This window comes from Anopheles nili, chromosome X, assembly GCF_943737925.1.
Source record: "Anopheles nili chromosome X, idAnoNiliSN_F5_01, whole genome shotgun sequence".
Lineage (NCBI taxonomy): Eukaryota > Metazoa > Arthropoda > Insecta > Diptera > Culicidae > Anopheles > Anopheles nili.
Window position 1 is genome coordinate 6,067,363 of NC_071293.1, and position 144,179 is coordinate 6,211,541.

General features: G+C 49.0%; 2 protein-coding genes across 2 annotated transcripts; one reads left to right on the forward strand and one right to left on the reverse strand.

Moving 5' to 3' along the window:
* The first annotated feature begins 14,348 nt into the window (after positions 1 to 14,348).
* On the forward strand, positions 14,349 to 87,733 carry LOC128728546 (uncharacterized). Its single transcript, XM_053822174.1, has 24 exons — positions 14,349 to 14,369; positions 44,324 to 44,413; positions 47,339 to 47,496; positions 53,475 to 53,616; positions 53,680 to 53,856; positions 56,327 to 56,479; positions 56,548 to 56,936; positions 57,506 to 57,766; positions 58,994 to 59,131; positions 63,426 to 63,563; positions 72,152 to 72,350; positions 72,425 to 72,656; positions 72,873 to 72,988; positions 73,076 to 73,257; positions 75,979 to 76,137; positions 80,135 to 80,325; positions 81,440 to 81,612; positions 83,125 to 84,150; positions 84,210 to 84,416; positions 84,477 to 84,838; positions 84,905 to 85,329; positions 85,396 to 85,511; positions 86,697 to 86,846; positions 87,316 to 87,733. The coding sequence occupies exons 1-24, from the start codon at positions 14,364 to 14,366 to the stop codon at positions 87,619 to 87,621; spliced, it is 5,496 nt and encodes a 1,831-aa protein (XP_053678149.1). The 5' UTR covers positions 14,349 to 14,363; the 3' UTR covers positions 87,622 to 87,733.
* A 13,333-nt stretch (positions 87,734 to 101,066) lies between these two features.
* LOC128728548 (E3 ubiquitin-protein ligase HECW2) lies at positions 101,067 to 115,352 on the reverse strand. The gene is made up of 6 exons (XM_053822175.1): positions 114,926 to 115,352; positions 112,734 to 114,859; positions 112,493 to 112,659; positions 102,622 to 102,834; positions 101,983 to 102,252; positions 101,067 to 101,877 (listed from the first exon to the last, which is right to left on the reverse strand). Exons 1-6 carry the CDS (start codon positions 115,350 to 115,352, stop codon positions 101,067 to 101,069), a joined length of 4,014 nt encoding a protein of 1,337 aa, XP_053678150.1.
* Between the last annotated feature and the right edge of the window lie 28,827 nt (positions 115,353 to 144,179).

Consider the following 144,179-nt stretch of genomic DNA (forward strand, 5'->3'; position numbering starts at 1 on the left):
AAGCAGAGGTTTGCTGAAATCACTTCCCAGAGCTTCCTCTTCCCCTGCTTCACTTTGCGGTCCCCAAAAACCCGCCAGGGACCCGGTCACGGATCGCTGCGAGATAAATCGGCCAAAGGAAAAGCTCGGAAAAGGATACATAAATTCGCCGCCAAATAAATTCGGCATGTTTAACTTACGTATGGGTCGGTGCTGGACAACAGGGAGGGGAAGATGGATGGGAGTCACAGGAGGGGAGTTGGTGACGACCACTCGGAACCCGTTTTTCTTCGAGTTTTCCACACTCACACACGCGCGGTGATGAATTTCACAGCAAGCGTAGTTTTCCTTCGCTTCAATCGGAGAGAAGAAGATGAAGGAACCTTTCCTCATCTCTTTTCCACCCTCCACTCTCTTCAACCCTTCCCAGGGTAAGCTGAAAATTAGTGGAAAGGTTTCCACACCCCTACCAGGCTGCAGGGAGGCAAGGCTGGCCGGTTTTCACGGCAGAGCGCTGCTGTTAGGAAAATTAGATAAAACCACCATAGCAGCTTCGACCAACCCCCCCAAGGGTTTGTCATAATTTACCCGCCAAAAAGCCACCCACACCCCCCACCTACCTACATCGAATGGAAAATTATGAACCCAACGAAAAACCAGCGGAAAACCCCCATCCATTTCTTTTGCCACCATTCATCTGTTTGCCGCTTAGCTCGCGGCACGGATAGGGCGTGAAAAGGGAGATTTTTCATCAGCCCCCGATGGGTGGAAGTGGCGTGGAGTGTGAGTTAGAAAATACATCCCATAAATTCGCATTCAAGCGGTTCGGGTTTTGGGGTGAATGGTGGGAAAACTCACGCGCGTTCGGACGTTCGATTGAACGATGGCACGGATTTAACGAGAGGGCTGGAAAAACTCTCACTTCTTGCCGTCTAAACTCGAGAAAGCGATTTGAAGGTTGAAACTTGTTTTTTTTAATGGGTCGACAAAAATTAAGAGCACATTTTTTATGATCGCAAAGATATACTGCTGGAAAAAGTGTTGAAAAGAAAAACAAAATACCCACCCATGTCATCAGCTATTATTTTCATTTCCTCAAACCAATAGAAGATCAGTACGAGTTTTTGCTGCAGTGATTTTATTGAACGTACAGCATTAAAAAAAGCTGCCCAAAGCCCATTTCGGGGGCGAAAGCACCCTCCGATGAAGCCGTATCAATTCCTCTGGCGTGTTCCATAAATCAAGCACAAAAAAGCGTAGAAATTCCGCTGAGCGATCCACATTTCCCTCACGCCATAGGAAATCTCGCTCGTTTTTTCGCTCCATTCTCTGTTATCAGTTCGAAAGTTTTTGTGTGGCTCGTGGAAACGCAGTAAAAAAGTGGCCTAGCGCTAGTAATGGAGATGCTAAATTGGACGCATCCCAAGCCGGGTTTTGGGGGCTCGGAAAATAGTCTCTCTGGGCAAGGCGCTCTGTCTCTCTAAAAAGGACAAAAAACATAGCCCCCTTGTTCTTTCGCTCACAAACAGTAACGAGCGCTTGCCGTCACGTCCCGAACGCCGAGGCGGGAATGGAACAATCCTGAAAAGCAATTGATGCCACAGCTGGATGTTCGTGACCTTGGTCGGGAAAAGGATTTTCCCTCAACCCGGGGCCACGTCAATCCTTCGCATTATCCGCGCGAAGGCTCCTTCCGCGGGGTTATACCGGTTCGGTGCGTTAATGTGCGGTTGAAAGCACCGACCGCGTGACCATTTACCGGAAACCGCACTTCCCCTTCCCGTGACCCCTCTTCTTGCTAGTCCTTTTCACGCACACCATCGTGCTGCACCGTGCGGCGTGGTTTTTGGCGGGAATGTGAATTAAATTGAGCGTTAAAATGATAAAATCAACAAACCTACAACCGGACCCTTACAAAAACCGCCGGTCCTGGGAAAATGGGACCACCTGCGGTTCTTGCGGTCAACCCCCGGGAATCGGATGTCCGGGACGGGTTTTGGGCTGTTTACAAGCGCCTCCTACCTTCCTCGCCGGTGGGGAGTTTGTCACATGAAAACAAAAAGCCGCCTTTTCGAAAGCCTCTTGAAAGGTGCACCCCCGCGTTGGCCTTCCATTTGCCACGCCTGGTCGCTGGGAAAAGTGGCCCTTCCGTGCAGGGAAATCCTTTTAATCGAACGCCGCACCCAGCTGGAAGGCAATCAGGCCCTTTGGTGGGAAAATGGGAGCCATGCGAGGGCCTGCCTTTACCCAATTAGGCCGGCCCAATCAGAGCCTCGCGCCCAGGAGCGACAATTAGGCGGTGATTCAATTTTCGCACCCTTCCCGCCTTCGCACACCGCCTTGCGCGTGCTTCTTTTGCTACGCTTTTCCGACTGGATGCGTGAGAAAATGTGCTGCATTTTGTCGAAGGAGCTCGGGCAGTGGTGGTGGAAAATACACAAATAAATTGGCAACAGGGTAGTAGGGTAAGGCGGAGGGGGGGGGGGGGGGGTAAAATGAATGGGGGTAAGGGGAAGGACCACGCGCCAGGTGTGCGCGGAAAACTTCAACGCAGGAAGTCGCCAACTAATCGAATAACGTCGATTCGGACGCCTAATTAATGTCGCGCCCGAGGGAAAAAAGGAGCTGGTTGGGAGATGGATCTGGGAGGGTTGGGAAAAAGCGCCCTGGTTGTGGAAAATGCTGGTAGGTGTGCGGAAAATGAAAGTGAAGTAGAAAAAAAAACACGCACAAATCGTCCACTCTTCCCAGGTAATGGAACCGAGGGTGAATTTTCCATCCCATATTTCCGCCTCTTTCCATTCGCACCCTTCGCGCTATGCGCGAATAATTCATACGCAGCCGTACCATCATAATTTTTCCCGCTGTCTCGCACCGCTGTGGGTGTTAGAGCGTTTTTCCAGCGCTTTCCCCGGGAGTGCAAGGTCCCATTTTTTGGCGGTGTTTTCTTTTTTCATATTTTTGCAGCCCGACTGGGGGTTGGAAAAATTAGCCAACGAGGTTCAAGTGCTCCCGAGTTTTTCCTTCCATCTCCCTTCTCTCTCTTCTTTTCCCTCTCGCACCCCTTTTCCGCTTGGTTTTCCAACACAGGCAGCGTGTCGAGGCGTACTTAAAATGATTACAATTTATTCGATTCATTTCGATGTAACGAATTTTCGTGTACGCGCGCGCGCGCACACAAGCTTTTCCGACGTCGATGAAAGAAGATTTCCCGCCGGAGTTTTTCCTGAAAATTATGCTCGTGGCGGAGGAGAAGCAGGGGCGTTCTGAGGGAAAAACAAGAGCTCTGGATGCCACCGAAAATGGATGTGGTTCGGACGGGCGAGCCCGTTTTGTCGCTCAGTTTTTCCTACCCATCCTCAGAATTTCCGATTTTTCCATTTCCCCTTTTGCGCGCGCTGCGCCCGGTACCCGGATTAGCGGTGGCTGATGCGATTGTTAAATTTTTAAGCCCCAAGTGTATCGGAATTAATCCGATTTTTGCGCGAGCTAATTTTTCCCGCGGCTCGCGCGTTTGATTTTTCTTCGTTCGCTTTGTTCGTTTGTTTTTCAATGTGTTCAGGAGCATTTTAAACACTCCATCCATTACAGGCTGCAGCATTGATGTTGTTGTAACACAGAAAATTCTTCTTTCTCCTTCTCCTCGTTGATGCGTAACATGGTGGTTCGGGGCATTTATTATTCTATTTCCCCAAAAATCTCTTCCACTCGGTTCGGGCTTGGACTTTTAATTCCGTTATCATGGGATAGAGCTGAGAGGTGGGAGAAAAGTTTGGGTGGAATTTTTCCCACCCACCATGGCTTGCATCCCCACCACCTGGCTGATACGTGCGATTCGTTCTTTTTTCGATACGCCACTTCCCCGCACACTACTCGGGGTTTTCGGCGTGGAAATGTGGCAGGAAAATCACCGCTGGAAAGCATACTAGCAAGCTTATCAGTGAGATCACCCATTAGAGCGATCGCCAGGCTCTGATTTGATGCGTTGCCAATCGCGTCGAAGTAAGTAGAGATGCTCAAAAAAAATTGAACGTTTCCAGCAGCACGAAAATCGGCTTCGATCAGCGTGTTTATCCGGTTTGGATTTTCCGCCACTCATCCTCGGGGAGGGGTTTTGGGCGCGCGCTTAAGAGGTTTTTCCCACCCATTTCCCACTATCCGTGTCTAAAACTTCCATTTCACTTCCATTTCTACGAATTTTCAACTGAAATGAGTTGGCTGGACGCGATGGAAATTCCCTCCCGCCTTCAGCCGGTTGCCGGTTGAAGGAAAAAAAAAATAATCCCTTTTGGCGCTCGCAATAGGGATGGCCGGGCACCTTTCGTGCTCGATAGGTCGATAATATTTTCAGCCTCACAGTGGATTAGCATTCTCGGCTGTCGTGTTTCCGCGTTGGAGCCAGGTTTTTCCGGGCTTTTTTTCCACCGCATCCGGGGTTGCAGTGGTGATGATTTCGATGCGAGTCGACATTGAGTTACCGAAGCTGTGTGTTTTTCTCACGTTTTTCCCCTCGGTCGCAGATGAGCCAAGCTGTTTTAATCCCGCTGAAAGGATCGAGCGGGCAAAGGCGAAGAGAAAAGCGATACTGTTTTCCACCGATTTGTGATCGATTTTTTTTGCTGCAACTGCTTCTCGAGCGTTCGTGATTACTTTCTTCTTTCGATGCAGCTCGATTACATGAATGAAAGCTTTGAATTAAGTAGATTGCGTTCGATGTATAGCTAATAGTTTCCAAGAACCTTTACAGGAAAATTCGAAAGAGTGAAAGCACATATTAAACGATAGAAAAGTCTAAGGATATATTGTAACAAATATGCTTCTCTGGTGAAAAAAATGAAATTGAAACAATTTACGTTGTAAAAATTTCAAGCCCAACATTTTCTAGCCCACTTTAAAAAAGCATGATTTTCTTTTTCTGAAAAATGCTTAAAGAAATCAACATATATTGCTACATGCACAGGCGATGGCAAAGCCTTTTTCTTTTGATCGATGTGAGTATTACGGGAGCGCACTTCAAGGAAGCTGAAAAGGATCCGCCTGAAATGAATTATATCAAGTTCTCTCCCCTAAAGCTTCAAACGCCTCAACAGAAGGTGTCGATGAGAGAAGTAGAGCCTCTTCATCGGTTGATGCACCATCCATCAACGCGCTGTTAAGGAGTGGAAAGCGCCGAGCAGCGGTAGCTAAAGGAAGGAATTTTTCCCGCACTGGCAGCGTGATTACATTCAAATTAATTCCATAAATTCCACGCGCGTTTGCAAAGGATCGATCATGCGACGAATTCCGATGGCGAGAGACGATCGGCTCCTGGATGAAGGTCTGGCTGAAGGTGTGTGAAGGAAGGGGGATAAAATAAAACGAATGCTTCCACTATTTATCAACGAAGAGCGAAAAAAGAATGAAACGCCCGCAAAAAGGGATGCCCACGGGTTTGTGGTGCAGTAAATGGAATCATTTTTCTTCGTCCTGAAGGCATGGTCTTGCAAGCGATGGTGTATGGCGTTGGGGTTGCAAAATAGCTTCGTTTGTAAGGAGAGCGTGCACGACGCAGCATAATCACGCACGTACGTACGAGGGCCGTGGTCAATCTAAGATCTATCAATCATCGCCCAACTCGGCCTCTGCAGGATGCATACCTTGGCAGAAGACGCAGAAAGTGGTTCCCGCTTTTGAATGATAGCAGATTAAGGGCATTCTTAAAGTCCTTGGGAAATATTGCCTTTCCACCACTGGTGTAACACAGTTTCAAGGACGAATTTCCACCACCCAAGAGGGTAATATTTCACCTAACAAAAGTAGCTTTTCGTCTCGGTTGGTTGTTTCCATTTTTGTCGCATTTTACAGCACGCTACAGCTCGATGAAATTTCATCCCCGTGTGATTGTGGTGTGCATAAAACAAATAATATTCATTTTTATCAATTAACTCGCACAGTCAATAAATGAGTGCACGTTTGCTCACAAACGCATGGCGCTCGTTTGATGTGATGGGGCTCGTGTGCTACCGGCTACGACCAGAATGATGCGCGGAATGAGTTTTTCCGGTATTTTCCGGTTGGAAACAGACACCAGATGGTTGCATATTTACGAAGGCTTGGATAAACTTGCCCCGAAGCAATCCTACCGGCCAATATTTCGCGGCCTACCAATTACACCTCTTTTCTCGCTCTTGCACGTGGTGCTTGTGGATGGTGGCATTCCGGTGTTTAAACGCTCGTTCCGGGTGTTGGGTGAAATTTTCCGTTTGATCGACGTTCAATCAGCGTTTGGTTGCTAATTGGATTTTCGTGGAATGTCGGACCTGTGCTGTAATGAAAAGCGCCGTTTCGAGGAAAGCGAATAGCAACAGGTCACGGACGATTAAATTACAGAAAAAGGTACATTTCTGCACGTGGAAGGAGAATAAACAAGTTTTATTATGAGTTTATTGCGAAAACGATTTCTTAATATAATCAACAGAATAATTTTGGCATTTATTAGCCTTTAAAAATCATTTTTCTCTCACGAATAGATTGGAAATAAACTTGTAATTGGCTGTAGATTACAATGTACAACAAAGTGCAATCGCAACCATCCACAGACAAAGAGAAAATGTGTCCAACAAAGAGTTACAATGATAAAAGTTTGCTCGTTCTGCAATCATTTCAAATGTAGAGATTTAAAAAACGTCTGGCCATCTAAAACCTGCATTTGAAATGAAAAAAAAAAACCTTTCTCAAAGATCAACGGCACCCACGGACATATGGCGCGTGAGCATTTTTTATGACGTCAGCAAGGAAATTTTCCCAGTAGCTGCTTTCCCTTCTCAAAAGCTACGCCATACACGCGAAGGATGAAAATCACACCCACCAATAATGCCATTCGCTCGAGTTTTTGAATCGTTTTTTTTTCTTTTCCTTCATGCCGCATGTTAGCCCCTTAGAGGCTGGATCATTTTCACCCCTTTCCCAGCGAGAGAGGAGGAATTTAGCCCTGTGAGCATCGAGAAGGGGGTGGAAAAAAAATGCGATTATCTGGCGAGTGCATGAAAAGCGCCCGTTAAATATCGCTCACGTACGCACCGAGTTTGGGTGCAACCGGGTGGTCTCAGTTTTTTTCTCATTCCCGAGCCCAATCGCACCACCAACAATGATGATGGCGATGATGGCCGGTTGGATATGACAAAAGAAAGAGTGGCTCCAAAGCCACCGGTTCCCGCTTTTCCGAAAGGGCGCACCAATTCGCGACCGTGTGCCTTATCATGCAAATTAAACGCCCGACAATGGCAACGCAGCGCACAATCGGTTGCTTGCGTGATGATGAGGGAAGGGCGGGGGGGGGGAGGGAGTGAGGGAAAGGGAATCGACAAAAAAAAGGCCGGGAAGAGGGTGCATACAGACAGATAAAAAAAACGCAGATTGCACCCGGCAACAGTGTGGCTCGTTGGACAGCGCTTTTCCCAGTTCATTCCACTTCTAGCCCGGAAAGGGAGGACGAGGGAGGAATCACGACCGGTAGAGGGCGAGAGGAAGAGTGTACATTTGAAGGGACACGTACTTGACGCCCGCTTGCCCACCTCTCGGCCACGAGGACATGAAGCGGCATGTGTCGCGGCTTGACGTCCGAATAAAAATGGCCCAGGATTTAGAGAACCGAAGAGGTAAAGGGGGATGCCGGGGAGAAGGGGGGAGGATGCACGAAATTAAAACGACAAACCCGACAGCTGCACCACAACCAACCCTCCCTCACTCGCCTGGGTCCTTCGCCCGTTGACGAGACACAAATGTCACATTGACAGTGACAAAGATGTGGTAGCCACTGTAGCAGCCTCCACCGAACGCGGGGTAAAACGGTCGGTTGGAAAGTGGATGGTGGGGTTGTGTACGGCCAAATACGCCCGCAAAACAGTCCCTGGACGATTCACGCGGTGATTGTGACGATCGTTGCAACGCCAGACCGCCCTTTATGATGGACAGTGAAATGCGCTTCGCTTTGCTGTAGGGATGAGCTTTTGCGAGCTTTTGTGTGTTTGAGGGGGAGCGATGGTGGAGTGTGCGGGGGGGAAGGGGGGGTGGGGCAAAAACACCCCCACGCTGCAAGCAAGCCGTAAGGATAATTGCGGCCAGCATTGGGCACCGATCGTTCGCTTGACACTCGGAGTGAGGTGCTGCCTGAGGACGTCACGTTTTGTGCGCGCCAGGATTACGAATATTACTGTTGCCTTTTGCTGGCATTGTCAAATCTGGCACCAATCGGAAATGGGGCCGCGTCAAACAGCGTTCATGCCGGGGTGTGCCTGGGTATGCCTGGGTATTTCCGAGTGGTGGTGCTTTGTTCGAAACTTTGCCGTAAAATTCCTCTAACAAAACATGCGTTAGTTTTATGACGTTCCTTCTAACCGGGTGGCTCAATTTACAACATGGAACCTTTTTGAATGCAAAAAAAAAACACCCTTTCCAAACTGCTCAAAGTTGGCACACGAGCCGGGCGCTAGTAATGCAACACATATTTTCCACCGAAAAGGGAAAAAAAGCACCGCTGCCGTTTGGGTGCGATTTTTTTTTGCGTTTCTCGTTGCCTAAAATCTCCCGCTCAAAAACAAACGGCACGTTCCAACTTTTGCACCCGTGGAATGCAAACAAACAAACAAGGCAAATAAACAACCAAACAAACGAACGAACGGGCGCGCTTTTGTGCGGAACTTTCTCGCAACGAAACTCCCGTCGCAAAACTTCCAGCCCCTCCCACCGGTCGGAGGCCAGGTTCAGTTTTTCTCGTGCTAATGAAGGGCGAGGGCGTTTTTTTTTTGTTTCTCACGGGTTGGGCGGCACCAGGCGCCTCCATCGGGGTCGAGGTTTTTGACGAGCGGCACGGAAACGGTGGGTACGGTGGTACGTTATAGAAAAATCGCTCCCGCTTAGGCGTTCCATTGCGTGGCACGTTTTCCCCGTCGGATGCAGTGGTTTTCCTCGAATTTTTCCAAACCAAAACGGGCTGCACTGCACTCGACGTGGAAAACTCGTGTGATGGGTGGGGTGGTGGAAAGGACACGGAAGGGGATTGCGCAAAGTCGAATGTTACCGCGGGGCCTCCCATGAATCACCACCTTCCCTCCCCTCCCTCACCACGCAACCGATTGCGATAGGCAGCGAAAGGGGTGCGAGAAATTTGCTATCTTTTTGTCACACACTGTCGTAGCTCCAGTTGTGCGCCCTGTTGTTATACGAGGCGCATTTGTACGCATGTGTATGAGTGTGTGTGTGTGTGTATACACGAGAGAACGAAGGGCAGTTTTATTCCGTTTGCTTTTCGCAAAGTCCAAGCACACTGATTTCTGTGCCGCTCGAACTTCTCGAATGAAGCCCTCGACTCGAGCACGTTTGGTGTTGTCATGCGTCCCAAAGGTTCCCGCCGGTATCATCAACACGCTTTATCTCTCCTCACCCCTACCCCTCCTTACCCCCTCGGTTTCACTCACGGGACTTTTGGCCAGTTCCACCATTGTGGCTGGCCATCCGAGGGTGGTTTATTTTCCGAAATTCCTCGTTGAATAAAATATCGCTTGCTCGTCGGTGGGGTGTGGAAAGGGGAGGTGGAAAGGAAGGGGTTGAGTATGGGTGGGAGGAGGGGGGAGAAGAGTTTCACTTCTCTTGCACCTACACCTTTTCTGGCCACTGGGACCCATCCGGAAACGTGCCATGCTTGAAAACGGGAGCTTGCTATCCGCCATTGTACTTGGCGTGCCGATTGTGATCCCTTTCCACCCACCCCCCCCCCCCCCCAACCACCCAAGGACACCCTCGATTTTATGTCCTTCTTTTCCAACCCCCCCCCCCTCGCTCTTTCACCCCGATCGAGGGTTGTGATAAACGTCCAGCCCAGTGGTAGCCGTCTGCGATCGCGATAAAAATAGCACCTCCCCAGCGACGAGGCTAAGGGAGGGGTTGGAAAATTTAAAAATAATCCCATTGTTGGGTTAAAAAATACCGGGCGGGGAGTGAGCAGCCGGCAGATAAATAAAAGCGACCGGTTCACGTTGCAAACAAACAAAAGAAACGAAACGGAACGGAGTGGGGAAAAAAAAAAACAGCCGGCACAAAAGCGCAAACAAAGGAGGCTTTTCCCGGGCGGTGTTAATTGCTGCAATTTTCCGGCATTTAGCAGGAAACCCCCGGCCTGTCACACGGCCAGGCCGCCAAAAAGCTTGGGTTAGGTTTGATACCACCCCTGAAGGGTGAGGGGTTCATCCGGAAGCGCCCACTCGCCCGCCTAACATCCGCCTCGCAACACAAAGATGGCGGGCCGGAAAATGCCCGCCGGAAAGCCAACAAGGGATTGACATTTGACTTGGAACCGACCGGAGCACGGCCGGAAGTAATTGACGGTTGGCTTTATGGACCATAAATCGTGCGAAGCCGCGCTAAGATGGTGGTGTGTTTTTCTCATCATTTTGTTTTTCTTCAACCGGTTGCATTTTCCGGGCATTTTCCGAGCCTTCTCGAACACGCAACGAAGGCATCGAGCCACAGCTTTTCCGCTTCGTTAAGCTCACTGACGCATCGTCTCACCTGCGTTCAATGGGTGGTGATTTTCCACGCAAACACACCCTTCATTACGGCGCTCTCTAGCGGTTGATTCCCGCGCAACGGTTTCGCTGCGGTGGCGCTCGTAATATGCTAATTGTTGTGTCAATTTCATCAACCGAAAATGCTGCTGCAGCAATCCCATCCTACTTCTCCACACACCCTGGCATCCTGCGGTCAATCAACCGACGGTTTGTAACTGCGTTTTAAGCCTGCCATCGCACGACCCAAGCTCCCAGCTCCGAATCCAAAATGGCGTTTAATCTGATAATGGAAAGTTATCGGAGCCTCGGCCAGACGTGCCGCCGTGTGACGGTTTGTCGTGGCAACCCAACGCTTTTAACAACCGAAGGGCGCTTTCCACTCGCAACCCCGACCCCAAAAACGGACCGCTTCTCATAAGTTAATGCACATCTGTATGCAGTGGCGCTTTCGGGAAAAAGGATTAGCGGCGCAAGGGAGCAGTGTCGCACCGGTTGCGGAGAAAACCTCGCTATTTTCCGAGCCATCTGTAATCGGTGCTTGGTGCTTAGTTTAATTTGATCCACTGCGCGGGTCCCGTGAACGTGCAAAGTTTGCGGCCAGAGCAAAACCGAAACACTTGCCTTCACTAATGAGACCGGCAGTAGTTCACGTGGCGACGTTTAAGCCCCTTAATCGGCGAGTCGAGCGGGCAGCAAATATCGCCACTTGTCTGAGTGGAGCATCGCTGTAGATTAGCTCGCCCATTCTGCCAGTGGAAACACGCTGTGGAAAGCTTAGAGCGTGCTGGAGCAGAAAAATGAACAGTGAATTCTCACAACCGTTCCCAATCAACGTTCGGTTCACGTTCTGGGTGCGTGATGAGCAGCTTTGGCACTAGAACAATGGAAGTAGAGCTCGCTCGCCTGAGGAATCGCCTGATGCACTACGAATTGGATCTACGTTCATTTTCAGACCCTCGAAAAAACTCAATATTCCACGAAAAAGTATTCCACCCGCGGAGCAATCCCGTTACAATCGAATCGTGTCCGGTTGCTTGTTTGTTTCCCCGGGAAACGGTTTCTTGAGAAAAGCCCCGAAGCCAACCGTTGGCTGGAATCGAGCCCGCAGACTTGATTAATTATGTGCATCGGAAAAGCACTCAGCCACCGGTTGGGTTCGTGAAAAATCTGATGCAACTGACGAGTGAAGGCAAAAAAAAAAGCAAACCCAAAAACCGTTGAAGGCTGGAAAAATTCCTCATCGAAAGGGGCTATTGTTGTGTGCGTTGGTTTTCCCTCCTTGTTTCGTCACGTTCCTTTTTAACCCGGGAAAACCCCGTGTAGTGCTATGTGCATGCGTCTCGAAATCGGCACGAAATCGTCGCTAGCACCAACCCCCGCAGGGTTTGTGATGATGAAGAGCCAAAAGAAAAGGTGCGAAGTGGTGTGAAAAGCGCGACAAATCTGTTCGCAAGCGATGGTAAGCAAAGAAAATCGAATCGTGTGTCGTGATAGCAACGAACTGCTTGACCAGCAAACGTGTTTCCACTAACGAGTCGAGCATGTGGAGAAACTTTGGTCTCTTGAGGGACTCGCACAACCATCTCGCTCCGTTTAGACGCGCCTTAAGGTGCCTCGTAGCTGGAGAAAAGCTCACAAACCTCGTGGGTAAAAGGAGAGCAAAGGCGTAATGTGACCGACCACGGTGCGATCTCGGAATGTCTCGAAAATGGGGCACGGTTTCGCGCTACGTCAGCTCACCTGCTGCTCAGTAAGGAGTGGTTTTTTTTTGAGTTGGGTCTTCGGGAAAGTCTTGAGCATTGGTATAAATTCCAAGATACCCACACCAGAAGTTGAGCGCTCGCCAGGTATTACCGAGATTCCAGCGATTGCGAACTCACAGGAGGTGGAGTAAATGCCCGGCGGACGTCTAACTGGAGGGAAGATTCGTAAACCTTCGTAAAAAGAGGTAAAAGTCGAGTCAAAATTGCAGCTCTTTCAACATAAGTGCTCAAGCTTTCGGAAGATTACTTGCCGGTCACGTTTAATCGGATCCATTTCAAAATTCGTCAATTGACGTCAACAAATTCTGGACCAATTTCCAAGGTTAAACTCCAGAGCAGAACAGAATTTATTCGAGAATCTGATGAAGGAAAGACTTCTTCCCTTTGGTCAAACGATCTATGAGCAGGAAGGAGTTTCCAAAACGAGCGCAGCTAAGCGTGCTATAGCATAAAAGGATACATTTGCCCTGCAGTTAAGATATCAGTAGAGTAATGCAATTTAGCAGGCATACTTGTCGGACTGACGATGAAAGGATTTCCATATTTTATGAGCCAATTAGAACGACGACGGCCAAGCTGCCGAAGCTAAAAAGCAAAGCGTAAATAAACCATCCTTTACGGCAAAGGTTGGAGCAATCAAATTCCTGTCAAACATGATCCATCCAATGCCGATGTACATGCTGCCTTTGAACCTAACGGTTCACTTTGAAATGTTTATCAAAAATCGTCACCGATCGTTTCAACAACTTCATCAAAACGCAGCAGTAAAAGCGACAATTCAGCCAAGCGAACTCGCCCGGATTTTCCTTTGGCTTGGTCTCGAGCTTTTCCACCTGCGGACTTCTCTTGTGAACTTCTCGCTCTTCCCGTATGCGTCTCCGAAACACCACGCACCCTGAAGCGGTTGGGACAAACATTCCTTCGGGAAAACTCGCCAAGTGCGCCAATTTGCACCGTCGGTCCGTTTCGTGTGCACCTGCGAGATGCCGAAGACGTCGTCCTGCGAGCTTCCGCTCCTTGTCGGTCAGCTTCTCGCTCGCTCTCACTCTCGCACACATACACACACACGCACTGATAGAAGCAAACAACGCGCAGGAACCGTTCCAGCAAGCGACCGAACGCCCGGGGCTCGATTTTACGGTAACGATTCGGTAATAAATGTTAGCGAGGCCACTTGCCAGAAGTCCGCTTGTGCTCGGGAATGGGCAGGAGGGAGTAGCAAAAAAAATAAAAAGAATAACTGTTCACCAAATGGTTTCCACTTACCCGCGCCACTGCCGCATCACTCACAGCAACTTCTTGCCTCGCGGAACGATGGAGGGAGAAATTCCTTCCATCAGGGGGAGCTGTGGTGGATGGTGAAATGCGTCGGATCCCGGTGCTGGCCCAGGGGATTGCGGTGATGTGTAGGTAATAAAATTAATTGGAATTTTTGGGCCAACTAGCTCCATCAGGGCGGCTGGTTGGAGCTTTTTTGTTCGCTTCTTTTTCGTAAAGGGAATTTTCGACTGGCAGCGGTCGTCTGCTTTCCCCGAAAAAATAAGTCTTGTACACCTTCTTGTTGGGGGTTATTTTGGCTTTCTCATGGAGCACTGGATGTAGAAGGGAATTATATCCTGGAATCTGATAAACTGCTGGTTTTAAAAGGGGTTTGTGACACCCTACTGCAATTGCACAGCGCTAATTGTCACCTTCCTCGACAAGGACGAATAACTTCACGAGCACTTCTTACACTGATTAACCGGCTTCTTCCTGACATCTCTTCCCGCAGGTGGACTCTTCCATCCTGATGATGACCATCAAGAGATCGCGTTCCGGTATGCGGTAGAAAAGATCAACTCTGACCGCACGATACTACCACGCTCAAAGCTGCTCGCTCAGATTGAGCGTATCTCACCGCAGGATAGCTTCCTGGCGTCGAAACGAGGTAAGTGTCTGCCTAGAGTGCTTCGAGCAGGCCTTCTGATGTACTTCTCTAATTGCCTTAGTCTGCCACCTGCTGGGAGTTGGAGTTGCCGCCATTTTTGGACCACAATCTTCACACACCGCCAGCCACGTACAGAGCATCTGCGACACGATGGAGGTAAGTTTGGAGACATAGATCAGTGTTTGGAAGTATGCGCACGATGCTTGTTTCACGTTGGGTTGAAAATTGAATGTTTTAAATTCAATTTGATGTTTTGAATTCACATTCAAGATTGGGTGTTTTCAAAATAGCTGCGGCTATTATGAAACATAACTACAAACGCCTCAATACATGCGTTCTTTAACATCTTTGTGATTTCTACAAACGTCCATTTCACCCTCCAAGGTGTCAGGGACAACATCTTCAGGGTCAACTGAGACCCTCTCAATGTTCCAACAACCGTTTACTGTAAAATTGTGTAGACCCATCATCGAAACCTAATCCAAATCAGGCTCCCAGCTAAGCACCCACTCATGTGAATAGCCTCCTTCCACCTGCCCGAAGAGCTCCAACCCAAAACACTGAAGATCCCTGAGCACATCGACACCCGCAACGTGACATATGGAGCCTGGTCTGCCATTTCCGGTGCGCCCTGTTCCAGCGAGCTACGCACCGTGTTCGGTGCGCATGCAAGCGACACCGGATGGTTTTACGGCACACAAAACTCATTGCGGTGCGACCCTTAAGTGCGGTGACGTCCGCGCTTTCCCAAATAAGCACTGCAGGTGGGTTTCGATAGCACGCATGAGCCACCGGAACACCGGCATCCGGCACGAGAAGTGTGGCACGTGACCTGCGCGAGATTGGTGGGGCACAATTTGCATATCAATAAATATTTTCAGACGTCCTGCCTGCCCCCGACACCCAAGCGGTCGTGGCTTTGAGATACCAAGCAGCGCCATCTGGCGGATGACTTGTGCAACCGTTGGCGCAAAATAGAGAAGAAAAAAAACAACCCTGAGCTTCTTGCTGGAGCAAGGTTTATTTTCTGCTTCGTGTTGCCGCTTCCGCAGCAGCTGCTGTTGCTGAGCCTGCCCAAAAACCCTACACAAGGCAGCCTTTTCCGCTTTCCCTCGCATCCCGTGTTGCCCCTTGCGCTCTGTTCGTTGCCGACGACTGGAAAAACATCTTGCTTCGTTTGGACGGGTGGCGCTGTTTTTACTGCCACCCTTTCCGCTGATTGGATGGTGCAATTTCGATAGGGGTTGTGATAGTCTTCCCCCGTCCCCATCCATCCCTTTTTGCTCTCCTTCCCTATGCTCTCTGCGCAGAGACTGCTGGCCACAAGGACCGGCGGTGACGTTTGGCTTCCAATTTTCCCCTTGACGGTGACGACGGTCTAGAGGCCGTCTTGGAGCGCCCCTAGAAGGAAAACGCGATGCACTCGCTTGGTGGAGTTCGAACAGCAACCTCCTCCCCCCCCGCACCCCTCCTCCCTTTCAGACCTCACCCTGTTCTCCTGAGAAACGAACAACTCAGCTGCCGGACCTGGCTGGCAATCATAATCGGCTTACCGCAACTACTCCCGTGCCGAGCTCCCGGGTGTCCCACGGGTGGCTCAAATAATACTGCTGATCACATGGAGGAGAGCGGGGGGAGGGGGGGGGGCATGGAAAGAGAGAAGAAAGCAATGGCTACCCCTGGGAGCTTCCACTCACCCCCTTCTAAGTGCAGTCACGGGCATTGTTCGCGTCGGTGACGGGGAAATCCGTTCATCGGGTTAACATTCCGAAACGCTCGCTCGCTTTTCCGTTGCACCGAGGGAATTTCCATTTTCTTCACCCCACTCGAGGTTTTCCTTTGCACTCTTCCCCTCTCGGCCACAGTTTGTTCCCGGTTTTTTTTTTTGCTTTTGTCTCCTTTCGCGGGCGCAATTTCTAAGGGACGCCTTGATTTCCCCGGGCAGAGATGCAACCGGGCCCGCTTCCCATGCGGCTGGGTGGAAAAATGGGTTTCCTTCCGCTTAGCCTCCCTCCGCTTCCAACCGGTGGGAAAATAAATTCTCCACCCCCCTCCCTGCCCCCTCTCCAACGCCATTCCTCTTCACCCCGTCTTCCCTGGCATGGGAATGGAAACCCGTAATGAGTGGAAATCGGTGGTTGGAAGTGGCGCAGATGGATGGATTTGAAGCCACCGGACGAGTGATGAACGGCCTGATGGGCCACTCGGGTGGGGTGGGGTTGGCAGTAAATTAGCCATGAAATTAGGTTCCATCCTTCTGCCCTTTTCCGAACAGTCGCCACTGGCAGGGACCCATTTCGACGAAGCGAGCGAGCTAATCATCATCAGCGAGCGGGCGACAACCGGTTGCTGGTGACGCACAAGGGAGAATGAGGAGTGTAAAAAGGGATGAGGAGGAGCGGAGGGGAGATATGGACAAACCCCGGTGGCAAACAAAAGAAACCGACCCGAAGATTAATGAAGTCCTAAGTGGGAATCGTGTGAAATTTTTCTTTCCTTCTCCCATCGCTAAGGTTGGCGTAAGGAAAAACCCTCGCTTTTCCACCACCCTTCACGGGTGCAGCGGGTGAAAAGTGAAATCAAACAAACGCCGAACCGAATAGGCGCGAGACAACAAGCCGACAAGGGCGACGAAAAATAACATTCGCGTGCCGGTTGGAGAGCTAAGCAAACGGAGCAAGGAAATGGTATGAGGAAAAACTGGGGGAAAAAAAACCCACATCAACCCACGGGAAAAGCACCCAGAATCTCGGTGCGCTGCTTCCGGTTCCTGGGCATGAATAATTAACCGATCAAACGGGGCTCTCGGTGTTGGGGTTTGATTTTTTTTCACTCTCCTCCGAACTCCGTTGGCCAAAAACCTCGAGAAAACTCGAACCACGGGCGTCTGGTGAGGTCGAGGCGTTAGGAAACCCGGGAAAGCTGTTTTTTTTTTCGTCCCTCTTTCGGTAGGCTGGGAAATCACACCGGGTTTTGCTGGCACGCTCGGTGGTGCAAGGGCTAATAGGTGGACTTTTTAATTAGTTTCGCTCGTCGCTATCGTCGCCGTGAAGGTGGATTTTCGTCGCTGTTTTTCTCACCCGTCGGGGTTTTTTTTTTCGCCCCCTGGTGGGAAATGAAAATGACACACAACCCGTAGCAATTGGGCGGGTGCACTGATTCCGGGCACGGCCATGCGTGTCGGACACAGGCCAAGGATTCGCAGGACGCGCGTATCCTTCGCAAATTGGTGATTTTGGGTCGAGTGTTTTTCTTCTTTTACGGGTTCTGCGCTTCGTTGGTTTTGATTTTCCTTGCAGCTTCGTGCTTTACAGCTTGCTTGTGGGTCGGTGCTTTGCTTTGCTGCATTAGTTTTTATTTTCGTTCATTACAAGACCTCAATGGATATTTTCGTTGTGTTTTGAGTTTACATTCGGGAGTACATTTCCTATGCATTTGAAAAAAAAATCCTCTTAGAATCGTTTGTGGCTGATGCCATGATGAAGAATTTTCCTTGAGTTATATTTTTATCATTTGGAAAACATTATCTCGGAATTATCAATTTTTTTCAAATTTCACTCGTTAGGGAATAATAATTAGAATCTATTGAGAACCTATTTAGAAAAGATTGCATATAATATCAAAATAACTAAGCTCTAGTTAACAAACGATTTCTTATAAAATCAAACCCAAAGCTGTGACAAAAAGCTCGTGTAGATTTAATTAAAATTAAAACTATTCAGATTTATTTTAGTTGTTTTCTGAAACTCTTAACAGCTTCTAGTTTCTGTTTAAAAACTCTAAAAAGAATATAACATAACATAAGGTAAGGAATGGTATATAAGGATTGGTCTATTTTCACAGTTTTATTAAATCCAGTCATGTTAACTTCTGCATTTTGACAGTCCTTTGACCACCATAAACCAAATTCCTTTCAGCCTGTCAAGTTAAGGTACTCGAAATGTCGTGCTTAATTCACATAACGAATGCGCCTCCCCAGAACCTGCTGCTGTCGGGCGATTTTCCAGCTTTGCTATTTTTTCCTCGCCTCAAATAGTGCGAAAGCAAGTGTGCAGAAATTTAAAGACCCACACGTGAAAGCCAACGTTGACGTACACGAACGGGAGGCCCTTTTCTATTCCCTTTTTATGCTCGTCCACCTCCTCGCTCGTTGGGAATGTGAGAAATGAAAAACAAGAAACCGTTTGGAGAGCTTTTTACAACATTAATTTCTGCCCAACGAAGGCGCTCGTTTTGTGGGTTGTTGCAGGCAGCAGAGGGAGGAGAGCAGTAGTTAGGGAGTTGAAGGGTAGATAGCGCCATGCTATGGGAAAAGGATCGCCTCGTACATCAAACACATCCCTTCGAGTGGTCGAGCATCCTTCGTGTTCGCGTTTGATGTAGTCCCGTGGTAGCGCCGTCTCGAGTCCGGCCAGGGATTCCGTTTCGTTAGGTCCCTTTTTTTTACCTCTCAATTTGTCATCATTAAAAATGCTAATCTTTTTCCCTCTGCCCCTTTCCTGCACGCCCCACCCCTCGTCACTTTTGGTGGAGAGCGAGGAAATTCCTTTTGTACGCAGTTCGCTAACTCCTTCGCACAGTTCCTGTGTGCTTTCCTCGGTGGAGCTTTTCGACTTGCGGTATGGTTGTGATTTTGGTTTTAATACTTCTCGCTTTTCTCCTTATCATCCCTTGCTTGCCGGGACCTTTCCCCTCCCCCTCCCCTCCCCTTTTGCAACAGAAAAAAGCGCACAAGCCCCTGCCGAGCGTGCGGAATGGAAATTCGGTTCCGTTTTGCTTGGTGGGTGGAAAAAAAATCGAATCCACTCCGGTGGAAGTCTTGGCTCGGCTTGGAGTAATTTCATTTTCACCACCCCGTGAATCGTGTGCTGCCGGTTTGGGAAGTGGATATGATCTATGTGACGTCACCGGCAGGCACTCGTCGGCGTACTTGAGGGAAAGAGCTTGATGGAAAACCGTGGAAATGGGTACATGGATTTATTTCCCACGTTCACTTCCAGCAAGGTATGGTTTTTGAAGGTGTTTTAGTTTTTCTACAACTGTTTGAACAATCATCAAATACAATCTAACTAACCTTTAAAAAGTTGTTTAGAAGTTAATTCGGAATTGGAATTGGGAGCTCATAATATATTCTGAACATGTATATGAATATTGCGGCATCGAATCGAAACACTCCCGGGTGGTCATTTTTACTAAACATCCAATTCCAAAGAGCCGTAAGCGATAGTATTTGAAGCGAAAAAGAAAAGGAACCGGGAAAATCCACCCCTAAATGTCGATAACATGCTACCTATCTCGCTGTCAGCCCCAAACCGCACGATCATGCAAAATTCGGCAAGTCTTAAACAGATCGCTGCCTTTAAGTACCACCGGCCCCGCCAGCAGTTTTCCCATTTTCCCGATGCGGAAATAAGTGGGGGAAAAAGGCAAACAAAAAAACACACCCCACTTCTCGTTTGGTTTTGGTCGGTGAAGAAGCGAAAGCTGGTTTCGGGTGCTAATCTGACCACAGGCATCGGCTGTCTTCGACACTTAACCGCACGGACATGGATCCACCCTAAGCCGGCCGTGTGTATGTGTGTATGTGGGTGATCAGAGGACCTTGTGATGGCGTCACAAGTAACTGTTTAAACCCTGCCTTAATTCAGGGCGAGTGAGAGGAAAACACCGACACAACGGACCCCCGAAATCGGTAGAACTTATCCTGATCCTCCGTCAGGTCGGAAGTTGCATCGGTTTTTCCGCCTCGGAAAATGGGTTCGCCTACCCTTACGCTTTTTTTGTTGTTGTACTCCACTTCGTTGAAGGTGGGATTTTTTGTTGTTGCCGCTCGTCCTTTTGTTTTTATTTCCCTTCCTTTACGAACAGCTTATGCCACTAGCCCTCGAAACACACAGGCTTCCTCGTTCCTGCGAGCTGTCAGCTGGTGTGGGTGACTAATCCCCGGGCTTAGTTACACCCGGGTGCTGTCGGTGGCTAGTTTTCGGCGTCGTTCCGAGCGACACTTTCCACCTCTTGGGTTTCGAATCCACACATGGCAAAACCATAACATGGGTCGAGAATTACAGCGAAAACGCCTCCTGGCGGCGATTGAAGAGGACTAGTTTTGCACACATACACACGTCTGGTGCTGGCAGGCGTTGAAGCGCGTTTGGAACAGACACGTGTACAAGATTCCACAGAAATAGCGTTAAAAAAAATACACACAAAAAGGAGCAAATGGGGAAATAGATCAACTCGGGAAACCTCGGAAAAATCGTGGTGAGGATACGATCACTCGAAGCGGGAAATGCAATTTTTCTCCCCCTTCCGCTCACCCCTCCTAACCGGTGAAGTGAAAGGGAAAAGCGGGTTGCCATAAAACGAATTAGCTATTTTTTATTTGTGTCCAACCACACCCGATGGCGTTAATTGATCCCATTAGCGACGTGGTGCAGTTTTCCAAGTAAGAACGAAATTGAACCAAACGCGTCGCATGATGGTGGAATTTTCCAACATTTTCCGTGCTATAAATGAGCTGCCAACTTTACTTCTCGATTGAAATTGATACCGTTACCAAGTGGAAAATCTATTTTCCAACTAGAACTGAGAATTTGCAATCATTTTCTTCGACAAGGGTGCTATTTTTTCAGAGCAACGATTTTCCCATTGCCTATTCGACGTTAACTTAACTCCAACGGATATGAACTCGGTGAAGGAAAAAGCTAAAATAAAGCCAACCAAGGCCGAAAGTCCGTTCTCAAAAAAGGCAAAACATGGCGAAGGAGACTGACAAAAAAGGCGACCTTTTTCCCGCGGCAACGCCAACGCCAACGCTGTCAGCCAAAACGGTAACCTTTTGCGTTAATTGCCTAATAGTTTGCAACAACATTTTAATTAGCGCATGTTTGGTTCTGTTTTGGTTTCGCTTTCCCATTGCTGTTAAGAAGAGTGCGAAATCAAAAGCAAAAACAGCAAACCAGCAAGATGGCGACCGCCAAGTGGTGCGATTAATCGTCTCTCGGTGCAAGAGCAGGCAACAACAAAAATAAAACAGTTGCAACTGGAATCTTCTCGAGCGGACGAATGGCTGGTTGGAGTGGGAAATGAGCATCCGGAAATAGATAAATTGTGAACACTCCGGATGCTGGCCGTCGTTGTGTCGCCGTGTGAACTATTTTTATCCCATTTTAATTAGCAGATGCCCGCGGTTTTGGTGCGTTTTCTCGGCGTTTGCACGCTTGTGTGTGTGTGTGTGTTTCTGGTGGTGTTTATTTTTGTTTTGAATTTCTTTTCCCAATCCCAAAACTCCATTTAATGAGCAGGGAGGCAAAGTATTGTGCAGCCTGGAATGGAAACAAAAAGTCCCGTGTGGCACTAGCACCGAACGGAAATAGCTTTTCGCGGGCATTCCTCATCTTTCCCTCTCTCGTCTCCCTTTTCTTTCACCCCGCCTTGGAGACCACCAGAAGCAAAATGGCAATAAATGTTTCCATTCCCAGCAGCTTGGGCCGGAAAACAAAACCGAAGTGCCGGTGTAGAAACCGAAACAACAAAGCGAGCAGACTGGACACGGGAGAGATTGGAGAAAATCCTTAGAGGATGATGGGAGGGCTGAGTGAAGTGGGAGGAGGGAGAGGGGGTGGGGAAAAAGAGGAGAAAGGCAAGGAAAAAGGGGAGAGTGAGTTTGAAAACTCATTTTACATCGAGACCCCCGGACCTGGCCGCTAGCTTGCGATTTGTCGCAAGGAGATGAATGTTGCAGGTGGTTGGAGTGATAGAAGAGGGTGGGTGAAAGGGCGAGCGGAGTGGAAGGTAAAGGAAAAAGCCATTTCCCTCCCATTACGATCGCGCGGCCAAGTCGCAAAAGTTGGGCGATGAGTTTTGAAGCCCATTTCGCTGCGATCGGGATGCATGTTTTGAGGGAGATTTTTTTTCCTTTCTTCGCCGTCCATCGGGTTCGTTTTCCACCGTTCCTACTGTTTTCCCTTTTTATTTTTTCTTTATGATTACTTCATCCCTTCGTGTGCCTTGCGAGTGGGAAAAGCACAGAGGAAACTATCCCCAGTGGGAAACGGGCACGTCGGCGAAAGGAAGCCACCAGTGCGCCGGTAGCTTCCGTTCCCGGTGCCGTGAAAATGTTTCCTGGCTGGGAGGTCCTTCGGCACTGGTTGGTGCTTACGTGGGCTTTTTCCCGCACGGCTCGCTGACGGTGCTGTTGTGGTGCGGTTGTTTAGCTCCACCTGGTCCCGATAGTGGAGGTGTCGAGTTTCGATGATTTGGACGATTTTTGCCGAACTCCCACCCATGGGTGGGTGGAAGGGGGAGTTGGGTGTGGGTGAAGGGGGGTGCTCGATAACGGAAAATGTCCGATGGAAAGGAGAGAATAGAAAATTTGCTACGATCTGGGCGAGAAAACCAGCTGTGGTCGCGTCATCGGAAACCGCATTGAGCATTCTCCGTAAGCTCCTTGTGGAAAAGTCCTTTCCCACAGCGACTATAAAAACAATAAAAAAATACCATAAACTTTTTGTGGAAAAATGTAAAGCTTTGAAGATTTTGAATTCAGTGCGACACATCAGTTACGATTGCAAAAGTAGCGAATTCAAAAGTAGAATTCATTCCTTATTTGTTCGACTGTTTGTTGTAAATCATTGTGAAATAAGTATGATTTATGAGACAACTTATCGAAAAATTTGCTCCTCTAGCATACTTTTAAAGCAACCCAATCATTTACAAATAAATTAATATTTGGATTAAAATTGTTTAATTTATTAGTGAAATAAACGCATCTGAATCGCTGAAATACACCTTCTGAAAGAGCCTTTTTGATCCTTTTTTGCATTCATTATGGCCCGTAACTGTTGCTTAATGAAAACTAAAAACCGAAACGTGCCTAAAAATGCTAACTTTCCGGAAAAGCACGCAGGAATACTCCAGCACTAGTTTTTACAACATATTTCCTGGCTGTTGCCTTTGAGTTTTTGAACAAGCGATGCGTGGGTTGGGGTTTTCCGCCTCGTATTTCCACACGGTGGCTTAATGAAGCTTCTTGCTATCCTTTATCTTTGTCTCTCTCTCTCTCTCTCTCTCTCGATCTCTTTCTTGCTCAGTCTCTCACTCATTCCTCATCTCGCGCTTTGTTGTCCTTTCAACGTCTAAACAAGAAGCCAGTCGTTCTCGAAATTCATGCACCAACTACAACACACGACGGCTTCACTTTCCTCAGCCTTCATTTTCCATTCCGACTCCCTTCCAGCCTCCCCACCCGCCCCACCGTGCTTCAGTATGGCACAAGGAATGCAGCTGCAGTTAATAATAACGTTCAGGAAGCGGTCAACGTGAGCGAATTTCCCGAAGCAAGAAATTCCACCGTGCCGTGGTGTTCTAGGTGCGGGTGCAATAGAAAAAGAGAGAAAGAGAGAGAGAGAGATAGAGATGTCCCGAAGGATTATGATCCTTATGGCATCGTGGCGCCAACCGGCGATGTGTGACGAATGCTGATGAGGAAGGTTGATTGAAGGGCGGCTCCCGATAACGTCGCCCGGATCGCCACGGCCAAGGATTCCGTCGATTAACGTGCTCGGGTATGATATTGAGTTTTCATCACCCGCTTCACCGCACGTGCCACCTCCCGAAGCAAGTGTGTACCCACCCACGGAGAGTCCGCTTTTTTTATGTGCCGTCTCCCCACCTCCCCCCCCCCCCCTCCCGGGAAAAGCCACACAAAGGCCGTTGGTCCTTTGGCGGCCCATTTGGCGGCTCGTTTTGCGTCGCAGCCATCGTTCTTGCGCAAGGGTGCATAAGGACACTCTCCATCCTGGCGCGAGTATCCTCTTGCTATTAAAATAACGCCTGCTTGACACGGAATGCGCTTGGCACACACACGCGTTGTGCGGAGCTCCATCCGCTTGAGAGGACCTTCACAGGACCTTCGGTTGGGAACACAAAAATGCAGACATTCAGCGTTGTTGTGGGTATTGCGAGGGTGCGAATGAAAAGAAAAAAAACGAACAGAAAAAGAAGTGGTTCTTTGTTTGCGTATCATGAGGGGAGTGGGGGAAGGAGGAAAGTGAGGGGAGGCAGGATAAACCTCCGCTCCGACCCGTGAAGCCCGTGTGGGGGGAGGCCATTTTCGGCTTTATCGCAATGGGAAAAACGTTAAGGAGGCACCCAACACCCCGAAAACCGCCGGTTTCATCATAAATCCTGTCCCAAGCAACACACCCACACACACAAACACACACACACACTGACGTGTCCAGGTCGGGGGTGAGATTAAAGTTAATTAATCTGACCCCCCCTCTCCACTCAGTTTCGGATCGATTTTGGGCAGCCACCGGGATTGATGCGTTTGACCCACCCCCCCACCCACTGTCCCCTTCCCCTTCCTCCCCCCCCCGCCTCTCATACTCCTCCTTCACCCCTTCAGTTCACTCTTGATGCTCCTCCACAAAATGGCCTCCGTTCTGCTTCGGCTGGCGCTTTCGGAAACGTTTCGCTTCCATCGTATTTTTTTTTGTGTGTGTTCCGATTGCGAGTGTGTGTTTGTGTTTGTTTTCGTTGGCATGTTTGTTTGTTTGCGCATCTATTTCCGCTCACTCGCATCCGGGCATCTCGGTGATGTATGTGGCTGGGCGTTTTCATCTCGAGCTGGGCACCGATCGGAGTCGCGTTTTCCGCCTTTCAAGGGTTGAGAAGCAAATGGCTGCTCAAAGGGAGAGGGTGGGGGGGGGGGGAGTGAAGGACGAGCCCTTAAGCAGAGAACCCGAAGGGTTCTCTCATTTTCACAAACAAACACACACCGCACAACACGGGATCACTTCAACGCCCTTCTCTCAGCCCACTTCATTTCATTCCCAACCCCTTTGAAGGAGGGGGTGAGAAAATCGTCAGAACGCGGCTGGGTGGGGTGAGTGCAGCCTCCTATAAATAAAATCAATTACAATCGGGCCGGCCTGCTCGGGTGGCCGTGACCCCGAAAATCCCGTGACCCGTCCCGGCGGAACAGGACAATAAAAGGCGAAACCGGTTGGTGAAAAGCTGGTGGGAAAAGCGCCCATTTTCTCGGCGCGACGGAGGCAACCGAAACCGACCCGATTGTAAACAATATAAATTACCATCTTGAGCACCGGGTGGATGTGAGCGGGAAAACGAGCGTGTGCGTGTGTGAGAGAGAGAGAGAGAACAAGAGAGGAAAAATCAAGGGAAAAGCCCAAGAAACATCTCGTTACATTGTTGATGTATGCAAATGGCTGCGTATGGTGCGTGTGCTTTGTAACTCAACCCACCACCCTGCTGGGCCGTTTTGGGGGAGCATTATTGGAAGGGATGATTTGTGTTTTTCCCACCCCCTTTCGTTACCGCATGCTTCGTGGGAAGAAACCCTTCACAAAACGGTGCGAGTTTGAGAAACTGAATAATTACCAGAAGCAAACAAATCCTCGAATAAAGCTCAGCCAAAGCACACGGAAGCTTATGGAGGTTAATTTTCGCTGCTCATCCGTGCAACGTCTCACTTATTATTCATCACCAATGTGCAAGCAACGGAACATATCCTTCCGGAAAACGGGACGTTAAGCGGTCCTTAGCGAAAGCATACATGCGCTACGTTGAACGGTGGAGCCTTTTATACCCACATTTCATTGTCGAAGCATTAATGTGTAAGTAAGTGAGTGCCCTTTTCCAATTATTCAAAGGAAAGAAAAAAAGAGCACACACATACACATACACACAGCAAAAGCTCATTATTTTTTCGGCTCACGACATTTTTCCGCGGAATGAAATCGTTACCAACGCGACCAAAGTGCGGGGGGTTTTTTTTTTTTTTAATACGCCCCTTTTAAAAGCATTTGTCCCGTCCTCGGGAGGCACTGAGTCGATATTTTTACCTTTTTTTAAGCTCGTTTCTCGTCACTCGTCGCTCGAATTCGCCCCACTAATGAGACTGCCTGGTGTGATTTTCGATGCCCATAATTGACGGTGGCTTGCTCGTGCCTTCGTTCCACGCGGCGTTCGTCTAACGGCACGAGCCCTTAGCTAAGTGAGGCGTAATTGTGCATTATTTTAGCCACCTGTAACTGGCACTCGAAAGGGCACGCGCTCGCGAGTGGCGCTTTGCTTTGAAATAATTCCAATCAAAAGGAAGCGTTTTCGTGATGGAGCGATTGCTTGTTTTGAGAAATCTACGGCATGGGAAGGTATCGATTTTCTCTTGCTCTTCCTGTACAATCACGCTATTTATATCAAGGATATTTAATGAGCAAAAGAACAACAGCACATTCCATCGGAATTGGGGCAAAATTAAGCACAAAAAAGATGTATAATTATTACCGTCAGGGATGTTTATGTATCCCTAAGTCAAACCACTTTCACACACGGTCATTCGAGTGCCAAATCCAAGCTCAGTAGCTGAGGAAAAACAATCTCCCACCCACTGTACAGCAGCTCGCGCTGTGGCCAAATTTAATCAGCTTTCCCGCAAAGCTCGAGCACGGATTATTCTAACCTGCTTCGACTAAGGACCTAGCACAAGTGTGCACGTGTGGGTGGGTGAGGACTCGTGGGGAGGTTTACGAGTGTTTGTCCACCCACCCCCAACCTCCCGAGCACCCACACAGCCTCACGCCGATCCGCTTACGGGGTGTCGATGCGATTGTCGGGCGTTTGCGGAACGTTGGTTCAATGTTTGCCGGGCGAGACATGAGAAATAGCGCCACATTTGTCTCACCTCGTGCCCTCGCTTTCTCTCACTTACCTTCTGCGGGCCCATTCGCGACCCTCGAGCCCGCGTAGTGGCTCATGAATAAGGGAAAACTGTCGAAAATGACGCTTTCGATCTTGCTGAACCGCGCTGCGCTAACGTGGGATTTTTTCGTCCTGTTTTTTTTTTTCGTCCGTCAACGATGCTTTGTTTTCACTCCCGTTTCTTCCTCTGAACCCCCCCCACTCCGCTACTCCCACCCCTACCCTCTTCCCATACCTTCCCTGCAGTGACACGAATGGAGAGATAATAGCAACTCCGTGGCAAATCCCGCATTCCTACTGTCGCTACTGGGCGCTTGCCGCTCATTGTCGGCTTAACTATTTTTCTCTCCCCTTCACCCCGACAGGGGGAAAAGCGCACATGAAGAGGGTACACAGGGAGTGGATCCAATTGCTGCGATCGTCCCGGGCTGCTCAACGCGTGGCAGGATAGATTGAGCCCGACGATGGTATACTCGCGAAAGGGCAGTCAATTTGGATGCATATTATTCCAGCCACCGCCCACCCGGGTGGGTGGATGAGGAAAAAAACCCCGGGAAAATCGGGGGGAGTAGAAAACCCACATCCCAAGGTGCCTAGAAACACGGGCCAAATGGCGCTTTGTTAGCTGAATGGCGGGAGCGAGCTGAAAAGCATCTCCCAACCGAGAAATGAGCAGATCCCCGTTGACGCAAAAGGACACCCAGCTCAGGATCCTTTCGGGGAGAGGGTGCCCTTTTTCTTTCCATTCAGCGCAGGTTGATGGAGATGAATCGAAGCAGGCGAGGTGTTAATGTTTCACCGATCCGGCTGGGGTTCGTTTTTTTTCCGTCCCTTTTTCCCACGTCGAGCGAGTCAGAATGAAATGAGAGGGAAATGAAAAAAAAATCCCACCAAGCGAATGGAAAGCTTCACAATCGCACAACAAAACGCTGCAATCATAAAGGGAAACAATGGTGCCGGAAAATGCGCACACGGTGAGTGAGAAAACATGCTAAACAGCCACCAGTGGGTGGGAGGAGGAGGTTTCTTTCTCGTTCTTGCGCGAAAGCTATTCGTTTGCTCTCATTCTTTAGAAGTTTTTCCCTCTTTATTCTCCCTCCTAACATCGCTTCTCAGGATGGGGTTGGGTTTTTGACTTTCCCAAAATAGCACCGGGTGTGAATGAGTGAAAAAGGATGGTTAGGCGGACGAGTGTTGAGAAGAAAGCGTGGTTTTACTGGAGGCAGACGTTTAAGAGCCATTTCGTGCCCACGGAGGGAAGGAAAACACCGATACAATGGAAAGGAAGGTAATGGACACCGGAAGGCAGCCTGAACCAAACACAATAGGAAAGCTTCTCCCGTCCTTCTTTGCCTTTCCCTTTGTTTCATCGAGCTCACTCACCCTTTTTTTTCTTCCAACTGCTCGAGCGTGACCAAAAAAGCTCGATTAATTAAAGAACAACATTTTCGCTGCCACCAGGACCAAAAACTCCCTTGGAGCGTTAGGCAATGGGAGGTCGCAAAGAAGGCGTGTAGAGGAGTGGAACTAAAACAAAAATTATAATAAAAACTAACACCCTCCTTTTGAACGTGTGTGTGTGAGTTTCGTTTAAACCTTTCTCTCTTTCTCGCGACCGTTTTCGAGTGTTCGCAACTTCGCTGATGCACTGGTTTCAAGGGTTGGGCAGGAGTTTTCACTCCCTCATCCCCCAAACAACCTCCCAGACCCCTGCCTCTCACACTCCTTCTCTTCCAGTCCTCTCAACTCCAGCCCGATTCATCGGTGAATCCTGCGAGACCCACAATCGAAGTGCTTTTTCCTTTTCCACCCCAAAACACATCGTCGTGCGGGGAAAACAGGGCATCCCCTACGCTCTGGCACCCCTTTGGCACCATGCCGACACGGGTGGGGGTTTGCTGCAGCAGCCACATGATGCAGTTCATCTCGCTTTGCCACGCTGCAGCTGCACTTTTCATCCATTTACTGCGACGTACGTGAGCGCGATCGAGCTGCCGGAATTGGTCGATTTTATTTTGCAGCTTTTTATGTGTTATTTCACGTTTATTGGTCGGATGTTGGTCGATGAGAGGAAGCCGGGGGTACGAGAGGGACGAGAAAGAAGCCAGAACATGGGAAAAAGAAGCCCACTCGCGTCGTGAATGGTTGCCATTACGTGATGGAAGATGGCTGTCGAGAACGTTTCCGATTAGACGAGCGAGAAAGGGTTAAGGGTAGGAAAGAGTCAAGGGTCACAGGAAAGGGAAAACAATGGGGAGCGGTGGTTGGGGAAATGCGGAAAGACAAAACTAGCGCAGTTCGGTGATGCTTAGGGTGCTGCTTGTTTTTCGATCCATCATGAAAGCGGCGATTTTGGATGCTCGGAAAAGTCGATTGTTGGTTTTTCACCGCCTCACGCAAACTGGCGAGTTTTCCACGAGCTCCGGGAAGTTTTCACGATGCGAATGGTGGACGATTTGAGGCTAGGAAGCGTTTCGGGGAAGTATATCAGAAGGAAGAATGTGTAGCTACGCTAGCATCGATGGAAACGAGCAGTTTTCACATCGGTGCGGATGGGAATCGTTATGAGGAAAATCTAGATGAAAAGTCATCGATGAGAACTGCATTTTGATACGTTGTAGAGCTATGAAAAGTCCACAAAGTCTAACAGCTGGTTATTGAAGTGAAACTCATAAGCATTTACCTATTTATGTAAGCATCTAGCATAATTCTTTGAGTACACATTTGACGTTTAGTTTAGAACAATATACTACAGTAAAATGATAATATGTCAAAACGAAAATATGTTTTAAATAAACTGCAATTTTGTGAGTCAAAATTTCTAAATTGAGAACTTTACCTAGCAAAGATTATTATTCTGCACTTTTTATCGGGAGTGATGAATAAATATGAAAATATCTCAGCGATTTAATAAAGGTATTTAATACTGTGATGGCGTACTATTAAGTACCAGGTGGTATGATAAAATTCCCCACGAAGCGATGTTAAAAGCGATACGGAAGGTTTCCCTGGAAAAGTAATTTAATACCCTCGCCATCGTGGGTCTTCCAGGAACCGCCGGTCCGAGAACCGATCGTTGCATGATTTTTACTCAAGTCCTCCACGCGTTCACAGAGCCCACCTGGCTTCTAACACCTGGTGGAAGGATGAGAACGTTTTAATTGACGCTACGCTCGATTCCAACCTGATGGTCCGCGAGATGGGCTGTAGTTTCGCTTGTGTTTGTGGTTTTTTCCGTAGAGGAACGCTAGCGAGTCAGTACCAGTAACTTTATCAAACCATGAGTGGCGGTTAAAACATATGCTAGGCTTTTCTATAACATGCGAGTGTTCCAGGAAGGGACATAATTTTACTCTGAAGAGGTGTTTATTGTGGTTTCGAATCGATTAGGCAGCCGGTTTCGTAATTCAAACTATCCTGGAAGGTACTGCAGCATGATTGTCTTATTCGGATAAAATTAGCGGGTGCAATTTATGAAAATTTCTAATATTTTTGTTTTCTTGCAAAGACGCTGTTTTTCTATGAACAACATTTTGGAATCATTTTTCAAACAAGCAGCTTTATTATCCATCCCTTTAATATGAGTTCTCATCTTCCCGAGCCCTCAAAACCCATAATGTTATTAAAAGACGTGCTTCGAGCAGCAAAGGATGGACACACTAATCATAAAACAGCTTGTTTTCGGTCTCATCGCTCCAAAATCGATGGTTCCAATCGGGTCAAATCTATGATCCCGTGTCGCAGTAAACAGCGGATCAAACTTGTTTTATGATCGATTCAACTTTTGATGGACGCTCTGAACCGTAGCCGACGGGCCACTGGTGGAAAACTTTTTCCTCGTGGCTCGATGAGCACGGCGCTATTTAAAAATGGCATCTTCCGGCTGGTGTGTCCGTAAAATGTGACGGAAGTCGTAAAACAAACGGTCGTAAATAGCGCTGCACATGAAACCCAGCCCGTAAGACTTGTCACTGTTGCAAATAATGTCGCAGAGGTCGCTCCGGAAGCTCGCGATGTCTTGAATAAATTAAAAATCCCTAATCGACGATCACAAAACCGTTTGTGCATAGTTTTATTAAAAAAGTTTGTGAATATTCGTCCAAAAGTAGGAGGAAAGCGAGCTTGATTGCGTTGCTTGTTACGGCGGGAATGAATTTGTAATACTGAGTTAGCAGTAGATATACGTCGAGTGCCTATTTATGAAGCAATTCCAAGAAACGCTCATTTGACCCAAGGATATTGGTTTCTGATAAATGATGATGGAAGTTTGAGTTGACCATTTATGTTCAGTTGCTATCTTCTTGTGATTTATGGGCAGTAAATATGAAAGTTCTGAGAAGATAAAGCTAAATGTCAATTTCTTGTCCCGTGTAGAGATGCATCAATTTAAAATAAGTCATTCAAATTCCTGAGCTGGAAAAAATACTTACACACTTCGCAGCGTAACATTGATGTCGTCAATAAAAAGGGATGAAATCAGGAAAAGACAGGTGACAGGTGGAGGATGGAAGTTGGACATTGTTTGAGGAAATCAGTATGAAGCATTGTTCCTTTACCTGATGTGCGGTTAGCCACATCGATTAGCTTTTGTAAGACCGGATGCGAGTGACAGGTTCAAAGAAAAGGGCTTATAAATTGCAAAAAGCACAACGACAAGTATTGACTTGGCAACGGCCATATTGCAGCGTTCTTCAGTACACCACATCCTCAGTACACCACAGGAACAAAGGAACACAGTTGATTACTGTTTCCATTATCAAGAATACCATTTGCTGCGTTCAAAGCAAACGTTTGCGGCGTTAGAAACTACTGCTGATAGTCCGGCTGGGAGTGTCAATATCTCATCAAATCATCAAGACAATGTCTTTCTTCAGGCTATTTCAAGCGAAACGCTTCGTATCAATACACTCCTTTAAGACGGAAATGGAAGTTTGTTTGGGTTATTTGAATTAAGCTGTTGAAAGAGAAGTGCTGGGATACTGCACACTAACTTTGCTATAATCAAACATCCACAAAATGACGAGAAATGTGTTGAGACAGAACATAAATTCTTCCATATAAAAACTGCATTTTTGAATCCTTAGAAACTTCTTAGTTATATGCCCAAGTCAATCAACAACCTACACATAATTGACAGACTTTGATTAAGACTGATTGCAATTTATGCCAATATCAAATAATTGACAGAAGCAATCAGAGAACAATCCACCTGGTCCGGATGTTTAGTTGCCGGATATTTACTTGTATCAGTTAAATTTGATTTAATTTGCTGCTCTTATCGCCGACGCTGCAAGCCAACTACTGTCCTTCCTGCGTTCAGCTTGGAAACATTCCACCCTCAGAAGCGCCCGGATGCTCTAATTTATATTAACAGACACACAGGTCGTAACCACACTACTCCAATTCGCCTGCACGCACCTTGATCACGTTCCGAGGCATTCTAGGTTGTGGTGCCACGTGCCCGGAAACGAAACCGAGCCCTGGCTAAGGCGTCCCCAGGCCACAACATTCGCCCATGCGTGACATGGGCCACTGTATCAAAGGTTGGGTTCGAAGTTCGAACACAAATGCATTCGAATGCGCATAAATTGGTTTCCCTCCGGTATCGCTTGTCGCCTAATTGAATGGTTGTCGCGATTGATGAAATTTTAATCGGCGCTAAATTAATATTTATGCGCACGAGCCGGCTCGGCGGTTTCGATGGCTGCATGCAAATGAGGTTGTGATAAAAATTAAACAACTACTCATTAGTAAATTGCACGCACGCCAGCCAGCAACGAGTGGGAACGCGCAGTCAGAGGATGTTCTGAAATGTAATGTTTGTTTGGGCAGTCCGAAGAGCTGAACTGAAGTTGAACTAACTCTCGGGAGCTGGAATGTTTGGGTTTGAATCACGTTTCAACTCACCTTGATAAACACAACCTACCATCATTGAAAGCGCTCGTTGGTGTTAATAATTTACGAACCATCACCGTTCGTTACCGGACAGCAGCAATGGAAACGGCTTCAAGTTTTCCGTGACACGGAAAAGGCAACGGAAAGAAAGCATCCTTTTCCACTCACGCGCGTTTCCATGTTCCATTCGATGGTTGCGGCGGGTGGGGTCTTGTCACGAAAAATTATTACCTCCCAGCATTTTCGGTCCGTGTTCGTTTTGCCCATTCCACCGGATGAAACATCGCCCAACAACATCGCCAGTGTCGGTGAAAGAATCCTCAGGACATTTTTTTTTCTCTACTTAGATCAAAGAGCGCCGGTGGCGATTTTCGCACCCTTCGATTTTTCCGACCATCCGCTCGCCCACGCCAAGTCGTCGTCGATGTTCGGAATCGTCCTTTGATTGCCCGGCCACCGATTACGAGCGGACAAATGGTCTCATCCGTTTTCCCGGGTTCGATGGTTTTCCACCATTGAGCTGTTGCGCTGGGATGGAAATGATGGGATGAAAACCCGACTGACGGGGGCGTATCGGAAAATTTTACAACAATCAAGCACGAGGTAGTGAAAGCAGTCATTCGCTGGCGAGTGCTATTAGCGGAAGGGATCGCGAGGACAAAATAAGCCCGGTTCAGCGGAAAAAAGCGGAATTCTAAAGAAAAATGCATCGCAAACGTGGAAGAAAAACAACTCTAATGTTGTCTCAGTTCATGACAGGAAGCGTGTCAAAACCGCTTATAAACCTTTCGCAAAGGATACTAAAAGTAAACTGAAACGCACAGAAAAGCGTACAAAATGCACAAATTGTTGCCCTTTCTTTTCAAAACTCTTCCTTGGACCTTTACTTTACTTGTCCGATTAGGTTGTCAGAAGTTGTCAAAAGCTCGATGTTTACGGACCCCGTTTAACTCCGCACGAGTTAGTGTCCGGTTTAATGAGCTACTTGGGAGGAATGAAATTAGATCACCCTCTCACGGAGGTCTTTGAAAACGTATTTCTAGTAATCCATTTAAATCGCATGATCCAGTTCAAAGGATCAAACACTTCACGCTTCTTCACGCTGAGCTGGTTGTATTTGACACGTTATGATTTCTTTACTTTGCTAACCGTTGCATCGGTGTGTGAATTTATTTATTATAGAGAAAGAATAAAAAAAAAACGAAACGCAGAATGAATTTTGGGGGAAAATAATTTACGAACCGGACCACCGTTCAACCATCAGCAGTTCATCATAACGCTCGCTGCCGAGGGTGGAATCGAGCGAAAATTTTCGCCCGGTTCACGGGGCTGGGTCGGAAAATTATGAACCAGAAGCGAATAAAACACGGCATAATATCACACCACCATGAGCCTGACACGGTTGCCCTCTGCGCTGCCCGGGCAAGGCTCTGGGTTGCTCGCTCGATTGGTTTCGGTTAGTTTTCTGCCCGGGCGAGCATTTGGAAGCCATTCCAGCCGGTTGATCGCGCGACCCACGGTGCCGGCATGGTTCGTTTGTCGTTGCTTTTTTTTCTTCTTCTCTCTCTCTCTCTCTCTCTCTTTTTCTCTCTTTCTCATCCGTACCCCCGAAATACGCGGCGTAGAACACACAGCCCAATGTGCTATGCTTTTGATGTTTGTGCGTTGCGACGCGCCCCGAAACCCTGCCCCATCTGTCAGCCAGCATCCCACCAGCTGTCACTTTCCGTCGGAAGACGTCACTCGAGCCGTGCGCAACAGCCGCTGCGGTGTTGGAAATGGCACCGACACACAGGGTGCGCCTGATTGGAACAAACATTGGGTGTTGAAATGGTTCCCAAAATTTGCGCGTTAATTTTTAGCGATCGTTTCCTTTCAACTTATGGATCAAACCAAACAAGCGCACTATTGCGCCATCTACCGGTCGCACCCTTGAGATGCGTTGAAACCAAACCAAGCACCCAACAACCTCCAGGGAAGCCCCCAGAAAGCGCTGGAAGCACACAAATCGCAATCGCTAATGGCAAATCGAGAGGAAAATTATTTCTCCAGTTCCGGTTTTCCCCCCGAGCTAATAACCGTAAACGTCGATCGGCTGCCGGTGTCCTATTTCAGGACATCTCGAGGACTGTGCGCCTCGGCCACCGTCCAGCCCAAGGCGTTTCCGGGCTGATCCGGGTCCCAGCGTGGCGATAATTAGGGGCGACGTTGACGATACGGTGGGTTTTTCGCACGCCCGGCTGCGCAATGCGGCAGCGAGCCGGGAAAAGCCCAGGGCCCCATTTCCTTTGCGTTCACGCGTGGAGCGAGCTGCTGCCGGCAAGAGCTGCCAATCAAAAGTTTTGCCATCGCTTTGCCATGGTCCAGGCCCACTCACCGCGAGAGGTTCATTACTTCCGACGTAATGGTTTCCATTGTCGTTCGTTTGTTCGACGGGCGGAAAGCGCGTTTCCGTGGAAGTGGCGATGCAAGGACACGTGCGCGTCTTCCGCGAGGTGCCTCCAATCTGCATTTCTTAACCGCACGTGAAGGTAGACAAGTAAAGGGAGGGAAAAAAAAGGTAAATCCCTGTAATGTTTGGTCATAAAAGCCGCCGAAAAAAAGGCGCTCCTTCGCACCGAAAAAGGGGCACAACGTTGTTTTTCCGGAACCCGTTTTGAGAGCTGTATGTTGCGCTGTCCTGCTCTCTCTCTCTCTCTCTCTTTCTCTCGCTCTATTTGTAAGAACAACCTACCGAATGGGGAGGGCTAATCTGGTCCTTTATCTTCATTACAAATGAACGCATTTAACGGCTTACACACCGACCGACCGCCACCGTCGTCGAGCTGATAGCGCACACTTTTCATTAGCAGCGCGTGTTCTGTGCCACCCGCTTTAGGGGAACGGGGTGCGTTTTTCGCGTGGCAGCGTTCGCGGCAACCACCCAACAATGTAACCGGACCCACAAAACAAACCGCATTCTTCCGTTGGGCGTCGGGCGTGAGAAATAGGGCACATTTCCACCGCCACTTTTCAGGTGCCCGGAGAAGCTGTTCCGTTCGAGAGACGGCAACCGGTGCCCGGTGCTTGGTTTATGATTATGAAAACCCAACCCAGCACCGGTAAGGGGGTTCACCTGCCATTTCCCGGCCGGAAAAACTCCCCGGGTGGTGGACCACTGGGGTGGACAATTTATGGGCGCATTTTCGCTGCTCCTTGCCGGTGTGGAAAATGGATGCAGAAGCGCGCGGACTGTCGCGGGATCAAAGGCACTGGCCTCCGGGGGCCATGATAATTTCCCCATAGGAAGGATTGAAGGAGAAGAAGGGGTAGGGAGATGTTTTCTCTAAGGATGATCGAAAAAGCTCCCCTCAGCTCGAAATGGAGAAGGTGCAGAAATGAATAATGTAGCCATTTTAAAATGGGTATTGATTTGCCAGCTGGTTCCGTGTCCTTAAGCGTGAACTCGCTAATGATTGTGGAAGGATGCAAGCTCAAAGTGAGTAAAAGAAGAACACTGTAAATCTCACATCAAGAGTAAAAGTTATTTACATTTTATTTATCATCGAGATACTGATTTTTGTGGCTTTTTCATGCTAGATGATTTATTTTATTGTGTATCGCTCGAACGACTCATTACATACTTTTTAAAGCTGACTCTCACGAGACTCATATTTTAACATAATAACGAGACTCATAGTACATAATAAAACTTTAGCAGTTTAGCTCTTCACTTTACATTTAATGAAACCAATAAAAACCCAGATAAAACCTATAGACTGATAGCAAAAAAAAAATTGATACTCAATACAAGTTTGAACTTCAGTGAAGTGTTGAGTTTTCCAGCTCTTTTCCTACCTCCACGTTTTTTCTCAACCGTGTAATACCCTTGCCACATCAACGCGGTCACCCAGACGCTGTAATTGTAAAACCGAGCCGCACATTAATCTGCTAAACGGCGCGGTAAATTTCACCGTGCTTTATCGATGGCACCCCGAGAAAATGAAAACGTCCCAGGGAAAACCACTCCAACGGGTGGAAAAAGCGAGGATTACGGTGTTACGGAGAGATCGCCTAGCATCTTCAGCAGCAAACCTGGCTCACGGGACGAAGCGCCAATTAGTATCAATTAGGGTTGCGAGTCCACCATGCGCGGTGCCGGGAAAGCGCGCCAGGGGCTTGCCATTTTCCGAGCAAAACTCCCCTGCAGCCTGGTGACAACTGTGCACGGCGGGAGGCCGCACTACTCACCGCCCGCTGGTGACGTGAGCGGGCGTTTCCGGTCCGGCAGGCAGCAAAAGAAAAAGCAGGAGGTCAAAAAGAGCCGGCAAGGTAAACGAGCAGGAGGGAAAACTGTCGCTCGGGGGCTTTTCCATCATTTTCGAACAAAATACCGACAAATGCTGGCACTTGCCGTTCCCTCCCGCTTGGGTGGAAAAGCTCGAACGTGTTTGAGCTCCAAGTAAGACGCACCATTTATCGCATGACCGCATGTATGTGTGTGTGTGTGGAAGATGGAGAACTATAAGGGTGGAAAAAGGAAAGCGAACATGGCGTATCGGTGGAAGGATCGATTTCTTCAAAAAATGAGTATGTTCATTAAATCGCCCTGTCCATCTTTTTATTACTCACCTCTTCATATCCCGTGCTTCCTTCTCACTTGAGCTCGCTCTAACCACCAGTGCTTCCTCTCACTCACTCCTTTTCGTCCTGAACAATCATCATCGTTTGTGGCTCACTCGAAGGTTCTTCTTGTGGGTAGGTGATCAACGATACCGCTGGAAGCCAATGGTCGTGAGCCCAAAGCACGCTCGAGAAAACCATAATCGCTCATAAAACCCAAACCCCACTACCCTCTCCCTCTCGAGCGGGGGGGGGGGGATGGGAGGTTTTCCACATTTTCACTCGCGCGGAAAACTATCCACCATTGGCTTTTCGTTTATTGGCTTTCGCCTGGGGTGTGCTGTGGCAGCGATGTTCGAGCACACCAGGTGCAACCATACAGCCAGTTATGCTCCGAAAGATAGCCTCCCACCCTTTTCCCCGCCCACGCCAATTTTCCCTCCATCCTTCTTCCACCTCATCATACGGTTCTCAATAACGGAGGGTGGAAAAGCTTTACCAGGAATAGCTTTTAATAAAGATAAATTGAAGAGAAATTAAGATACGAACTGCAAGCGGTGGAGAATCTTCCCGCCCTCTCCCTCTGCCATCCAACCCATCCCCTCTCTACCACTCTTCCCTCCCAAGCATTGGGCGATTTCTTTTGCTCCTCATGCCATCGTCATGCCCGCTTCCGGAACAATCCGGGTGGCTTGCGTTCGGGCTTCGATCTACTTAACCAGATGTTGTCCAAGGATTCGGGATGTGTTTTCCTTTTCTTTTCTCTTTTTTTTGTTGTTGCTGGTCGCTTGTTTGCTCACCAACCCTCTCCAACATGCCGTCCACCATCGCACCAACTGGCGTCGTGACGCGGAATGTTAGTTTTCGTTTCACTCTGCTCCTCTATTTGGATTACGGATCCTTCGAAGGGCAAGGGGGGCAAGGGGGCAGCGGGAAAAGGGGCGGTACCACGGCAAGGACACACGCCCGGTACGCACGGTGGCAACATCTGGTGTTTTTGGGGCAAACCGAACACAAGCAGAACGAGACGAGCAGAATTAATCGGCCGCCCGGGCCGAACGGACGGAGGCGGGTTTTTCGGCTCGTAGCTAATGATACAAACAGTACCATCCCCTAGCGCTTGCACCAAAACCCCCGCACCTAGCTAGCGCCGGTCGCTCCAATCAGGGCCGGATAGTTGGGCTACCGCCCGTTTTTCCATCCCGGCACCCGGCGGTACTGACGTTCCGAGGTCGGGTTTCGGTGGCTTATTTACCGGAAACCATTTTCATTATCCACTCGCACTCGCGTCCGACAGAGGAGGGAGGGTGAGGAGGACATTTGGGGAGGGGAAAAGGCTCGTTTTCATCCCGGTTTGGACGGTTTCGCCGAGACCAACAACGCAAATCAGCAAACCCCTCGCTTGGTGCAGAGTTTATTGCGCTCGGAAGGTGTCACGGCCATCCCACTGCTGGGGAAGGGTAGTGGTGGAGGAGCATAGAAGGGGATATGTTTTGCGCCTACCAGTTTTTTCTTTCTCTCTTTCTCTCGCTGAAGCCCCCGCCGCCTCCCCCATGCGCGAGGATGGCGTGCGAGATTTGCTGTTTTGCCGTGGCGCTTCCGCTGCATTACGGTGGAGGCAAATCGGTTCACGCAGAGGAGATGAAGAGGAGGAGTGAAAGGTGCGGGGGGAGGGGGAGAAAATCCTGTTCCCATTTCCATCTGTTGTTTCCGGTCTTCAGGTGGTGTACCTCCTAAACTCACCTTTGCGATCCCAGTAAGTAAAATGTTCGTCCGAGTGTCAGTTTATTGGGCTATGAAAGTATGGAGCCCGGATTTTCTCGGAAAACTCAGTGGAAAATGCCCAGTCGGATTCGCTTTCCCTTGCAGCTTCCTGTCCGGTTGGCTAGCCCTATGAGATGACCCGCGTGGTGCACTGAAAATGGGGTGACAAAATGTCATAGCGTCCGGTTGAAGCGCCATCTCGCGGATGACTTGGCAAGCTCGCGGATGTAGTAATCAAATTAATAATGCCACGTCGGTGCAGCTGCACTAGCTCTTCTCTCAAAAGGGAGATTCGAACCCTGCCACCCCAATAAGCAGTAAAATCCCCATCACGGAGGGTGGCGTTTTTTACGAGCTGCCCTGTTTTTCCTCAGCTGCCCGAGTGCGCCGTTTGGGAGGATGATGGGTCGCTTTTATTATTCAAATCGAAACACAACGCCGTCCAATCCAACGTGCACTCTGCAATGTGAAGTGCATGCTTCGCCCTACGTTCGGCGGGAAAATGTTGGTCCGGTTTGAAGAAGTACGCCTCGACAGGTCCTCGAGTGGTTCCGTCCCGAGAACGAGGTGCGCCGTTTAATTCAAATTGAAAATAAATATGATAAGCTGCTTCGTTCCATTACTTGTGTACCGGTACAGCTTGATGGTGTTGTTGAGCTGGAATTTGCATTCCCTGAACCTGCCCTGGAATGGGACCGTCCATTAAGTCTGAATTTCGCTCAATCGAAATGGAAAACAGCGATGGGTTGTGAAAGATTGGAAGAGATTCAAATGCACGGCACATCCAGCATAGCGTGAGCCAATGGATGCGAATGGTTTGTTGCACACTGTAGCTATGAGCAATATGTGTGTCTCATCAGAGCTAAATAGTTTGCAACCATAAAAATAAAACTGTTTATCAAATTGTGCATAAATACGCATAAATGTGTTCGAAAAACTCTCCCAACCATTCCAGCTACCATGGCTAACGTGTTTATACCTCTTGCTTCAGAGAACGGCGACCTGATGCAACTCAGCGTAGCGTCTAGTATTTAATCGCCCATTTAATGGCAGACCTCACAGCAGTCTAACGGCATGTGTCTCGACGTCCAATCGCCGCTACCGTTCGCACCATTAATTGCGATGCATACATGACACGGCCGCCGCCATCTTGCCGACGCCGACGATGAAGGTGATGATGTCGGCACCAGCTCGAAAGCGGAACGCTCTGGGAGCAAGTTAATGAACGCTGTACCCGTTACGACACTTAGCGTTAGTGTTTATGGCAGAGCGCCTGTTGCCTCCTTCCGGGTGCATGTTGAGTAGAAAATTGTTGGGTGGAAATCCTACCATTGACGGTCTTTTGAAGGCAAACTAACTCGAGAAGCACGAGAACCGTGCGTCGTTTTGAGCTGGAGAAGGATATATGTTGATTAAAATTGCGCCATGGAAGGTGGTATTTTGTTTTTTGCTTCCCTCTCTCTCTCCTTCTCTCTCTCTCTCTCTCTCTCTCACTCTCTCTCTCTATCTGTCACTCATTCTTTCTTTTCCATTTTATCTTACCGTGTGAAAACGAAGGTAAAAATCGGTCGCTTTTCCACGTTTGGCTTTGGGAATGCCTGTTATCGATGTTAATCGCGACCACACGCGGATGGCACGCATTTTCCGGGCACATGTAGGTGGAAAAAGGAAGCCAGAATCACCGTTGAGGGTAGACGAGAGGTTGTTTGTTGACAAGCAGCGCTACACGAGACCCCAAACCCGTTTGTGGTGCCGTCAAACCGTAACGCACTAAAGCTTGTACATCTTGGCCCGTTGTGCCTGATTCGTCCTTGCAGCGATTGGCTCGCGGTGTGTCCTGATCTCTACCACTCCCACTCATGAGAGGAGAGTGGAGAAGGGCTGAGTGGGACGTAACAAATTTGTCCGCGGCATATTTGCGCCCATTAACTTTGAGTGGCGCCTGCGAACCGGCTCCGGCTGCACGTTTTGTTTGCCGAACGTGCGAAAATGTTAACATTCCACCCGAAAAGCGCCTCCCACACATGCTTTTCCCCACCAACGGTTCCTCATCGCATGTGATTTTTTTTTCCCGCTTTCTTTCTTCTCTTTCTCTGTCACACACATTTTCGGTTGTTTTGATAAAAATGTTTTATTTTCCCATTCCGCGGGGGTCATGATTTGGGCGCCATTGTTGGCGTTTGGGGAGCCTCTTTATTGCCCTGCTTAAATTTCCCGTGCGCGTTCTATGATTTTCCCGGGCGGGGGAAAAATACCTCCCCAATATAGCTCCTCACCACCACCCTACCGCTCGTGCAAGCTTTTTGCTAAACAAGCGCCAGGACGTTCGAAAGTACGCGCGAAGTTTTCGCGGTTGATTTCCACCCCCGTCCCGGATGAGGGTGTGTTTTTCTCGATAATTTTTGTTTTTTGGAATTTCTCTCTCTCACGTTCTTTCCTCAGCCTCCTTACCGCAGTGGTGGAGCTTTTTTGTTTTGGTTTTGTGCTCCCATGTTTGTCCGCGTTCCATTTTCCTTCGCCGGCTTAGAAGAGGGTGTGCTTTTTCGGAAATTTTACAACCCCTAACCACTAACTACCGCAACGCTTCTGTGCTGAACGCTTCTCGTATTTGTGGGTGAGTGTGCGAGTGTGTTTGGCTACGTGTTTTTGCCTCTCAAGTTCTTCGAACTTTCACGGTGAAAACTTCAGCCCAAGCGCCTCACGATCGTGAGGGAAAATGGCGGGAAGCCAACAGTGCTGGGCAAAATAAAGCCCCAGCAAACAAATAAACCAACCGCACCGGGGAGCAAGCGTAATGAACATTTCCAATCGGAACATGCCCGGCTCGGGGTTTCCCGTGTGGCGAGTAATTTAGCCCCGGTTGGAACGCTCGTTTTCCATTGCTCGTACTTCGGCTAATGGAAATTAACGATTACCTCTACCGGTGATGAAGAAGCTGAGCTGTAACGGTAGAGTGAAATCGTGGTTTTTTGTGTTTGCTGTTCTCGAAATTTAAACAAACAAAAGCTCAGTTTTGAAAAATATTCAAGCCAAAATGGCTCACTTTTTTATGATTAGAGTGGAAAGAGTGTAATGGTTTTGGCAGTGGGATGCAAAAGCGTTAATTGACTGCCCGGTGCAGGTTTGAGAGTTTAAAAGCATTGACTTTTGAACATGCATTTTCCATCTGAAGTAAGTACTGCAATCTAAAGTTTCAACAAAAAATAACTGGGGAGTAAAATGTTCAGCTTTTTTTCAAAAGCTGATATAGTTTTTATTCACTTGAAGCTCTGGAAAATAAATGTTTGGGAAAATAATTCATGTTACAAGCTTAGCGTTCTAATAGTTAAATCAAATGGTTGAAAATACCAATAATATTGAACCATTTATAAGTGCATTCCAAAGAATTTACTAACTACTATAGTTTTTGACATCGACTTATTTTCTGTCATGCTTTTACGCAATGAAAATCAGTAAAGTTGCTTGAAGCACACGATGAAGATTAGTGCAAAAAAAACGAAAGCCATGTCAACACATTTTGATCAATTTACTTTTTGATCAATTTAAAAGTCACCTAAAACTTGACTTGTAGACCAATCAGTAGATAAAACGAGTATTTTGAAGTGAAATCAGAACAAACCGTGAGCAACCAGTGAGGCGTGTGAGAAACGGACCAATGAAGGATTGCAGCCGATGGATATGGATGATTTTCCTACTAAAATAAATTAAAATTAGTCTAGTGATTTAGGATGGCATGCAGAAGCAATCTATGCTTATTTTAATTTCAAACATATATTTATTTTCTATCAAGCTTTTACATAAACGCGAATGAAAATCAGTAGAAGTGCTTAAGACACACGATGGAGATTGATGCTGGTGTTAAAGAACGCCATATTGGTGCATTAAGATCGATTTACAAATATTGGGTGACTTGCAGATCCTGCAGTAGAAAATACGAGAATTTTGAAGTGACATCACGAAAAACACCAGGCGCCTCCATCATTAAGACAAGTTGGTGAAAATCGGATCAGTGAAAGATTCCAGTCGATGGATATGGATGATTTCCCTTGCCAGCAAAAGAAAATTCCTCCCAAGATGCACCCGTGGCCATCGCTTGAAGATGCCGTTTCAGCAAACGACGACTCCACTCGACACGAAGCCAATACCAATGGGGCCAGCTTTTCCGGCCGTGCACCGGGAAAACGTGAAGCACGAAAAGTGGGCGATAAAACTGGCCCCGACAATGGCAAGCGGGGTCATTTATTTTTCACTCACCCCTGCCACGAGCGTGCGAGCGAACCGTTTGACTTGTTTATGGAGTGGATTTATCGCCACGAGCGGAAACTCCCGGAAAAAGCGTTTCACTCGTGCCCGATTTCTACACCCTGCCTACCCAAAAGGATTAACTCGTGCTCGCGGCGCACCGGGAGCGATAAAAATACGCGCCACCAACGCCAGTTGGTGTCGGTTGGGGGTTTTATTTCAACTTAATTTCGACACCTCGCTCGAACCCGGTTGCAGTAACGCTTGTTGGGTAGTAAAAAGAGATAAACACGGAAAGAATTTCCACGCGCACGGAACTGCATCCGCGCGGGATACGGGTTGGTATGAATTTTTCACGACCATCTCGCCGCAAGGGTGCGCTTTTCCGGACGTGCCGGACGTGAAATGGGAGCCCGAAACATGATGTCACTTCTAAAGGCGTGCTGATAGACTTGCGTTACGAGTCGCATCGAGAATGACGAGGCTGAGGAGTTGGTGCAATAAAAGTTATATTCATTAACGCATTAAACATACAATTTATTAATTTAGACATCATTGATGCCACAAGAACTTCTTGCACACGCTTGTACCTCCGGATGAGGGAAAAATCAGTGAAATGAATTTTATTATTTCAAGGATGATTTAAAAACAGGAATTCAGGGAATAGAATTTTATTTTCATTGTGTAAAATATGCACTACAATTCACCACTTTAATGACTTAAATCACTCTCAGTATCTATTTTTCTGATATAAATATTAAAATAACTGTATAAGGTATTCGATTCACAGTTTAGGAAATAAACCGCACAACCTTTTGGGCAGATATCAGCCAGCGATCATTATTTTATTTATCTTTCTTTCACTTTTCCTGTTCTTCCAGATTCCACATTTGGAAACTCGCTGGGACTACCGGTTGCGGCGTGAAAGCTGCCTCGTGAACCTCTACCCACATCCAAGCACTCTTTCGAAGGTAAGCAAGCGCTCATACTAAAAAGCACAAGCACACCTGACGGCGTTGGTTAGTCGCCTTCACCACCTGCAAGCCACACATTCCAATCCGTCACGCTCGTGAGCGATCTCCGGCTTCCACCACTCCCAAAGCGGCCCCGTGATGGATGTACTTACACCTGCCACGGCCTCTTCCCAGCTGGCAAGAGGTGAATTTATACTCCAACACGTCGGCCACATTCCACGTCTCGAACACCGCTAAGAAGCATCGATCGGTATCGACCGCTTCGGGAAGGAGCTGGGCGGCATCGACCGAATCTTCGAGCGTGCAGGAAAATTCGGGAAAAGCACTACACACACAGTCGTGAAAAGAATGCAAAAAAAAGGGAAACCCCCTCAATCCAGCTGAAAACAATAAATCCAATTACGTAGCGCTCTATGCTAACGGATACGCCACAGCAGACGGCACCATGTTTGTGTATGTGTGCATGTGTGTGTGTGTGTGCGTGTGTGAGGCGATGCATTCCAAATTACTTTCGAGACCAAACCCATCGAAGACCGAGATTTAGCCCGCTGCAAAGCGAGAGCAACCGCGCAAGGATACGTCCAGGAGTGCATCCTTCGACATGTGCGGCCCGATACGGTACCAGTATACGGTTTGGCAGCATCCGGAAGCATCCAGAATTAGCTTCCGTTGTAAGGGCACGAAATATAGCCCGATATGGCGAGAAAGCCGGCCGTCGATAGATGGAGAGAGAGAGAGAGGAAAAAAAAGGACCTCAAGGAATGGGAATTTATGGGCGGAACGGTGGGCCATTGTTTTGCATCAGCCTTCGTGAGGGAACACGAGGGTGTGTGAGAGAGAGAGAGGGAGAGTGGGGAAAAGCTCAACCGGAGGAAATCGACCGAGATGCCGAGGGCCGTGGAGCCGGTCGCATAAAATTTATATTTAATTTCCCCGAGCCAGGCTGCGTAATACCACGCAGCTGGTTCGGACACCGTTCAAGGACTTTGGAGAATGTCCTCCATGCGATCGAGACCCGGAACCTTGTTGGGATGGATGACCCAGGTTTAGCAGCAGGCAGTTCGAATGCCTGCACGGGCGTTCCATGCTGGCATGTTTTATGGTGCGGTTGTTTTTTTTGAGAGTTCTACAACGTTCCCTACATTGATCCTTCTCGTCGGATACGGTTTGTTGTGCGTAGTGCAGGAAACTGTAGTGCTTGTGGTTGTTCACAAATATTCGCTCCCAATGGTTCCTTTTCGATCAAAACGATCATTCGCAATCTAGATTGATTAGTCAGCCTGGTATAGTTCGAACAGTATGTGTAGCACGAAAGCTTTAGCTGGAATATTTTCCATTGGTTACAACATTAAATACCTTCTTAATGACGCACTTCAGCCGTTTATTGCCTAGATTCCATTACTTTAACATTAATTTAGATAAACCTTGAGACCATAAACCTTGAGATTAAAACCAATTAGGCCAACTACTTCCAGCACAATCGAGCTGGTTTTGCATGCCAACTAGTTTTTATCTTCACACTCAACATGGTTTCACTCTGATCGCAATCACAACGCATAATCGTTATCAGAAAAAAAGCCTAATTGCCATTCCTTTGAAAGTAACATTTGTGAGATTGAAAATTCCCTCGCAGCAATGGAAACCGTCCAATCATGCCCAGAAGAATGGCACTGAATGAGAAAGTTACATAGTTCCAACGAACCGTTGGAGAGGATTACACGGGAACTACTTCTACTAATTAAGCACCGTTCCATCCACATGCGAGCCAGCTCCCGCATCCCTTGAGGGTAGAAAGCAGCATTTGTTACTGGCCCTTGATACATACGCGCTATCAATTAACCAGCTCGTTGCAGAAATTGAGCATTCCTTCTTTTTGTTCGCTTTTTATCTGTTTTTTTTTTGCACTCCCCATCCCGGTGAAGGAACTGTCAGTACAACGGTTCCGCCAGGGGTTCAATCACACCCGCTCACGGATGAAACCCAGCTCGTGGGAAATGTGAAAAACTCATTACTTCGCTATTTTACAGCGAAAACGGATGATTGTTTAAATAACCGGACTAATTAAATTGTAATGAAGCGAGTGCAGGCGTGCTGGTGGCGGAACACCCAACGGCAACGTAATTAGTATGCATGCATGAGAGCCCTCTCGCGGGCGATTGCATCATTTTTCGTTGCGCAAAAGTTGTGACTTGTTAACGCATCCAAGTGGGACGGATGGTGCAGGCTTCATCTCCTTCCCTTTTCGACCAGAAACCGGATGTTGCGAGACGGGTGCATTACGTCACGCTGTGGTTTCAATCGCTTCCGACTGGCGACGAGCAGAAACCATCACGGTCACGACCGGTAAGAGGCTCCTTGGTGCGGACAAAAAAGGGTCCCGATTGCGGCTACTCCGCTAAGGACCCACTCGTGGCAACAATTACCCCTCAAGTAGAGCAAGTGAGCGAACACTTGTGTGCTTTGGTGTTCGGTTTTGGAGCACCGCTGGCTTGAAGTGACGTACGGAGGGCTTCTTCTAGCGTGAGATTTACCAGAAATCGTTTAGCGGTATGACATACAGAAACAGGACAATCCGAACTTCGTGTGACCATCAACGGCTTTCTCGGCGGCTTCACTAAAGCCTGTTGATGTGCCAAGACAACAAGTGGGTATTGAGTTATGGAATGGATGACTTCATCCATTGCATCCTCAAAACGTCGAAGTTTGGTTGCGATTCAACCTCAGGTGTCTCGGCTGGTTGCGTGTTAGTTCCCGTACCATAATTCCCACACCAAACCGCGACATCAAGTGAGAACCTTCGCAGCCGTTCAATCACGTAACTCGCGACCCACCGAAACCACCCGTCATCCCTCGACAAACCACGGCGTGCAGAAGTAAAACCCCAGAATGTCTGCACAAACTTTGGACCGTTCTCGTTCGCAGGCTTACGTCGACCTGGTAGCTGCCTGGGGCTGGAAGTCGTTCACCATCATCTACGAGACCAATGAGGGCCTGGTGCGGATGCAGGAGCTGCTCAAGGCTCACGGACTCTCGGACTACCCGATCACGGTACGGCAGCTGAGCGACTCCGGTGACTACCGGTAAGTAACGCAACCAGACGACATCCGTAACTTCTGGTTACCGTGGTTCATGGGGTGGTGGGCAAAATGGTGCATTAAATTAATGCCACTCGAATAAATTTAATTTATAAATTATTTAAAACTTACCCTTCTTGAAGCCCTCTGCCAGGTGGGGTGTGAAAAGTTTTTTTTTCTTTCCCGCTGCTTCTCAAGCCATGGTGTTGGGAAATCTTTCAATATTCGCTTCACACTAAACCAAGCTCCAAAACCCCATTTGAGGGCTCAAGTGAACGTTCTTCCATGGCTTGAAGGCTCGTAAACCTGTACGAATCCCTTCTGAATGGCGTAATTCACCACCAGAAGGCACATCCGGTCCTCAATCGCCATCGACACCCAACCTACCGGGCAGAAACCCGCGCATCACACACGCAAAACACCACACTTAATTGCATTTTATTGGGGAATTGTTTGGCGCCAGGTGGCGTCCGTTGCCGTCACCATCGGTGAAAAGCGTGTTGCCCGAAACGAGCCTTCCACGACTCCACGCGCCGAGAGGAATCCACCGTGGAATGGGTGAACTTTAGGCGTGGAAACTTCATCAGTCGTCAGCACCTCGGCGTACTTTAGCCCATTCACCGGTAACCGGTTGCGTACGCGTTGTAACGTGTTGGGGGCTTCCGCAGCAATTTAATATCGCGCGACAGCTCCACGTCAACGTGCATTTATCATCGTCCAAATAATGGTACCCGCGGGGTAACGCCCAGCTGTGGGATCTCATTAAAATGTACCTCCAGCGGGTCTGTGGTGGCGTCGACGGTGCCACCAGCCCATGTCAACCAGGGTGACACCATCACCGGATCATGTACCAACCCATCGGGACTTTGGTCTCGAATCCCTACGGGAGAACCCCTCCAGCGCGTACGGCAGATGAACTCCAAATCCTTCGGGATGCCCCACGCGAACAGAGCGATCAGGCTCGCTAACGGTTCGCTCCCGTGGGGTGCATTTCGAGCACCAGGTTGGGGCAGGTTCAAGAGCTGATAATACCTCCACAATGCAGCTGCCATTAGATGTATTTTGGAGGTACTGGGACACACTGTGGAGTAGTTGCAAAAGTTGTTAATTTTACCAGTCTACCCCCTGCGATTGGTGGGCGGTTGCTAACAATCAATCAATTTTCCCCCCGGGAATGGTGTATTTAATTATCGGGAACAAAATGGCGGCGCACCACGCTGCGCTGTGTTGGAGGTTGAGTTTTAATTCTTTTTTTTACCGACGTAATGAACATCGGTCGTGAGTTTGGTTTTAATGAGTTTATTTCTACCCAAGTACGGGTGGTTAGATGATGTATAGGATATATCTACAGCATAGAATGTGAATGAGCTGAAATTCTGTACGCTTATAAGCGTACCGTGCACAATGATGGCGTGATGAAATTAATGCAGTTTTTTGGCACAAACTGTACGCAACTCACGGTAGCTCCCCGCAAACTGCTCCTGTTGTGTGTGATTTCTTTTCTTTTTTTTTTTTTTTGCTCCACTTTCAACTCACACTCCCCTTCGCACATTCAGCCCATTTGCGAACGTTTTGGCACACACTGTGCGCGTGTGTGTATTACGTCCTTCACTCCATCATTACGCGACGGGGTGGCCCATAGGGGTGGGTCGGAAAAGTTTTAAGGGTCCCCGCCGTCATAAATGCGTGTGTTTGGGAGCAGTTTGTTTTTTTTTTACATTCGTTGTCCTTCTTTTTCTTTTTTTTTGTTTCATTCAGTTGCGTTTCACAAATCGCCTCCCGCGTCAGCCTGCTCTGTGTGATGAATTTGTGATGAGATACCGCGCTGGGAGACAGTCCATGCTTGCGTGTGTGTGTGTGTGTGTGTGTTGATGGGACATGTGCGCATCGTACTTCATTATCTGGCCCCTTCAGCGTGCCTTCCACTCTTTCCGTGCCCCCCCCCCCCCCTGGAGCAGGTGGAAAATGGTGCGGACATCGCGGGCTGGTGGTGCTGAAATTTATATGAATTTTCAAATTGAAATTTGTTTCACTTCCCGCACGGATGCCCCCCTTCCTCAACCTTATGCTAGAGGGGGGGGGGGGTGAGAGGGTGGGTTGGTAACTCCCCAAGGGAGTGGTTGGGGAGGGGGGGGGGGGTGAGCGTGTGTGCCGATGATGACGATGACGAGCATACGCTCTGGCGCGCGGTCGACCGAAAAGTTTGCACTTCGGCCCAGGGGTTGGCTGCGGATGATGTTACATCTGCAACCACCCACCCTCCTCGTCCTTCCATCCTTCCTCTCTTCGCCCCCTAAAACCATACACGCACTCATTATTCGGTCACGCGGGAAACCAACCCTCCGCACGCGCTGCTGCAGGAGCTCGCGCAGGGAAAGCGGGCCGTTGGTGTGCTGGAAAGGGGGGAAAATGCAAATTTCCACGCTGATACACGTGGGACCGCGCGCGTATTGGGCCGTGAAAAAGGTCATAATTCTTACACCAACGAACGGGCCTTTCCGAGCTTCCGCTTTTTCACCAACCCCGCTCCGCAATTAGTCGACCCCGGTGTGGTGGGGGGTTGGGACTGAGGGGACAAACGCGAAATGGGGGGGATGAAATTTACTGCATCAAACAAACCACACGATCCACCCGGTCTCCCACAACCACCCCCACCGGTGGTGGAGAAAAAAAACGCTCCCGTGATGCCGTGGAAATGGGATGATTTTGTTCGGATTTTTTTTTTTGTTTCATTCGTTGCCTTTTTAAACTTACCTTTCGCGAACCCATAAATGCCTCCCTTTTGCTTCCTCTCCCCACGGGTAGGCAGGATAATGGATGTCCTTCGCCGATCGGCCATGTTTTCGCGTCGTTTGCGGTTCGTTTGCCCATTTCTGTCCTTCGGTTGTATTTCCGCCCTTGTCAACCGCTGAAATTTCAACCCCCCGCTCGACAGTGGTAACAAAAAAAACCCCAGCCTTACAGGAAGCGCCAACATATGTCCACCGTTCGCCACATCCTTGTCTTCCTTAAACCCACCGAACTGCTGCTAGATATTTGTCAAAATTTCTTCTGCTCCATTCGGATTTTTTTGTTTTGCTTTCGCTGCGCACGTTTGTTTGTCATTTTGCACATTTTGTTTTGCCCCACCGGGATCGTTTCCCTTGCCGGGGGGTCAAGTTGAGGTTGGCCGCAGCTCCCGTGGGGAAGGGAGCGCACTTCCTGTAACCGTAAAGGCCCAGCAACGGCAATAAAAAATGGCGCCACATTTGGTGGCTGCATTGCTCGCCGAATCGTACCTTCGTTTATGTTTTGTTGCTTTATTTCTGTCACGCGTTATTGTCCTTTCACTTTTTTTTTATCACTTCACTACATGGTGGATAGGAGCTGAAAAATGGAGAAAAAGGTTTCCTGTTTTGCCTCGGCCTATCGTGTGGTATGATTTTCAATGTACAAGCTTCCATGTGGTGCAATTTTTGCTTAAAGCTCCACATCCCGCAGCGCGTCAATGGCAAGCGAGGACATAAATCAAACGCAGAGATGGTGTGTGGGTTCACCACCACTTTTACACTCATTGCGAGATCCTTTTCCCATTCCTCGTATGGGTACAAATGGTAGGATAGTTGTCAATGCCATGAATTTTAGTTGCAGGTCGCTTTTTATCATGTCAAGTATACTGCAACGAAGTTAGCTGGAATTAATTTGAAGCTTAGCTGGTTTAATTGCTGTTTGAATTCAGTTCATTTCAGTCTAAGGATGATCGGAAGATTTCTCATAAAAACGCATTTCAAACAAAGCTTTTTTTGGATTCGGAACTGTAATAAAAAAAAATGTCAAAGGCTTTTTATCACCTGTCAACTGCGTGTAAATATTAACTCGCCGTGACATGAACGTCTGTACACAAGGATGAGTTCGATTCTTCATAAAATGTCGAGATATTGACGCGAGTAGAGCTTCCAATATTCACAATCGAGAAACGAACAAATGATTGGAAGGGAATGTTCCAACGTTATGAGCTGTAATTGTCAAAGGTTCTCATATGGTTGGCATGTTGCAACCAACGCTGGACAGTCGTTGGGTTCAAAACCCGACATAAAGGGTGGCCTTATCTTTTGTCCAAATTTCCCGGGAAACCATCCCGATAGACCATCCTTTTCATGGGTGAACCGTCGAATTGTCCGCCCGTTTTTCCATTCGGCAGATAATTTAAACTACCCGTTCGATAATAACGCCCCTGTTCCGCGGATCTCGATCGCTTTGCTCGATTTTCTCCTCCAGTTTTCACCAGCTAGAAAATTAACCTCATCTCCCCTCATGGCTGCTGCTAATGGTTCATCAGGCAGAACGTGGCATTAGCCGTCCCGAACGACCGGGTAGAAAGAGGTTTAATTTGCGTCAAACCGTGGCTCTTTCCTGCTGAAGTCACTGCCACCGGCGGCGCTTTATCTGATGGCCCTTTCGCCCGGAACCTCGAGCGGCCACCCTTTTCCACGCGCAATGTGGCAATTACGGCACCTACCCTCGTTACTTTCCCCAGCACCGGGCGCGCAACCACCGAACGAGAATTGGAAAATCGCACTCGTCCACGGGGCCACGATGAATTGCATCGATGATGACGGTGCTTACCATTATGACATTGTTACATTTCGTGCTCCCGGGAAGCCCCGAACCGACGAGGAAAATGGGTGCGCATTTCACACTCACTGCGCAGCACCGAGGGCAGAGCTCAACGTTCGCTCAATTGCACCGTTGCAAGTGCACTTTCACCAGGCCAGTCGGGGTTTTGGGTGTACCACGGAAAATGGCCGGTTCTGCGGCGGATCGTAATTTTCCGGCGAACTTGTTGGCTCATTTTGGCTGTACGATTTTATGGTCTCTGCGCGAGATACGGCGAGCTGATTCTGGGGGAAACGGTTACATCCGCAGATCCCCAGCATTCCGACATTCCAGTTCCTTGTAAATTTGGCATTAAATTTTATTTATTAGTTTGTTTTTACGAAACGTTAAGCTCCGTTTATGAGTAACAAATGTGATTAAAACATGGAGAATTATGGTTAAAAGATTTTTTTTTGATGATTGATCGTAAGCGTGAGAGGAATCAATCATACGAGCTGCTCAATTTGAGGTTCTTTTTCAAAAGTTGCTTAAAGAATTCTTAGGAAATAGTTCAAACAGATTTGAGCCCTGTTCGTTCTCTCAAGAATCATGTGCCGTGGAAATCTGCTCTTCTTGCATGAGATGTTAAGAACATCATCTAACAAACTTTCCTATTTCTTCGAGCAATAGGTTAGATACTCGAAGAACTTTAACATGTTTCTTCCGTTGGAGCATGAACCGGAAACGCTTGAAGTGATGGTCAATCAGTATCATCCCCATGGATACATGTTGCATCGTTTCCTTTGCGTCAGGCACCTCCAAAAAATGGGCACCCAAAATGTGCGATGGGAAAACTGAACCACTTCAAATCTAATCTTCATCCCCAACCACAGCGAGCTTTTCCCTGCTGAACAGGACCTTGTGCACCCGGCAGCGGTGTAAGCGATCCAGCGCAAGCAAATAGTGCGCTCTTAGTTTGCTGGTTTGCGTTGTTTAATTAAAAAGTTCCACCGAACCTCCGGACGACGGCCGCTTGGCCCGGTTCCGGTTGTGCAAATAGTTCCCCGAGAGCCCATCCCCGGTGCACTTAGACGTCCGGCCGCCATTTTGGGACCACCGCATGGCGGCACGTACCGGTTCAACGTGGCGTCGCGTCCGGGACGTGTTCGCCATTGCTCGCTTCTTCGTTTCCATCTTCATAACTCCACCGAGAGTCCGCTAGAGGGCGCTATGAAGTGGCTTTTTTTTTCTCAGAATTGCGAGAGACATGTACCCACAGACGGTCATTAACTCGTTTTCGATCGACCCGTGCTATCGCTTTTGATTCCCCAAAAACCTAACCCCAGCAGGCAATCAAATCCTCCACTTACCGGTGTTCGCCACCGTTCATCTTTCGCCCGCACTTTTAGGCCACTGCTGAAGCAGATCAAAAATTCCGCCGAATCCCACATCGTGCTGGACTGCTCGACCGAGCGCATCTACGAGGTCCTGAAGCAGGCGCAGCAGATCGGCATGATGAGTGACTACCACAGCTACCTCATCACGTCGCTGGTAAGTACGAGAAAAAAAAACTCCGCTACTCCCGGCTCTAACTCACAACTGAACCCACGGCAGGACCTGCACACCATCAATCTGGACGAGTTCAAGTACGGTGGCACCAACATCACCGCGTTCCGGCTGGTCGACCCCGAGAACCCGGAGGTGGCACAAGCCATCCACAACTGGACCCTCGGTGAGGCTCGGCTTGGCAAGAAGGTCGACTTCAAAACGGCGGTACGTACTCGGTTAGACGTAGTTCATAAATCAATGCCAGTACCTCCAACGGGCGAGGTTCTCGCAAGCCAAAAAAAAACCCCCCCCCAAAACCTTGGTGAGAGCAAAAAGTGTACTATTCGTCTATTTTCGTCCTTGCACGCGTTTCACCACACTGGATGGACTGCTGGGCCCGGCTTCTGGTGGGTGAACGTCACCGAAACAGGAGAACGTGACCGTGATCAAGGTAGGTTTTGAGGCCAACAGCCACGTCAAACTCGTCCGTCCGTCACCAGGGCTAGCCGGACGGAGATTATTTGCCCAACCGTTCTTGGGCGGCTTCTTGGCGAACCGGGATGATGGCAGCCGTCAGTCGGGTGACATTATTTCAATTTCGCTCGCCCGGGCGAAGGGAAGGCAATAAAAATTCAAACAACGCTGGGAGGCTGAAAATAAAACCGTCCAGCACGTGGATGCCGGATGCCGGCAGTTTGCCGTCGTCGTCATTTCCGGTTAATATTCCTTCCGGTTGTCCAGACGCGTTGACCACCGCTGATGGAGGTGGGAGTGTTATTTTTTTTCTCTACACTCCATGGTTTGTTTATTACATTTCGGGACTGTCCACAATGGCGGCCCGGAGGGTTGAATTCTCAACCGACCCGGAACGCTCACTCGCCTCCCTCGAGAACTGTCAATCAACGGCGCATTTAATGTAAATATCAATGAATCAGCTTGACGCTAAATCGAAATCCATTCGGACGGGCGTGTGATAAGGCTGCGACACGCCATTTTAGATACAGCGATTGTGTATGTGTGCAAAAATCGGACGGATGAGTTTTTGCCGCCCTCAGCACTCGGGACGTGGACTGCTGTCAACCGATCGGGAGCGTTACCGTCGCGTTTGACACGACACCCGGGCGATTAGGCGAGCGCCCAGGCAGAAGTGTCAAATCGCTCCGGGTGTGTCATTCACCTGCAAGCGTGGAGTAGTAGACGAAATTAAACAACGGACCGAAATTAAATGAGTTACAATTCGCTACAGTCGGAACGGCGGGACCAAACTACAGCAAAGCAGTCGCTTTTGCGCCTCATGCGAAAGAATATAAAAAGGTCACGGTGAGACAAAGTATTCGCCAAACTTTGCCGCTGTCAGTGGCATCGCTTACCTATTTGGCATTTAATCGATAGCGCGTCTTCGAACTCCCCTATTGATGCGATTTTCACGGAGCTCGTTTGGTGATTAAAACAATACCAAACCTTAACAGGTCGCCGAATGTTAACTTCGTTACAGTGGAATTTCCACTTATCAACGCCCCAATTACTTATGGAATGACAAGCGTCACAACTTAGGTGTGCTTGAAATATGTATCGACCCTAATGGAATGCCGTCTATTCGGCACACATTAACGAATTAATCTGAATATCCGATAGCCCGGCTCGGTCGTAATGGATCGCTTTGGAGCACCGGTCTCGATTAGTACTCCCTAATGAGCATATTCAAATTGCGATAGCTCGACCGGCGTGGGATTCTGGCAATCGATTACATGCTTTACATGCCTTACACGCGTTCGCTTGTTTCCCCAAAAAAAATGCCTAAAAGCACGCTGTTTGCTGGAAACCGTTTTAAACAAATAATGTTCGAAATGGAAAACTCTTGTCATCCATTTAAAGGTGGCTTTTATGGAATGCGAGGGTTAAGGTAGCCTGATCTAGAGGTCAAATATTGCTCGGTGTTCGGACACATGGTGCGAGCGATTTTTTTGCTTATTGCTTTTTCCAATCCCATCTGAAGCACATTTGATTGAGCTCGTCCACTCGCAACAAGCCGCTCGCAAAACTCAACAAGCGAAAGAGTCCGCGATACGATACGCGCCCTTGCCCGAGAGTTGGTGCATAAATTATCGAATCGCAGTCCTGATCGACAACCAAACCAACCAGCAAAAACTCGCCCTGCCACACGAGAAAGGGAGAGCACGAGTGAAAAGGGAGACAGAAACGGAGGCTCACGTATCTTGCCGACATTTCACAAAAGCCCCACCCGGTCAAACCTCTAATGGCAGCAAATTTTCACCGACTTCCCGGCAGACAGGTTCGCCATCGTTTCAGGCTAATGAAATGCCAATAATTGCTTCGTTTACATTTCACCTCCTACGTGGTCCTTTCCCCTCGCGACCCCACACTCTCTCCGCAACGGCCCGTTTCCGGTTGATGGGTCTGATGCGACGGCCGTCCCTATGAATGTTAATTTCCATCCCCAGGCTGGAACGCTGGGAAGAGGGATTATTTTAGCGTGTGAGTAAGAGAGAGATAGAACGTGAGGAGTCCCTACGATGGGCTCTAACGCGAGTTTTCCTCCCTACAGGACGACAAGGTTGGCTGGGTTTAATTATTTCTCGCTCACTCGTCTATTTTATTTGCTTATCCTATCCTGTTCTTGCTCCTGTTTCACAAAATCTCTCCCTCTCTTTCTTTCTGCCATTCACGCACTGTGTTCCGGAACCGTGAACAGGCGGAAACAGCCCTGATGTACGACGCGGTGCATCTGTTTGCGAAGGCACTGCACGATCTGGACACCAGCCAGCAGATTGACATCCATCCACTATCCTGCGACACCCAGGACACGTGGCCGCACGGATACAGTCTCATCAATTATATGAAAATCGTACGTACCCAACCACAAAACGGGCGACGTCAGCAGAGCAACTACACCGTCGATGTTCCTTGTTGCAGGTGGAGATGCGCGGCCTAACCGATGTCATCAAGTTCGACCACCAGGGCTTCCGGAGTGACTTCGTGCTCGACATCGTTGAGCTGGGACCGCAGGGTCTGCGCAAGAGTGGCACCTGGAACTCGACCTCTGGTGTCAACTTCACGCGCACGTACGGTGAACAGCAGAAGGAGATCGTGGAGATACTGCAGAACAAGACGCTGATCGTGACGACGATTCTGAGCTCGCCGTACTGCATGCGGAAGGACTCGGCTGAGAAGTTGACCGGGAACTCACAGTTTGAAGGGTATGCGATTGATCTGATTCATGAGATCTCGAAGATACTGGGCTTCAACTACACGATTCGGCTTGCACCGGATGGGCGCTATGGTAGTCACAACAAGGAGACTGGGTGAGTAGTGCAGTAATCCTCAGGGCCGCAAAAAGCATGCAGAGGATATGTCACACGTCGGGATGTCTAAAGTAACCTACTGAGCATGTGGTTTTATCGTTTTACTGAACCTTAATATATATCATCCATCCTTTTTGTTGTCTGGATACCAGACTACTACTACTAGCTCAACTCATATGGGTCATATATGTCGTCTAAGCTTAGAGTTTCCATTCAATGCGTCCTGAAGATGACTATACCATATCCTTTTAGCCTGTTGCATCACATAACCCGTGATTGACAGCGTGCCTTTCAAGGGAAGACGCGATGCAGCAGCTCAACCAGTAAGAGCGCTCATGAGTATAATGAACTGCTCTCGTATGTACAGCTTCACGAAGCAATTACGCCCTGTCATGTTCCGTCACGTTAACACGTTTGCAATTAACAGTTTAGTACCCCTTTCCGACGCAAGAGCATGTTCATAAAAATACGCTCCCAAGCTGACACAATGAGCGAATGAGCCGTTTCCAAGTGACGACACTTAATTCCTTCCTTTTTGTGGTGTCTTTATGGTCACTCCTCCACACCAGCGAGTGGGACGGCATGATTAAGGAACTACTGGAGCAACGCGCGGACCTGGCCATCGCCGACCTCACCATCACGTTCGATCGCGAGCAGGTAGTCGACTTCACGATGCCGTTTATGAACCTCGGCATCTCGGTGCTCTACCGGAAGCCGGTGAAGCAACCACCCAATCTGTTCTCCTTCCTGTCACCACTCTCACTTGACGTTTGGATCTACATGGCGACGGCGTACCTCGGCGTCTCGGTGCTGCTCTTCATCCTGGCGCGGTAAGTGTCCTGTTTCAACGGGGGTTTTTCACCCTCGTCTTTTCTTCCTTTTTTTTTCCCCACCCTACTTGATCTCTCACTGCCCGGCCATCGAGCGCGATAATTGATGACTCATGTTCGACTGGCTCTCGCATTTTCCGGACGATGTGTCCCAGCGGGCAGGATGCTTCTCGTCCTCTTCGACATCCTGCGGCAAAACAGTTGTTCTTTCCGTTGGGTGGCGAGGGGGGGGGTTGGGGGGGGGCGGGAAAGTGTAGTACCATCGCGGAATGCATCGAACAGCAGCAAAGTGACCACCACAACTGCCGCACCGGAAGCGACATCGCAAGGGTGGGCAAAGAAGAAAAAAAAAACAACATGGCCACCGCTCGGAAAGGAAACGAGAACATGTCGCTTACAACCGCACACAGTTCGCTGACAGCGCGTGGGTTGGGGAGAGTAATTTATTTTTACGAGTGCAATCTAATTGAAAATTATCCTCCATTTATGAGTGCCAGCGTGGTTGCTGCTGTGGGTTTCCATCCGGTCTTTCCAATCGCGACCGGACGGTTCCTGCATTCCTGCAGATGGGGCGTATCCTTGCGGCACGAGTCTGGGTTTTGCTGGATCGTTCTTGCATGGTTTTGTGGCTGGTTTTCCCGCACACAGCCGGGAATGAATGTGAAGTTTATTTAACCCAGAACCGTGCAGCCTAAATGGATATAACTTACATTATTTCCCAACATATCGCCAGTGTCCGCGTTTTGAAGGACGCAAGCAATGAAATTAAAACAGAAACGTAACCTCAAAATTTGCATGCATTAAACAAATAACTAAAAATACACCGTAGCTCGTAGCTGAAAGTTTAACAACTTTATAAAGAATCACCAAATAACAACAGAATGAAAACAGGAAACCGTCATCAAAGCACCAGCTACCGGAGAACGCCCTCACTGGCGCTGGAATCTCGCGAATCTCGTCGTTTAATTTACCAATCAATATTCAAAATCGCTTTCCGATAGCCGGCAATAAATTCTCATTTCCGCCTCGTCCCGGGAGGGCCTTTTTCCAGCGAATTTTCTTTCACCATCCCCCGCACGTTCAAGATTAGCGTGGGCATGTCAGTTGACCCTTCGTTAGTTTAATTTTTGATCGATCACTGTAGGTTTTCATCGCGCCTCGTTTTTTTATACCATTTTGCGCTTAATATTCGGACCCATTTTTATCCCCTCCGATGTTCACCTCCAGCTTCACACCGTACGAATGGCCAACACCGAACCCGTGTGATCCCCATCCGGAAAAGCTCCAGACCCAGTTTACGCTGATGAACTGCATGTGGTTCGCGATCGGGTCGCTCATGCAGCAGGGTTGCGATTTTCTGCCCAAGTAAGCCCACGTGTGCTTTGTTTTTACTTTGCTTAGAATCGTGCTTTTTTTTATTTTTCAACATTAACCCCACCCAGCTAGGGTTAGCGACCAGGAGAACGGCACAATTTGCACACGATTTTGTTTTTCCTTTAGTTTGCTGCGACGGGGTTTTCCACCTTTTAATTAGTTCAGCCGGTTGGTGGTGGTTCATTTGCGGCATGTTTCCTTTTTGTTTTGGTTTGTTTTGTTTGATTAATTTTGCTTTTTGGAATGTTTGGAATTGATTTTTGAGTTGCGTCCCAAATGGATTGATGTCCCAAATTGAGACAGAGTTCTGGAGAGCCAGCTCTCACTTACTCCGTTCCGTTTGAATCGTTGCTTGCACTGAAGATTGATTGTTGCGCAAACTTTCCCACTAGCAATCAATCATTTTGAATCGAAGTATTTGAATAAAACAACCTACAGCGTGCGTATTTTAAACTTATTGGAATAAAATCCAATCGAATTTCAGTGCAGCTGCTGAATTGCAAATGTATAACAATCAATAAAATTTTAATTGAAGTGAACCTTTTAATTGAAGTGAAGAGAAGGTTGAAGTTTTTCAACGTTTTTTCGTAAAAGCAAGTTTTTAGCTACAATTACTATCTCTCTTCATGGTCTCAATCTTTGTCACTATTTTGGAAAAATGAAGCTTTAAGTAAATTAAACATGAAATCAGATGAACCGTTGATTATACGATTACAATATAACAGCTTTGAGCTCTTTCCTTTGCTATCTCTCACACCATTTAATCTCATCGTTTTTTACTCCAAACAGTGAGTTCGTATGTAACATAGTATCATTCAGATTGTTACCAACAGATTGAAGTAGATGTGTCCAATACTGTCCGGTTGGATGTCAAAAATGAAATCCTTCCCATCCTTATCTCCAGCCCTATCTCACTCGCATATGTCTCTCCATTTTTGCATCCATTTAACCACATATGCATCCCCAGTTTTATCTCGAAACAGTTTCAAATTGTATTCCCTGCAGGTGTTTCAAACCAGTGTTTTGGGACGGGTTACACTCTCAACTACACTGCCAAAGGCGTACATGATCCCTTTCACCAGCAACCAATGTTCGATTGTGATCCCTTCCCTTAACTCTCGCCTTTCAAACTTGGCTCGAACCGAAGCCCGCACGTAGTAGCGCGTCGCAAACTAATCAACCCCAATCGCACCCGAACCACTCTTCAAACGCCAACACAACCTTCAACCATTATCGAGCTCGTGCTGGCTTAGTGCCGGGTTTTCCACGACCCACCCCCTCCCAAACTCGGGAAATCGGAAAGTAGCTATCGGTTTCGCGATGCCACGAAACGTTCGCACATCGATGGCAAGCGCGGACTTATCGGGTTTCGTTGGTGGATTTGTGGCGCAAACGCGCAACTCAAAAATCCCACGAAACCGGGCGCGTCGCGTGACCGGAAAACCCGAGCACCCGGAAACACGTGGTATGCGGGGGACGGAGGTTCGGTTGCAAAATTGCCATCGCGCGTCGGTGAAAGCGAACCTGGCGTGTCCTGGTTAAAGGACACCATTGTACGCCATCGTCGCCCTTTTCGTGTCGCCCTTTTCCGACGCCGAAGAGTGCCATTTCCGCTCAACCGAATCCATAACTTTCAACCCCTTTTTTCCCGCGTTGGAGTGGGAAAACCATTCGCGTGGTTTTTCCTCGCGGGAAAAACCCGCACCCATGAAATGGCGCGCATGATGGAGCAGCCGTAATTCATCACCCGGGAAGCCACTTATCTTAGTGTTTCCTACACCACCCTGTTCTTCCCCGGCTTTTTGCAGCCACCTCCTTAAAAGGGGTACAGCGCCCTACAAACGCAGATAAGAGAACGCTTTATCTTTTTTTTCACTTCACATTATCTCGCTCTAATCGGAACAACCACCCTTCTAACTAACATAAAGCGGACTCTCGTTCTCCGCAAAGGGTGATTTCGAACATGCACCCAAGCACCCGAAAGCGTGTGGTGCATCTTTGCTGGAGTGGGGTTTTTCTTTTTGTTTTTCCACCCCACCTACTCGCCTCGTGTTGTGCCAGCTGCGTGCCGGGATTCGTTATGCTTGCATTTTTAATTACCGTTGCATGCACACGGGTATGAATTCAAAAGCACACCCTTTTGTGCCACCCTGTGCTTCACATCGAGTGCTTTTTTATTGAAGGGAGGACTCAGGGAGTGAAAAATACAGGTGAGACGACGCGAAACGGCAATGTTGTTGCTTCTAGTGTTCGTTTTCTTCCTTTTTACTCACGCCTTTGGAGGAAACGAATGGGAAACGCACGACTTGTTTGTGCGTTTGGTTTTTTTTTCCAGCTCGTTGTGGATAATTTTTCCTTCATCACACACGCACAAAACATATTTTAATCACTTCTGAGTGTCGATAAATATTCGAAGGTTTTCTTTCTACAAAACCACGTTTTTGTAATATGCTAAATTAATCATAAATGCATTCGGCTTCATCCTTTAATCCTTGCATATTGAACACCTATTCTCAGAACGCACATTGACTGCCCATTAGTTGAAGATAAAAAGCCCCATTTCATGTCGTATGCCACCTCCAGCAGTTGTGAAAAACACACACATACACGCGCACAAATACACACAACAAAAATACCTTCAAAGTTTGATTGGCAAAATTTATCGGAAATCATACGCAAGCTGGGAATAAACAGGCCCACACCAGGCGCACCCGCTTCGCAAACGAACCCTGCCCCAAATCACTTCCCCAACACTCACCGCAGCTTTCCCACGGGTACGCCCCATCCTCGATGAGAGGTCTTGTGCAAAAATCACGCTTGTTTCATGTTAGACGTTCCACCGGCAGCTCAGCTGCTGCTGCGAGCTCAGCCTCGAGCCCAGGGGATAGCGTGGGCAACCAACAAAAAAAAAAAACAAACGCAAAACCATCCAAGCGAAAAACGAACCGAAAGCCACCGATCCTCTCGCGCTTGGTGGGCGGGAAGCAAGCGGGAAAGGTGGGTGGTGGGATGGGATTAAATTTCAATTTAATAAATTGAAGAAGCGATAAGTGAAATCTTAATCCAAGCCGCGCTGGCGCTGGCACTGCGATTGCGAACAACAAACACTCGAACTCGATCGACCGAGGAAAGTGGGGAGGACGGGGGGGGGAGAGAGTGGGCGAGAGGGTGGTTTGTTGGGGGAGGTTGGGGGAGGTGGTGTGGAAGGGAAATAATCTCAGGATGCAGCAGCCGTGCAGCGCCGTCTGGCGAGGTCGCGTTCTCTCCCGGTTGGTGGTAGATGAAAGGGCTCGGAAGCCGAACGGCAGCTTTTCCAACAACAAGAGAGGAGGAGCGGGAAGGGGGAGGGAAGAGAAGGGGTGAAAAAGTGAGCCGGAAAAGCGTCCCCCCTCTCTCTTTTGCTCTCCCTCATCGAGTTCGCAGTCAGGGCACCGCCGGGAGAAGGGATAATAAATTTATAACTAGATTGCTTCGTCCTCACACATGCCCATGGACGCACGTACACAGCCACACGCACGCATCCTTATACGTGCAAGGAGCGACTAGGACGACCGAGCACGGACCTCTCGCCGCTGGAGCTCATCAACGGCGTGAAACGTTTCGCTTCATCATCGAATCCAACCCCAAGCCAACCGACAATCGGCCAAGGACTCGCGCGTGTCCTGACGCGGCGAAAGGACACTGCGTCGGTTGGTGCTGTTGCGCTCCATTTTCCGTTACCGAGCCGGGGTCCGTTTTTACGAGTTTTTGTTTCCCACACACGCGCTCGTCCGCACAGGTCCTTGGGTGAGGGTCCTTCGGCAAACAAAAAAAAACTACGGCCGTGTCCTTTGGCCCGCCGTTCGACGATAAGTTCGGATGAAATTGGAGCTACAGTTTGGCCTGAGCGTGAAAGGCGAGTCCTTAAACGAGCAGGGTGGGGAAGGGTGGGAGGGGTGAGGGGGAGGGGGAGGGTGCAAATAAAAGTACATCCTTAATATCCTTTTTCGCTCTCCACCATCACATAGGCAACGCGAGCCTACCGTGGGAAGCGTGGAGCGCCATATTTGTTTACTACAATGATCCTTCATTTCACTTTTCCTCTCGCCCACACCCCACCCGCCGCTCGCATCCTTACCACTTCTCCCCTCCTCTGCTGGCATAAGGATGGTTTATATCGTACCGTTTCCTATCGGTTCGCCTTCTCGCACCGGAACCGGAACCAATTCAATTGCCATCCCTCCTTTTATCCCGAATCTCCTTGCCACCCTCTCCTCTCCCCCTCTACCCCCCTTACCTCAAGCAGCTTCACACCGTACGAGTGGGAAAATCCGCACCCCTGCAACAGCGAACCACTGTTCCTGGAGAACAGCTTCACGCTGCTCAACTCGCTCTGGTTCACGATCGGCTCCCTCATGCAGCAGGGTTGCGATATCGCTCCCAAGTAAGTGGTTAGAAGGGCGCGAATGGGGATGCTTTTTCACGCCCACCCTCCCCGTTCTCCTTCTATGCTCTCTTGCTTTACCACCCCCGTTTCACCGGTTCGCTTTGCTTGTAGCTGTTTAATTTCGTAGCCACCTTCTCGGGGCCGCGGGCTTTGCCTACTTTTGCCACGTCTTACGATTTTCCAACGCCACCAGCGGGACGCCCTGCTGCCCTATTCTTCCACCCTCCTTTTGCTTCCCCCTGCCTTGCGCTTTCGCTTCACGTGTTGCTCGCTGTATCGGTGAGCCCTTCTTTGGTGCGGTTGTAAATTGGCGTAGGAATCAGACGGCTCTCGGGAATGAAACCGCCCAACGCCCGTTGATGTTCGTGTTTCAATTTTCGGTGTATCTTAGCTGCGAATCAAACACACAGGTTATGCTCAAGGAAGGTTTACAGGTCTACAACATCAACTCGTAGGTTTGGACAAACAATTCCTCTGTTATCACTACTGTTGACGGCGTATTATGACGGTGCTGTCAAACAACTCACTTAAGCTGTGATTTCCAAACAACCTTGGTACGAAATAATGGGTTCGTTTTGTTTTTCGGTGCTTTTATCACACCAAAGCCAGCTCCCAATCGCTCGATGAAATAACCTCCCCAGAATCAGTGCGTCATACGACTAAATGTCAGCTTGACAGATGACACAATTCCGCGAATGATAGCGTGTATGAACGTCTGCATTACGCGCGATAACGAACCGAGACAACTGGTGTCAATATCTTCCACTCGCTACCTATTAAACACGCCATTCACGCTCTAGGGAAATACGCCCCCCCCTTCCCACAGAGAGACCCCCATTTTCCTCTTCAACTCCTCACCCTAAACGCGGTTACAGACAGCAACAGGACGCGCGTGAGGCAATAAAAATTCGCTTGGAAAATAATAATAAGCCGCTCATGGCGGTCTTCAAGCGTGGCTGGTAAATATTCATCAACTCCTCAGCTTCCCGCCATTTTCCCAGACCGCAGGGGGAGGTGAAATGGAAATAATTATCGAAAATACATAAATAAAACGCTAGCCTAGCCGTGTTTCGGAAGAGGCCTGATTTCGAACCTTGGTTTGGAATTGGACACCAACCTCAGACTTCTTATCTGAGAAGTTTCTCTCTTTCGCTCTCTCTCTCTTTCTCTCTCTCTCTCTCTCTCTCTTTCTCTCTCTCTCTCTCACTCCCTCTCACGCATCTTTTTAGCGTACTTTTAGCGACAGCCGTTGTCGGGCTGGCTACAACGCATACAAATCAATTCGCAGCGCCCTCGAGGGATCAAACAAAGCACTTACGCATCACCGACTAGTGCCCACTCACCCTCCTCCCCCTACCCTTCCTCTTCCCTCGCACACGGACACCGGACGCCATTGTTCGAATTCACTCCATTAGCAGTAAATTTCGCCTGACACTAACGTGACTCTTTTCCGGTGCGGGTGGATGGTACGCGAAAATGGCGAGAAGAAAATAACGAAGCTTCATCCCCCGGTGCCACTCCCACCCACACCTTCCTCCCTTGCAGTCCCTATCTTCTCCGTGGTGCTTCGTGCCCTTCCTGTTGGTCTGATTTATTGGCGATCATGGTGGCATGGTAGCACGGTATAGGGGAAGTAAGGAGACGGAGGTCCTTGCAACAAACCACCCCCCTTTTCAGCCGCCATGCCATGCTTGGGGGGTGGGAGATTGTAACAAAGCGCCGACGATGGTTCTTCCAGCGTCCGGGAAGATGAATCGCAACCGGTGGTACTTCTAGAGGGAGGAAAAGCAGAAGGAACTGTGGATGAAGAGGGCGTAAAATTGAGCAACCATCGATGCGCACCCCGAAGCAACTCCAACGAACCACACGCGTGTGTGCGTGTGTGCGTGGCTTTGTGCGCGTGTGGGAAAATATCTATATAAATTCGAATGCCGGCGATTTTGTTGCCGACAATGTTGAAACTATTTCATTCGCGCGGTGAGCGAGGGGTGGCGGGGATGAAGAGGGTGGAAAAATTGAACCATCTTCATGGGTGGGAAAAGCCGGCGCGTGGTGGAAAAGAGCTGGAGAGAAGTTTTTCCCGGCTCATCGAACATCGCCTCGATGGGTGGGTGGTGAAAGAATTTCAGTGGTTTTATTGGAGCCATGAGAATTGAGGGAAGCGCATAAGGGGCAGAATGAAAAGCGGGTGAAGGAGAGCCAAAGGCAAGTAGCTCCATTTTCAGCGCGGATTCGAGCCTTGAACGTATGGATCGAAACGTCCACTGTGGGCGGATGAAGAAGGCGAGCTAACGGCGCGGTAGGAGGAGAGGGAGAGGGGGAGGGAGTGAAAGGGGATTGAAGGGAGTGAGGAATGAGGTGGAAGAAAGGGGGCTAATGATGCACCGAATGGGCCATTTTACGTTGCACCTTTCTCGAGGAATCATGGGCACCATTTTTGGCTTTCTCTCCTTCTCTCTCTCTCTCTCTCTCTCTCTCTCTCGCTCTTACTCACGCCACAAATCTGGCCCAACGTCTCGAAACAAAAGCTTCCCGGAAAAAGCTTGTAAAATGATACCCTTCGTCCAGCCCCACCACCTACCCCCAACCCCCAGCCCCTCTCTCCGAGAGGTTCACCCCAAAGGGAGCGCTGAGGTTTTTCGGGAAAGTTTTCCAGCAAAGCGTACACAAACGGAGGCGAAAGTCTTGTACCACCATCGCGCTTTACCTTATCGGCAGGACGTCGCTTTCTCGCTTGCACCACCTCACCCGGGCCGGTTCGGCGAGCGAAGGAATGTGAAAACGAAACATGGAGACGCCTGGTCTTTCACAGGCCGAAGGCATGGAGGCGCATGGTCATTCACGTGGGGGTACACTTGCATGTGTTCTCTCTCTTTTTCGCCCTCTCGCGCTCTCTCTCTCTCTCTCTCTCACACACACACACACATCCCGGGCACAGCCTCGTTTCCTCCCGGGGCATACACCAACCGAGTAAATGGAGGGAAAGTTTAAATTATGCAAATGGAGTCGAACCGGTCCACGAATGACGGTGCAGCGGAACGAACCCCACCCCTTAGGTACTTCCGGGTGAAGCGGGCGAACGTGGAAAAGCGCGCTTGTACCCTCTCCGCAACAGCACCTTCGAGCCACGAAGGAACATGTGCCACCGCTTACCACCCACCCCCACCCGTACCGCACGTGGCGTGAAAAAAGCTAGGAAAAACCTCGCACTGCAACTTCACCGCTCGGCATTTCCCGGGGATAAACGGTCCGCATTACACTAAAAGTTAACAACGTTTTCTTGACTCTCGGCTAAATGTGGTTTTACGAGGCGACCCTGCTTGATGGATGGTGGATGGGAGGGGGGCAGCTGGGGTGGGAGGTGGTTTTACTTGGATTTTTGACTCAACCTCCATCATGCCTTACCTCGCATTTGGAAAAGAAGTTCCGCGAGCTCTTCTGCGAGAGTGTAAGCCTCACTTTTCCGGTCGTGCGTGCGGTTTTTTGGGGTGGACGGTTTTAACCCCCAGCCCGGGAAAAATAGGGGGGAGGGGTGTAAAATGCATTCACCTTCCGCTCCAGCTTTTCACGAGCTTCTTTCCTTTCCCGCTTGGCGTGTGTCCTTTTTGCGAGTAAACCACCTTCAGCTGGTGCCTCGACCTCGATTGTGGTCGAGAGCCAGGGTGGGTTGGAATTTTCCGCACAGAAAACCCTCCTCGAAACCACATTTTGCTCGAATTACACATCTTTCCAAGTGGAACACGAAAAAAAACCGCCCATCCCGAAAAACATCCTTTCCTTCAAGCTCAAACTGGCCACTCTGCGCCATTGATGAAAGCACCCTTGATCTTGTGCAAGCCGATCATTTCGATTCTTAGTGAAAAACTTTTTCCAAAAGCTTGTGCGGTTAGACGTGCTGTCCTGCCGCTTCATTCCCAGTCCGTTTTCAGCTCCTTCACTTTGGTTTGGAATGAAGAAAAAAGTTTTCTTACTTTCCTACAAAAAAACCACAAACACACACAGGTTGCGCTGGGTGGTTTGATTTTCATTTTCCCCCAAAACACTCCCTACCATCCCCGAAGGACGCTTGCACCCCCGGGAAGGCCGGTCAGTTTCACAACGAGCAGCAAATAGCTGTTGCTTATTTTTCTTACCCCGCTTGACGCGACTCCATGCGCCCCCGGTGGGCAGAAAATTGGAAAACCGACCCCCGGAGGCTGAGCGAACCGATTGGTTTTTCCTTCGGTGCGGGTTTTTTCGCGCCACAATTACGCCACCGGACGCGAGACAAAGCGAAGGAAAAGCGCGAAAGAGAGGAAAACGCTCCTCCGTCGCAGGGAAACGATGGCAAAACGAAACGGTTCGGATGGCGCGGTTGTCGCGTCGAAATAATGTCGATTTATTATTCATAGCTTCACCAATGGCCAATGGGCGGAAGTGCGGCTAGTAGGCCGTACGGGGATGGGGGGGGGAGGGAGGAGATAAACGCAGAAAACGCGCGTCGAGGAAAAACGCAACAAAACTGCCCCAGCTGCCGAACGCTACGAGGCAAATTTTCCGCTTTCGCTCGCTTTCTCTTTTTGTCTCGCTTCGCTTCCACTTCATGTTGCTGTGCATAAATATTGTCCCGGGTAAATCAAATCTGTCTCGGGTTCGCCCCGTGCGGTCCGGGAAAACCGATCCGTTGGGACGGGAATGAGGCACGCGTCGGAAAATGCCGTCACAACGAAAGGCTTTTCCGAGCGCGGGTGGCAACAGGATGCGAGCGGTGCAGGGTGGTCGCGCGGGTAGCATGGGACAATGGGCAAATCATGAGCACACTCCCCACCCACGTCCCACCCATACCTCTTCCGGCGTCACCCGGTTTCCCATCCTCCCGCAGGAAGCGCCCGAGGCTCGATTCGTTTCTTCTCGCGCGATGGCGTTGGGATTGGGAAAAGGAATCGAACTGCCGGGCCTTTGCCGGACGTCCCGTCGCTTTTCCATCCCCTTTCCACCCCTTGCACCTCCCCCCCCCCCACCTTTCTCGCCCACGCTCACTTCTTACCTCCCTTAGTGCGAGACCGTTCACATCAAAAGCGATCAAACTTTTCCCATTTCTCCTCGCCTGGCCTCACGCTCTTTTCCCGTTTCCCTTTTCCCGTATGCCTGCCCTTCCGGTTGTCTGCCTCGCGTTGTGGCGTTGAAACATTTTTGACGAAAAACCGGCGCCTACCAGGAATACCCAGCAATGAGCGGGAAAATGCGATTTTTCCTACCGCATTTGTGCGCCCCCTCGGGTGCGCCAGTGAAGCCGTTGGTGAATCGGTGCTTTTTTCCCTCGCAAGCGCTAAAAAAAACGTGGCGTTGCAAAATCAACCACCCCTGCCGGAGGTCTAGGTCTAATGCGTGGCTCTAATTCAGAACCAACGGGCCCGTGGGTAGCGATCGATAGATGAATCGATTCGCGCTAGAATCGCACACCAACCGAAAAGGAAAAGTGTTCCCATTCAGACCAGAAAACCCAAGTGATAAAGCGTTTAGTTGGAGGGAGTAAGTTGGAGCAAAAAGGACTCGGTTGGGTGAAAGTTGTTCGCGAAATAAATCGTACACTGGGGAACTCGTGGCGGTGGCTTGGTTGAGATCCTGATGAGAAGATGTAACAGTTTAATTCATACCCGATTACGGCGCGTGACTAGTTTGGTGAGAACCTCCAAATCCTTTCCAAGCTCGGCAGAGCTTTACAGTTCTGAGCAACGAAGAGTGTGAAATGTTTCAGTGAAATATTTCAGAGCTAATCCCCACGACACTATGAAGCTCTTTTATACGAATTCTCAACAGGGTAGAGGTTGTGTTTAGAACGCAAATCGATTGGAATTAAAATCGGAAGATGGAAAATCATTCTCACGTGATTTAATATATGTTTTTCCTCTCGAATTTAAACCCACCATGCTACAGGTTTTCATCGCGTGTTCTTGTCGCAGACGGCAAACGAGCGCACGTTGAAGAGAGAAATAGAAAAAAAAGCCCACATAAAAGAAGGGGGGCGTGAAGTTGTTTTTCCACCTTCCGTCTTTATCAACATTCCAGCGGCATTGGTGAAGTCGCGCACACTGGCATCCAAAACCCCATAATATGTGAACTTAGTACCGTACGCCTGCTCAAACACGCGTTCCATGAGTTCAGCTTGCCGGATAAACTTTCCCGGTAGGCACAGAGGAAAAAGAAAGGAAAGTCCACCCACACAAATGCACACAGCTCCGAGCGGGTTTCGTTGGAATGTGAGGCCTAAGGATCGATGTGGCTGGCCCGACGGAGGACGAAAGCCTCCCGGATCTTGGGCACATAAAATTTTACTCCACCATCGTCGCAAATTGAAATTAATTCCACGGTCGCATTCCCACAAGCTGAACCACCCGAATGGTGGGCCTAGAGGTGACGCTGATGGTGGCTGAAGAGACGAAATTTGAAAAGTTTTCCCCAAACAGTTTTACGACCGATCTGACTTTGACCCGGTGCAGCTCGAGCATGGTCCGGGCGCGCTTTAAGGGAAAGATGGGGGTTGACCACCCCCCGGGAAATTCGAACATTTCACCCCTCGGAAGCAAGCGGCTGGCTTTTTCCGAAAGCACGTTTTCCAACGGCTCGAACGTTTTCGTCTCGAATCAGCTGAATGGAAGCGTCCTGATTCCGGGGAGTAAAGGATTCTAATCGGAAGCACCACCTTACGTCCTTTTACCATGCCATTTCTCAACCCCTTCGAATGAGCTCCATCGAAGGACGAGCCGGTGGCCGAATCTGGTTCGCTCTACGTCAGTGAGCGACTTCAAACGGATGCAGCTGGTGGGTTGCACGGGTTTGATTCGATTTATGCGCTCGTGCTCTCTTCTATTTTCTTTCTACTTTCCATCCATTTTCCACCCATCCTGGGGAGGAGCTTTGTTGCGCCCGGACTGGCCATCGCACACAATGCCGACGTTCAACGGGTTGCGAAAATTCCCAACCCTTGCCTTTGCGTTGGAAACAAAACCCCCATTTGAGTGAAGATGGGGGTGAAAGGGGTGCGAGTGGCATGACCAGGAAGGAATAATCTCTCTTTTCCACTCCCCACGCACACCAATTCAAGCCAAACCGAACACGAACGAGGACAAGATTTGACTCCGGGGCTAGGGAAAAGCGCTGTTGCAGCGCTCGTTTTCCAGCACAGCCATTGCATACCGAAGGGATGAAACGGAAAAAAACAGGAAGAAGCGAGAGGAGAAGGAAGGGTTGGAGGTAAAGAGGGAATTAAAATAAACCGATAGAAAAACAAACGGCAGGATTTCCACGCCACTCTTCCTCGTTAGGGCCACAAAACCGAGGCAACAATGCATGTTGGCTTCGTGTTTGCGTCCATTTTGTCATTTGGAACTGGTGGTAGAAGGGAGAGGAGGCAAGGGGTCATGATGCTGCGTGCATTGTGTTTATTAATCATTTGCATCCACACACACACCCTGCAAGCCTTCTGTCTCCATGCGACTGCAAAATTAACCGATCTCGTGGGAGCAACAGCTGCAGAAAAGAGAAAGCGATAGGGAGATAAAAAGAGAGAGAGCATGTGCGGGAGATGGGAAGTGAGAGGGGAGGCTATCAGTCGTCGATTGGTACCACAGAAATTGCACGGAAGCCAGTGATGAACCGACGCTTTTGTCCCATCCGCACGAAGCCTGGTCTTCATCAACGTCAATTCCCGAAACCGGCGCTATAAACGAGCTTACGATTCACTCGAGAACTTTTCGTTCCCATCACATTCTTCGCAGACATACACACACGCCCACACACACGCGCGCACGTGGAAAAGGTGCCACTCGTTACTCGGTCGAGATTCTTAAGCTCTAAACATCGTTACCGTCAATCACCATCCTGTAGTACCTTTTAGCCTGTTTCGAGCCATTGTTTGGAGCCTTTCTAAGTCATCAGATTCTGAGAGTGCTCCATGCTGTGAAGCGTTCTCATTCTCCAGCCATAGCATCCTTCGTTTGTTGTCTTGTGGAAGGAATTAACGATCACACACACGCAAATTGCGTTATTATTCGACGATTGTGGGGTTTTGCAATGAATTTAACACGTTTTGTCTTCACAAACTAAATTTGATGAAAATAAAGCGCCATTTGCCTGGTGAAGTCTATCAAAACATCTCATACTACTCCTGTAGAGTGGTTTTGGGCATCTTTTTGTGAATGTGTATGCTTTTGAGCGTACGTAAAACACGGGAATCAATTTCAAGTGCCTTAAAAGCGCTTTATTCGTTCTTATTTCTGTGCATTTTTGTTTTTCCTCTTTTCTTCTCATAGCTTGCAGCTGTTCGCTTTATTTGTTTTTTTTGTCTCCTTTTAGTGTGCATGCTTTTCGTTCTATTGGAGGTTCTTATTTAACGTGAGCTTTAGCAGTGTGTAACAAAATTAGTAAGCTTGTTGGTAGCTTAGTTTGAGTAAAAAAAACTAGTCAAGAAGCTGATAGTTGATAGCTATCCACCAGGTGCTTTTAGATGTACTGCTGCTCGAGGAATATCTCTCATAAAAGTCCACCTTGCTAACCAATTTCCTCGCAATTTTCTCGCTCACAATGGCTGGACAAACTCCAAAAAGGGCCGTTTCAACACGCATGGTCGCTGGCATGTGGTGGTTCTTCACCCTCATCATGATCTCGTCCTATACCGCCAACCTGGCGGCGTTCCTCACTGTTGAGAGGATGGACTCACCGATCGAGTCAGCAGAGGACCTCGCGAAACAGACCAAGATCAAGTACGGGGCCCTGCGTGGTGGCAGCACTGCCGCCTTCTTCCGGGTAAGCAGAAGCTCTCTAACACACGGAGATCCAAGAAGCTTAGCAGCGAGTTTTCGACCTTCTCTTCTTTGCAGGACTCGAACTTTACCACGTACCAGCGCATGTGGTCGTTCATGGAGTCTTCCCGCCCGTCCGTCTTTACTGCCAGCAACATCGAGGGTGTTGAACGTGTCGTCAAGGGCAAGGGTAGCTACGCGTTCCTGATGGAGTCGACCTCAATCGAGTATGTGATCGAGCGAAACTGCGAGCTGACGCAGGTTGGCGGTATGCTCGACTCGAAGGGCTACGGGATTGCGATGCCTCCGAGTAAGTAGGATCTAAAGTTGTGTCTCCTGAGCCACTGATACAGTCAAATGAGTATTCTGAGAACCTCAAAAGAGGCCAGCTGTCAAAATAGGGCTTGATTAGACTACTGCTGACAGTCAATTTGGAAGGTGTATTATAACTTAGCTAATTATCACCCTCTTTGCATGCTTTCTCTCTCTCTTTCTTTCTTCCTCTTTCACTCTAACCCCTTCCCAGACTCCCCCTTCCGCACGGCCATCAGTGGTGCAGTACTAAAGCTGCAAGAAGAGGGCAAACTGCACATCCTTAAAACGCGCTGGTGGAAAGAAAAACGTGGTGGAGGATCCTGCCGGGTAAGAGTTTTCAAACCTCACTTCCGCTGGGTCTCACGCTCCCCCTCTTTCTCTCTCTCTTTCTCTTATTTTCTTCTCCTCTCCCAGGATGACACATCTAAATCGAGCTCGACGGCGAACGAGCTAGGGCTGGCGAATGTGGGTGGCGTTTTCGTCGTCCTGATGGGTGGTATGGGCGTCGCGTGCGTCATCGCCGTGTGCGAGTTCGTCTGGAAAAGCCGGAAGGTGGCCGTTGAGGAACGGGTAAGCACCCCTTCCCTACCCCACAAGCCCACCCTTCCTTTCCCCCTGCCCCATCCTATTTGAGCCGGAAGGACGATGTACGCCCACCGGCGCAAGGATGCCCTGCAAGGACGAAGCTGAAGTGGATCTGAAGCCTTTCGTTCCCTTTTTCGCCGCCATCTTCGCGCGTTTAACATCCTGCCGTCTTCTACCATTTATCTCTTTCTCTCTTTTTTCTCTTTCTCTCTTTTTTTCTTTCTCTTTTTCTCTCACAAACACACTCACACTCGTACGATCGATCGCACGTACCGGTTCCTTTGGGGTTATCGAACGGGTTATCGCTTTATCGGCGTTTTCATTTTCTTCACTTGGTTCTTGCGTCGGCTTGCGGGGGTGATTTACACCGGGGAAAATCTTACAAAATATGCTCATACCCCTTTTTCCTATCCTCTAAACGGGCCTTCCAGGAACCGTACCAGAAAAAGCACCCCAAAGAGTGCCGATTCGAGTAAAATGCGGCCGCACACGATTTTGCATTCTCCCGCGAGAATTCGCAGTCCACCAGGATGCAGCCAGGAAGTGATGCTGCTTCCGTTTCCGTGTTCCGATGAACGCGGCAAAAGGACGTGTCGAATAGAGGCGCGTTTGCGTTTGGGTTTCCTGTTTTTGTTTCATTTTCGAACCGGGTTTTTTGGCGGGACATTTGGTGTCTCTTCACACGCCAGCGCCCTTGGTAGATAAATAAAAAGAAAAGCGCACAGCTCCCTTTACTCCACCATCGCCATTTGCCGAAGGGTTTGTGGCTTCGCCCGGACCAACTAGCCAATGATCGGAGGCCCGCAAAGGCGAACGGTGGTGACCGAGGAAGGAGAGGAGAAAAAAAAACAAAAAAACATAAAGAAAACGTAATCGAACCATTAGCGAACGGAGGAGCAACATTACCCAACTATATTAGACGGAGAGTAGTAGTCGTAGTTCTCACATGTGTAAAATATGATCACTCATGCGCTGGCTCGAGGCGAAATTAAACACGGTGGAACAATCTGAGCCGTTTCTCTCCGCTCGCTCCCTGTCCTCAGCCCTCAATTTCCAACCGGTTCGGTTTCCCAGAGGAGAGCTGAAATAATGCCCCACGAGGACGCACAAGCGAATGGGACCCTGCGGAAGAATGCCAGACGAATTCTCGCGATTGGTTTCGCACTCGCCGCCATGTTGTCACAAACGGATTTGTTTTCGGTTTGTTTTTTGCATTCCAGCACATTCCCAAACACTACATTCCACTCATTGTCGCGTATTTTAACGTGAGTCTGAAGTGCGGAAGCTGTTTAGGTGCGTTCTAAGCCGGAGCGCGCCTTGCGATTCCAAGATCTCAAATAAAGTCTCTGCTCAAGCGGTGAACCGTAACGCATAAACATACTCCCCATCCACCACCAACTCGCATTAAACGAACGTAGATTAACGATATTTGGTGCCCCCCTCACGAGGAACTGTCAAACGATCGTCAAAGGACGAGAATCTAAAGGAGAACAAGCACAAAATTGAAGAGAGAACCATCTTAAGTATAAACTTATAGTCGGAAAGGAACTTTTTGGCCGAATGGAAGGCGCAGAAATGGCGCAGAACGAGAAATAGAGAAAGATAGAGAGTGAGGGAGCCGGCATTCGAGCAAAATATTAGGGAATTTTTTACCGAAACTTTAGTGTAGTCAACAATTACTAACATTTCTTCACAATATCGAGCGGTAAAGCCTCGAACGGGGGAAATATAAACCGGGAAACTTGTTTCCCTGGCGCGGGTGGGGTGAATTAATAAAACAAAATCAACCCTCAACATAGTTCGGTGATCATTTTACTCGTCCTGGGTGAAGTTTTTTGTTGGTCTTGTTGTCTGTTTTCCTCTTCGGCTTTCGTTATTGTGCAGCTCCAGCTCAGAAGGATATGCAAGAGGGTGGCTCTTTAGCGCTAAAAGAAGGGAAATTGGAACCGCAAGCTGCATGAGGATGGAAGGTGGCAATTTTAACGGGGTAAATGGAAAACCGACACGAAAGGATGCACTAATAAAACGGATACTCGTCAGAGGCAAGCGGTCGTGGTTTTACTTTCCGAACTCTCGAGATATTCTACTACGCCTTCTTCGTCATCGACCGCGGGATGGAGTTTTCATTCTTTTTTTATTAAACACTTTTCTCGCATTCGAGCACTCCGCGCCGTTTTTTTTTATTTTTTGCTCAATGTCGTGTATTATCGAACCACAAGAAGCAGTAGAAGAGAACGTAAATGAGCACCAAAACGCTTGCTGCGGTAGATAGCTTGGAAAGTATGCAAAACATCCCTTCAACCACCCTGCGGGAACCGGCACCTGCGGGCGATCTTACTGTCTGTCATGTTTTCTTTTCCACTCTTTCCTTTTGGCGTTTTCGTTCTCTCGTTGTCTTTTCTGTGGCATCTTCCTCTTCTGCTTCTACTACCTTTCACTGTTCTGCTCGTTCGTCTGGGTTGCTGCCGCTACGGAATCCTTGCGAAACCTCGTGAAACAAACCGTCAAATCACCTGCAGGAGGTAGGTAACGCGCCATTTTTCGTGCGGTTGTGTTGCTGTAGCGATGTGTAAAATTTGAGAGACTCGAAAAAACACTCGAATCACCAAACAGGTGGTTTACACGTGTGGTTCGAGCGTTTCACGTCAGAACAGCAACTCAACCGGATGGTTTGTGAGAGCGTTCTTTTCCCCTTATCCTTATCCTTATCTCACATTCCTTTACCGGCAGGTGTCACTCTGTTCCGAGATGGCTTCCGAGCTGCGGTTTGCGTTGAAGCGGAGTAAGCCTCAGTCGACCCGCACCACCTCGTCTCACGCTTCACCGCACGACTCCTCGGAGCCGTCCTCTGAGCAGGCTCGGTTCCATCCACTTGGACCGCCCTACGCACAGTACGAGTTCGATCCGAGGGCCGTCCCTTAGGTGTTGCGGTGTCCCGAGGGTGCCTGCTACCGTGTCGACACCATTGCGCGCGATTCAGCCCGCCTCGGGTCAACTAGCTACGCTGAGTATCACTTCTGAGGTGACGTCTACTACTCCTCTGGAGCGGTCTAAACATCCTGCGAGGATAGAATTATCATCAAACATTTAGCGTGGGTTGAGAGCGTCTCGTCTCAAACCAGCTAGCTTTATTAATACATTCACAAACATTAAATAAATATAGGAGGCCAGAAGATGTATTGAACAGAAACACGATTGTTATTGACTCTCAGTCACCTTCTAGGGCGTTGATTAATGATTTCTACCGCTAGGGATTACGCGAGGTTCACGAGGATTTTTACCCCAAAAGAAAGATCAATCATCACACTGGAAGGTGCTAAGCACTCTAAAATGCTAAGATGCCCAATAAAGTGTTTAAAATTTGAATGAAGAAGTGCTCCCTTCACCAATCTCTACCAAAGCATGCAGATTTACAACTAGAATCCTCTTAAGTTGCTCTACTTTAGTTTATGCGTCAACATGTTTCCCTTCCTTTCTCGTATCTCAACATAAATCATCCTTCCAAATCCAACCAAAACCAACGCTATGAAAATCCGAAAACGAAATCCAGAACGGATTACGTGTGTCCTATGAGATCTGAGACCTCGCACGCTGGCAATCGGGTCTCATAAATGTTGCGTGAATAATTGGAAAGCACCAGAAGGCGTGAAACCCCACAAAGAGTGTCTAATCTTCTCCTTTGAGATAACGAACGTCGACTGACGGGTGCCGAGAGTGGAGATGCAAAAATCGAATTACTCAACCCTTCACCCCAGTTCTGAGCTCCCAGCCCACATCTCTTGACCCCCTTTTTCCCAGGAAAAACTTCATCCCAGGAAAACAAGGTAGCGAAAACGAAACCCCCCAGCCACGCGCTGTAAGTGAGCTTAAGATCGATCCCGCTGAGATGATCATAAATATTTACGACCTGCACCCAAAACACCCCATCATCGTCACCCTTCATCCGGTACCCTTTCTCTCGCGCCACCTCCAAACCCGCTCGTCGTGCGCATAAACAATTCATCACCATTCCGGGCTCCGGGTGGGTCGCTTTCGTTTGTTTTCCCGAACCGCGCCAGTTGTTTAGATTAATGGGCAGAAACACCGGGCGGAATGTTACCCTCCACATTTATTAGAGGACGCCGGGTGTGAGAGACGATCCAAACCAATCATCGTTTTCGCACGCCCACGCGTTTTTCCCATCGAGTTTTTCCCTTCCCCTTTTGGCGCGTGAAACCCAGCGCACGGAATCAATCACACGTGAGCGCACGAGGGCGTGCAGTAATAAAGCGGACAGTAAAAACGCAACCGTATGTGGGTTCCTCACGTGGGACTCGCCTTCGAAGGTCGGTTAGCAGATGTAGATGACGAGAGTTTGTTTTTCCCTCTTTTTTTTTGGCAAGTGTGGGCTGCTCTCACTCGGGCTCCATCTGGACGTGTCGATTGGCATTTTTGTTTCCCCGACAAGCACAAATAAAAATGCACGTGTACGGCTCGAGCAGCTCGAGTCTCGAGACTTTACGACTACAAGATGCCAAGTGGGACAAGCAATTTTCGTCTACTACACCCTTTCGGGTTGGTGACCGATGTTGAAGGTCGGGAAATGGCAGCATTCCGTGAAGTGGAGGTTGCAAATTTTTAGGTGTAGGCAACATATGCTGGTTGTTTTATATCTTTTTGAAGTTAACGTGGGCTTCATGCTGTCGTTTAAGATGCTCAGCTGCTTTAATTCTTCCTAACTGATGTCTCAGTTCATCTAAAAAAAGTATGTTTCAGGGTTAAATTTGATTTTAAGCTGTAATTAATAAATATTCACATACCTTCAGGAGCTCTAATTCAGGCCTTCCAATATTAGAATCCTTCGATCAAGGAACGCGCCACAGCCTCCCTAATGAAGAGTTATCTGACCAACAGTGCGTCTCCATCAGAATAATCTCCCTAGCGGCTCGGAACGCATGCTCGGTGTGAGAGAAAATATCACCCTACAATAATCTAGACCCTGCGACCATGCGGATGAGATATACGCGAGATCGAAGACGTCCCACAACTAATTTTACCTATTGAAAATATCTTGAACAAACACACACGCATTTTCCCGGCCCTCCCAGGGCATGCCTTGGTCACACCAAGCTGTACAGACAAGCGTGAAACGAGTTCGGGGCCAATGTACGTGATGGTGACACATCCCTGCCAACGACACAGGCAGCCGGTTTGTGAGGAGTGGCTGCTGTTAAAAATACATCGCTCGTTTCAAAATCAAAAGAAAAGCATCCCAAAATACACGCGACTCACGGAACAAGCCTGCGACCGTACGTTGGCGGGTCTGGTACACGTGCAGACCATGTGGTTGCCTTTTCTTTTTGTCCAGCTGAGCTCGCGACTATGCCACATTCCTGCGTACCGGGGCTTGGGATCTCCGCGAAGGGCCGACTTTTGCACCATAAAATGTAGCTCCTATTACGAAACGAGCATCAGTCTTTGATCAATCCGAAGCTGATGGGATGGGAAATGTGTTGCGCGTGATGTGTGTGGTAAGATGTTGCAGACGTTGGAAGAGAAAAAAAATACGACGGTTATCTACCGAAATACTTCTATTGCCGCAGTCTGGACACTATGGAGGATACAAGGAATTAAAACAAATTGTCATATTTCGATTACGTTTCATTTCATGAAAGAAGAGCATAATAACTTATGAGTTGTGTTTATTTTATCCTAAAATTCTACATAAAAAAATTAACCTTATTATAAAACAACATATTAAAACAAATCTCTTTTCTTGAAAAATATCAATGCATACCGTTCAATATTTTATTTCTAGACTAATATTTTATTTGTTTTTCGTACTAATAATTTGCTATTTTATTTCACTATTTGTTAGGCATACAAAAATTTATAAAGATTATAAAATTATTCAACCACTTTTAAAAATTGTTAACGAAAATTGCCTTTGTACATAGCTACCTTTTATAACACTCCTAATTTAAGTTTTCTTATCTTATTAGCGGTATTTTTCTATGCATTTAGCCAATTTAAGTTAGCATACAATATTCACTAAAAAATTTTAACATTAAACGATTATTATAAACCGAATATTAATGAGTCTGCTCTAGGCCATCCCCACTGTGCATCTTCGCTACATAGACAACACGTTGCGCGGCTTCTTAGAACCTTGGCTTATTTGGTCTTTTAAAAAAGAGTGGAAAACTCGCCCGACGATAAGCAACTTCCGGGTCACACAAACTTCTCATCAACCTCGTAGACTCTCTCGAACCCAAGACAACGTGTGAAACGGAAATGTGAGCTGTGAAAAAACTTGCGCGCAAAAAAAAAACACGTGCAAGTGAAAGTGTTGCATCGCCCCAAAACCGCGTTCTTGGCAACGGCTCAAAGCGGGTGGTGCTAGCGAAGCGAGCGAGATAGCGAGAGCGAAAACGCACACAAGAGTGTTTGAGGAGGCGCCACAGTTAGTGCTGCCCTAGCAACGCAGCAGTACGAATCGGTGCGGCTACCAAACGCGACCGTTCGAGGTACGCACTCGGATGTAGGAACGCGTCGTACCTAGAGACGCCTGCCGTCGATCGGAACGGGACAGGTCTTTGCGGTTGCGTTCTGTCAACAAGAGTGAGGAACGCTAGATCCTTGCAGGATCAAACTTCATATGAGCGTCGTGCTTTTCAGCAACACTTGCCAGGTGAAGACCACCTGAAGAACGGAGCCAGCTGAGGACGAACGAATAACCCACACAGTGTGTATTCTGCAGACATACTCTCTAAACTCTGGCAAGCAGGTTACATAAGCGACCACTTCCATCACTTCCATCAACAACAAAAAAACGGCAGATCGAACATAAACCCCACGATCAACTGCAACTCTCAAACGAGACAAAGCGCTTCCGTTAGAACCAACCAGAAGTGCTTCTGTCTCAGTGATAGTGTTTCAGGAGAAAAGCGTGCTAATGGCGACCGGCGGGATTCGCCGGAAAGTGTCACGTTCTTTTTCCTACATCCTGTTACTTCTTCCCCTACTACTGATCAGCCCGCTAAGTTTAGTACGGGCCTACAATGGTGACCTCGATGAGGCGGTGGAGCACATCAAAATCGGTACGTACGCCTGATTCATCCAACCCCCCAGAACACCTACGCAATGTGAGATGTCGCATGAAGTTGCTGGAGGTGCGTGTGTGCGTCGGGAAAATTAACCCACATCGCACTAACACCGGGCCACACTTGGCAGAAGACTTTGTTGGTGTTGTCGCGCACATAACTTAGATTGTCCGTGTTGCTCATCCGAGTGGTAGAAGATGCTTCGGCATTCTTGTGAGGTTTTTCCACATCTACAAATAGGGGTAACGAAAATGGCTCATGATCAAGTTTTCTCGAGATCGAAACGATTGCACTTAGGTTAATAATTTTCCGGGGAGGTGTGAAAAATAGACAAACCCATACAAAGTATCCATTACGACGCGCATGATGCAATAGAACGTAAATGAGAGCTGAGAGCAGATGATGCTCAGAGAGTATAACGATAAAGTCTAGGAAAATGTGTTTGGAACTGCCAATTCAACTATCATAATATCCAAAATAACAGTAATATGAAAAATTACGGTGCATTCCGAATTTTATTGGCAAATTAAAAATGTTTAATTGGAATTAAATTTATTTATTTGAAAATTGTATTTATTTGTTTTAACTAAGAAAACTACCAATTGTTATGAAGCTAATCGCTACTCCGACAGCTCTTTTAAACATCTGCAAGCATGTTATAGAAGCAGTAGACCCTAGTCATGCTTAAATTATTTAGCATTTACGTTGATGTGAGATTCAGAATTAGTGGGTATTTTTATGACAAGAGCATACCGAAAGCATCAACCCCTCGCGCTATTTACAGTGTTGGTGTGGTTGCTTCAACAGTGACAGGAAATAGCGTCCGATCTACTGTGTCCCTGCAATCGTAGTGGTGAAGTTACTAAATGAAAAAAGTACTTAAAATATAGTTCTCACTTCATTTATTGCAATTTCATGTTTTTTTCAAGCTAGATTGATTCACAATTTGTTTACTTTAGATAGCTAGGTGAGATTTTGAGCAAGACATATTCAATTGAGAAGAAAACGCGTTTAATGTGCGACCCGTAATTAAGACTGATTTAAATGACTCCTTACTATTGACAAGCATTACATCATTCAATAATACTACCAACCTTTCATCGCATTCCAGGTGGACTATTTGACGGTGCCACCGAAGATGCTGAGTTGGCATTCCAATACGCCGTTGAGGCGGTCAACAACGAGAAGCTCTCGTACTCCAACTATCAGCTAGAGGCACAGACGATCCAAGTGAAATACGGTGATCAATTCGACGTGTCGAAAAAACTCTGCCGGATGTTAAAGGTAAGGAAACCGCGCAAATGTTCCGACTACGGTTCAATCTGACCAAGTTCAGAGCATATTTAGTCTTCACGAGTCAGTTTATTTTGTTAAAGAGTACGCCAAACCAAATCAACGCATAACTGGCTCTTGAAAAAACAAACATTCTCATACGTTGGATGTCGTTTGTTGGTATATGCAGCTGGTAGCGAATCAAATTAAACAAAGCTGAGAAGATCACACAGGCTGAAAGATGCCGCTATTCTTGGCAATGGCGCAATGGACAAACAAATAAATGTTCATCATCAAGTAGCGGAACTGTGTGTATCTGAAAGTGTTTGTAAATGCTCGCTAACCAACTGGACAGTATGGAGCATGAAACAGAACTAAAATATCTCATCGTTTCATCGCCTCATCGCATGAATAATTAGGTTAGACGATTTTAATGACATACCGGAAAGGCCTTCTTTTCTTGAAAGCGCAAGAAAACAAATATATCTATTGCAAGACACCTTCTGGGAATACGGCGCATATTTAAACAGCATGGAGCACCCAATTAGAGCTCATGGAATAACGTAAACATCCTCTATTTACGTAATCAGCCCACTGTGAGATACCTATTTATCAAATTAACGTCATGAATGTCTCGTTATTCGTTTGCCGCATCAAGAGAGGCCATAGAAATTGAAGTATTCAAAAAAGCTATCAATATTTACTCGGCAATGAAAATTCCTTTCCATGCCATTGATTTTTCCTAAGAATATTCCATTGATTCAACTGCTCGTGTCTGCCCAAAACTCGAACGTTTCGCGAGACGGATTGGCTACAACCACAGCACGCACTTCAGGCCTATGTTTACGCCCAACTACTGCTTTTTATGTCTTCTTCGTTAGAGCAATGCCGCCTGGCACAGAAGCAGCAGCGTGTTGCCCTGCATTGCTATCGTTTATGATCACCTCCAACGTAAACAGCTGCCGTGTGGTGTAAAAATAAATCATCCGCGCTCATAATCGCGCTCCATCCCAGTTCAAACCAAGCCGAGATCGGCAGTAAACATTTCAGATTCAGATTTGTGCAGGTTATTAGCGAGAAGCAGACGGCGGATCCCGATTTGGGTGGCCATTTTAGTGCATCGACGTGCGGCTCGAATCATGGACATTAATGGCGAGTGTACGAGCGTTTTCACGTCATTGTGAGCCATAAAACCGACAACCCTTCAACGTGGCGTTGAAGTGATGTGCTTCCAATACCCGATTCAACTTGTGCAGGGTCTGGTTTAGTATGAATCGATCATCAAAGCGTGCTCTTCAATACACTTCACTATAATGCGTGAATGCATTCCCTGAGAGTAATTGGCTTCGATCTTCACTTCTTCTGCTTGTGAAGTAAACCTGATTCGTGAGAGATCTAATTTTAAAGATTAATCTCCACGTTAAGCGATCGTTGAAGCGTCGTGTATTGCGCAGTAAAATATTAAACTCAATCAAAAATTGAACCTGTCAGTCAATAATCAATTTATATTCGCTTCTCTTCCAGACTGGAGTGGCCGGAATCTTTGGACCTTCATCACCAAAGTCAGCACTGCACGTGCAGAGTGTTTGCGACGATAAAGAGATGCCTCACATCGAAACACGATGGGACGCCTACACAAAGCTGCCGACGTTGAACCTACACCCACATCCACACATTCTGGGTCGCGTCTTCCTGGACTTGGTAGTGGCGTTCGAGTGGAAGGATTTCACCGTGCTATATGAGTCAGGTCCGTGGCTGCCGGGTATTTCCGACCTGCTCAAAATGTACGATCCCAAAGGCTACACGGTGACGGTACGTCAACTCGATCTTCGACTAAATGGCAACTTCCGGGCGGTGTTGAGACGTGTGAAGCTATCTGAAGATAAGCGTATCATACTGGCTTGCTCAATTGATACGATGCCGGAGGTGTTGAAGCAGGCGCAACAGGTTGGGCTACTTACGGATCACCACCAGATCATCATCACCTCACTCGATCTGCACACGATCGATCTGGAACCGTACCAGTACAGTGGCACCAACATCACCGGTATCCGGTTGATCGATCCTGAAGAGGAGAAGATCAAACAGGTAGCCGAGTTCCTGAATGCTTCACAAATAGCGAAAACCCTCGAGCTACAGGATGGATTGAACCCTGCTAAAATGCGCGTCGAGACGGCACTCATGTACGATGCCGTCCTACTGTTCGCTGAAGCACTCAAACACCTGATAGGTAGTGAACCGGCACATCTACTCGAACCGATCTCGCTCAAGTGCGACGATCCGACGACGTGGAAAAACGGCTACAGTGTAATCAACTATATGAAGAGCTCCACCATACACGGGTTGACGAGAAGTATCAAGTTCGACCATCAAGGACATCGATCCGACTTTCTTCTCGACATCATCGAACTCGGACCAGCCGGTCTCGAGAAGGTGGGCGTGTGGAACTCCACCGAGGGGTTGAACTTCACGCGTAAAAAAGAGCAAACAATGCTGGCGTTTGATGACGGAACGCTTCAAAACAGAACCTTCCTCGTGCTTACGGCTATCGTGAGTATCCAGCTCAAGTACTCCTACTCGCTGAGCTAACGTGGAGAATTTCTTTTTAGTCACCACCATACGGCATGTTGAAGGACTCACCTGTGAAGCTGACGGGTAATGAACGCTTCGAAGGGTTCGGTATCGATCTCATCCACGAGCTGTCACTCATGCTTGGCTTCAATTACACCTTTATCCTGCAAGAGGACGGTGTTTATGGGTCACTCAATCGGGACACCAAAAAATGGAACGGCATGGTGCTGGAGCTGCTCGAATGGGTATGACATCAACATTGATCCCCTGCTGTACCTCTAACACGTCCTAAATTCACATTACAGCGAGCAGACCTGGCCATCACCGATCTCACCATCACGTCCGATCGCGAGAGCGCCGTTGACTTCACGATGCCGTTCATGAACCTCGGTATTTCGATTCTCTTCCGCAAGCCGACTAAAGAACCGCCCTCGCTGTTCTCCTTCATGTCACCGTTCTCCAAGCAGGTGTGGTTGTACCTGGGGGGTGCTTACATGATGGTGTCGATGTCACTGTTTATCCTTGGACGCATCTCACCGAAGGAATGGGACAACCCGTACCCTTGCATCGAGGAACCGGAGGAACTTGAGAACCAGTTTAGCTTCAGCAACTCGATGTGGTTCACGATAGGTGCGCTGTTGCAACAGGGTTCCGAAATCGCTCCCAAGTAGGTCTAGAATCGCATAAAAACATTAACATTGGTTTGTTAACGGCTTGCTTCACCTCTTTACAGGGCTCCAGCAACACGCGCCGTCGCTTCCATCTGGTGGTTTTTCACCCTCATTATGGTATCGTCATACACCGCTAACCTGGCCGCTTTCCTGACAGTTGAGCAGGTCGTTTCGCCAATCAACAACGCCGAGGATCTGGCGGCTGCCGGTGGTGCCGTCAAGTACGGGGCGAAACGAGACGGCAGCACAATCAGCTTCTTCAAGGATGCTGAGTATGGTACCTACGCCAAGATGTACCAGTTCATGATGGCCAACCAGGACCTGTTGACATCCTCCAACCCCGAGGGATTGCAGCGAGTCAAAACGGAGAACTACGCCTTCTTGATGGAGTCCACCTCGATCGAGTACATTGTGGAGCGTGAGTGCGACGTCACGCAGATTGGCGGTCTTCTCGATGACAAAGGCTATGGAATCGCGATGCGCAAGAGTATGTCTACGTCTACTGTCTGCCTTCTATCTAGAACATCAACTAATCTTGTCATCACCTCCACAGATTCTCCATACCGAAGCGCGCTCAGTGAAGCCGTCCTACGACTCCAGGAACAAGGTGTTCTCACCTCCCTAAAGCGCAAATGGTGGAAAGAGAAGCGTGGTGGAGGTGCCTGTTCGGTGAGTTCCCCCCGCCGTTTCGTCCCCTTCTCTCCGGCGATCTGTCTCTGTGTCTCTCTTTCTTTTTTTATTGGATTTAGCGGGCCTAAGAACGTGCACTCCTAAGTATCCTCTAGTTCAGTATCTCCTGAGCTTCTTTTTCTGGTTGCGGGTGGCATGTCCCAACCCTTCACTTGCTCACTTGTCTCGTTGGTGTTGTTCGGGTCTCGTCTTTCTCAGAATACGATGGAGGAGGGCGGTGCGCTTGCGCTCGAACTGGCAAACGTCGGTGGCGTCTTCGTGCTGCTGATCGTCGGTTGCGTGGCGGCCCTGTTCGTGAGCTTCTGCGAGATGCTCTGCGACGTGCACAGTCGTACACGCGAGATGAAGGTGGGTTCGCCTCGCACGGCAGTCGCTGATAGCGTTGTCCGTTTTGGCCATTGCCCTCCACCTGCTCGGTGCCGTGCCTGAACCTCGACATATAATACTTGACATATCCAAAACCCCCTGAGACTTCCTGTGTTCGTTCTCCTGCTATCTTCCAGCTGCAGCGACCTTGTTCACCTGGTGCTTCCTGGCACCATGGGTTTTTTCGTGTTTTTACTTCCTCATGCCACGAACGCTTCCTGTTGGCTCTCGAGGGTTCCCTGGAAAGACCCTCAAATGATCGCAAAATTTTGTAGTGTTCATAGACGAATAACCAGTACTAGTAGTGGCAGTTAGCAGTAGCTGTAGCAATAACCACACTAGACTAGCGTAGTATTAATGACGCTATATGTAGATGATTTTGAGTGAGATGTCCCATTTTGAAACACCTTCAGGCATGAGCCCCGCTAATTCGCTTTCAAGTACTGCTGCTTGTGCCCATTTCGAAATCTTCATCTCAAGTTCCAGCTTCTTGTGGTGAGGGAGCATCCTTGAGATTACTGCCAACGAATATACGTCCGCTGTCCTCTTCCACCTGGTGAAAAGGTCTGGAAAGCCTTCTTCACAAAGATCCACCCTTAATAAGCCCCTGTGATCACCATCTGAACCCCTTCACGAGTCCTCTACTGATCGTTCACACGTCTTGTGCCGTACATCCTTTAGGTACACCCCCTCTCTCCCCCCCCTTCCTCCCCTGCTAGTCCCAGCGCATTACCCAACACCAACACTTAACCGACCTGTTCGCTGTGTTTTTCCCCGTTTTCCCTCGATTTTTCACAGCAAAGCACTAGCGAGGACGGTGCCGAGGAGCTCGACATGGACAATGTGGGTGGCGTTTTTTTCGTCCTCTTTGTCGGCTGCTCCTTCGCGAGCCTGTTCGGGTGCTGCGAGCTGTTCTTCGTTATTGCGCACCGAGCTAGACGGCACAAGGTAACTACTTTGTTGGCTTCGGCACGCGCCCTCCGGTGTTTTATTTTTGTATTTTGTTATCTTACGAGGCGCCATTTTTAACCGCATGCGTTAGTCCTAGCAAAAAGGCCGGGGGTGTGTGAGAATCAATGGAAGACAACCTCGTGTGATTCGCTTCCGAAAATCGCCTTCATCCTGGTTCCCGGATCTTGGTATGCTTATGTTGCGCTTTTGTTGCGTGTGAAGCTTTTCGCTTTTCCCCAACGACGATGGCAGACAGCTGACCGGTTAGTATGGCTACCAGAAGCCTAAGGTTTGACAGTGCTTGGCAAACAAACCGTTTCTAACCGCCTTCGCTTTGGACTCGCTCTGTGTGAGCAGATAACCTCACTTTCTGTATTATCTGCTCTGCCATGATAAGCGCGTTCCCTAATAAAGAGCTTTTTTTATTTTCGTCATTTTTTGCGGCCTCCATCGTCCTGTGGCGCAGGTGCCCTTCCGGGAAGAGCTGATGGCGGAACTTCGATTCGTGGCCAAGTGCCACGGAAACACGAAACCGGTGCGGCATCGCAAGAGCTCTTCCGGTTCCGGCGAGAACTCGATCGAATCGGGTATGGATTCGGCTGACCATTCGGCGTCCTCGAGCAAGCAGGACATTTCCGGCAGCCCGCCTGGTGCTGGCGGGGAAAGACGCAACGGGGACACGGATGATCACCAGCGAAAACAAAATGGCACCGGAGGTGGTGGAAAATCGGCCCTCAATGGTGGCACTCGGAAGGTGACGCTGGACGATTGAGTCTGGAATTTGAAATAACGGCACCGATTTATCTGCTGCAATATACTCATTGGCCATGGCCTGAACCTGATGAGCAACACAATGTTAAAACAAAGTAAAATACTCTAGCTTAGTGAGATGTTATGAATATTGCGGTTGGTATATTTAATAGTTCATACTACGCTACGAAAAATAAATAAAAAATACGCTTAAAAATAGCAAAATAAATTGCTACCAAACATAAACCTGTGTAATTGTTTCAGTTTACTTGGGCTTTTTTCAACAGGCGCTGGAATCCGAAACTATGGAGGGATTCTAGGAGGTAAAAAAGCAATTAGAATATGCGCTATAAACAATATCACTACGGGTTTGAGAGCACTTAACGACAATTTCATGCTTAAATAGATCCGGAATAAAAAATGATACTTTTTAATAATTTTAGAGTATTATAACTTATAATAATTATAAAATAATTGAAAAAAATGGACGCCAGTTTGATTATAGACGGTTTTAAAGGTGAATTATACATTTTATAAATAAATTCCTTTCCAGTTGAAACACACTTCCTGTCCAATAATGTAGAATCAATTCCATCCTGAATGTTATATCGTCGTTGTGTTGTTAAAAACATCAAGGCTGTGAGATGCTGATATTTTAAACAAAGAAATTTCATCGAGGTGAAAAACCCATAGGTTTCGGTTCTGATTCTATAACTAATATGGGTTAAAGAAAATTCCCTGACTTTCAAAATCGTATAAGATAGTTCAACAGCCCCATAGCGGTGGATTGTGTATATCCGCTACTGATGTTACATATTTTATTATCACAACACGTTCATGCTGGACAATAAATCATGTTGTAAGAAAAACAATCATAATCAAAATATTGTATACCAGAAACGTGTAATTAAGCGTAATGGCTTTACGTTGAATTACCGGTATAAGCGTCAGGCCAGATGCATTTGAAATGAGAGCAACAGAGAAGCAATAATCCCCTTTAAAATGTCATGCACACAGATTTAAGTTTATTTAAAAACTACTACTAAGTAATCAACTAGTGACCTTAGAAGATTTAAGACTTTGACGAAAAATGATGTGGAAAAACACGAAACGAGTTTCAAATCAGTTTCATATTTCAAATATAATACAATGAATCAAACCAAGTAAAGAGAATAAAGAGAAGTATCGAAAGAATGCATTTTCGAAATGTAATTATAAATTGATTTGTCACTCTGAATATGTAATAAAGAAAAAACTGACATCCAATTAAAGATAACTTTTAACCAAAAATAAAACAACAATTTCTGTTTTGTCGAAACAAAATGAATGGGAGTTAAATAATTATATATTGAATCCAAACTAACTAGAATTAATGAACCTATATGATATATATGATCATAATCTATAAAAAACTGTTTATATAAATATATTATAATTTAAAGTAATTACTTGTCATGACTTTTGCTGGTTATTTACCACATCATAAACTTATAATTTTGAATCGATTTTCTTAAATAAATTGAATGCAATCAATCAATCAATCAGGACCTCCTCAATAAAAAATACGTTAAAACGTTTCTCTTGCAAACAGTAGCCTAATTCAACAAGCTTTGCTCATTCTTTTTCTTCTATAACGGTTTCCGTGAACCACTACAAAGTCCACATATAAGCGAATCTCGCAACAATAAACGAATTTCATTGTTTGAACTCCCTGACTACTCCTCATCTTGACATGAATAACATTGTAATACATCAACTCCTGCTGACAGGCGCCAGCTTATCGATCTGAGCATTAAAACAACCACTTAAATCTCAAGCCGAACGATCCTGGCAAGCTGCGAAGCACATAAATTGGACCATTCCGATTCCAGACGGTGCACTACGAACAGGTCAACGACGCGCTCACAGCGAACCTGCCGAGTAAAGCCGTCTCCAGCAGACGTGCAACCCTTCCAGCAGGCCAAGAAACGACACATACACACACTCACACACTCACCCACACATGATGACGTTGCCATTCGACCGAATCGAAGACTCCAGCAGCCAGGACGTGGTATCCGTTGCCGCTATCTGCTCGTCAAACAAGACCCCCGGTGGAAATCGCTGTTCGCATCAAAACCCCTTTTCTCGCCAGGCAGGCGGAAAAATTGCCCAATCCCCAGCACAATCTGGGAAAATGCTAATGAGCGAACTTGCTCCCACGTCGCGGTACCTTGAACTGCATCCAATGCACCGCAAGAACCACGCGGACCTGAAAGGGAGAGTTCCCGAACACCTCCCTTTTACGGTGAAAAGTGGGAAAAGAGAGTGCACACGCGAGAGAGAGCGAGAGAGAGCGAGAGAGAGAGCGAGAGAGAGAGAGAAGGAAAAAAAAGTAAAACTCGAGCGCACAGACAGCTGTGAGGCTGTGTGACCTAAATTTGGTGCTGGAAAAGCGCCGCCAATTTTCACTCCCCTTTCCACCCACCCCAACCCCCCACCACCCTCCGCCCCCCTCACCCAAACCGATCGTTTCCTCGCAGCACCCATGATGGGTTTCTCTCAGCACTCGGGTGGCAAGGGCGCACGCAATTGGTAGCACGCCAGTTCTCGGGTCCGTGCCGCAATAAAAGCCAAAGGATGCCAAAAGGGTGCATGTTGTGTGTGTGTGCGTGTGTGTGTGTGTGAAGGCGATTCAACACCACGATCGGTGGAATGCGCGAGTGCGGGTCGATGACAAGGCGGCCGCCTTTTGATTGAGTGCCGCCCCGGTTTTCCCTTTCTTTTTTTTTCGTGTGTATACTTGTTTTTCTTCCTTTTCTCCATTTTCCTGAGCAAGCAGAAACACACCGCGGGCCGCCGCGGGTGCAGCAGCTCGCAGGCTGACGTTGCAGCCGATTGAGGGCTGGAATTTCCCCACTACCAAAACTACCAACAGTGGGGGTTGGGTTTTTCTTTTTATCCACAACGCACAGGGCACCCCCCGGGAGCTAATGAAAAGCGGATCGTGGGGGAGGCGGGGGAGGGGGTTGGCCTAATTTTCCCGAAACCATCGTAACCCTCGCCGGCGGCATGCAGCCACGAAGTGTTGGAGACGTTCAACCCCCGAGCTCCTGCCACCTCAACCACCTCGTGTGAGCGTCTCAAAATAACCCACGCCAGTTAATAGCCGGACAAATGTCGCCTCAACACCGAATCGGTTGGCGTGGGTTAAGGAATCGGGTTAGCAACCGAAACCCGCCAACTTCGAGCTGCTGCACCACGATTGCTCGATTGGGAGGGAGAGTTCGATTGTTGCAGCAGAAGCAAATTGCTTTCGTTTGTTAGACGCGCACGGGAACACATGGCGTCTAATTTTACTACCAAAGTTGGTCCGGTCATGCAACGGAATCAGCTCCACCCGGTAAAGGTACAGGAAACATTGCCCGAACCAACGAACAGAGGGCTCCAGAAAGCTGCCAGAGCTGCGAGAAACAAATTCCAGAAGCCGTTAAATACATCAAACCGATTGGAGCGAAACAAATGTAATATTTACATCACTCGCCTTCCTCACCAAATCGCCGGTGTTGCTGTCAGGCGCGCAACATGAAGAAGAAGAGAAAAAAAAATGGCCACCTCAACCAGCGTGCCGGTACACCTGCCGTGAGTACGTGAACGTCACGGCCTGTACGTGTCCTTCGCGAGCCTGATCCGCTGCTGACGTCCGCTCGGTGGAAAAGCTTCGCTTTTGCTCTGAAAATGACATTAAAGAGAACCACACACACCCACACGGGCGAGGGCGCGTGCAAATCAACCAAAAGGCCATGCATTCTGAGGCCAGCTCGGTAGAGCGTTGAACAAAGCACTCCTTGTTTCAGGTCCTGTTTTTTTTTTTTTCGCGTGTATCGGCGCTTTCAGGATAGCAGATTAGCACCGATTGACAACCGAACTGAGAGAAAGAGAGAGAGAAAGCGTGAACTCCTGGACCACCTGCTCTACCTAGAGTCACCCCCCCCCCAAAAACAAAAAAAAACCAAGACCCACCCACGCCGGTATGCAGACGCAACAAAAGCTTTCCTTTTCGCTTTCGTTCGCGAACACAAACCCGAAAGCCCGAACGCACGAAGAGCCAGCATCAGCTCAAAGGGGGAAAAAAAGCAAACAAAACCCCTTAGCAAAACCGAAGCAAGCGCAGCTTCCGAGCTGCCACGAGCAGCTGTGTGTGCGCTGCGTGTGAACCCGAACGTGGCGCGAACGTGCAAGTGCCCCCCTTTACGAGCTCGTTTAATATGCGGGGGGGGGGAGAGATGAGAAAAGGTTAAGACCAGCTGCGAACTCAACCAATCGGTCAGTCGATCCGTGTCGGTGGCGCGATTCTAACGCTTCGTGTTTTTTCGCGTGCTCCGTTTTGTGGGGGGGTTAGTTTTTTCTTTTCCTTTCCTTTCGCAAACGAAACCCGCTCTTTCGACGACGTCATCGAATGGCGTAAGGGAAGGGGTGCATCCGGGAGGGGGTGGAGTGAGAAGAAGAAAGGGCCGCATGAGGCGTACAGCAATTACGCACGCCAAACGGCACGCGTGTCTTACCCAATATCGGCGTTGCGTGGCGCGCGTAAACAGCAACGGGCACATCATATCAATTAATGTCACCCAAGGTGTTGCAAGGGGCTGCTTAGTGGGTGGGTGGGTGTTTTGAAGGGGTGAGGGGAAATAAACACGCGGTTTGCGCGCACAAAACGCGACAGAAATTAATGTGCCAGCTCGGTGTGTTAGTGCAAAAAGGGTGCAGGAATTCGGATGCTTTCCTGCGCTTGCGGATGGTCTCTGGATGGTCTCAACTCGACGTACTCGCCGGGGGTGGGTGACCCGACGGTGGGGACGCATTTCCTCCTCAACCATAACCACCCCCGCTGCCTCCCCCACACGCCCACTTGAGTGAAACGGGCGTCGGGGGGAATTGATTTTGTTTACAAAATTTGTCGCTCCCCTGTTTTGGTTATGCGTTTTAAGTGGGTGAAAAGCGAGGTGGGGGGGGAGTAGGGGTGGTGGCAGGAAAGCAGCGGGTGGGTGGTGCAGTGTTCGTAACCCTTCCATCCACCTTCCCCCGCCAAGCGCCACCATTTAGGGCGCCTTTTTTTTCGAGCACCCGCACTTCACGGTTCAGCCAACCGAAACGTGCCGCACATGTTTTGGTGGGATCATATTTTTATTTCAATCGCGTTCAAACTCCCTCCTCCCCCCCCCCCCCCCCAGCTAGCTGCAACAGTGTCACCGAAGCGATCGAGGCAGCCGGCAAGCTCACCCAGCGGGGCACACGTTTTCGCAAAAGAGAGCAAAGCGCGGGGCGAAGCCGAAAAAAAGGCGACAAACTTAGGACGCAAAAATAACATCACCCGGTCTCGCGCGCGCGTACTTGTGTGTGTGTGTGTGTGTGGGTGTATGTGTGATTAGAGTGCGTGTGTGTGTGTGTGTTTATGTGTTTTGATTTTTAGAAAACAACATCCAACCCGCACGAATCGCCACCCCGAGAGCTCTCAACCGGAATCGAATCCTCGATCAACCTGCACCCTGACGACATCCGAACATCCAGGTGGTTGTGGTTGTGTGTGTGTGTCTGTGAGTGCGTACGCGTGTGTCTGTGTGTGTGTGTGTGCTGCAGAGGATCCCGTACAATCAACCCCGCCCCCCCCACCTCACCCCACCTCACCACCCGGCACAACCAGCCGCCAGACGGACGGACGTCGCAATCAGTGTAAGTACACCCGAGTCCTGGCCGCTTTCGTTCCGTCCCTTTCGCGCGTATGTAGGTCAGGGTCTCGTGCCGGGAACACGCCCGACGCCCGAGCCAGAGCCCATCACCCAGGGCTCCTGACCTAGTGCCGTTTTGCGAGCAAAAGGTGGAAAAAGAAACAAACCCTCGGCACGCTGGGGGGAGCAAAAAAAAAACGGAGCCCGTGCGCGAGGACGTCATCGGTCGATCCTTTCGGGCGGTGTGGCCATCAAACCCCGTCAGGCCCAGCTGCCATTGCCCTAATGAACGATGGTCCTTTCGATTTGCCGTGCTTTTCTTTTCTTTTCTTTTTTTTGTGTGTTTCGCCGCGTTATTTACCCCCAAAATGCTTCACATTTCCCAACCCACCCCCAGCCGGCGTTATCTCAATTTTCCCAACACCCTGCGCCCCCCCCCCCCCCCCCCTTTTGGGCAGATGGCGTATGATGTATTTTTCCACCCACACCCCCCGCCCCCACTTTTCCCTCCCACTCCCCCCACAAAGTAAGCCCATCAGGAACCTAATCTGCGCCATCCGTTTTTCTTTCCCGGGCGAGGTAACGAGCCGAATGGTGGAAAAACCTCAATCAAACCCACCCCCACCTTCACGGGTTCTGGGCAGCAAAAGGGCACGCGTCAGGCTCTGCCTCATTACGGCGTTTGGTTTTTTTTTCCTTTTTTCCTTTTTGGCAGCGTGCGAAAAGAAAAGCACCAGGCGCCTCCATCGGCTCCATCCAGGACACCCGAAATCGATTCCTTCCACGCTGCCAGCCCAGCAGATAGCGATCCACCCAGCTAGTGGGGGGGGGGGTTGTGGAAATACCCCCTTTCCTGCTCGCTTTAGGGGAAGGGCGTGGGGGGGGGGGGAAAGAAAAACAACACCACTTTAAATGGTTACGAATGGTTGACGAAAATTAAACGACCGGTTTGAGAACGAAACGTGAAAATCAGGACACTCTGGCGGGGTGGGTTGGGGCAGGGGGAGAGGGGTATTGCAGGCAGCTCGTAAAATAAAGCCAACATTCGCCGTGACGTGGGTAGAACAAACACACACACACGCGCGCGCGCACGGGCCGCAGACAAAGACCACGTCGCACGTCGGTGTCTTATCGGAAGGACCTTTTCATTTTTTTTTTGTTTGCTCCTTTTTGGGGTGGTGTTTTCACCCCTCATTTTTACTCTCACCCTCTCGCTCTCTCTCTCTCTCTGCGTTTGATACACCATTTCCAGCCCACGGTGGCTGCGGCTGGGAAAATGAATGAACATCAAGGTCCTGGCAGGGATCTGCTAAACGAGTTCGAGTTCGGTGCCCAACAAAAGGTGCACAAATGTCCTACTTTCTACGAGCCGCATGAGCAGCGCTGAAGAGGGGGGGGGGGGGCGATTGTCCTCCTCCCCCCCGATCCCCCTATCCTCCGCCAGTCTGGCCACGAGGGGTAAAATATTGCTTTTCATCCATTTTTGCCATCCAACCCCGCTGCGCCGTCACCGAAAAGGGGCCTACGCGCCTGAAAAGGAAAGCGAATCGCAACCTTGGGCGCCGCGCAAGTTCAACTGTCTCCGCGTGGCCTCGTGGTGGCTTCTGGCTGTTACCTGCCTCGGCCTGGTTGGCAGAACGACCGCCCGAAGGGCTTGGCACGGGCTCCATTGTGTCCTTTTGCGCCACGGGCAGAAATCATCCATCGGCAGGATGCGAACGAACGCTGGAGGATCACGGGCCGGAGGGGCCGTGTGGGGCTGGAAGGGAAACGCGCGCTGTTTAGGACCGTGGAAACTGTTGTTTCACGTCGTGTGGATGCAGCAAAAAATAAAACAAAAAAAAGCAAACACAAAGCAAAATCCTTAACACATTACTTAAACCACGCGAACGTCGCCTCGAAAGGATCGTCTCCAGTTGACTTTGGACTCTTTTCGGGGGATTTTTTTTTTTGCAAATGGCGCTATTGATTTTCTCGGTGATTTTTCCCACCACCACCAGGTGCTGGACTCCGAAAAAACTTTCCCAAACTGCATCTAGTTAGCTGACTTGCCGTGAAAAAGGGAGGTTTTACAACGCCACTCGTCGGCTAATGGGACGACAATTGGGACGCCATTTTCTTTTGGAATGCAGCAAAAAGTGCACTCATTGGATTGCTTGGTGAATTAAGCTAAAAATACAACCCAAAGCAAGGTAGGTTCCTAATCACATCTCGCTGAGACGGGACACCGAAACAGGATCACCTTACGAACGTTCCGATTTTCGTCCTTTATCTCACCATCGTTCGCTCATTATGCGTCACGGTCTCCCGCTCGGTCTCCCTGCCATATGGTAGGGTTCAGGACTCCAACACTCACCCGGGACGAACGTCACCTTCGAGCAAGACGGGTCCTTTTCTCGAAGCCCCGAAGCGAACGGCACCCAAGAAGCAGCCCGCATTCGATGAGGATTTTGTAGGTTAAGCTCGTTATTTATGCCAGGTCACGTGGAGCGCTGCTTTTGCAGACGTTTTGATTGGCTGGCCTCTTGTGCAAGGATCAAGCTCATTGTGTAACCGGTTGTGGTCGATTGGGAGGAAATTGGACTGGAACAAGCAGCTTTCGTTTGCTGCATTTGATTCAGCCACAATCCTGCCGTGAACCTGCCGTGCCTTTTCCCTTTCGGTGAACATAACCTCACACTGGCATTATCGCATCAAGCGTCGTGGCATCTGTGCTTCCGGTGAGACGCTAGCCGTAGGCTGAACCTCCCGAAATAATCGACTCGCTCTTTGTGTCCTTTTGCTCGCAACACTCGGCTTCCTTTAGCGGCCTTTTTTCCCCCGACATGCCCTTGAAGGTTCTTGATCCCGAATAATCGCCCCGTTTTCGTTTGCGTTCTTATTTCCGTCTCCGAACTGACCCTTCGACTAATCAACTCACCCCTTCATGTTCTCGTTTCATCCCCCCCCCTCCTCCCCTCTCCTCTCACCCTTCTCCACCCCTTTTAGCACAGGTCCGGAAGGCCAGCGGTCAACCGAAATCGTGCGCGAATGTCGCCGGAAACGGTGCGGTGGCCATCGGTGGAGCGTACCGTGGCGTTCGACCGCACGCCAGTATGGCGACCATCGCGCTAAAGGGCAGCAAGACGTGGCCCTCGATCCTGCAAACGCCCCGTGCCGTTCTGCAGCAGCGCATCGACGCTAAAGGGCGCACCTACAGCTTCGTCGTTTCGGCACCGAGCTTCAGCGCGGGAACGCCAGCTCAACGGGAGTCCTCGAAAGCTCAGATGTACTTGTCGGTTTGCACACATCCGTAGCCTGAAAAGGCCATTCCAGTCGGCGATCTTTGCTCGAGCGCGATCGAAGGACCTGCGGTAGCGGTGTTCAACACTTTCTCTTTCATGCTGTTGATGAAGGACTTTCACTTTGCCTTTAAAAGGGCGCTAGAAAAATGAGGATGCGGATGAAACGGAACTTCATCAAAGTCTGGAATACTTTTATCAGTTTTGAATCACTGACACTCGATGAGTTGGTCCTTCGAACACGACTCAAGCCTCAAAAGAGACGTTCCATTCCCAAGAGACACCTGCAGTCAGATTACTTTTCCGATTGAGGGTGGGTTTTTCCACCGCTCTGATATCCAATTGATGTCCTTAAGGACTCTGAGCGACATTTTGTAACATTTCGGACGTCGTGCTGAATCCGACGTCCAATGTTTTTTCTTGAGTTTTCGATGAAAAAGTCCTTATCATAATGACTCCAGTCTCACGGGAACCAGCGAAAGAAGGATGAGAAAAGCTCGCGTCTACAACGCGTCCCTTTGATGCCGCTTTTTCGCAGATCCGCCGTTGGAGCAAACGAACCACCCGAACCACCGACGATCGAAACGGGCCCAGGACTCGGTCCTGGCACCCTCGGTGGCAACACCTACGCCAGCAACATCGCGAACGTGACCTGCAACGAGCATGGCTGCATATCGGGTCAGGCCGCGGCCAAAGCATCAACCCTACGGCGGCACTACTACCCCGAAGGTGCCTGGGGTTGGCTGATCCTGATGGTCGGGACGCTGCAGGCCATCCTCAACCACGGTGTGCAGTTGTCCGGACCGCTCTATCTGCTGCCCGCAGGTGAACGCTTCCATCAACCGGCGGTTAATAGTTGCGGTAAGTTGTCCCTGCATGCTTTCAGGTGAGCGCGACGTGACGCAGGACCTACTCAAGGTACCTTATTCATGGTTCTTTCATGTGCGTTCGGAATGGGATGTAACACCGGCAAACCACATACGTTTATTTAATGGCTTTTCGAAGCAATTCGCAGGTTTATTATGGAATATATATAGAGGATAATACCATCCATTCGCAGCGTGTTTTTTAGCGTGTTCCCTTACATTATCGCATTTGCTTAACTAGCTACAGGTCGAACATTCTTCCTATGCGCATTATTGCATTTCAAGTAAGCGGCCAACATCGACCCGGAATGGTCCATTCTAATTTCAACTCCGAACGCGGCATTCGGCTCGATCTTTCGAACGCATCCATGACGATAATCGAGAAGATTTGATTTTAAACAAAAAGAATAGAACAACTTCCTTTTTTAAACAGGCCCATGAAACACACCAACGCCGTGTTCCTATACCTATCTGGAATCATTCGAACTGCCGTCGAAAACGACCCTTATCTTTACGCTTCGTACGTTTAAAATAACACAACAACCGTACGGTTATAAAAAGGAAACAAAAAAACAATGTTAAAATAATTTACTGGCTGTGGAATGTGGCGGTTGATTTGCTTTTTGTCTTCCTCCCAACTTCACGGAAACATGTAAAAACAGTATCGCCCTTAAGTATAAATGCGGATCTCGCACATTGCACGGTACACTCTGTCACGTCCAATAAATAGTTGCCACAACCCCACACAAAGCGGAGGCGGGCTTCAACGTACCTAATACTGCACCTTCACGGTCCTATTTGCATAGAAAGGTATCCTCAAGCCGGCTCCCTGGCAGATCACTGGCCGGTTCCGCTTGCATCACTAGCCTTTGCCCTATCCGTAGTGGCATTTTGTCGCAGGAGTAAAGTGGTTATTTTGATTTTAATTCCGCTGCTACACACATCGCAGCATTCCAAGGAGCTTCTTCTCTAGGTTACGCATCGACAGAACGGGTTTGATTAGTTTGATTTTACCTATGTTTGCTTTTGCTTTCGTTTTGGTCAGTTCTTCGTATTGCTGCGACCTTGCCTTGCGGCGAGGCATTTCCGTGACATAATTTATTATATTTATTTGCGTGTGAATATGTGCGTTATTTATTGTTTCTTTTTTTTAATTATGCTCGTCCTTTTTCGTACCGGACGGTTTGGTCCAAAGCAGTGTACGAAGGTTCAATAGCTTCCATAATGAAGGAAAATGTTCTAAATGACAGTCACTGTGATCCTGTCAACGTGCTTCATAATTTAACCGATGGCAGTATGCGTTGCCGTGTGATTGCCAGTGTTGTCGCGCCAGTCTGCGCCTTCACCCAGCGATCTTAAACAGAGCGGCACGCGTAAGGCTCTCAACTAGGACCTTGTGCTAGTCCTTGCCGTCCTTACACGGCGCCAAAGACGTCTCGTCACTCAACGGGCGCCTTGGTTATTGCAGCAACACCGCTGCTTTAGAATCTCGGCAAAAAAACGCTACGAAGCTGACGACGAGCCCCCGATCCGACATTAACGATTGCTTTGGTTTAGAGAGCATGACTGGAAAATGATGGCATATTATAGTTAATGTAAGCATAGTTGCAACTTTGGTACTCCCGTCTTGGTAATCGCTTGGTTCGCATTTCCCTTTCCTTAAGCCAGCTCTAAGCCCTACTTCCTTCCTTCTCGATACACCTTCAGTACGGCAGCTCCACGAACGCCCTGGCAGGGACGAATTATTGCTTATTTATCTGCTGGTTTGAATTCAACTGAATCCTTCTATCACGCGCCTCATGGGAGGTTCGATTGAAACGAGAACGATTACATGATTGGGTTTGAAGCTACCAGCGTGCCGGTGTTTTGTAAAGCGAATGTCTTCATCTTGTCAACTGGTAGGTTGTGTAAATGCACCACTATTTTGCGTTCAAATGCTCCGTTTCGTTTATCGCATATCGCATTAAAGTGCGTAAGTCTTTCTGGCTTCCGTACCTGACATGGTTTTGGGGGAATGTTATAGTTTAGTTTGTGCGAGTTTATTTTTTCTGCAACTGTGCGCGTAAATATGGTTGCATTGAGCTATTTTCTTCACTTCCGAGGCCTTCACGCGTCTGCTTACCTTCGCTAACATGCTACTAACAGTGCGCAAGCATCGATCCTTTCGATGTGCTTCCTTTGGAGTGAGTAAAGTGAAATGGTAGCGTGTGTTTCTAATCGCGAGCTCTAGTTCACCCTCGTCTACTTGCCGCGGTTAGTTGATTTATGATTAAAATAAAGGCGCCACCACGCACTTCTTTCTCCTTCTACCGTACCAGCGCCGCAACCGAAAACGACCCACAGCGGGAACTTAATTAAAGGCTTGGTGTGGGAACAGGTGTAAAAAGATTGCACCTTACTACTACAGCACAGATTAAAACGGTTAGTGACGGATGGCGATCCTGATCGTATCACCATAATTACAGCCTTAAATCAGCCGCCCTTTGTCCCTTTGGCTACCGATTATTAGGCGCGCGGAACAACAGCTCCCCGTCACTTCGAGCAATTAATTAACGGCAAATGCAAAGTACTGCTTTCATTGCGTGAGTTTGCACGGCGCTTATAAAATACAGAAGAGTGCTAATTGACGATCATAAATTTAACATACTGGACAGACAACTTGTGACACCTTGTCTTCAGTTTAAATGTCGCCCAGAATACCGTTACGAATGCGATTCAAATGTATCAAGTAGTCAAACCATGTGAATATGTCCCTGTCTATGCTCTAACCAATGGGGAACGAATTCCCAAAAACTGAAATCATGTCTTTACATGGGACATCGTGGAATGATCATTTCTATAGAACAGTTTTCTAATTTATGCTAAATTATTAATTCAAATTTATTCCAAAACACTAATATTGAGCTACATAGAAACAAAGAGAGAATGCACATTAATTAAGATAAATATTTTCGACAGCTACAGTGCCTTCATGATAATTTAATTCGTAATCAAATATAATGATAAATGATTAAAACGTTCATCTAAAAGTGATTCGATAGCTCATTGACAAGGATCATCATTATGATCGAACAAAAGCTATAATATATCGTTTGATAAAAATTAAATTGATAAAAAAATCTTATATCTCATGCGGATATTATGTGTGTAAGTTTATAACTGCGCTTTCAGGCGACTTTCTCCTTAATTCGATGTCATTAATGGCACTGCACAAGGAATTCTGGTTGCGAGCGAATCATGATAACCATAACAAGCTGGTGTGCGGTTTTAACAGGAAACTTTCGTAACAAATAGTGGAACATACATATAGTGGTACATACATAGAATAGTGGTACTTAGTACGGGCATTGAAAAAAAAACATCGTTTGACAAGAAAAACATAAAAAAGGGTGCACATTAACAGTCGTCCGGGATGGTAAGTGGCGGTGAACGGAGAAAAAAGGAAGCGAGTGAGCCTGACCTAGCACCTAACGTCCTTTCGTACTCCTAAGCAAGCGATTTAAAAAAAAAACTTCTCACATACGAAACAAACCACTCGGCAATGCATGTGTGTCTGATCACAACGTAAACGTTTTCCAGCGACGTGTCCTTCGCAGCCGCAGGTAATAAACGGCTCTACTCGATCCCGAACGTGTTCGTTTCCTCGACGGCTAGTACCAGCTTCTCGTACAGAACATCCGGCGTCGGGTAAGGCGGCAGATCGAGCCGATTAAAGCACGTATGCGAGCGTGGCAACGCGTTCGATTTGCCCCATTTCTCGATGCAGAACCGACGCAGCCCGTTCGAGCCTCGTAATCCAGCGAACCCATCATGTGGGATGCTGGACGTGCCGGTGACGAACTGCAGCAGTCTCAGTCTCTGCTCATTGCTCAGTCGATCGATCACGGCCCAGAACCACACGATCACGTGGTGTGAGTCGTGATACCCACCACGATACTCGGTGTTCGCCCGCCAATCGTGCACATCAATCTCAACCGTACCGGAGATGACGAGCTCGAGCTCGCTGGCGTCAAACACCGACACCAGCCGGTGGTCGACGACTTCGTTGAAACCACGCACCAGCCACTCGGTCTGCTCGAGGACACCCCGTTCGAGGCGCCATTTGATGATTCGTTCGAGGTAGTCACGCTTATTCCGCTCCGACACCGTAATATTACGCCCATTCGGCTTCAGCTCGATATCGATCGAGGACCCATCTGAGCGCTCCTCGGTGACGGTAAAGTTCAGCCCAAGCTCGCTGCAGCTATCCATGTTGTTATCGCGGATCCAGAGCAGCGACTGATGGAACGAGCTGTCAAGCGATTCCAGGTCACTCAGGGAAACAGGCAGCCGGAGTAGTGCCTTGTAGAATGGTCGCGTGAAGAACGCATCCAGCAAGTACTGATGAACGAGTGCTAGCCCCAGGACGCGCCCGCTGAAGCGATACCTAAAATGGCGGCAAACAGGTAGAGCGAAAAGAAAAAAAAACAAAAGACGTTTTAGCGAGATGCCACGGTGCCGGGGGTTCGGCAGGATGTGCGTGTTCGTGTACCATTCCAAAATGTCCTCCCGCTCGGTCGGGCGCTCCGGTGCGATCTGGACCGTGTAGATGTCGTTCGCTGAGTACTCGAACATCTTCCGGTAGGGGCTGAAGAGCTGGCGCGATAGGAGATAGAAGAACTCGCGTGATGGACCACCATAATCCAGCCCATCCTCGGTGTCCCAGACGATGTTCAGACGGCACCGTTGCAGGTCTCGGCGACTCGCCGCCATGATGCGTTCGAAGGCGTCATCCACCAGGTGGGCGCGGCGTACTTCCAGTCTTTGGTTGCAAATTGTAAAAGCGCGTTTAATTAAAAGCGGGACAATAAAAGGGATCTAGCAGCTAGGACTGATTTACTGTTTATTGATTCTGAGATCTAAATCGACTTCTTTATGCCAATATTCTGACATTAAAACGTAACCTCAAACGTCTTAATCAATACAGCACGGGAGCAATGTACCGTAACGCGTCCCATCAACTTATCGAACAAAGATGGCATCTCGCCAGTGAGGGTGAACGGAAGTAACAACACCTAAAGCCCTCCCACAACCTTCAAACCAGTGAGCCGTTAACAGAAACGAAAGTACGACCGAGGGCCCTGATGGGAAGAGGATTCAGAATCCGCGCAAAACGGAGCGCCTGACTCACCTGAGCTTGTGCGGTCCCTGACCGTAGCCTTTCGACTCGAGCTTCCGGTAGAAGTTGCGCAGTTTGGCTTCGAAATCGCGCCTCATTGGCGCCGGAGCCCGCTGGACGTGGCGACCGCCGGCCTTGACCGCGTTGCTGACACTTGGCGAGCTTTGTTCCGGTGGACTGCGGGCTCGTGGTGGCACGTATGTCATCACCTCTTCCTCGAACAGGCTGTTTTTGGGGTTGAGGGGAGATAGTAGAGTAAGGATTTAAATAAGTTAAGAAGAAATGAATGCCAAAGAACTATAGGAACATCTCATCTTTAGTGGCATACGATGCTCAGTGATCTATCCCAAATTTAGTGATAACACCAATACTAAAAAGAAATACATAGCTAATCATCTACATCGCGCAGATAAGACGTCTTAACGTCTCCTGCCTGTGTTTCTTTCTCTGCGCACCTGAAGTAGCTCGTTTTGGTTCGCATCTTTTCTGATTGACTGTACGCCTTCACGGATGATACTCGTTATTAAAAATGTATCGCTAACATTGTACCAACCAGGAAGCAGAGGATCTCGCTCTGTTCCACCTCTCGCACGAGGATGTGTGTATCACACGGACCAAACAAGCCAGAAGGAAAACCCAATGTCAATGCCAATGTCAAACACTTGGGTGGTTGAATTCCGAACAGGCCCAATTCCTCGGACCATACCGTGCGATGCGTGCGGGCGTGAAAAGATGTTTTATAATGCACACGGGGCCAATATAAAAAAGCACACCGTACCGGACACTACCGCTGGAAGGGAGCTGGACCGTGTCCAGGGCGATTTGGTCGCAGTCTTTGTTCGATCGAGACGTTGGGTCGTAGAAAACGAAAGGGGTTTTTAGTTTTGTGTGTGCTTTTTTTTCGGAACCACATGCCGATGAGCATGAGCGCAGTTTGTTTCAGCTCGATCGAGCTTATCACCGGGGCGGGCAGCTTTACATGCTTCAGAAAGCGTTTGCAAACGTTCAGAAGCGCCCGCGATATGGGTTTACAATTCTCCACTTCGGGGAAAATGAACAAAAATCGATTCATAGTTCCGAATTAAATTCACTTCGTGTCAGTTATACTCCGGCGTGGTGCTGAGAGGGCTTCCGCTTCTCATAAATAATCAAGACATTATGAACATCATTTTTTATCTCGCCTTTTTTTATTCTCGAGTCCCACTGGCCCCTGTCCAGAGCCTTATCAGAGCTCGTGACGTTTGGGGCTTAATAAAATACCAAAATAATGCAGATGCCAGCCAGGCCATCTAGCGCCCATCCAAACCAAGGGCAAGCGCAAAGTTTAATTAATGTGTATACCCAAAATGAACCATAAAACGGCCGTTAACGTGCACCACCGGGAAGAACCTTGCTGCCTCGGGTAGGTCGTAAATCGATTTTCCAATTACCGCTTCTTTTTTGATTTTTTTTTCGCTCTCATTCGCTTGCCTTCTACACTTTCCACTTGTCGCCCAATCGGAATCAAAAGTTCCGCGAGCGAGCTTGCGGATTGTCAATTTAACGACCACAACGCCACGATTTTACGACCATGCTGTCCTTTTTTTTCCTTTCTTTTTTTTGTTGGGCTCATGCCCATTGTCCTCCCATTAAACGGGTTGGAAATAGGAAAGGCTCGAGAAAACCCCCACACGAGGCCGGAGAATGGGGTCTAGCCTTTTGGTGGGCGCGTTCTCGAAGGGTGCTTTCTCACTTTCGGAGGCGATCCTGCGAAAGCGACACTTGACAGATGGCAAAAGCTGTGAGAAAAGAAGGAACACGATCCAACCACTCGGCGCATCTGCTCTAGCCGTTCTGGCAGTGGATAGGGCTTCCAAGGTCGTACCGAAGAAGGAATGAGTGGCGACATTCGAAGGGAGAAAGAAGCAAAAAATTAAGAGAGTACAACCAACGAGGGGGAGATATTTTTTTAATAGGTCAGACAGCTTGTTGCCCCACATCAGAAGGGGTGACAAAATAGCGCAATTTGCAAAAGTGAAATAATTAATGCACGTAGTACGTCTGCGTAGGGTGCAGTTGCAGTTTTGCGGTGGAATAGTCCCTACATTAAACAAACCCGCCGGTATTAAGCAAGAAACGAAGATTCCCTTCTGAGAAGACTGTGTGTGCGAAATGTGTTGCATTTTTAAGCACCTTCGTGGTCAACCATTTCTCAAGCTCGGTTTGTTAGGTTTGCTGAAACAATTGTAGCATAATTCCGCACCGTTGTGTGGCTACATCTAATCTTCCCGTATACTTACACCGAGAACAAGATGGCGAAACCGCGAAACGCTGCCCCCATCACTCTAACGAAAGGGCTTGACCACGCTACACATGATGTGACGATTTTGTGTGGATTTACGCGTTGGCGCATAACGTAACACATTTCTCTTCTTTCGTGATGGTTTTGTTGGTTTCACACCCGTGGGATGGGTTTTCCCGGCGCGGGAAATCTTCAAGATCCAGGCAGGAACGAAAACACTCACTCACTAAACGTGCACTCGCGGATGATGAATGTTAAATTTGTGAGTTCATGCACCAACTTGAGCAGGCGTTCATTTTTGATTTTACATATCGTTCAATTTTGCTTGGTAAACTTTTGAAAAGAATTTTTTACAAATTTTCGCCTAACAATGCAGCGGTGTTCTGTACATGAAACAACATCTAAAACGCTTTCTGACTGCAAATGAAACGTGTCCCAACCGTTCAGTAATTGATGGTAGAAGAATGAAACCCCTTCACGGTTACGAATTCGCTATCGGAAAAGCATGCCATCGCGCTCGCACCCCAATGGGAATGGCCTTTTTCAGCAGCATGCATCAATACGCAGGCAATCAACAAAACAAACACGCCCAAAACCAAACCTAGGTCAGGAATCACACCACCATCCGGTCTTTCCACTCCCAGTTTGTCTGCTTTTTTTCTCCAGCGTGTGTCAAAAAAAAAATGTGTAACAACCAAACCCCTTTTGCACGGGGGAAACCCTGGGAAAGCTCCAGCCCGGAAGAGAAGTTGAACATCACATTCGAAAAGCCGAAAAAAAAACCCGCCACCGCACGTAAACAAACCATTGCCACAAACATGCGGTTTTGACGCTCGCGTTGTTTAGGGAGTTTGTTCTTCTCTCTCTCTCTCTCTCTCTCTCTCTCTCTCTCTCTCTCTCACTCGCTCGTGTTGCTTCCCCACACACGCACATTTCGGAAAACCGATGGCGAGAAAATTATGCGAAAACCAACCCCCCAAATCATCCATCATCCAGCCGCTGTTTTAATGGCTACCGGCGTTTTCCCCCAAAACGTCAACCGAAACGTCAAACCTGGAGAGAGCGCGATTGTGTCGATCGATCTACCGGGGGGCCAGCTAATTAGCGTGAGACGCTCTCGCTTTCGCAAGGTGAGAGTAAAAAAAAAAAAGAAAGAAAGAGAGTGTGTGCCCAAGTTTATCCCCATGCCGTTCGCTGGCGGTACGGTCAGATGTTGCACAGGTGGTGCCAGAGGTATGTTGGCTTGGTGACCTTGAGCCCTGCGAACCTGAATCCAAAGTGCCCGAGGTCCGGTAGTGCCCACTCAGGTAGGGTAATTGACATGCACGCACCCTCTCACGCATCGTTGGAACAGCTGCTGCGTAAACGCGTGTCCCGATGGGGGTTGCAACGATAATGCGCTGAGCAAGAGTAATGTTTGCGTGCAGGAGTACGTGAAGCAAAAAAAAATTAAAAGGCGCAGGCTCCTACATGCTCACCTGAAGCAGCTGCATTAACCACCTCGTGTTGAGGTGAGCTTAATCCCCCTTCAAAAGGCTTCCTATGAGGAACTATTGAGCTATCGACGACGGTTGAGAAGAGGTCGCATTTTTGGGAGACAAAAAAAATGTCTTGAGACGCCTCCACAGCAGGTGGAATGGCGCCGCAGGTCAAGTAGGTGGGGGTTAGAAGCCCACAGGTGAAGAGAACCCGTGTCGATTGCAAAGCCAACAAACCGACTGGCTGGCTGAGAGCTTCGCCATTTTGCGTTTGCTTTGTGGTGGTTAGAAACGACCCCAAAAAAAAAGGAAAAAAAAGAGCGAGCGATGTTTATTTAGACCAAAATTCAAAACCCTTCTTCAAGAAGCCGGCAGTCTTGCAGCAACCCTCAAAACTCAAAACAACCCCTCGCGTGGCGTGTAGGGGGTTGCATTTAAATTGCACGAATTAAATTGAACGCTGAATTATCCAAACGTGGTGTTACGTGCACAACCATCAAATCGCCTCCATCACGCTCTAATAATCGGAAGAAAACAAACAACCCCTCAGAGACCTCTTCGAGGGGTGCTTAGAACCACAAGATACTGATGGAAAACTGCACATGCAGGCTCTTCTTGCACGTGCATCAGAAATGCATTCCTGTGCGTGAAGGAACTGCGAAAAAAAAACAGCCTAAATCTCTCACTCACTCTCACATCCTCCCCCCCCCCCCCCTCTCCCTCAACGCATCATTGTCGTCATTGAGGTGCGTATGCCGCTCGATTAATATTCCACCGCCAAGAACCAAACCCACCCCCTGCATCGGAAAGGCCAAGCTTCATCCCCTATTCGCGTGAGCTAACGCAAACGTCGCCGCATCGTCAGGACGTGGGGAGAGCGTGGGGGTGGGGGGGGGGAGGGGGGATTGCATCGACAAGCAGCACGCAATGTTTCGCACTCAATTACATCCCAGCCACCCTTACCCACTCACCCACCCCCTCTCACAGGTCACTCTCGTTCACGAGATTAAGCCGGACAAGAAGGCCGATCCGTTACACGATCGCTGGTGGTCCAATAAAATGCTAAAATGGCGTTATACTCCACCTGCGCGTGTGTGTGTGTGTGACCAGGTCACCAGACTTTGAATCGGGAAATGCGACAATACCGGTGCCACCCTTCAAAAGGGCTTAACTCCCCCGAAAAGAAAGCACCATTTTCCATTCATAGTTTTCCGACTTGCTTTTTCCAGAGTTTTTCACACTTTCCCAAAACGGGGCTTGTGAGGGTGCATTATTTTTCTTTTTGGAAGGACCACAACATCTTGAAACATAACCTGGGTCAAGATCACGGGCCCTTCTCGTCACCATGCCTCTCCACCCCCCCCCCCCCCCCCCCGAAACAAGGCCACCCACCACTAATGGTTTTTCGCGCATCAGAGGAGGTGTTTAAAGACGCGTAAAAAGAGAGAGAGAGAGAGAGACCGACAACGACGATGACGATGGACGCCGGTGTGGTGATGATTGCCATCAATCGCCAGCTTGGTCAAGGGCATCGGTTGTGGGTCCTTCCGCTGTTTGCAAATCACGCCAGCAAATGGACGCCGGAGCGAGAGATTAGGGATCTCGCTTCGCGGAAGTCTCCAGTGTGAGGGACTTCGCCTACGGAAGCCCGATCGCAGGTGTTGCGAGGACGTCCGCACTCGGTTGCTTATCTGCGATGTGTCGCCAAGCGAGAACAACCAGCTCACAATTTACTGCACGTTTGCAAACGTATCGAGAGCTGGTGGAATCTGCTGATCGGTTAATGGTTGCGATGTCTCACCGTTAGCTCAGGAAGTGGAGATAAATTTGAGGATTCAGCGCACATCCACAAGAGGGGGAATAATTTATTTTAACCACACGTTTACCACTGGTGAGCCTAGAGACTTAAGACACACCTGCGTACTCCAGCGACCCGATGATTAGCCCACAAAATACGACCGATCGGATCGTCATGGTAGCAGCTTCTCTAAGCTAGCAAAAACGCATCCAAAGAAACCGGGGAACAGGCTTCAGGCGCCAACGTTATTGTGGCTGTTTGTCGGGCGAGAAATCCTGCGATCGGTGAAATCACCAAACATAGCCGCTTTGGGCTATTCTTAGTTCATGATTCCTTCTGGCACAACCCGGGATTGGGGCTCGATCGAGGGAGGTACACGCCGATGCTGCCGTCATCGATCGTAAAGAGGGTGAGCAGAAGTAGGCAACAACGAGCAAACAATACACACACACGCACGGACGCTGATTTAATCATGATGCCACGCGAACGATGCTGAATCAGGCCGTATTTTCATGCATTAGCAGTCAATTTAATCGCTCCCTTCTCGGTAGACCTTCCCGGCAAGGGCAGGCCCCGTCACTCCCCGTCGGTCTTTCCCTACTTCTTCACCTTCTTCTTCTTCTTCTCGGCACCATCCACGAAGCCAACAACCAGGGGGAAAAGGCGGTGTCGAATGTCACCAAACACGCAAAAGGGGGCAAAGAAATTCCCGGCGCGATAAGCGCGCTGATGCTCCAGGGTCGAAACCTGGAAGGGCAACCCCCGGCTGATATCGCACTGTTGGTGTAGCGCACCCGGGGTATGCCCGGGTTAGGTGATAAAGGCATACCATACCGGTTGCAACATCTATGCTGCCGATAACGGAGGTGCATATGTTGCGCACGGGTGATACACGGGATCTGTCGGCATTGGGCCAAAGCAATCAAGCCGCAGCTCTTATCTTTAACGTGGGGAAGGGGGAGGGGGAAGGGGGTGGGCGAGATATTTCGGCTCGAGGACGACCTTTCAAGGTCAAACGCTGGGAGCCTGTGGAAATGCCTTTGATTAGCCTGCACCGAGTGCATCTTTTCGTGTGCTGCAGCTTCTAAGCGAACCCTTAAGAAGCTCGCGAGATGACAACGAGAGAAGAATGTCACCCGAACGTGAATAAGCAAGCATGAATTGGAATCGAAGGGCCGCTACCCGAAAAGAAAACCCCCTTCTCGGTTTTGCGATCAGCATCGGTAGCGCCGGATGCGCTTATTCGAGCCTGCGGCAGAAGGGCACAATCGTCAACAAACGAGCCCTTCCGACCCAGATTCCATGCTCGGTTGGTTGCAACCGCGTGCCCTTCCTGCGGCATTGTTTGTGCACCCCGCACACACACACACACACACGCACGCACCCTTTCCGTGAGGGGTGTGTAATGTGTTCTTGTCCCTGCTTCTGGTGCTCACATTCGCGTTAGGGTGCTGAGATGTGGCGTTGAAACCGGTGCCGGAAAAAAAACAAAAAGAAATAAAATGCAGCCACCAGGAAGGAGTGGAAGGAATCTCCGAGTCTCGCCGGTGTGGGGTTGATGCCTTCGAGAAAAAAAAACCCACCTGTTACTGCGCCGTAAGGAACGTGCTACGCCATCAGCTGGGTGGCGGTCCTGGCGCGTGCTATCAGCATTCGCCTGCTGCGCCATTTTTGGAGGAATTTTTGCCCACCCCAAAAAAAGGGATGAGGGAAAACTCGCAATGACGCACTTTCCGCGGCAGCGGCAGGATGTTTGGCTAGGCAGCGAGAAAACCCATCAAGGAGCAACACCAAACGGCTGCATTTGGTGAGCTCCGAGCGGCCAAACATGACATCAGTGGGTGTGTTGAGTCAGCGACCGATGCCGAAGGCTGGTAATTAGCGTGCGGTTCTCGTTCACCCCCAAGCAGGATCATGACGAGCTGGTAGGGGGTTGAACGCGTACGAGATATGTAAACCCCTGGCTCACCTCATCAGCATCCGCATCAAGGCGTTTTTGGATTCGCAAGGCATAAAAATTGAGAGCAATTTATAGCACGAGGTTTCGTGCGACACGTTTCCACTACGGGATGGGGGTTAACCTGCAGCTAAACCTGGGAGGATGCGACTCGGAAGGACAGTAGCGTGGACAGGGGCTACCGGGGGTGATTGCGGATTGGTTGCGTGTTGGCGTCTTATCTGTGGGTGTTTCTTGCGAGCGGCTCGAAATTAACTGGTCTCAGCATCGGATAAACCCCTATTTCTAATTCACTAACTCCATTGAACGGTTGAGAAGCCAAGGATGCTTGATAGAAGACACCAACAGGACACCCCGGCAGGAGTCTCCATCCTTTGAGCACATACACACAAACACACTCACACGAAAAACACCCACCACAATTCGCGCGAAGGAAATTCAGGCGCAGCTGTTTTTTGGGGGGGGAGGAAAATTTTCGCGCTCGATTTTCCAGGCACCAAAGGAAACGTACCACCAGACGAAAACAAAAAAAGACGTAGCCTTTTTCCTTTGCGCCTCTGCGCGAACGTTTCAAAAAAGAAAAGCCCTTCGCACGCGAACGAACCGACAAGCGAACTGATACTGCTCGCGAACGGTTAGTGTCGCTTTATACTCGGAAGCAAACGTCTTCGAGAGAACGAGAGAGAGAGAGAGAGAGGGAGCATACGTGAGAGAGCAGAGCTAAGCCACTTCGGAGGAGGCTCTCGCTCGTTCTCTCGCTCTCTCTCTCTCTCTCTTCGTCCCGGGCGGGTTAAGTGGTTGGTTTAAGCCAGGTTCAGAGTTCGAACCACGTGCAAGATCGTTGCTGAAGACGTTTTTCATTCAACAACAGCAACAAAAAAAAACCCTCCATGCGATGGTGGGAAAACTCAGAGCGGGAATGGAAAACACATGGTGTGGAGTGGTGTCCTTTTTCAGACGATTTTCCGGGAGAGGTTCGTCCGTTTTCCTCCTTTTTTACGTTGAGTGGTTGAGTTGACTTTGATTTTGATAATGATTTAAATAAACAACATGTTTGTCGAACATGTTTTCACGGGGTTTTATCACTTGATACATGAAGTCGATTCACGTGCATCTTTTTGGTTCACGTTATTTGGTTTGCAATTGAACCAGCGCTGGTTAGCAAGTGTGTTTGATTAATGTACAACAATATTTCACAGCACACAGTTTCTGTGGCAATTAGGATTTTGTTTTGCTTCGGGATTACACAGGATCAAAACCCTTGCAATAACATTTATAACCAAAATCAGCCACATAGCGAAAGAAGCTTGAAAACGAAATAAAAAACCAGTGACAATTTTTTTATCCATTTCATGAAAATTGTGAATCCATCAAGAGGTTGACTAAACCCTTTTTTTAACTAATAAGGTGTTTAAAGAACACGCACAGGCAATATAAATGATTTTTACATGTGAGATATTTGAAATTTTGTTGAGTTTCATAAACTAATTGGAGTTCTAGCAACTATGTACAAACGAATTGGATTTCTAGCAACTATGTACAAGGCATATTCATGATTGAGTACGCACTTCAAAACATTTCAACTAATAGCAGATTGAATCGTTACCAAATTATAACCATAAACTAAAATAAAGACGTACAGAGCACAACGGCAAACCGATTCCTAACCTATCGGGTTGGGAAGCTTACGGAATGCGAGTGTCGGCAGTATTCGAGGCCATCAACCGAGTGTCAACACACGCAGCTATTCGAGCTATCCTAAAACTTCCGGCCCCGCTTAGGGCACGGTTCGGTCGACGGATTGTTTATGGATTGTTATATTGTTCGCCCTTTGGATGCATCGGTTCGACGGTGAAAGGAATGCATTTGTGAATGATTTTATCAGCCCGCCCTATCGCGAACGATGGAACATGAGCCGCGCGAGAAGGCACATTTTGCATCGCAAACGCAAAATAAAAGTAAACACACCTCTCTCGCCGGCATTTGCTGCAGCATCCCTTTTTGAGGGCAAGTCTAATGTGTGAGGTTAGGTACCGTGACGAGGGAATTGAACGATGCAGCATGCAGTGGGTGATATTTAGGTCTGCATGTTTTTTTTCCCTTTTGTGTATGATAGACACATTCCTTCACGATGATGGTTAACGCTCTAGCAGACGATTGCACCTTGGAGGACGGCCAATGTCCTCTTGTCGGATAGTTCACATGACGCAGATATATGCCTCCATCAGCGATAGTAATACCCAATCTGATCGAACTTCTTCCCAACTAAAAGATGGTTTTAAGCAACCCTTCGAAGTGTTTCCGGAACGACACTTCCGAAACGAGCTTCTGATTACAATAAAACAAAAAATTACCAAAAGACGACTCACCTGAGGAGAATCGTAAGCTCAAGATCATGGCTGAACCGATCGAGTGCCGTCGTGCCTTCGACCCGGATTGCGTTGATTTTTTCGCGCAAATTCCGCGAACAAGCTGCCGCCCCGTGACGCTCGCGAAGGATCTCCAGGATGTTGGGCTGTCGCAGGAACGCCACGACCTGGAAATTGAACCCGAAAGCGGGAGGATTAGCTTACAGAAGTAATGCTAGGCGAATAGCGAGCACACTCATACCTTGTCATTGTAAGCGACGGGAACTTCCGGTGAGCTGGCGTGTGCTAACCGCGAGATAGTGGCCGGTGGTCGTGGTGGTGGAATGGGCCGTTCATCTGGAAAAGGACCCGCCAGCAGAAGCGAGGTACCGGTCGGGGGACGATGGTGACGTGCCCGGGGTCCTTCGGTGGGTAAACGCGGATCCATAAACGAGGTTCTCCGGTTCACGTGATCGATGAAAAATTGCTTCCCACTTTGGTCGAGTTTCGTTTCCCACCCACTCGGAAGGTCCTGCGCGGTTAGCGCGAAGCAGTTAACGAGCGCGACCAGATCACGGTTGTGTTGGTAACGCCCGAAACAACCCGGATCACGGCGAACCCGTGACACCATGTGCTTGAGTGCGGCATTTCGGTTGTAGATCTGAATCGCGTCACCATTCGTATGCAGCATCGAGTAGAAATCCGACCGGCAGATCATCAACAGTGCCGGATGGAATGAACCGGTTCCCGGGCGAGTTGGTTCCGTGGTTGGTGGAACCGGTGGTCCGGTAGGTGGTACGGGTGCCACGGGAAGTTGCTCGCGTGGTCGACCACCAGTTGAGCTTGAACGTGGCCGACCGGAGTGGCTTGTTGTGGCACCATCCGAGGCTTGCCAAGCGACACCGGATGTTGAGGCACGCACGGGTCCAGCGGCTTCATGACGCATGTGTTCGTAAATCGTACGCCGGATCGATTGATACCGACGGTCTAGCTGTTGCCGGTGCGGATCCGGACCATGACCAAGCACGGCGGATGAGCCGGGAGGTGCAGGCCGTTGCCAGGATGTGGTGCGAGTCGCGTGGTCAATGTAGAAAATCCGCCCATGACTGTCCATTCGCGCTTCCCATGCCGGTGGTAAGGAATCATCTGGTTCCGCGAGAATCGCCCGAGCTCGTTCCGGGATCGAGGGCAATCGCATGCTGGGGACGTGCCGTACCGCTCCAACGTCCCCAGCCGCACCCTCATGCTCGAGTGAAGGTCCAATGGCCACCGGAGCGTCATCCGGAAACTGCCCACTCGCGTCCTCAACATCAGGACGCGCAAGTCTCAATTCTGGTGGCCCAAATCCATCCGCTGGAGCTGCAGCGGAGGCCACACGGTGTCGCCTGGCGTGGTGTGTCGGTGTCGGGGGACACACAAGATCCGGCAAGGCTCGTGGACCGGCTCCGACACGCGTTAGTGGACGGGGTTGTGGTCGAGCCGGGGGCAGGATGCCATTCCCGAGTGCGACACTCTCGGGTGAAGGTTCCTGAGGACTTCCGGGACTTCGCACGGTGTGCACGGAAGGTGGTGTTGTAGATCGTTCCACCGGAAGTGGCCGTGGAGGTCTGCTTTCGCGTGTACGCGGTTCCCTTCCGTTGGATTGCGTACGCACGAGAGGACGATGTGGCCGTACGGGAAGTGGTGGAGGGCTTATGTCTTCTTCTCGCTCTGGGGACACGTGCCGCGCTGGGAGGGCGTTTCTGGTGGCCTTTTTGAGGGGAAGTTTCGGCGGTTGTTCCGTCGTAACCGCGCTCGGTGACTCATTTCCATTCCTATCCAGTCGCATCAGCCTCAACGGGCTCGAAGCATCCGTCGGGACGTTTCCGTCTTCATCCGGCCGCCGGGAAGTTTCACAAAACAACCCACCAACGGCACCCTCCACGTCCTGTTCGTCCATATCAATGATGTCGAAGGAAAACCCTTCCGCTCCTTGTGGCAGTAACGCCGTCGAACGTTGTTGGCCAGGTTTCGGTGGCCACGAACGCTCAAGTGGCCGATGAAGCTTCGTGGGACTATCAAGCGTAAAGCTTCCGGTGGTCGATTGACCGGGTGTTGGTCGTGGTAGGCCACAATCGTCTACGGCACCGGATGCAGCTGCGGCCCAGAACTGCTTCTTACGCGAACGACCACCAGCCGCCGTCACTTCCGGTGATAAACGATTCGGGCGAACTTTTTTCTTCGTTCCGTTTTGGTTTTGATTTTCTTCTTGCGTTCCGGAACCGTTCGCAGGACACTCGCCTTTACGCCGGACACCGTAACAATCCGCATCGGGTTCGGAAGTTCCTTCCGGAGGGTCGCAAAGTGCATCATCCGGCACCGCTTGGTCCCGTGTCGCGTTCTGTTCATCTATTACGTGTGAAAAAAAGGACATTAGCATGTGCTTCAGCTTGCGATCATTCTCATCTTGCTTACCTGCCACCAACACGTCGTTCTGATCCTGCTTGTGGTGGGTTTCCTCACTGTCACTGTTACTGGCATGGGACGGTTCTGATTCGCCTTGAGATTCGCTATGTTCCGTTGCACCGGTCGGTTCCGTGTGCATTTCAAATATCCTTAAATCTAAGCACTCCTCATACGGCGTGGGAGGGAAGTCCTGTTGTCCTGCGGCCTTCAGCTCCGGCGGTTCCTCTTCTTCGTCCTCATCTTCCTCTTCCGAGTGAGAAACGGACGCTTCTCGCCCGTAGCTACCCGCTCCACCGGTGGCCAACTCTTCTTGCTCCACATCCCCGGACACCTCTGGGAGTGGCACATCCCCCGGGTCATCCACCCGCAGCACGGTTACGTCTGGATCGCTCCGACCGGATGTTGATTCATGCTCGTTCCCTCGCTCGCCACTCATCTCTCTCTCTCCAACCCGCCCCCTCCCCGATGCTACCGAAGGACTACGCCCTAACAGGCACCGCGGACACGCACTCCAGCCCCCTGGTGGACGGTTGTCAACGGCATCCCTAAAACGCCGACTACGCGACCACTTCCCGTGCGCCACTGGCTCATACCGATGACGCACGGTCAAACCGGATGAACCTTTTCGCTGGAACACGTCCGATGGTTGACCGTTGAGCTCGCTGCGAGCGGCGTTTTCTTAGCACACGCACCCGAAACGGCCACCGCCCGGGTTGATTGTTTACGTTTTTTTGTCGGCTGTGTGTTTACCTTTTCACTTTTCGGATGTCTTTTTGCGCTTGTTCGCGACGCGACCTGTCAAACACTGTGTGCACTGCGGCGCGGCTCGCATAGGGCTTTTTTTTCTCCCACGCGGCCGCGGCACCGACAAAACAAAAACGGTCGCAAATTGTGGCCCCTCTAGCCCAACACTCACGCGGGTCGCTTTCGGCGGCCATTTTCCGCGGTTACGCTTGCGTTTGCAGCCATTTTTTTGATTGGAAACAGCCGTGAACCACACAACATGAATCTCGTTTGACGTTTTGACGCGATCGGAAAATTGTTGACACTTCCCCTCCGATGGGCGCATGTCCCGTTGCTGCACGCACACACACGCGCAGTGGTGTTTCTGGGATGGGGTGCGCTTTTTGGCAACTCACCACGCCTTGCTGGTGCGAGCTTCTGAAAGCTTACCAACAGATGGCGCTCAGTGAAGCTGCTCACTTTCGCTTCGGTTAAAGCTTGGATTCGTTTGTCACTTGCATGCAAGCTACAGCGTGGTGATGCTTTTCCTCTGTGACGTCATCATTGTGTTATGCGTATCACACGTGCATTATCTTCAAAATGCGCCTCTATCTATAAAATGAAAAATAAATAAAATGAATTAGCTTGCAAGGGATAAAACATATCTCGCTATTTAAAGTTGAAAAGGTATAAGTTTTAGAAACAACAAAAACGATCGAAAAGATGTCAGTTTTCGTTACAAATCAGACAACATTCTCCCCCAAAAACGAGCAGGTTTAAAGCATTAGACAAGCTCCAGCAAGCAGCTTCGAAAGCGTATGGACATAAAACACACGCACGTTGCAACGCTATCCCAACTTTCTCGCAACCCCCTGGATCCTGGGACGCACCCGAAGAATGATGCCGTGTTACAACCCTACGGCCTGGTGAGACATATAATGCGCGCACATGCATTATGCAACCAGATCCCCGTCCAGATCACAATTAGCCTCACGAATCGCGGTCCCCGGAATCCGGTCCCAGCGGGAATGAAGCACGCGGAGCAAATTCGCATGGCATTCCTGCTGCTGGGTATGGGAACGGAATGGGATGCTCTCACCCTGTCGGGAAACGGGCCAGCACGCAGCGTGCCCTTCGCTGGCATTTCTAGGAAAGGGTGGGTAGAATTTTGATTACATTATTGGGCAGGGTTGCTGTGCTGACTTCAGGGCAGCGCGTCTGTCCTTTGTGGACGGGGTAGAAATCGGGGTTTTATTTGTCGTCCCGGCACCGGCTTGCAAACCCTATTCCTATAGAATATGCATGGATGTTTTAAATGCACACATTCTCAGACGTTTACGGGCTCCTGTGGCTGGACTTTCCGGATCTTGAAGCGTGGCTTGCCATGCCCAGCACCACGCGATTGGTACTAAACTGCCACCCTTTCGGTCCTCTTCCGGTGCAGGCGGTTCTTCTCTTGAAGCAACAACAACAAAAAATGAAAGGAACAGCGCAATCAGGAGAGCGCGTTTGATTGATGTCGATCTGACAGCCGATGGTTTGTTTGTGGTATAATTTCGATCGACGATGACCTTTCCCGATGATCACGGATAGACCTCCTTCTTCTCCTCATCTTCCTGCTCCTCCTGACGGCCAGGTGGTGCACCATTGGCATTTGACCGGCTCGGGACCTCCCCGGGAATGCTTTTTTTTAGTCCTAACGAAGTGGCCACACTCCGTGAGGGGATTTCAACTCGCGCACAAACGAAAACGTGCCAAATGCCGCCCTGATAACGATCGCGCGCGAAAGAGAGAGAGAGAGAGAGAGTGGTAATAAAAAGAAGGGAGATAAAGAACTGCTACTCATCAGCACCGGGCGCCATCATTAGAGCGGGAATCGTTAAAGGTGGAGCTTTTCATTTCCTTTTTTTGCTTGCACACTGGGAACAAACATTCATCATACCTTCGTGGCTTTCGGCGATCACAAAACAAACAAATCCATCAATCCTGCCGACCATCTGAAAGATAAGCTCATGTGCTCAGGTCCGTAGAGTCGGGCTTTTATTTTAACTGCCGTTGGTTTCTTTCCTTGGGACTCTTCTCGTAATTTTTCATTATTTACGGGGTGTTGCTGGGACTTGGGGCTCCCTTTTATACCTTTCGCGGTGTTAAATTGACTTTTATTTCTATGAAATTGGTTACGTTGGTTACACATCGCTAAAATGACCCACCTTTTGTCCTTAATGATTTCTTTTAAACGGATTAACACAAAATGTTTATGGAAATCCTTATATAAACTTGTCATTGGAGCGTATGGTAGAGCCGCGTCTAAAGTTTTGCCAGCTGGAGGAGATTTTCAGAAGTGCTCCTATTTCGATTTTACCACTCCACCTACAGAAAGTACGTCCGTTTTCATTTGTGAAATCAAATTAACCACTGATAACGCAACCGCGAAACAGAGCCAACATCAATCCTGCTCTCATTTCGCTTCCACGTCGTCCCGGTAACAGGCATTATCGTCATCACCAGCATCGACCCAACCGCGATCGATTATATTTGCCTACTCGCCCACGTGCCAACGCAATCGCAAGCTTCGCGTACGTCCGTGGCGTGACTACGCATAACGCCGGACGATTAATCACTTTCGATGCGTAACTCATCCGGAAGCAAAACGACACGACCTTCACAGGTGAGTGCGGGGAGTGAGCGAAAGAAGAAGTGTCGTTGTAAACGAGAGAAAGAGAGACCTAATGGTAACGTTTTCATACGTGGGAGTTCACGGTGATAGTGGTTAACATGCTATTTGCTCAATTTTCAATTACAATTCAACGCCCATCGATTAGTGATGGAACGTCGACTTTCTCCTCTTTGGTCTGCTGCTTGGATGGTTATTGCCTTTATAACTGATTTTTTGTTGAAATATTTTCTTTCCAAGAAATCCTGATCTTGACCATGTCAGAAGCATGTCGGAATAAAAGTCCAGAGCTCGTTACCAAGGTTAAAGATGTCATCTAATCCACTCTTTGGAATTAGATTACATCCTAGACAGTAGCAGTAACTGAGGGACTTATGCTCAGGTTTTCGTGAACTTCAACACAATCGCTGCTGATGTAATGGAGTACTAATCTGACGACACTAGACCTTTAGCGGGCATAAACTGATGGCTGGTACGTTCGCGATGACGGTTCTTTTTCTTCCTACAGTAATGTATCACCGGTTCCGTGATACCCTATGCGTGAGACTGTTGTTGCAGAGTCACGACTGGACTTCTGCGATGGCGCGTAGCTGCTTCTCCAAAGGCTCATTTTGTATAAATATTCAATTCCAACAACATCCCACGGTTTCATAGCCGTTTGGAAGCCGGCTATCTTCATCTTACCACTGATGATCCTCTGATTGTGCACACGCGTACAGAAAAGCCTAATGATCCGCGAACTTCGAAATTCCACCGAGTCACCTACGCAACCACCACCCACTGGAGCCCGATTACTTATCGGGAGTGCAAATTTATGCGGCAAACATTCCACCTTCACTAGAATGGTAAAAAGGGCCTCTTGAGAAGCGCCTCCAAAATTGGGTAGTTGAAAGAGGCATACTGAGAGGAGGTTCGTTCAGGTCCGAATCTGGGAGCAGCCTCCCGGAACTGTACATGGCATGAATATGAAAAATGGAACCTTCTGGGCGTAGTTTATTCTACTAAATCTACCATATTGTAACAGGTCCTCGGTGCCTACTAAAACCTCTCCCAAGACGGTTTATAAAAATGTGTCAAACAACATGACACGTTCGCACCAAGAATTCGGAGGTGTTCAAGCATTCTCTCTTTCTCTATCACTCTTCTACCTGCCGAGCATAATGTCGGTTTGCTTTGACATGTCATAAAAGTGACAAATATTGTCAGACCAACCCGACCAAGTTTCCGGGACCGCGCTAAACCACGCGTGTAATCCTTTCGGGACAACGGCGATCCTTTTGCGTGCCGCGGTTGCGGTGGTTAAAGCGGAGAAAAAGTGCCCTAAGCAACGGGAACACGGGCCAACACCGCTCAATCATCACCTTCCATCACGCGCGGTGACCCTTTCGGTTGTGTCAGAAAAACCGTTTCGCCGTGTCATGTTTTTGGTCTATCAGCAGGTTTTTGCCATTCTTGCCTGTCTGCCCACGCTACTGGGTGCGCTTTCTGAGGAAACCCAACCCTTTCCGATGGTCCCGTGGCGTGGGAAGCCGTGGAGGAGCCGAGCCGAAACGATCCATTTAAAACAGATGACATTTTTTTGTTGTTTTGTTATGAGGGGCTTTTTTTTCGCTTGTTTGAACGCGCGCGTGAAAAGTCTCGTGAAAAACAAAAACGATCAAAACCCGGCAGCACGGTGGGTCGGGTCACGGCTGTTAATCGTAAAACAGTAATAAAAAAGCAACTTATCGTTCTGAATGGCGCAAAAATGCAACTCAAACACGTGGAAGGGAGGCGCAACATACACGCGAATGGGTGCTTCAGTACGGTTGAGAGGTTGAGTGGCTCGTATGTAGCCTCAACTGCTGTCAGAGGGTGATGTATTGCGATACACTCGATCTGTAACGCTTTTTATATACTTTTTATCTGCCTTTTTCTCAAAACAAACCCATGCTTGAGCCCCGTCGCTAAAACAAACTCACCTCTACGCGAGACATACGTTTCGTCTGAACCGGACTTCGAAAAGGAAGCCGGGTGCCCTGGAACTCGGCTAGACCGATGGGGAACCGCTTCCAAAATTACAATAACAATAACAATAATCATAAACAATTTATTGGTATCTGGAAAACGATTCGAGCTGCGAACCGAACGACCCGCAACAGCGCCATCAAGCGCAAGGCCGCGAGGATGGCGAAGCCCCACAAAAATGGATGCCCAAAGCAACTGCAGCGTAGGAAGAAAATCGCAACCACCAAACGGGGAGAAGCAAAAATCCGGCCCTTCACCATGGGCAGGCAAAAAGGTGCGATAAAGTCCACAAAACGGTACGACTTTAATCACTTGGAAGTGAGTGTTTCGGGGCCAGGTTCAATAAATTAAATTAAAGCTTTATGAGCAAATTTCACACCAAACCGTGGCATCCCAAAATGGCGCCAAACGCAGGCGACCAGCCTGGCAGAAGTCGCGGATGTCGCCGGTTTTTTTTTATTATACGAGCACCTCAAACAGGACGTGGCTAGGGCCGGCTCGTGAAGGGTAGAAATGGAAGGTGTTTTTGGAGCTTTTATTTTGCTTGCTTTTGGCGCGCATTTCACCAAGCTGTCGGCGTTCGAGGGAACTGAAGGGGTGCGATGGAAAAAGCCAGAAAGGGTTGGCGAGGCGAATCATAAGTGTGATGAAGAGGAGACGTTTACAATCGATACAAATATATCGCTTGTCACCATACATGGGGAGCATCATTTTTCTTGTTCTTCTGGTGCACCGATTTGGCTCTTTTCTGCTGCTTTTCGGCGCCTTAACAGCGCTCTTTCCGTTTCTACGGTTTTTGTATATTAGTGCAGGGTTGCACGAATTACACGGCTTGCGAATTCACCGTTGGCTGGCGCTGGTTTGACGTTTCTCTCGCCTAAGTACACTTTATTAGTATCTCTTTACTAGCTGTCAATCAAACGTCACATTATTACGCAATTGTTTAGTTACGCTTATCCGAAGCTGCACTTGCTGGCTTAAGTGGCGAACCCTGGCTCGCAATAATGACACTTTAAACGGCACCGTCAAACGACTTTCATACCCGCCATTTGCCGAATGCAACCGAGCACGTGCTGCTGGAGGTTCCCGACCTGTTGAGGTTATTTTTTTTAGTGCCGGGAGCCGTTAAAAAGAACGCACTAGGGTCGGCTTAGGGTCGGCTTAAAAGTAACCGAGCCGACTGCGGCCCTTTTATGCTTTTTTGTTGTTGTTGCTGTTCTTTAATTTGTGTCTTGTGCTTGACTCTACCCTCCCCCCCCCCCCCCCCCCTCCCTCATGTCGGTTAAATCAAGAAGCGACTAATTGGCATCCGAAAAACACGTGCGGAGGAGTCCCGACCGGCTCGACGAAAAGGGATGAACCGGATCGGTGGTCGTAAAGTGCGCGGCTGTGGGACTGTTTTTTGGGGATGCGACGATAAGACGAGATCGCGTCACGAGCCACGTAATTAGGCATTTTATTTCCAATTCCAAGACCGCTGGCAACGGGGGCTAGGTCGTAAAGCAACAAGGGATTGCAGCGAAAAGTCGCAAAGAAATGTGGTGGGGGGAATTAAACGAAAGGTGACCGAAAAGAGTAGAAAACAACAGGATGAAATGAGAGAGAGAGAGGGATCAAACACATAATGAGCCATTACAAGTAATCGAAAAAAGCACCATCGAAACAGTGCTAATTGGTAGTTGATTTTCGAGCAGATGTTCTTGTGGAAGTTTTAATTCCCTCAAAAATAATACCCCCTTTCAATGATTACGCTTAAGTGTCAAAGCAATCCTCGGGAAGGGCCCTATGAGGCTGTACTACGCACTAACCTAGTTTCCGCGTGCCGATTCAGCGATTGATAAGCAACTAAAGGAGGCGGAAGACAACAGAACTGGGCGCCCGTTTATGATGCCCGGTTGACGGGCCCATCGTTATGGCAACGGACGATTGCGACCCCGCGTTGACCTACATAAAAGTTCGTACTCCTACTCGGAGTAAAACAAACTTGTAAGGAATCCTCCAGCCCCCCCCCCCCCACTCTCACCCACGCACTGCCTTCCTTCAACCCCAAGGACGTCTGGTCCTAGAGAAGAGGCGTTCGATTTTCTATTGGTTCTTAAAAATCATCCACCCAGCGCCAATGGCTGTATTGCCGGGTTTGCGTAACTTTATTATTTTATTTTCATTTCCTACCACCCCTTCCTGCTTCGGTCCACCCTTTTTCCTTCCTCTACCACCTCTCGGACGGCTTCATTGGTGGCCATATCCTTGGAATCGAAATTTCCTCCCTCTGTACGAAGCCCTCGGGTGGGATCGAATCGGATTAATGAATAAGCCACCCGGTAAGGGGGTGGGGTAGCTGGGATGGGGTGTGTTGGGGACATTCCAGAGCTGTACCGGCGTTCTTCCTCCTCAAGGGATATACCGAGAAAGAACAGGGTTAGGAGGCGTGGAGTCGGAATAATTGAAACTATGAGTTAGCAGTTTCGGTCCGGCGAACGGAAGGGGCCAGGGTGTCACCAACAAGAAGGGCAGGGTGTGGGGGAAGGGGATGGAAGGACTCGTTCCGGGTCGTTACGCTTCATTCGCCTCGATTCCCGCCCCAAGGCTCAGGATGGGGTTTTGCTTGTTTTCCAAGCAGATCGATGAAGGCATCTTTTCCACCCCAAGCCTTCGGAAAAACCATGGTGGAGGCGGAGATAAACCATAACAAGCGTTGAAGCCGGTGGTGAGGGGACATATCTTTATATATATATCTGCCCACCACCGCCATAACGGGTGGTAGAATCGTCCCACGTATGTCGGCCTTCGCATAGCTCGATCAGGCACATGTACTGCTGGCAATAATCAACCCCAAATGTTGTCGTTCCAACCTTACGCCGTCGTTCCACCTTATTGTTTTGGTATGACTTCTTTGCGGCGTCCCTGGCGGTGACCCGGATCCGAAGCGAGGAACTTCATCATTGACCAACACCGTCAATGATGGTGTTATCCTGCAGGACGTTGTTACGACAGGACGTGGCCGTTTAGCCGGTGCATTATTAAATTGCATCCTTGGTCCAATTGCGTTGGGCAGGTTCCCCCATTCCAGGATTACACGTTCCTAGTTTGTCTCATTCGTTGTCCACATCTATCTCGTCAGGTCTTAGGGCGCTGGGCTGACAAGGAGTATTAAAAAGTCACCCGAAACGTCGGTTGGAACGATTAATTTAGTCTTGGATTAATTTATCAACGCGTTAAAAACACTTCTCCCTCTATTGGCAACGGGTCACCATTATTTATGTTGCCTCCCACGTAGTCCCGGGCTCCTGTAGGATTAGGAGATACCACCCGAGGGATTCTGAACAACTGCTCTAAGGGGTTAAGGTAGTCTAGGATCACGACGGGTTTACTGGCGAGTTGTTACTTGTCTCGAAACCCGGATCAGATTTAGCCGGTGTCTCGTGTGATAAGCCCCTCCTCAGCTAGACAAGTGGTTCCAGACTACTGAGCTTCCCCCCCCCCCCCCCCTCCTCCAGACCATATGCCAAGGGCGCGTCCCTTCGTTTGATCCTTTACTGCGGGTTTGACCACCAGGAATGGCCTAGAGAACATTATGTGCGTTTTAAAGGGTTCTCGGACATTATCAGTTGCAGCTTAGCTTAACCGGCATGCCTCGAAGAGACGTTCTTCTCGGCATCTTCTCTCTCACTCTCGTTCTCTCCCTTTCTCGCTCTGACATACATCTGAACTATCCTTCCCGCTCTAAAGATCGTTCAGTTTGCTTTGATTTTTACTGGTAGCCAGCTCCGGCAACCAAAAGCATAGCCACTGGAGCTTTTTCCCAGCGGTTTACTGGTTTATTGGTTTGCCTTCTCTTTCCCCTTTGCAGCGCGCTCCCTCTCACGGCGCTTACTTTCTCTTCCATCTCGCTCTCTCTCTCGCGTGTTCGCTCTCGCTCCCCCAGGAGCGATGATGTTTGGAATCCCAATCGACTCTGTATTCTCTTTCTCTCTCTCTCTCTATCTCTCTCTCTCTTTCTCTCTCTCTCAATCTATCTCTTTCGCTCGTGCTCTATCTCTTTCTCGCCGACGTTATGCTCACTCATGTTTTCTCGCTCTCACGTACTCTCTTTCTCTCTCGCACAACAAGCTCTCGCGTCGTACCTTCTACAATCAGCCGCGAAGTGCGTTGTTGAGTTTCTTCTCGCTCTGCCTCGCCTGCCCACCCCCAACCGTCACCCCCACCCCTCCTGCCAACCACCCCACCCAAACCCACTCAGACAACGGGGAAAGAAGAAGTGAAGCAGCAGTGGCAACAACAAAAAAACGCACACAACGCACTCCGAGCTGATGGTCGAGCGTCGGTTGACGGGCAGCTGGTCGGTTGGCGAAAATTCAGTTGATTATCATCCGCGTTAGAGTTCACATCTTGGCCTCGTCCTGTCTCTGTGAATACCGCGGTGATACCGGTTGTTCGCGGTTCACACCTGTCGATCCTTACGCCCACCTTCGCCTGGGTGGGTGGCCGGGAAACGCGCCGTTTCGCTTGTCACGATTTTCGCGAGCCGGCGGGATTTGCTTGTTTTAATTTTCACCAATTTGCTCGGAACATCCGCGTTCACGTCACCTGCACCTGACGTGCCAGTCAGGAAGCGTAAGGATCAGTTCCGATCACGGAGCTTCCGTATTACGCTTTCGTTCGAGTGTTGTGTTCGATTTATTTATTTTTTTTTTCGCGAGTGTGTACTCAATTTTATTCCTCAACATAAATAGGGTAGACAAGAGAGATTCAAGTGTTATTATTAGGACCATTTTCTCGACCATTAACTGATGGTGATCTTTCGGGTGCATGAGGAGCTTCCTTCTCGTGAACCATAGAAAAATCTAGACCTGAACCTGAACCTAAAAAACCAACATGTGATCTTCAGCCAGTGAAGGAAGCTATCAAAGGGTTTCATATCCTAAAAGTTCCTTGAACCTTTTTTAATTTTATTGCATTTGTATTTGCTTCATTTTGTTTGCCACCTCGATTGTTGAGCCTGATGTTGGGCACTGGAAGCAAAAATAAAAAGATACAGGAACAAAATCAAACCCTTTTAAGGACATCGGCACGCAACCGGCGCGTCTGTGAGACGAATGTTTTTCGATCTTTTTCTCGCGATTAGACCCCCTCAGGGTGGTTTCGCCGGTTGCTGATGAGCTCCCGCCGGCGGTGATTAAAATGTGATTTGTCCCTCCGCACTTGCTCCCGTTTCGCAGCAGGGAGGAAAATTACGGTGGAAAAACAGAAACAGCAAAGACAAAGCCAACGACATCCGGGCCGGGTGGGATGTTTATTTCCGCACATTTTTTTTTGGGGGCCAACCTCGTCATCGATCAATTGAAAAATAAGCTTCCATCAACATACCGTAGCGGCGCGGCGTTGCTTCCCTGAATGGAGGGAAAAATCAACCCCTTATATTCCTCGAGGGTTGAGATTTGCGTCGTCTTAACCACCCTCGAAAGCCCGCTACGCCTACCGGGTCACGAGATAATTGGCCACCCTGAAGGTAACAATTTGGTGAAATGACGTACCAAAGTTGCGTGAGATGGAGAGTGAAATTAGAGGGAGAAAAAAAAACCCAAAAATCGCCAGATCCACCGCAGTGCTCTAGGGTCAGGAGCAGCAGTAGTTGGGGCATGAAATAACAAAAAAAAAAAGAACTAATAATGCCCGTTGATGGGCAACGACTTCGTGTCACTCACCTGTCCTCACTCTATCACTCTCCCTCTCTCTCTCTCTTTCTCTCTCACACGTAAGAGTATATCAGGCTCGTCACAGCCACCGTCGGCTGACACCGATTGTGGGTATGATTTGCCTTAATTAGGCACCCATTCGGGCTGCCCCTAACCACGGTGATTAATACGAGCTTCAGGTCGTGGGAGGGCCCAATTAGCTGGTGACCTCGGGGAGACGAGCCCTTCCAGCCCTTCCGACGTAACCCTCGCCTAGTGTCGCCTAAACCACAACCACTTTGGTGGGTGGTGGAAAAATCATCGTTAGGGTGGAGAGTGAAAATCGAAATTTTTGATAATAAACAGACAACCCACCGGGGTGTTTTTCCGACTTTTCCACGCGAGCGTTCAGGGTAGTGAGCTGTGCGATAATTAAAACAACGCTCGCAGCTCGTTCCAAATAAACACCGCAAGCCGCTCGAGACATCAAACGGGTGCATTGCGATGCATTTGGGCGTGCTGGGTGTTGCAGTTGCACCGAGTGGATCAAAAATACTTCTTAAAAATGGTTTGATTTTCAAGCGTTACGTTTATTCTTCTCGCTCTTCAATATACTTGGATGAGTATTCTGACAAAATGATTATCTTAGTTCGCCCATTGGTTCTCCAAAAAAAAATTGGAAATCATCGCTTTGGCAACCCCAGCGCATGATTTTGCGTATTAAAAAGCGAATTTCCACGCCATGATCTCGAGACGGAAAAGCCACCAGCAAACGCACAAATCGCTCGCCTCGATCGCGCCCCAACAATGGCGCTACAAAAGGGCCATGCGTGACCACAGGAGGTTGTGTTGATTGAAAATTTAAAAAAAAAAAAGAAACCAAGCTTCAAATTTCACGACCAGCCCGTGGCGGAAAACAAAAGGAACCGAATAAAAAAGAAAAAGGATGTGCAATGCATGCAGCGAATGCACGCGGACGCGCAGATCATTATCAAATGCCGACGCACAAAAAAAGGAGCACGAGGGAGAGCGAGAGAGAGGCACGGCGGGGGAGGGGGGGGGGTACAGTGAAAAAAGATGAAAAAAATGGCCCCCCGTCCGAAGGCGGACGTTGAGGCGTGAACTTAATTTCGCCCAAAAGGCCAACGGCAAAAATGAGTAGCCCCAGCGAGAAGGCCCAGCTCGTGCATTCCAACCGCGTACCGGGAAGGGTGTGCCACCCCCTCCAGTGGCGGGGAGTGGGGGGGGGGGGGTTGGGAGGAAGTCGATCAAGGAAAAGATGATGCACTTTCGTGGAAGCCCAACCCCGTCCAGGCTGAGGCCTCACTCGGGCCCTCGCGCTGTTGCACAAATCAATTTTCGAACCACTCGTCAGCGTCCGTGGGTCGAATCCTCCCCGTCATCACTCGCAAAGTGATGGAGGAAAAAGGGGGGGGGCTAGGGGGGGGGGGGGGCTAGGGGGGTGGCCCAGCGACATCAAGCGCGCGATCGCGATCAACATGCGCAACACACATTTTTGCAAACAACCCTCCCTTTTCATCGTCGGCGGGAAGGCGTATGGTTCCGTTTGAAGAAAGTTTGAATTGGGGTGGAAGCCGGGGAGGGTAAGAAAACGAGTGGGTGGGTGGTTGGAAGTGTTCGTCTCAGCTGCGTTGTTTATGCAGGGCAGGGAGCGTACGTGTTGCGGGAGTGTTGCATGTTTCGGCCATTGCAGAAACAACACGCGAGAGAGACGAACGCAGCCGCGACAAGAACAAACCGCAAGCCGCTGACAGAACCGTGCTGGGTGATGGTACAGGGAGGCTGATGGGAGGGGGATGTAAGGGGGAGGGGGGAAGGGGTGCGAAGGGCCCACCAGCATATCGGTTTGGGTGCGAGGCGAATAAGCGGCCGGATTCGACGATGGACGAGCAAAGAGTTCCGAAGTTAACGCGCGAGCGGAAATTGTCGCTACCGCACGCGGGTTTGCACACTTCTGCAGTGGAGGGGGGGGGGCGGGAAGGGAGAAAGGCTTTTCCAAGCGGGTGAAGGGGGCGAGGTGAAGGAGTGGAATTTATGGTAATTTATTCATTCATAAATTTCGACATCCCGTGGGAGCATGTGGGAGCCGGCTAAGGGAAGGCGGCGTGTTTGGGTTTAAAATATATTATCCGGATGTAGGAGGGTAGGTGAGTGGGTGGGTGGTGAGGGGATTTCAATAATGAAAAACAAACCCCCTCCACCCTGCTCGACCCACGGCAGGTGGCAACTTTTGGCGAGACAGAAATCGAAAGCGAGAGTGGAAATTTGCAAATTTGACAGCTAAAACGTCATTTAGCGAAGGTTTACTTCCAAATTTTGCTCCACTAAGAAACACCTCGTACCTGGTCTACTTTGACGTAGGTTCTTCGACGTAGCAAATGCAGATGTTAGGACAGAAACTCACCGCAATTCCGCTTGAGAGCGAAAAACCTAAACCAACCCTACCAGGCCGGCTTGTTCACCTCGAGCAACCCGTGACCTACTGCTGGCAAAAAAAGAACGCGAACGATCGATCAACGGACGATGATGAGTACCCTAATGATGCGCTATACCACCCCGGGGCCTCAGTCACCCCTAAGCCAGCCTAGGGGTGTGTTTGTTTTAATTCGGCGCGCTGAAAACGCACTCGAACGGAACGCGCTCGATCGCATTCAATCATCCCCTCGTGGCGATTAATTTCGTTACGAGGTGCGATATTAAACGCTGCGCGCGGGTCGCGTGCTATTCTTGTCCCATTTCTTGCTGAAGTTAGTTCTCGGAGGACAGAAAAACACACCGCCGAGAACGTACGACTAGGGAGAGAGGAGGAAAACCATCAACATCTCGGGTGCAGAGCGTGCCGAAGCTAAATATCGCCGGTATATGCTAGTGGCTCCGGTTATTGGAAAGGCTCAACGTTGGCGAGGTCGCGCACTCAGCAGCATCTCGAGAACCGACACAACCGTCAAGTGAACAGCCCTCCATGTGCCGACATTACTCGGGTACACTTGAGGGAGCTGCTTCAAACGGCTGCTCGCCGAAACCATGGTCTATGTGGTCTGAGGATCAAGTCATTGACAGGTCGGGAAATACACTGAGGTGTAAACTTCATTAGCTCAGGCGGCAGAAGTAGGGTATTGGATTGCATTTAGAAACTCCACACACGCGTCCAGTGAGAGGCAATTCCTGAAGTAGGAACCTATTGACAGGGGTTGGTGGCGATCAGTCCGATCGATTCAGAGAAGACGGAATTGCGCTTGAAAAAGGAAGAACTTACCCCACAAAGGAAACTCTCACGCACTTAACGCACTTTCCAAAAGGGGACTGCTGAAATTGATCTATCTATCTCTCTCGCTAAGAGTTTATGACACCTTGTTCGACTAATCGTTCAGCTCAAGGAAGTACGCGCGCATTCGTAAGCAACGACAGCGGTTCGTCAGTGCGATAGTTCAAGTGTCCGAATCTACTCCTCCACCATGCGCGTCGGTGGCATGACTCTCATCCCAAACAAGTCCCCGAGGGTGCGTGTGTGTGTGTAGAAAGGCCCCACTGGCTCGTGTCAAACCGACGAAACACCAACCAACCCGACGTGAACCACTGACAATCAACTACCCGGCAAGCGTTCGGGCACCCTGAGATGTCCTCCCTGATCCGGGCACTCTCGTGGCCACTTATATCGCAGTCACAGGCTGGCGGCGGTGCCGGTGGAGCCGGCCCAGGAGGTGCCGGCAGTCCAGTAGATGGGCTGGACGGGTTGGGTGATGGAACCGGCCACTGTAAGAAGAATGGTGGCATTCCACCATCACCGACGTTCCAGCAGCTGATGGCCGCCCGGCGGCTACTCTGCCGTCGGTACTACCCCGAAGGTGGCTGGGGTTGGGTCGTCATTGTGGTTGGCATCCTTGTTCACACCATGACCCACGGGTTGCAGCTCAGCTACGGACCACTGATGGCGAGCGTGATGCGCTACTTCGGCAAACCGTTCACCGACACAGGTAAGCAGTCGTTTCGCCTCCGAGTACACCGATCGATCATCAGCGATCGGTTTTGCGCCGACGTGTGACTAATAACGCTTTAATGGACGCGCCGGTTCCATTTTGTCCGGTGGAAATGGTGGAAGTGCTCAGTGGTGTCACCTGTCAATTTTCACGCGCTCGGTACTCGCGCATGATCGATGGTCGTCGAGTCGATCAGGGTGTGGAGCTCGAGGTGCACCTCGGATCACACCAGCCAGTGCATCAAAATGTCCCACCACGTCCAGAGCTGTCAAAATGTGAAACCGTGCAATCTGGCAGCTATCCATGCAGGTTAGGAGCACGATATCTCCTTCACACCGGGTGCAATTATCGACCGTATTCCGTACAGTCGTACCATGGATTCATCCGCCGGAGCCACATATTATCACACCTCGTTCAGCGCTCCCCAACACCGTAATGTTTTCCCGCAGATCCTTTCCACAGTCTGGCATCGGCAGCTCTTTTATTCTAATCCGATAATGGTCGTCTGGATGGTTAGAGATGTCGTCCGACGGCACACTACACGCGAGATGCCGTGGCAATCACTTCCAATCCCTAGTCTGGTGTGTCGCCAAGAAGCCACCACGAGAACGGCAGATAAATTTGAATTTATGAACGATTCTTATGGTGTGTTTACTTTTTTTTATCCCATTCCCACCCAGTACCTTAGCGCGTGTAGAGAGCTCGCACTTCTTGGTGGAGCAAAAGTTTGTAGTACCGAAGTACTTTCCTCACTGTCGTGCACGACCCAAGTGTCAGGAAGCCCACGCAAACAGCACCCGAAAGCGAATGTACGCCGAGTGTCGATTGTCCCATCGAACAAGTGCCGAAACGTGCCCCGACCGCAACCGACAGTTTGACAGATTGACGTAAAGGGGCACGTTGGAACCATTTGTTGCGCTTTTGGTATGAGCGCGAGCGAGCGATAACTCATGCTTTAATTATTTCTCGCTGACATTCCGAAGGCGAGTACCTGTCAGCTTCCTGAAGTTGCGCGAAAACTTCCCCCTTTTACATGCATTCAGTGGCGCTGTTTGAAGAAGAGCTAATTCGTGCTCGTTAGAATCAATGCCCGAATGCTGGCGGCAAGTCCGGACTTAAAGACGTGCTTTTTCCTCCTCCCAGAAAAACCAGCCCCCTCGGCTACCGTTTAACGGCGGTGTCGCGGTGTGTTTGTAATCCGCAAACAAACGTTGGAGCACCCGCTATATGTTACCCGATACCGCCTTCTTAACGCCGAGAAAAACCGATTATCGTCCATTACTGGGCGAGGCACGGAGAACCACGACGATTGTAACGATCGAGCGCAATTGCGAATCGCTGAGCTGAAGTGGAAAAACACTTTCCTCCACCCCCCCTAAGGCGTTCTTCCGTCCGGCAGCGAGAACCAGGAACGTCAGTCCCTCAGCGCCATTTGCCACCCGAACGAACACCGCGGGGTTTGGGAAACTTCTCCGACGCGGCTTACGAGCGACTGCGAGTAATACCCTGATTTAATCCAGACTTGTACTTGCTCGTTTTGAACCGCGACGTCGATTGCCGGACGAATTCGGGCACCGTGGAGTTGGGTTTTTCGGGCGGTACCTGCACGCCTCACGTGCAGACATAACCTCCCTTTTTTTGTTGTTGCCCTCCTCTAAAGGATGAAGAAGTCGAACCACAACCGCAATGGTGGCGCGTCCTTTTTTTCTTTGGTTTTTGCTCACCATCTTTCACCATCGACCACATGCTCCGTGGCGGGACGGCAAACACGCTTGCAAATGTGCACTTCGCGTACTTTAAGGAATTGCTCCCGAACTTCTTGAGGATGAGCTTCCGAGCCATGAAACTCGCGCAACTGAATTCCCCGAAACAACGCTGACCACGGGTGAGGTCGAGCAGGGTGGACATCACCACGCGAGTTGTCCCGACGCCCTGGCAGACCGCAAGTACAAGTTTGTCACGTGGAGGGGATTGCTGACTTCTCCTTCAGGTCCACGTCGACGCTCTCGAAGTCGACAAGATGGACGATGTCGACTCCACCTTACCCGAGGGAAGCATCTTTGGGAGGAGTTCGGCAAAACAATCTCACATGGGAGGGACACCCCCGCACACACCTTCTCCTGGGCACACCGATACGCCCCCCCCCCCCCCCTCCCCAGCCGTCCACCGAATTCCCCTCTACCGTGGAGCAGACGATCAGGAATGAAGTGGTCGTTTAGCGCGTTAGTTGGAGCGACGGCATCGGTTACTGTTATGATGTGTGTGCGTTTAGCTTGTCGGGTTTTATGAGTTCGGTCGTTTGTTTGGTTATGTTCGGCTTGCTGTCCTCCCCAATCCCCTAAACCAGCGGTGTTCAAATGAAGCGTTGTTTTTACTTCTGCTTGTCTCGTTCCACACACGGGAGAAGAAAAAAAAAGCAACAATTTCCTTCCCAAAGTTTCAGTGGTTTGATTGACGAGTCGAGGATGAACAACGGATCGATAGTCATAATAAAATCGGGACAGCTTCTCTAGGGGGGTTGAGCCACCCGTCCGGAGGGGGTGTTTGAGAAGAGATAAACCACCGCAGGCTGCCCTTTTACGGGTGTACCAGTATGGGTTTGACTTTTTTTTTTTCTCGCCTTCCCCCGAAGGCTTCCCACTGGGGAGCGGTTTCGAAATGTTTCCCCAGCCGTTTTGGGAAAGCCTACAGCCTTACATGATGATTATTAGAGCAGATTAGACGTCGTGAGGTGTTCGCCACCGACAAACGACCACCCGTTGTGCCATCTGCTGCCGTTTGCCCTCATAAATGGGAGGGAAAATCGATGGATGGGGGCGAAAAAAAAACAATCTCGAAACCATTCGACCGGGCTACTTGAACCGGGTGTTTACATGGGTTTCATGTTACAGCTTTACTAACATTTTTTTAATATTCTCTTGAACCTTAATGTAGCCGATGCACAGAGCACCTGCCGTTTGTAAATGTGTTTAGATTTATTTCTCGAAGAGGGAAGGTTCCATTTTTAATTCTTTCATGCTATTTATATCATTCGAAGTTTAGAATTTAAAAAATCACTCCATTTCAAAGACAACTCAGGCTGAAATTGGGCAGGTTTTACGGGCCCCAGAAACACGAACAAAAAGCCCATGTCATGGCAGTGAAATTCAGCCCAAACGAGCGCTCTTTTGTACGGTTGATCTAAATTTCCTTCCAAGTCAGCATCATCATCGCTAGCACACCAGCAAAGAATGCCAGAAGATCAGCTTCCGATCCCTTAAAACACTCCGGCACGCTTATTCCACGCCGCTATCACGCGAAACGCTTCATTGCCCAATATCCCCAGCGTGGAAAATGCGGGAAAAACCGCACGATAATGGAATAAAGAAACAGAGCCCAGCTCTTCCGGTGTGCGTTTCGGGCGGTTTTGGGTTTCTCCCGTTCAGCGAGCTTCTGGGAAGTAAAAACGGCCCCATCATCGTGCCGTTGCTTAATCGAGCCCCTTCCCTGGTGGCATTTGAAATGCAGCCGAGAAATGGCAGCTTTCACTGATTAGGGGTGTGCAATGTCTATCTTCCTTGCGACGAGATGCTTCGCAGAATTCGGTGTGGGAGAAACAAAACATATTTTAATCATTTCATCCGGCTCAACCGGCAGCCCCGATCAACCCGAAATCCTTCTCCATTCGTCCTTACGACTGGAAGCGCGTTTTGGCGTGGGGAGAAAAGAAGCCCCACCGAGCAAACAAAAAAATAAGAAATGATAATAAAAATACAGCCACCTTCTTTGGCCAATCAATCATTTCGCTCATAAATCACACCACCCGGCTTCCTTTGCGCGCGATGCCGCTGGAAAACACCCGAACGCCAAAATCACCAGCCAATGTGTGAATGTGCCGCACAACGAACGATGGTGGAGCTTCTTGCTCAGGAGAAGATCTACACCGTCTGGGAAGACAGAGGGCAAGTCCGGGGGTTTTGCAATAAAGCGACACCGACACCGTCTATCTCACGAGAACAGCGGTAAATCCATCATTCTGCTCACATTTTTTTTAAGAAACCACCCAGATCCTGTCACCGGGACGGGATATCGCGAGGGCACGCGACTTCTGAGGTTGGCCTTTCCTTCCCCGGTGTGGTGTCGATCCGTTTGATCCATCCTGAGACCAGCGAGCTGGACCGGGAGGGTGAGGACATTTTTATTACATTCCAACGTCAACCGGACGAGCCCGTTTTATGGCCAACTTGCGCGTCTAGAATGCGCCCAAACCAGACGCACCGCAAGCAAAATGTACCCCAGTGACAGTGGCGAATCTGAGCAGGGTAGTCGACCGATCGAGCACGAATTTGACGAATCGGTTAGCCGAGATTTTATTGACCTGGCCATCGATCGATCGACCTAAACCTGCTTGTGAACCCGGTTAGATGTCGACGACGACGACGTGTAATTAAAGTAATTCTTCAATCTCTGCTCGGCAACCTTTTGGCTGCCTGCGGTAACGTTGAGCGGATCGTAATCGATCGGTGTTGAGGCATGCAAATTCCCCACAGGCGTTGAGGAGCTCGACGCGGATGGTTTGAAAAATGGCTACGCATTGATCATTGATACGGGTTTGTCCAGGTTCCGTGTACTTGAGGAGGTATCTACTAGAGAAGCTACACCAAAGGTATCTCAGCTTTCTAAAACATTACTCACATACAACTCACCCATTGGTCATGGAATGTAATTGAGCTAAAGTTTTCGATGATTAAATGACAGTGCTGAAGTTGTATCCAACGCGTTTCAGCAGCCATTAGACGCGAACGTGTAACAAACCGAACGTCAAGCTGACAGCCGAAACGGAAGCTGCCCAAATTGACAAACCCGCCTCCCGACTGGACGAAAGCTTTTGCTCTTCCAAAGCAAGCTCGATGGCGACGAAAAAAAAAGCCAAGCACACTGCCACACGCATAATAAAGCGCCCTTAAAACGCCATGAATGTCCGTGTTTCGGCACACCAATTGGTCGTAATTACTGTCGACCGGCGGCGACGCAATGACAAGACGCGCTGAGATGCGATCGGTCCCAAAGACCTGCCAAAGTTAGCACCTACCCTGGCTGCTGGTGGGGACCTCTCCCTACACGTTAATTAGCCACGACACATCCTTAAATGGAATCAATCGCGGCTCCGGCACCCAGCAATTTTCCAACTCGCTTGCGCTGTGTCCAGGAACGGGTCCGTGGAAGGCTGTGGACGAGCGCTAACGAACTTGCTGTGCTGAGACGTGACGATCGTTTGGGATGATGTTGTTCAGATAAAAAAAAAGCAACAATCATTCCACAAGCTTGTACTTTTTGAGAAACGGTGCAGGATCCGACCTCTTACTGTGATAGCTCAGATCAACTTTGGATTTAACCGTTGAAGGACTATTTGGAAGCTTCTGTTGCCATCTAGCGTAGAGTGCGCGTACAGCTACCAGTTCGAACGATTTGAAGGCCCATCAATCTTCCCAGTCGGGCCCCGGAAGCTCGTAAACAATTCCATTATGCTAAGTTTATCTCCCATTTTGTCGTGCTATCGAGCGTCTCGGTGCGGTTTTTCTTCACTTTCCTGCGAAAAACACCAGCCCCGGGTGGAGTTTTTGTGTATCGTTTATGATATCCTCCCCCTCCTCCCTTACCCACCATACCCTGCTTTCCGATTTGCTTTGTTTATATTTTCCAAGCGACTGTATGTGTGTGAGTACGTGGGAGAGATTTTTTTGCGTATTTTCTATTTGAAGGATTTCAGTTTTTTTCCTTTTGTTTACGTTTTTGCTTCGATTTCCTGCGCCGAGCATTTCCACTGCGAGATGTTTTTGTAACCGAACTGAATTTCATGTGTGTGTGTGCGTTACTAGCTTCACTTCCGGTTTCTTCATTCGCTTCATGTCCTTGCGAACCGATGAGCGAGTGTTTCCGTGCTTCAAAACGAGCGAAACATCCTGAAACAAGGAAAGAGTTGACGTTTTTTTGTGGGTGTTCTTACGTTTATTTTTTACTTCTCGTTCCACCTAACGGACGTAAATAAGCTATTTATGCCGTCACGGTATGCAACTGACAGTCTCGTCCTCTTCCTCCTTTTATCTACCTCGCAGTGGATACAAAAAATGACGATCAAACTATCATGGTGCGCGAGGAAAAACTACCCCACTCACGTGACCTGTTGGGAGTATCTCATGAAGAAAGAGGAAAAGACAAAAAAACTACTGCGCCAACAACTAACATCGAGAGGATTGTGCGCTCTGACCTGGCGCGCCTTTCCGGGACTGTCCAGGCGGGAACTAATTTGAATAAAGATGACGCTCATTTTATGGCAGAGCTTCAACGTGCTGTTGTCTACGGATGATGGAATGTCGACCATGGCCTGGAGCGATGGAGGCCAAACTACACTGCCAGAACCACGAACGTGCTGGCAGATATCCCAAAAAAATTGGAACTCTCACATTTTACTACTAACACAGCAAAACGTTACTGAGAGAGGAATTCAAAAATGGATCTCTGCAGCAGATTGTTTTAAGCATGAGTGAAAGCTCACCTCTATGCAGCTTCCATTTAGCCTCGAAAAGTAAAATTTAAATCAGAACAAGCGCTCATTGCAGCGGAAAATGGCTACAAAACAACCATCACCCAGAACTGTCGGGATTTGCGGATGAACAGTCAGAAGAGCCTTTAAAACGCCCTCCAACGGCTTCTTCCTCAGGTCACAAACAACGAACCGCACGTCTGGGTGTCATAATCAGACGAAGAGATTCCCATTAAGCGAAGTGATTGCTCAATTTTTTGTTTTCCGCTGTACGGGTTGCACCACGCATTGGTCCACGCGGTGTATTCGCAGCGCTTCCAGGCTGCCTTCGCCCTTCGTGTAGTTTAAATAATAACATCACAGCAAAGCGAACGGCTCAGCGGGGTCTGGAACTCGTACCCGGGGAGGGTATCATAATAATAACAATAAAAATAATATAAAAGATTGCTCGCCCCGTTCCAGTCCCTTCGCAGTTTGGTGGAAAATATAGCAATTGTCTTTAGGGCCTCGAATGGGCTGCAAATCGGTCGTGCATCTTCGCATCGACCCCGTGGAACGGGAAACTCAACAGGGTGGAGATCCAAACGACGTAGTTTTTTTTTTGGCAGGTAGCGAAGAAAACATAACCTAAAATATATTATAAAAGTCCTCCCGCTTTCGTCCCGGCGCGGCGCTCGCCAAGTGAAACTATTAACCTGTCATTATTTATCATTACGCGGCATTCATTAAATAAATACCGAATATTAAAATGGAAAACCGCAAGCAGCCGAGAGAAAGAGACATACGCATACACAAAAAAAGAACAGCAAAAATCGAGTCCAAGCACACACAGGAACCGAGAAGACTACGCTAGAATCGCTTCCCAACAGCTTCGCCTTGAAGACAAGAACATCAGGAGGCCGCATTTGGTGGGCATGCTTTGACTTTGCGGCTACTTTATTTCTGCTCGCATTCCCGTGATTCAGCGTCATCGGGTCGGCTTTTTCTCTCTTTCTCTCTCTCTCTTTATTTTCCATCTTCATTTTTGCACTGAGCTTCTTTCCACCAAACACCAAACTCCCCAAAACGCCCGCGAGCATTTCGTACCGCTGGGACAAGAAAAATGGATTTCAATTTCCGCAAAAAAAAGCCCCACCGGTCCTTCGGAGAAGCCTGAAACCGAAGAGGCTCGTCCCGACCTAAATGGGCGCCAATTACACGGGGCCAAGTCGCCGGTAATTGATTGATTCAATTGAGGGATGTTAATCAGCGGCACAAAACAAATAATCACTCCCCGGTCGGAGGGAGGTTTGCTTTTTGCGAGGTGGCTCTTTTGGAGCTGCCATTAAATCGGATGGTACGTTGCGTCGTTGCTTGCGCACCTTTTTTTTTGTGCGGCTTCTTCTACAGTTTCAACAAAGTTGTAGCACGGCTCTACGACACGATCGTTAACATTGTCGGTGGAGCTAAAAAATCTTGGCTGAATCGCACATCACGTAATGGGTACTGTATGCTTTCAATTCTGAACCAATGTACAGCATGAAATGTGACTTGAAAATAGATTACTCTTTATCATAATAATTCCATCCACAGTATCTTTATATTGACAGCATTATGTCAGCCAAATTTTGTTCGATGCATTAAGGCATTACAGACTTCTATTGAATGAAATACTTCCAGCAATAAGGAGTGATTCAATAGGAGGGTTAAATGGAGCTGTGAATTGTACTCCTTAACACCTCTGGAAAGCAAAATCCTAGCGTTGACAGCTGTCAAGTGAACGGTATGTAAAGAAAGAAATCAAGTTCTACGTCAGGTCAAATATGCCCTCCTTAGCAAAGTAGCAATTGGTGTTGAGCTTTCTTCGAACACCAAGAGAATGTTGCGTCCAAATTCTAAGGATAACTATAAATACCTCTAGGGTGTGATTTGAATATCGAAGCTCCTGAAGCCATGTCCCGTAGACGCTACCGGACGGCATTATACGGCAACAGCTCACCCTCAAAACGATGATCGATGACCTTCTCTCATCGCGTCCAAAATAAACCTCCCTCAACTAATGAAGAGATCGATCGTATCGGTTACTGGTCCAAATGGTAGCCGTTCGTAATGTGAACCCGAACGCGAACTGGAACAGCGCCATTCCAGCGCGGTAATAAGTTTGCGGATCGTTTCTTCGCCCGTCGGCACCTCGACCCCAGCTGCTCCCAATCACCTTCCCATCCTCTGCTTCTCCTGCACCCTCCACCCGAAAAGGCACCGCTCCAAACTGCGGCAGGATTAATAATTAATCCACGGTAGCAAAACGCAACGCCACACACAACCGCGCGGAAACGGTGCATTAAGGAAGGGCGCGTTCCGATAAACGCACTCACCGTGGTCCCGAATGCACCGGGGAGTGAATGTGAAATATTGCCCAACCCCGAACGATGCCCCCCCCCCCCTCCCCCGAAGGCGGCTCCTCTCGCCTGAGAATGCACGCGCTGGGCTAATGCGAAAAGTGCTGCACTTTGGCGGGGCGAAAGTTTTGGAGCACTCCTGCGGCAGCAGAAGAACACCAAATGGTGCCGGGAAGGTGGCCCGTTCGGTGCGGGGGTTGACGGAAGGAACGCGGGACGCAAAATGGAGCATACCGCGGAGGAAAAGATAAATGCCATACAATGTTGACCATGCGGAAAGGTGATTTTTCTTTCGTCCAAATAAGCGAAAGGAGAGAAGTCCGCTGGCTAGGGTTAGCGCTAGGGGAGGTGCGTGCAGAATGAGCCTAGGGGGAAGTAGTGGGAGGGGAAAGAGGAGGGGAGGAAGGGGGTTTGTTCCCCGCAAGAGTGAAAGATTTTATATCAATACTACCAGCATCAACAGCAACAACAATAACAGCCTCATACACGTCTTAAGGCAAACAAACATTCCGGGTTCGAGAACGACGTTCTCGGCCATCTTGAGATATGCGTATTTACGGTTTCTGGAGGTCTGGATAAAGTAATCTCTCACCCGAACCCAAGGTGCGCTTGTGTGGCGCGTTTGTGATGCATCGCCACTGCACCGATAAATCATCGCGCTTGCTGCATCGCAAAACAATATGGCGGCCGATTGTTACTGTGTTACCGAGCGGGAAGTCATTGCTCCTTTTCCCAAGCCAGCGCCTCTGGAGAGCGAGAGGGATTATCCGCACGAGCAGTGCGTGTGACTGACGGGTGGTGAAGTGAAGGCAGACCGCCTTTCTAAAGGGCAATTTTGGGGTTGGTGTTTTTTTTATGTTTTTTTTTATCCAACTTCGAAGTCACCGCATTGCGTGCGGCCCAAACGACCGAATCCCTGAGCCATCCTTAGCCTGGTGTCGCCTTTCGCACGAAAACCACCAAGCTGATCGGTACGGTCCGGTGCCCATCTGGGTCAGTCAATTATTTATGACGATATCGTTAATGACAGCCTCCGTGAAGGTGCATGGAGATGGTGGATTGGTTGCTCCTTGACGACGCACTTGTGGGGTTTTCCAGCCAGTGGACGAAGAGGCCACGTGCGAGGAATTCCGGCTTCCTTGAGTCGTGTTTCTGGCAATGTAGATGATACCACGAACGAGAGGATGGTCAGTCAATCAAGCTCCGTTGTGTGATTTTAGAAAGTCACCGAAAAGAGGGAGAGTACTCGATGATCTCGGGGCATATATTAAAAACCCCAAACCTTACATTGTGCTGAGGTTGGAAATCGTCTTCAGTAAAAGCACTGGAACGCAAAATTTGAGTCAGCAAACTTCAAAAGGTCCCACATATCGCTATGATCTATGACCGCTTAACACTTTGATCGACACTGATACTACTCAGCAGCTTCCCTAGCGTTCCAAAAGATCTTAATACCCTTAAAGGGAGGGATTCCTGATACAACTCGACCATTAAATGCTGCTTGTTATCCTCTCGGCCAGGCGGGAAAAAGGCATCCTTGATACATCGGCCACCGACAGGAGCACCAACCGAGCGAAACAGTGCACCACTCAAACGCAGGTACCTGTCCGGTTCCGTACATGATTGATGATCTCGCACCAGGTCCGGCACCAGGGGAGAGAAAAGTTCGGCCCTGTACTACTTAAAACGTTCTCGTCCTCCAGGAATCCCCTCACAGACACACACAGACACCGGTTGTGTCGAGGACAGCACCTCACCGAGCGCTTGTTTTCGTGCGGTTTCGGTATCTGCTGCCATTTATCGCCTTCGCCGTGTGCCGGTACACCTCCTACACGCGACCTGACGGTCACACGCACGAGTCAATTAATTTCGCCCCGGAAAGCGCCCCAACTGACAGCTGGGTAGTAGTTATCAATAAACGCGTTGTTTGTTCAGTTTGCTGCCCAGCTCGGCGCCCTTTCATCGGGTTTACCCTGAGCCCATCCGCTAAGGGTGCTTTCGGGTCGGATTATCGATGACTTCTCTCGAGCCGGTACTAAGAATCGGGCGGCCGATGCATAATGAAAATGGACAATAATCCATAAATGATTGATGGCACCAGCCCCAGCACGGGTTGATGTTCTGCCTTCGGCTCTGGCACGTTGTACTGAAGTGATCTACCGGAAAACGGATCCTCCGAAGGAACTCCAAAGACTCCCCACCTCCACAAATGAGGTCATTCTCAGGCCAGAAAAGCTAGGTTAGGAGAGCAAACGGTTATCGCCCCATTGGCGGCAGGATCCTGCGGAGTGATTCTTCTTTCGCAACCCAACGGAAATGATAGTCCCTTACCTTCGTCAAGTGTTCCCTTTTTTTTTACTGTACTCTTCCACCTGTCATTCGCCCCAAAACCGAAGAGCATCATTATTCGCTCGTGCACTACGCCCTGCGAGCGACATTTACTTTGCTTTTGACATCCTTTCCCGCTCGCCAAGGAGGGCAGGTCGGAGGGAGCTTAATCAATCCATTTCCGCCGCTAAATGCCATCGGCACCGATGGGCCGATTTGCTGGGGCGGTTATTTTTTAATGGCCGCCATTTGTAGGCCAGGCTTGAGAGTGAAGAGCGACGTGCTGTCACCGTGACAATGTTGCACCTGCACGTATAACCCTCGGGACAAGTGCGCTGAGGTATTAATGGACTTAATCGACACGTTGCACAAGGGATGACAGTTGCCCTGCCTACTGTCATGATCGCTGTTTATTATTGTTGCTCGCTGTCGGGTGTTTCGTTTTTTTTTTATTCAACTTCTTTTCGAACCTCTGTACGGTATCACTTGCATGTGCGCTCGTTGACAGCTGATGGATGGGGACCGAATCATGCTCGGTTGGGGATCGGTTATTTTTTGGGTATTTTTTTTTTCAATTTTGAGACCGTTTTCGGAGCACTTTAAACTTCCAGCTCATGCTTAAAAGCTTAACGCAGTAAAAATTAAATGATTGTTGCGTATTACAAAAAAGGAGCAACGCTGGGAAGTGATACCGTTCCGACCATTATTCAACGTTCCGTGTGCAAAATTGGGAGGACCAACCAACTCCCATACCGCCTCCAAAATCCCACATCCTCCATTCATCAACCTCAACCGTATGCATATTCATGCTGACCCGCGGGGAAGCGCCTTCAAATGAAAATAAATGCCCAACCAAGAGGTTGCAAGTGGGGTTGCAGCTACACCCTGTCTGTCGATGATTGTGATTAATTCATGCATTTGCATCCCAGTGGCCACGGGGATGCAAAATTTAATTGCCAATTCCTGCCCAAGATCCCCACCAATAGGGTGTCCTGGCTGGTTTGGTTAGGGAAAACGAGGAACCGACCGGTAATCGATCAATCGGGCCCAATCGAAGGACAATCGCCAAATTGGTTCCCATTGGAAATCACGCAGGGGCGCAGCAAAAGGTACAACCATCGGTGGGGGGGCGAAAAGGGCGAAGAAACCCTCGATGCAGGCCCTCCACCGTCAGGCTCGCGTAGAAGCGCGAGTGGCGAGCAAGCGAAACAAAAAAAAAAGGATCCAAAAGAAAAGACAATATCGCCAACCGAGCGCTCACGCACGACCAACGCCAAACCCACGTGGGATGGGGCTCCGATAGGGCTCATGTCCGAGGGTTTGTTGATGATGGTAGGGGAGGGGGGGGGGAAAGGAGACGCGAAGGGAGAAAAAATTAATGACGCTGTCAACCGCTCGTTGATTGCGCGCGCCTGAGCAAAATTGCCAATTATCCTCTTCACTGGGCCGGGCGAACTAATGCGCCACACCAATGGGGTTGGTGGTGCGGAAGGTTTGAAGGGCGTGGGGGGGGGGCAGGGGGTAAGGGGTAAAGGGTACGAACGTGAGGACAAGGGTGGATGTCGAGGTTAGGATGTCGGGGTGTCTCCGCTAGCGCTTTTACACCAGCAAACGGGTTCAGACGGCGATCCTTACGCGCTTCGGAAAATCCAAGGATTGCACATCCTTGGGAGGTGCGGGCGATGATTTCTTCATTATATCCCTCCCCTCCTCTCCCCCTTCACCTCCTCCCCCCCTTCCGCTTCCCTTTCCACCGCACCCGATCGCGATGACACAATTGGCACGCCAATCGGGTACACGCGTTACACAAACGAGCAATTTTGTTCCAATAAAAGTGATAAATAAAACGATGATTCTTGCTGCTGGCCGGTTCCTCTTCTTTCAATCCCTTCTGGGTCGCCCTTTGTCCTTGCTTTCCTCTCGACTATTCGTCACACGGACTGCCACCACCACGCGAGCATCCAAGAGATGAATGGTGTCCTATTTATTCGGTTTCTTTTTGTTTTTTGAACCCCCCTCAAGCGCGCTAGTTTTCGAGTGAGAGCAAAAAGGACCATGTTATCGAAGGATAGCGTGCGATCAGAGATTTCACATCCCTCTGGTCTGGTTCTGGCCACCAGCGTTCGGTGGAACGTAGCCAACACCCTGACCTGCGTGCTTGGAGAACGTCCCCGAACACCGTTTTGTCATTTTGTGCCCTCAGTCGCTCGAGGATCTCGCGTAACCGCGCACAATCCGTGGCGAATTCGCGAAGGACATTCGTTATTCGCTATTCTTCCCGGTGCAGCGTCGCGTGACCGAACGCTCTCGACTGTGGAGGAACCGGTGTGGAGAATAACGTCACTAAACCCCTCCCGGATTGTCTAACAGCCGTAGAGTCTCGGTCAAAATAGAACGGAGGGCGCTTGTTAAATGGGTATTAGACGCTATTCCTACCAAGGAAGCACTTTCTGCTAACTGAGGAGCAGCGATAATTTAAATCCCGGCCGTAAAAGCCACAAGTTGCCGAGGAACTCTCTGGATGCGGGAGCTTACTGACGTCGTGGTACGGAATGATGAACCCCAGGATAACGAGACTAATTTCGTCTATCAATCTAGAATTCCACAGCAAACATGCTGTGAAGAATTTGTGGCAAGAATCTGTAGCTGGTGCTTCACCAAACTATTAGTGCCGAATGTGTTTTACTGGGGATTTTGGAGTCCCACGCGTGACTGACTGCTTGCGATTGGGAGTAATTACACTTCAAAACACTGCCACATCTTGATTTCTGTTTTTTTTTGCTTCTAATGCTGGCTTAACAGCAAAGTAACGCCTTTATCTAAACCCACCATCAACTCCACTGGATGGGCGGAAAAAGTTTGTCATATCGTTAAACATCTTCACACCCGGATGCAGCTTCAGATGGGCGTTATCGGGGCGTTTCGCTACATCTCATTCTTCTGTTCGTTTGAGTGTC

Coding starts and splice junctions, on each gene's coding strand:
- LOC128728548 (XM_053822175.1), bottom strand. CDS start 115,352: ATGAGTGGCGAGCGAGGGAACGAGCATGAATCAACATCCGGTCGGAGC. Junction 114,860..114,925: donor GAACGACGTGTTGGTGGCAG/GTAAGCAAGATG, acceptor CACACGTAATAG/ATGAACAGAACGCGACACGG. Junction 101,878..101,982: donor CGGGAGGACATTTTGGAATG/GTACACGAACAC, acceptor CCGCCATTTTAG/GTATCGCTTCAGCGGGCGCG.
- LOC128728546 (XM_053822174.1), top strand. Junction 72,351..72,424: donor GCACTGCCGCCTTCTTCCGG/GTAAGCAGAAGC, acceptor TCTTCTTTGCAG/GACTCGAACTTTACCACGTA. Junction 81,613..83,124: donor AACTCTGCCGGATGTTAAAG/GTAAGGAAACCG, acceptor CTTCTCTTCCAG/ACTGGAGTGGCCGGAATCTT.